Genomic DNA, 104,073 nt, shown 5'->3' with positions numbered 1-104,073 from the left:
TTTTATTCTCAGATACTTTCACACAAAGGCATCTGCTGTGATTTTCACAATTCTGATGAAGTCTCATGTGTATCAGTACTGATAAATGATCAGAATTATAATATTTCTGACTGTCTGAGGCTAAATTGAATCAAATCAGGACTTTGAGAACCGGAATTGAATGGATTATAGAAATCAGTGATGATACTCAGCCCTAGTGAGCAGCCTAGGCCTGAGAGAAGTGGATGTACTGTAGCTGTGGGTAATAAGAAAAGATGAAAAGAACTATTGATAACTTTTTTGTTAAGTTAAGGCCTGATCTGTCTGAAATTCATAGCCAGTGCTCTGACACGGTGCCATCAATATTTGAATGCTGAAAAAGCACAGTGTATCCAGAAAACACATTATATGCTGCAATAAATGCACTGCCCAAGTGTCCCCTCTCCCCACTGCCTTTCAGCAGCAGACAGCAGCAAACATGTCGTCAGAGGAGGCCGAGATGATGATTAAGTTTTTAACATTTTCTACAATATTGACAAAGCACTTTAAGCACAAGTTTGTTAGTTAATAATTTAGAAATTAATATTGTCTGTATGGACTTCCCCCCCCAAAGAAAGTGCACATGTAAAACTGCGGTGTTAAGCGATGCGGTTGAAAAATTTGAGTGCGCCTAACTTTTGTGCCGGTACGCCTAAATTTTTAAAGTTAGGCGTACCGGTGCGCCCATGTCAAAAAGTTAGTCTAGAGCCCTGCATATGCGTACCAAACCGAAAGCACTGTATCGAACGGTTCAATATCGATACGAATATCGTTGCACCCCTAATATATATATATATATATATATATATATATATATATACATATGTGTATATGTGTGTGTGTGTGTGTGTGTGTGTGTGTGCCGAACCCAATGCACTGCATTTCTACTCAGTCTTATTTGTATGGTCACTGCACACAGTTCTTTATGGTCATCAATATTAGAAAATAAAATGAAAAAACAACAGATTTAATAGGTTACTGAAATGGTCACAAGCAAGACAGGACTAAAGACAAGTTTTTTTTTAATAAACCTTTGTTTTTATTAGTCTTATGCATTAAATTTCCAAAAAGGATGTTTCCGTTCCATAGATGACAGTTTTACAGTGATCGGGCTCCACATAAGAGTATATGACATGCAATTAAAGAAAAAAAACAACAACATAAGAACTCATATTTTACATTCTTAACCTCTGCCCCCTGAAATGAGTCATTATTCAACCTGAATTAAAAATAAAGACCCTCTCGTTTAGACTTTTGGAGATTTTTTTAAAAACGGTTTTTTTCACTTCCTTACAAATTTTCTTATCAGCAGTTTCCGGTGATCATCACGCCATTCTCTCCCCAGATGGAGTCTGCTTCTCAGACAGTAAAGACAGCATGAGTGGTGACCAGAACAAGGTCACATAATCAATAACCTGGCGAATATCACTAGAGCCCTTCTAATGTAGCATTCAGAAGGCTGGCAGGAAGGTAAAGTAAACTGTCATGGAAAGTAGATGCCATAGCAGTTGCCAGTATAACATTTCAACTTATCCTAGTGCAAATGCCAAAAAAGTCAGGAATGTATTTCTGTTCACAGTTACAGCTAATGAGAGTTCACCAGTCACAAGTAAACTCGGTGACTAAGTATTAAGTACAACACATTCACTTTCATTTCTACAGTCACTGGCAGGATTCAGCAGGGCAGTTCATATGCATAAGCTTATGTGAAAATGTTACAAACAAGACAAATGTTATGACATCTTTCACAAAGTCCAGCCTCGGAGTTGATTGAACAATAAAGTTTAGGTTAATTCTAAGATATTCTCTCCATCTCTATCATTCATTACACTTAATAAAGTTGTATTTAGGATGTAAACATCTATGGCATGTCTTTTGGACTCTGTCGGTATGGATTCTTTGTGCTGTCATTTTCTAATAGTCACGAGAAATCACCAAACACGGGGGTGTAGGGGTGGTGGACTGTGTTTTTGAATGGCAGTTCCAAGCCTATTATGTATATCTAATGTTTCTGGGCTCCTGACAACAGAATTTGATCATCCAGGTCTTCAGACGCAGTCTCCGATAAAAACAGTTCCATCTGAGTTAAGATGTTTCAGAGAAATATCAGCCAGGACTTGATGGACTTTTTAAAGCATCTGAGACCTTTCATGTATAATTTTCATTGCTCTCATTCACCTACATTTATTTCTATTTTACCATAACTTTTTAAGTATTCCCTGTAAAAAAAAAAAAAAAAAATCTGGATTATTCTGTGTATAATAAAGAAAAAAAAAACTCTTCGCTTTTACACTTTCATCTATGAAACCAAGGATTTTGTTAAACTGAACAGCTCCACAAACAAGTGTATATCATGCAACCAGAATGAGTTCAAACAGCTGCACATCACGCACGGACACGCACAGGTGCGACAGATGAGTTACCGCTTACCTGACGTAAAGATGACATGGCAATAGCCCTTTTCAAAGGCAATTCACATGCTGTGATGCCTCGAAACGAGTCCCGCTGAGAGACTATTTTACATACAGAGGATGTATGGCTGTAGTTTCCATGAAGGGCCAGTAACCAAAGCCATGTCCATAATTCTACCCGCTATGGTGGGGGGCTTACTCTGTTCTCGCAGAGGTGCACATGGCCTGGCTTTGGGTGATGTGGGAATCATTTTTTAATGTAAATAATCAAAACTATCAAGATGATGTTCCTCATGCCACCTAACTGAAGCCCACTGCACTACCAACCATCCTCTAGAATGATCCCCAGTCCAAGATTTTTTTTTGAGGTCATTGCAAGTCCACTTAAATTTATCTCAGGACTGATTTCTTTAAGCTGAAGTCAAAGATTTTTTTTTTCACTCTTGCTGGCACAAGTTTAAATGACTTAACCAGGCAAATGATTTGCCCTACTTTGTGTTTTCTGGAAAACACCGGCTGAATGCATGACCCACAGTAGTAGAAGATATGCCACACATGCACGTGCCAATTTGAATACAAATATTTTTATTTGTCCTGTAAGCTTGATTTGTAGTAATATGACAGTGGCATTTTTGGCATGCCTAAACACGTCCCCAGTTACGGGCTGATAAAGAGGAGAACACGCACACGTATCTGACAAATCCAGTGTATTTGCAGGAAAGCTGTCCAGCCGATGAACAGCTGGGAATAAACTCTGAACTTCATCCCACTTAAACATGTTATGGCATGGCTGTGTAATGGGCTGTGAACGTTTAGTTTTAGAGCAGTTTTTAAATAGGAGACTCAAAGAATCCTATTTTATACATAAATGTTGTTTCAATGCCCCTGTGGTACATTTTCTTAAAATAAAATACAGTTTCTATTTTTTGTGTGTTTTTCTTTGACCACGTCTTTACTGACAGCTAATAATCTCCAACACTCTCCAGTTCAATCTCTCTGGATACAATGCACAGATTCTGTTGCCTGGAGACTCCTACAGAAACGGGGAGTTGTTTATTTTTTCATATTTGGGTTAATTTGGTGTATTCTCTACCAAACATTGCATGCTCAACATCTGAAAGGAATGTGTTAAGTATTCTTCTTTTTAGACATGGCACAAAAATAGCTCAAAGACACACTTACACGGTATAAACCAGGACTATATGGATCAACAACATGATCTCACATCACAGACACATAGAAAGACGCACACATCTAAACACACACACACTTACAGTACACGTGTTGCACACTGAGACAGAACAATGGCTTTTTTTCTACATACATTTTCTTTGTCTACATGTTTAAAGATACAAGAATGGTAAGGATTTACAAACAAATTTATTCCTTTTTTTCGCTTCTTTTCTTTTCTTTTTTTACGGGAAAACAAACATGAGACATTGAACTTGAAATATTCTCTTTATAGAATTTTTATTGCAATCTAAACAGTATGGCTTTGTCTAGTGAAAATTCCTATCTGAGCTAGAAAAATAATAATAATAAAAAAACTGAAAAAGGTGTTTTATGGTGTTTATGCCAACTTTATCAATGGTCCTAATAATCCCTAAAGTTGTTCTAAGTCACAGACTCCTGGAACAATGTACGGACAGTACATTGTTCCATCACTAACCACTGAAACGTCATTGGGTCTTTTAAGAATAACCAACATGCTTTGTTTTATTGATTAATGTCCACATAGTGAATAGATTTTGTTTTCATCTACAGTACACCTATTTGAACATGACAAATCACTATGATATTAGTTGGATTAACTGATGCAGGATGCAGAATATTAGTAGGCTCTTTAGGCAGTGAGACACAACAACTCACAGACCAGTTATCCCAGGCTCAGTCTACGGTAACATTACCTATTAATTATGGAATACCTTTGAGGAAGAAACAGAGCATCGGTTTTAGCTTAGCGGCGGTCCCTGGGATGCATGCACGCGCTGAACGAGCTTGCTGTGTGTCTTCTGCAGGCCTGGCACGTTTGATTGAAAATAAAAGTTACACATGCATGTCTTTGTTTATGACGAAAGAAATAAGGTCTTACCAGCATTTCTTTGGTCTGGATGTCGATGAGTGACAGTCAAGGTAGATTTGTACATTAAAAGATGAAGGAAAAGGTTAGCTCAGGTGGGATGTGAAGTCAATTTCAATTTCAGCACGTTAATGAAAGTGTGAAAAACACCAATAAGTTAATCAAGTGCTTAATAACCAAATCAACCCGTTGCTAGTGGAGATGAAAGCATGTACCAGCAACCCCCAGTATCCCATTGGTCAATGCTCTGATTGTCTATGGCACCCACACCACCTAAATGATGACAACTTGGTCTGTTAGCTTATGATGAATGAAAATTCACACGTTGACATGAGTTTTTAAAATGTTTAAGCTGTAAAGTTTCTCTTCTGTCAAAACGTAGTCGCAGTCTAATCAGCTGACCAGATTAGAAAAGCTCTTGTAAAACTAGAGGTGGAAGCAGAAGGGATCTCTTTTTTTATCCTATTTTTCGCAGACCGTTTTTTTTTTTTGGAAGCTTTTGATCTTAAAAGGAATTACAAATCATATTTTAATGTTTTGGATTTATTCTGGCATTTCCACAAGTTTGGATGCTTTGAACATTGGCACCATCATCAACCATATATGCCCACTAGAAATCCTAATATCAAATACGTTATTCCAAAATTGTCCAGTCTTGTATCTTTGAACGAGTGCCTACATGCTACCAACAGCGTTGACTCAAAATGAAACCCTCATTTACAATTCCTTTGCTAGAGGAGATGATATGAAGGCACGTGTCCTAAAAACTCAATTGTTGATTTCTTGTACTATAAAGGTCTACACGAGGTTTGTAAAAGTCGAAAACACCCATTGATTTAAACAGAACATGCTCCATCAACTGGAAAACGCGGTGGAAGTGCCATTTAAACACAAAAGTAAGCAGACACGAATCCACTGTCGTCCAATGCTGTTCTCCACGATGGCCATGCTCCGTCTGTTCTTAATGGGCGTGAACAAGTGCAAAACAACTCAGGTGTAAGAAATGTGAAAGTTTTACAACTACTGCGGTAAAGAAAAGAGGAAGAATGACACTGTCATCAAAGAGTAGAAAAAGCAAAGTAAAGGTTCTCTACAAAGGCAGTGTGTAGCCTCTAACAGTTTGACGAGGACACCCCCCCCCCCCCCCTTCCCCAAATTCATTGTGATCCCAAGAACCTCAACATGCCCCGAATCTACACTCAAACCCCAACAAATAATTTCCTCAGTCTCTTTTCAGTTAACCCAAAGAACCCTTCCTCCCTCTGCCCCGCAGCCTCACCCATGCCAGACCGGACCCTGATTTTAGGGTTCATTTGATTTGTTTTGTGTTTTTTAGTTTTACTTCTTGAACATGTCCTGTAGAGGTCCAGGCAGAAACTTGAGGACGGTGTCAAGGATGCTCTCTTCGTCTTCCTCATCATCATCTCCGCAGCCTCGCGGAATCGCTTTCTTCGGGCGTGTCAGCGATCCCTCGCAGGCTTGCTCCATGGCCGCTTTTTCCTCTGCCTCCTTCTCTTCCTTCTTTTTTAACCCATACTGGACGAAGGAGGAACACCGGTGATGTGCAGGGAAAAAATAAAGGGTCATTAAATGACGAGTGAGACCCACCTCTGTAATCAGACCTAAAATGACATGCAGCATCAGTGCCAGTCTGGGGTGTAACATGTTACAAAGTAATGCGCTACTGTAATAACATTACGTTTTTCAGGAACGCAGTAAAGTAACACGTAGTGATATAAAATTTCTTCTTTTCTTTCCAGTCTTCCCAGTATAGGTTTTTGTTTAGCGTTGAATTGGTTTTGCCTTTTGTTTCGTACTTCAGCCACAATAAACAGCTAACTTTTGGTTAAGAATCAAGTTTTCATTTTGCGTGTCTGCGTTTGGGTCCTCCTCCTCTGTCCAAGGAGTCGGAAGCTGACTGTGACAGAAAGAAAAGTATCAAACAAGTCTGTGTTTCTAAAGTGGAATCATCTCTTTGAACTTTTCTTTGTGTTGTTGTGTTCACATTTAAACTCTAACACAAAAATTGCATGTGCGTCCTCATTAGGCTCGGGTGTGTTGGCGTGCTGGACTGTAGCCTCAGGTTTATATTGTTAGCTGGTAACTAAGTAATTTCTGTGTGTTGCAGCTCAAGTAGCATACAGTAGTGTAGCAGTTTCTCCAGCTTGTGCATTACTTTTGAGAAAAGTAACAAGTAATGTGTAACGACCCCAACACTAACCTTGTCCCTGATGGTCTGCCGTACTTTTTCCCTCTCTGCCTCCATGCGGGCGTGTTTTGCCTTCCTCTCCTCCTCCTGCTGCCTCAGCGCCTCCTGTCGCTCCTCCTCCTTCTTGGCTGCATCCGGGTCCTTCTCCTCCTCCCCGCCTAACATCTTACCCATGTCTTTGGTGGCCCCTGGACAGAAAACATAGAAATACTGTAAGTTCCTTCATCGTTATTATTTTTTTAAATCCAGATGTTAAATGTTTCCAAAACCGAACAAATAAGAAAAAGAAAAATAAGTTGCAGCAATAATTTCACTTAAGAAGAAGTCTAATAATACATTTGTGGCTGCTATGACGCAGACCGATTCAAAAGATAACATGTACCTGACACCTGCTTCTGTCATGGTTATCATCATCATCATCATCATCATCATCATCATCATCATAGTTTATTTACATAGCACTTTAAAAACACACAAGGCTGACCAAAGTGCTGAACAATAGAAATATAAGAGATACAGTAATAATAATAAATACGATAAAATAATAAATATAGTAAAAACAAAACACTTTTTTTTTAGTCAACTATTAAAATACTGTGTGTTTGCATTTCTGAGGATTAGGTGGTGAACAGGTTCACCCAGGAGCTTCAAGGTCCGTTGGAAACAAGACGGAAGAAGAACAGCCAGCTGGAAGAGCTTCAAAGAAACACTGAGACAGAGGAAGACACATTCTTCCATCTGCTGTGGCCATCTGTTATCTCTATCTGTACCTCCGCATTCTGCTACTAAACATAATTCAGACTGAACGTAAGTTTTCAAAGTTTCTGGGCACAGCGTGTGGTGAAAAAATGAGACTTTATTATTATGAAGGAGATAGACTTTGGGCCTTTTTATACTTACAAATGAAAATATTGATCAATTAGAAAAAAATCTGAATGAAATCAAATCAAATATTTAACATCATTTATCAAACAAAAATGCTAACAACCTCTGATTACAGAATAATTAGGTACACATCCCAGTACAGGGTCGGAACCTTGCATGCTTTTCATTAAAAGTCTAAGGTTAACACTTACAATAGTAGAGTGGTGTTATCGGTGACGGTTACAGTCAGATACAATCAATTCTCAGAAATCTAAAAAACTAAAGCAAGCTGAGAAGTTCCCAGAGCAGTAAACAATTTTTTTTTCTGAAAACATTGATTCATTCAGATTCATTCATTGGCATTTTCTGTGTTACAAATACATTTTTTGGTTTATATCATAAAGAGATTAAAACTTAAACCACTGAAGGAAGTCTTTAATCTGCCTCCTCCACATTCTTGGATACGTTTCCCACACACTCACTCTTACTTACATTTGTCACTGGAGTTGCCTTTCAGATGTGAAAGCCACTCCCTCCGGTCTATCGATATTGCTGTTGTTACCTCCGTCTGATCGATAGTAAATACAGGACCACCTGAGAGTGTACAAATTATGGATTGTCCAGCAGAGAGAAAACTTCATCTGAGTATCGATCTGCCTCTCAGGGACTGGTGAGAGGACAGTCTGGCTGGCAGCCTGGTTTTCCAGCCTAGTGCCTTTCTTAAGCCTCACAAGCTGAATATGTCTTACTGCTCAGGCTGCTCAGGTTAATCATTGGAACATAGTCTTCTTGCGGTCCTCGATATGTTCATAAATACAAATACAATCTACAAGGTCTGTAAGTGGCCTGTTTGGAAGCAGATGGGGTCATTAAATATTGATTTTATCCATCATCATCAATTACAAACTCTATAATCTATCACAGATATATTGCAGTTATTTATTGTTATAATGCAGTAAAAACCCGAATTAGTACCTCTCTTGCACAAGAGTCTAAAGAGACCAATTCTGAGTAAATTACTCAGAAGAAACGTGGCTTTAAAGACTCTGTGGTTCTCTCCTGGGTTTGTGAGCCTAGGGGCAGCTGCTCCTGTCGCTCCTCAGCAGACTCATGCAGTGGCCCTAATTGCCCTGCAGCGCTGTGTGGTGGCAGCAAACCTGCAGATGACAAATTAGCGCTCAGCTGGTGGGAGGGGCAGGCTGTGAAATGTTCCCTGTAACTTGCTGAGGAGGTGGGTTAAGGTCAGAGTGTGTGCTGTGGAGCTTTCATTGTGATAAAACACTCAGTTACACCATGTGTGAGCATGTACAGCTCATGAATCAGACGACCTTGGTTTTTGCCTTCACCTTAGAAATAGCTCAGTAGTTTTCAGATCCTTTAAACAGAGTATTTATCGCATGAGGTTTGCTTCTTTGTTCATTTGCAAAAGGACAATCTGTTATGCAGCAGAGCTCCAGTTATTTAAAAAAACAGTATGCAGCTGTATTCTCGCTTCAGATTATTTTTGAGGTGATGTCCAAGCACCGGACATTTCATGTCTCATTGTGATTTTTTATAGTACTGATGGAACAGAGTGAAGTTCTTTTATTGTTTTTTGCTCCCAATGTGTTCAGTAGGCTCATTCGCTGACAGTTATCTGTATCCATGCAACATGGGTTACAACACTTACTTGAAGCTGTTTACCAGAAAATATGTTCACCAACTCAATGGTAAGTGTCAATAAACACAAAGTACAGCTGAGTCTAATAATGATGTTTTATGGTTATAGTTTCTTAATCACAGTCTTTCAAGTCAAACTAACTATGACTACCTTTCTGGATCAAATGCAGGAACAGCCAAGTGATGTTTCCACCTGCCACCATTAGCACGATTAAAAGTTTAAGGTGTTTTGATAAGACTGTGCATGGTGAATATAATCTGTGTCAAGGATGCTCTCTTTGTCTTCCTCATCATCATCTCCGCAGCCTCGCGGGATCGTTAAAATAATTTCCCAGAGAGGCAGAGCATTTCCCTTTGCCCTTTTAACCACTTCAAAGAATGCATTTAGCCCGACTCTTGTATTTTGCTCATTTCTCTCTCTGCGTTTCAGTCTGTCGTTCCATTACCGTCACTGCAGTCCTTTCCTTTCCTTTCCTTTGCTTCTCATCCATCTCCCTGCTCCACCTTCACCACCTCCAACAATCCATTAGAGGCAAGCTCACAGATTTCCTCTGCAGACAAAGATAGGTAGTTTGAGGCTAAGTGCTCTAACGCCCTCAGTCCTTGCAATGTGCATTCAATCACTCATTACTTCACTATTTCCCAGACTCAAGTCTTTGTGCCACAGGAGCTGTAACGTACAAAAGCTCTGGGTTGGAAGGGGCAGAGATATGGAGCGTGATGGTTGCAGCACGGCTTCATCAGCATAAACTAGCTACCCAAAAGGCAAACAGTGGACAGCAGAGAGTCTCTGCAGATAAGATTTGATTGATTTAATAGATTTGGCTGAAGCTGATTAAGGAATGAAGTGGATAAATGTCTCAGCTGTATGTGGACAGATAACAGCAGAGAGAGAGATGCTCGTCATTACAAGCAGAGAGCTTTTACAAGGAGTAATTAGCAGCTGGGAATGAAAACCTCAGAAGAGGCTGAAATGGAAACTGAAATGAAATGGAGAGTAGATGTCTTTGTTGTATTTTCTGCAGTATTTGTCATTTTTATCTTTAAGTGCCTCTGCAGCCCTCTGCCCAACTGGAACAATGATTTGTTCTGTGTGGTGGGAGAATTTTATAAGGCATAAAAATTAACCATAAATTAACTAAGAGCAAAAGAAAAACCAAAATTATTGCTCCTGGTGAAAATAACTGGGCATCATACACACTCAAGGATGTGAGAATGAACAACAATAACTTGTCCTGTACAGAAATGGTTGACAGATTTTCTTTTGTTTTGCTGTAAATAGATCAATATCTTTTTTTGGTCTTTATTAAATAAATAAATAAAAAGGGTTTTTGAGGCTATCTGGAGAATAACTAATGTTGACGGCAAGCTAAAATTAGAGTAAAAGACATTTTTCCATAAAGCAACTCCAGTAAAACTTCTTTTTTCTCCAGGAAACATACGGAAACCTGCTCTACTGAAAATATATGTTTCTCTAAATAGATCAGTAGACCTAAAAATCATCATCAAGCGGCTCTACTTAATAATCATTAGGAACCGTCATGTCAAACTAAGTGCTAAACTTTACAAAATACTCTGATTCCTCAAACTCTGTCCTGATAATCGAACCCTCTTTTAAGCACCTGGCCTTAATCCTGAAAAATAAAAAATATGAAATCCTAAAAAACGAAGAGCAAGGCATTTTCAATAACCATCATCCTGCAACATTTTCAGGTTGAATCCAGGAAAAAAAGAATTTCAAAGAGATCCATTTGCAAATCAGGTAAATCTGACTGAAAAAGCCTTTTAAAAAGATTTGTCAGACTCTGGAATACTTGGTGAGCAACTACGACTTTCACTGGAAGGAAACTGATCCTGGTCTGGGTTTGTGTTACACCTAGTAGCACAAAAATAAAACATTTCATTGTTAGAGGAAAGAATACATCCAATTATTTATAGAGTAATTATTTAAATACATAAAAAATGAATAGAAACTGAATGATACGACATCAGAGATCTAAATTTGGACAACCAGCAGCGTCCAGATATGGTGGTCACTTGCAACATACACTATCAAATTTATGATGGATAATACATCTTTTGCAGAAAAGATTATGGGTTAACCTAAAAGCACAGCAGAGCTTTAGTCATTTAATTTGTTATATAAAAATCATGTTAAAATAATTTCGTTTGTTTTGTGTTGCATTGTAGTTCTGTATGCATTTGGTAGAATTATAAGAAGCCAGTTCGCAGGACAGTCGACGTCTGTGTTTCAGACTTTCATTCGCTTTGTTTTCACTTGTTTAATTTCATTTCACTCATTTATTATGTTGACTCCATGTTGAAAAAATGCTTCTCCAGTGCATTTAAATGCAATGCCCAATGCAATGGGTACTAAGACAGTCTTGGTACCAGCAGCAATTAGAGACAAAGAGCCATCGCAGCCACAGCCTAAAAAAGTGTGGTTAGACATCAACCTGCTCTGAGAAGCAGAAGGGTTTGTATGTAGAATGATTAAAGACATTTTAAAGACTCAAATATCCCATTCAAATGTGTTTTGATGATACACTGACAAGCTGATTTTTCAGTTTTTCAGTGTTTTAAAACCATGAAATATAGAAACACAAAGTTCTCATGCTCAGTTATCATTGTTTACTCACTGAACTTCACTGTAACGGAAACTCTGACCAAACTTTTCATTTAAAAGAGAACAGATGATAAAATTAATTAATTAATAAATAAAAGACAAGCTATGCCCCACTGACTCCTCCGGCCAGTCAGATGGATGGCAGTGCTGTTGGTTAATTTGTGAGGGGTGGGGAGATTTGAAAAATGAAGCTCATTTTAATAATGGATTACCCTCGTTACCAAATTAGGCCTTCATAATTCACATGAGTGTCTGGATTTGCCACATCGATCAGATATTCGGGCAGCATGACAGGGTAGTTGTTTAACCCTTTGTCAGAATTCCACATTTCCAACTGGGAGCTTCTTTTTGCGGAGTCTAATCGACCGATCGCCATGCCCGCTGGCTTCCTGTCATTACTGTATCCTTATCTTCATCACGCCTGCACAGGAAATGAGAGGAGAAGCGCGACCTGCGTGGTCAGGACCGGTTCACGCTGATCTCTCAGAGAATATCTGAACATCTTTTATTTGAGCTTCTTTATGAGAAACGGCGAGACATTCGCATGTTTGATAACCTCCAGAACACAAAAAAGGCACGGAGTCCATATTAGGAATAAAATGAACGAACTGATGGCAGAGACAAAACATGGGCAACAGAGAGACTCAGAGATCACATCTTATCACTGGGGTTAATGACAAATTTCAAATATCCACATAGCTAATAATGTTCCACCTTAAAATGAAAAGTCACATATTGTTCTGTGAAAACTTGCTTGATATTTTTGCCAGTCCAAAGAACCCAGATTTCTGATAAAAAATAGTCCTGCTCAGATCCAAGCTCTTTGTTTTGAGGGGTACAGTAAGTGTTGGACATGCGTGCAATCATTTAATCTGAGGATTAAAATTTGATGCATGTACTATTTCATGATATTTGAGTTAAAAATACAGAGCATCTCTCTCTCGCTCATGTGTTTGTGCAGAGTTTTGTTCCCAGCCTGTGTGTGGATCGATCACGCTGCCCTGGACTGATTAATCCAACACATGGAAACTCTGATGAATGTGATTTGTAATTAAATAACCAGTAAATACAAACTGAGGCCTGCAGCTGAAATCTATACCTCAGTCTGCACCAATGAAACGTTCAGGAGGTCTCCCACAAGTAATGACATTAGTGAGGCTCAGCCTGAGAGTGTGTGAGGCTGGATTAGACAAAGTTTGCTTCCATGTGTTGTGTTTTACTGCACACACCTAAATTAAATGACATTTTTCTCTGTGTTTGTGCAGATAAAGCATAAACCGGAACCAGGCCTCAATCATGTCCACATGTGGAGAATTCACAAAGCTTTCCAAAGGCTCAGAAAATACATCACAGAATAAATGTGCACTGTCGTCTACGTGTTGATGGTTTTCTTTTCAAAGGAAAAATAAGTCTTTTTACAAAAAATGTTTCCACCAAGCTTGGAAACTACTATTTAAAATTGTTTAAGAATTAAGTTATAAGAGTGTCACATCTGTTTCATTGTGTTTCTTTTTAGTTTAGTTTTTTAATGTTGAAGTTTCAGGATTTTTTTCTTTGAATTTATGGGATAAATCTTCACTGAAGACTTGAGGAAAAAAAGGTTCTGGAAGCTGACGCATCAGAAACAGGAAAAACTAGGCAGTGTAAGAATCTGAGCAAATGGTAAATAGACAAAACTGCAGTGACTGCAGTGATGGAAACCTTGTCGTAGACAGGGTCAAGTAACTCACTTACCCACAGCAGGAAAGAAGTCCAATCCATGCAGCCTGAGCCCACAGAAGAGCTTCAGTAGAACAAACCTCTGAAAGCCTTATGATAGAAAGATGCTGGTAGACATATTGTGTAGACCGTGGTCAGACTGTCCACAATGTCCACTGCTGAAGGCACCTGTTCTGTGGACATCAGTATCTGAACTGAAGCTGGCTCCATTAAGAGGGCCAGTCCCCACAGTGCCCCCCATTTCCAGCTTTACAGTAGAAATAAATATGGTTTTGGCCTCTATGGATGATTTTCACTCTAAAATCTGCAGCCATACACGTATGCGTTCATGTTCTCATATTTTAGTCCAGATTAATATCTGAGAGTAAAAAGTTTAATCGATGGAGGAACGTTCACTGGGAAACTTTTCAGGCAATATAACTTGGTCTTGGTGCTTTGGTGTAATAAAGTGGGGGTTCTTCACAATATCGACTAGCTAAAACGTGCCTGATCCACAGTAGGAAAGACAAATATGACTTTAGTAAAAAAAAATGTACATTTCTTTTCACTTTTTTATTCCCTTTCTCCTGTTTATTTCCATATTTCTGTGTTTGTATGTTAATGGCACGAGAGTTCCTCACCTCATTTAAAGCCAGCGTGTAGTTAATAGGTTACTGCTGCCAGCTAGTGTCATGGAGATTATGTTTTGCTTTTGTGTGCTTCACCCTAAAGACCAAAACTCCATACAAAAAATATGAAATGAACACTGTGCTCACAATGTTTTCTCCACTGATGTTCCAAATGCCAAAAATGATGAAGTGTTAATATTTAAATGTAGCAGAGTCTTTTCTTATTAAAATAAAATAAAAACAAACATTTTTCAAATAGTTTTATTCAGCGTTAGTCTCCCACTATAAAAAAATATATTAGGGGCATTGCTCTATCAGCTCTTTGCCATGGCATTAATAATTTACCTACCATTGATGCCTCAGCTTCCATAGACGACCTGCTATCTCACTATAACAATGAACTTATCAACCTCTTAGATACCTTGGCTCCCCCAAAAAACTTGAAAACTTGAACTCTTGCTCTGCCCCATGGTATTCATCCGAACTTCGCCAACTTAAAGCTACTGGACGCCACCTGGAACGTCTCTCCAGGAAAACAGGACTTACTATTCATAAGGACATGTGTCTCAGTCATATACAACATTATAAAGAAGCTATTCATCATGCTAAATCTGCCTACTACCCCTCTGTTATTGAATCCGCTAAAGGGAACACACACTTTGTTTTCTACATTACATAATATTGTTAAACCCCCAGATACCTTTGAAATACATACACACTCTGCTGCAGTTTGCAACAACTTTACCAACAACATCTTTATCAACAACTGTCCTCGTCCTGTGATATGGTCAATTGTTCTATCTGCATTTTTTGCCCTTCTCAACTGTCATCCTCTCTATCCAATTTTGAACTTCCCACAATAATTCAGCTAACTTCCATAATTACTAAGTTAAAGTCATCATCGTGTAAACTTGATCCACTGCCGACTAATCTTGTCAAACTCTCATTCCCGTCTCTTGCCCCACTGATTACTAATATCATACACTCCTCTCTTATATCTGGTTCTGTTCCTTATTCTCTTAAAACTACAATAATAACACCCATACTGAAAAAGAATGGTTCAGATCCCTCCAATCTAAATAATTTCAGGCCAATTTCAAATCTCCCTTTCTTAGCAAAAATTCTGGAAAAGATATCTAGCTGCACAGGTTCATCGTCATCTCACTGGAAATAACTTGTGCGAACAGTTTCAGTCCGGCTTCCATTCAAGTCACAGTACAGAAACAGCCCTAGTAAAAATCACCAATGATCTTCTGCTTGCAGCTGACTCTGGACTTATCTCCATCCTCATTCTCCTTGACCTCACAGCAGCTTTTGACACTATCTCCCACTGCATCCTTCTTCACAGATTAGCATCTATTGGTATCAATGGTACAGTACTCGCCTGGTTTACCTCTTATCTCTCTGGCCGCTCACAGTTTGTTTAATTACTCACTCACAGATCATGGTCTACTCCAGTTAATTCCGGTGTACCCCAAGGCTCTGTCCTGGGTCCTTAACTTTTTATCATCTATCTACTACCCCTAGGTAATATTTTCAGGAAGCATAGCATCCAGTTTCACTGCTACGCAGATGACACCCAGCTCTACCTGTCCCCCAAACACACAGCTACTCTCCCACCCAGATCCATTTCTGACTGTTTAAGTGAAATCAAGGTCTGGTTTACTCACAACTTTCTTAAACTTAATGGCAATAAAACAGAATTCATTTTATCAAAACTGACTATAGTCCCAACCACAAGTCTTTCATTATCCATTGATAACTCTGTTGTCACACCTTCCCCTCAGGTTAAGAGTCTTGGTGTCATCCCCGATAGCACTCTGTCCTTCACAGCACATATAAATAATATCACTCGGTCTTCCTACTTTCATCTCCGTAATATTAACCGCCTTCGTCCCTCACTCACTCCAAACAGTACTACCATACTTGTCAATGCTCTTGTCACATCTCGTTTAGATTACTGTAATTCTCTTCTCTATGGTCAACCTCATAAATCCCTCCATAAATTGCAATTAGTTCAAAATACAGCTGCTCGTATTATTTCCATAACTAGATCCACTGAACATATAACACCTGTTCTTAAACAGCTCCATAGGCTTCCAATTCACCTCAGTGTTAATTTCAAGATCCTACTTCTCACTTTCAAAGCGCTTCATAACCTTGCTCCTCCATATTTATCCGATCTTCTCCATACATACTCACCCCATCGTACACTTTTTTTTCTAAGCCTCAGATTCTGCAGGGTTTTTATTTTTAGACTAATGTCCTTACACGACCACCTCAACACTTCAACACTCCCACTTCATATCAGAATGGTCATGTTCCACCTCAGGACTGAAACCGTGTTTTGTTTTTTGTTTTGTGTGTGTGTGTGTGTGTGTGTGTGTGTGTGTGTGTGTGTGTGTGTGTGTGTGTGTGTGTGTGTGTGTGTGTGTGTGTGTTTGTTTGCTTGTATATATTCATGAACAGCCAGCTGTGTCCTGGTGAAATAAATGCCACCCTGTTCCAAGGGAAAAGGTCACTGCACTCAAGCACACCTCTACAGGAGCTAAATTACAACAAACACAAACATTGGGGATGGATGGATGGACAGGTGGTTGGATGGATGATAAAGGAATGGATGAATGGGTGGATGGATATTATAAGGAAATGGCTGATGCTGTTTTACTGATGATTCTGATGAATGTGACGACTTTAAAGCTTGAGAGAGGAAAGAGGATCACGGTTACTTTAATCCCATATTTGTGTGATAAAGAATGTGTTCAGATGCAAGGAGGCAACGGTTTGCTGTCAGTAATGAAATTATTTAATCTTATTTACTCTAATATGCCACACGTTAGCAGCATTATTTACAAAAATATTATGTGCTGTGAATCAGGGTTGACATGACTTGGCGTTGTCACGATCCTGGGTCATTTGACCCAGCGTTTCAAGTTTTAGTTTTGTTTTTTTAAATGTTTATGGTTTATGTTTAAGTTCATTAGGTTATCTAAGTTCGTTTGTTTATCAGATTCCCTTGTGTTTTCAACGCCTGTGTTAAGTCTTCCTTGTCCTTTTATGTGTTTCATGTCTGAATGTCTTTTGTTATCAAGTTCATGTAGTCATGTCTGTGTTTCATTATGTTTCCCGTTTTATTTTGAAGAGGTCCTGTGTTCTTAGGTCAAATGTGATTAGTTGTATTCTCCCCTTGTGACTTTGTTATGTTCATTTGTTTCAGCTGTTTCCCTATGTGTTTCCACTTCCCTCATTATCCTCCTGTGTGTATTTAGTCCGTGTGTTTTCAGTCATTCCTTGTCAGGTCGTCTGCTAATCCACGTTGTGTCTCCAGGTATCAACGCCAGTCTTCATGTTTAAGTTTTTTTTTTCCATGTTTTACTTTTAGTTCACCCAGTTTAGGTTTTTGTTTAGTTTCACCCATGCCCTTTGTTTGTATCCATTTTTGCCAGCCTTAATAAACGGCTTGTTTTTGTCCACGCCACGTTTCACATTCTGTTTTGGACTGCAATTGAGTCCTTTTTACAATACATACTCACGTAATGTCACCTCAGCCAGACTGTGACAGGCGTTAAGGCCTACCTGTGCATTTATGCATGTGACTGAACCAATGTGGATCATTAAAATATCACCAGATCACCTGATAAATGGGCATTGGCACTTAGGTCACATGCCCCATAAGCCAGATTCTATGAATCATCAAATGCAGGTGGCATCTTTGCCTGTTGGGGCATCACTGGAAGCTCTAATTTGCATTTGTTCACTCAACTACTTCTGACCCAACCCAGATCTCGGCTGAAGTCCCGGGGTGACCGTGCGTTTGCTCTGGCTGCCCCGGTACTGTGGAATACCCTTCCTCTCGACCTCCGCGCATCTGATTCCATTGCACTGTTCAAATCACGACTAAAAACCCACTTATTCAATCTTGCCTTTCCCTCTAGTTAATATTTCTTTTATGATTTTATTTCATGTACTTTTATGCTCATTTAAATTCTTGTTTGCTCTGTACCTGTTGCTTTCCTATGTATCAGTGACAGCTACCTGCTTGCATACTTAGTACTTGCTTTGGTCCTATTTCTATTATCCTGCTCCTGTTCTCTATGTTACTTGTTAAGCAACTTGGCATACCCTTGGTTTTTAAGTGTGCTTTATAAATAAAGTTTATTATTATTATTATTATTATTATTATTATTTGTTGGGGAGGAGGCCCCGGGGCAGACCCAGGACAAGCTGGAGAGATTATATCTCTCGGCTGGCCTGGGAACGCCTTGGTGTTCCCCCGGATAAGCTGGAGCAGGTGGCTGGGGAGAGGGAGGTCTGGGCCTCTTTGCTTAGGCTGCTGCCCCCGCGACCCGGCCCCGGACAAAGCGGATGAAGATGGATGGATGGATGGATTATTTGTTGATCTTATTGAGCCAGCTTGTCTGCAGCAACATGTGAAACTGTCGAAACATTACTGTACACCAGAAGCAACTGTTGAAGGCAGCAACACTAGCTCTCTTATGAGAAAGAGCGATAGAAGAGAACACACACAAGGAATAAGCATAGAAGAATCGATTGCAGGAAAACTGAGAAGAAGAAAGGAAGAAGGAGTCAAAGGAGAGGAGCAGATATAAATTAGTCCTGTGACAAAGTGGGAAGGCTGAGCTTTAAAGGAATAAATCTCATTTCATTTTGGCCGGTAGTCACCGAGCTGACTGAACTAGATGAGAGGGCTGATTTAAGGAGGCATAACCTCAGTACCCTTGGGGGACCTTCACTTACAAGAACATTCACTTAGATCTGTTTTAGTTTGCTCTTCGTGAATGAGCCCAATCTCAGCTAGCATAAAAGCCACATGGGGTGTAAATGACAGGCTGAGTCAAAAATATGGAATTGCAAAGGAAATACAAGAGGATAAAACTTATTATCACCATTATTGTGATAAATCTCCTTTCCTGTTACAGTTTGTCAGTGAAATAAACTAAATATGTTTTTTTAAAACCAAAAAATAAGAAACGAGAGAACTAAAGTGCTGCTGCTGAGGTTGGACGTGCCTTTGCATAAATATGCACACATACACAACAGGTTTTAAAATGAGGACAGTGCTCTGTGGGAAACATCTACAGGCTTCTCCACCACAGTACCCACACCAAACACCTAAACTTTCTTTATGCCTTCAACAAATTTCACTTAAAGTATAGATTTGAGTAGGGCTGCCACAAATGATTATTTTGATAGTCGACTAGTCACCGATTATTTTTGCGATTAGTCGACTAATCAGATCATGCATCCATTGGACGTAAAACGTACAGCTTATTGCACCAGCACGCATCTGCTCTTATATAACTATCATTAGCTTACAGCTTTAAGTGTTTAAGGTATGTACTAACTAAAAATAAAGACAAGATGATAGTTTATTAAATTTTGATGAAATTTGCAGATTGTTTCGGTGAAGTTTAATAAACTCCTTGCTATCTAAAATATAATGGGACACCGGAGTATATTCTCGAGCATCTCGCAGTTCTGATAATCAGTTGTCTGCTTGACGTTTATTCAGCTGTGTAAAAACTACAACTTTAATCTCAGCCAAACCGATTTACTCAGGAACAAATAAAATACTAAAAAAAGCCAAACAATAACATTTTTAAGTTATCTAAGTGACTTATATGTGTTTAACCTGAGTAGCGAAAGACGGCGGTGGGTTTGAAAACGATTTGCCGGGAGTCCGGTGTTCTCACGGGCTCTAGTGAGCCTTGCCCCCGGCTAGCTATCGAGCTAGTGGGTAACAGACTTCTCTGAAAATGTAGGAGCGCTTTTGAAAATGTGTGGTGTCTTGATAAACTGAGCAGATATTTGAGGTTTACACAGATGCATTCTCGCCTGAAAATATGTTAAACGTTTATTTTGTGACCCAGAAAGTATAATAAGAGTAATATTAAAACTAACTAGCTGCCGCCATTGTTGGAAACTGAGCAGGGCTGCGCTATGAATTCTGGGACAGAGCTACTTCTTCTTCAGGGTTTAACGGCAGCTGGCATCCTTGTACATGCAGTGCTGCCATCTTCTGTTTCAGTCCGTTATTACAATCTTAAATTATACTACTTATTCCTGCGTCTTTTGGGATCTTACAAAGCTTCAAACGACACGTCGACTATTAAATCAGTCATCGACGATTTTGATAGTCGACGTAATCGTGACTAGTCAACCAATCGTGGCAGCCCTAGATTTGAGAGCTCAAAGCACTGGAACTTGACCCATTTGCTAGTCCACTGAATTAGCCTCAGGGAGGAGGACCAATTTTTGGGAGCTTCTGGTGCAGTCAGGTCAGGTTTCCAGTTCACACATTCATTTTTATGAAGCCAGATACATTTTTTTAAATGCTACTAGAAGCCTATATGGTTGTCAGGTGATAGCTATAGTAATCACAGCCATACATTTTTAGATGTAATTTGTAACGGCCGCCATTTTCTTTGTGAGTATTTATTGCATTGCGTGCTGCGGGGGAAAGCCTGTTCTAATGTTTGAGTCTATTTTTTAGCACCTGACCATCCCTTTTTGCTTCTCATCCGTAAACTCTCTCCATACTCGTTCATGTGATTCTTGCGTAGGTGGTTGAAGAGGTTTGTCGTGTTTGAGTCTGTGGTAGGGACCTGTTTACGGCATAATTTGCATAGTACAGTTTTCTGGTCCGTGTCAGACTTTTTCATAACCAAACCCTGTCCATGCTACAGCAGTAGCCCCTCCTTTAGGAATAAGGTCCTGGATTTGTTTTGACTGGTCCTTCTGTTTGGAGCTACCTGGTTCTGCCTCATCTTCACTGGCCATGCTGGTATTCTCTGTGCATGCATCCATGTGGTGACTGTAAGCACCATTTATAGCTACTTCATGTTTTTATTTGAGGTAATTTGTTTGATGCATATTCTGAAATTTGATGTTTGAGAATGATGTATATAATTTCAGTTTATTTTGAAAAGTCTCAACAGGATCTTGAGCTTTAATATGAAAGGTTTATGTGGGAAAATAAACAGAATAAGCAGATGGCGGAGTCACACGATTGTTTTTGCTAACGAAAGTACGCATAGAAACAGTCATCTGTCTGTCCATAGTGTGGTTATTTTAAATATAAGCGCAAGAGAGAACTTTAAGAAATTAATATAGCCACTACAGTGACCATCAAAACGATGAAAAAATATTGCCATAAACAGTTTATTTTGCGACACCACGAGAGAAACAATAGCGTAATAAGAAAACGATAGATGTTTTCATATTGGCATCCAATATATATTGTCCTATTGAACAACCCTACTTCTGCTGCAGCGGCATCCCACAGTGGAGAATCAAGCGTGACTCCCCAAGAAGACTTAGCTTGAGCAAGTTGAAGACGATCTTAAATGACGACGTCTACCCCTTGAGTAAGCAAAGGTCAAGGCCACAGATCACAAGGCCTGGAAGTGCATCGTTGACCAAGATGGAAACCCTACAACACCCACGGCAATGTATTGGCTTCATGCACGACCTCTCCTGCTGACTGCCAGCTAGGGACAAAAGATCTCTCCTTTACTTTCTACATGGACTATCTACATGTGATCGAACATAACTGGTCAAACTACAAGCCGATTCAAAGAGAAACCAGAAAGCCTTCATGTTTATATGCACATATGTGTTTGTACAGCATCTTAAACAGAAAATATCTCCAACTCTAATGTATTCTCAGGAAAAGCATTTAGGACTGCAGTACTTACCACCTAGAGCTTGCTTCATTACAAAATCCATGATTCCTGCTGATTAGTACAGATGTTCTTCTTCAAGCTGGAGACAACTGAGCATTCAGCCACCAAGCCCGGGATCTGTGAGTGTCTCAGTTCTTCCCCCTTCCTCTGTGATGCCGAGCGTCTTCAGCAACTCTCTGCTGGACACAAGAGATTGAAAAAAGAAGCAATTAAACAAACCATACAGCTGTAAAACAGTAAACTGTTTTCCTCACATAGAAAAACACACCAGTGATTTGATTTAAATTTAAGCTTTTGCAGCTGTAAACAATCATATTTCCTCCTTTGTAGAAAGTGCATGATTACATCTCCAAACACGGTGAAAGATCCGCAACACGCCTGGCATCAGGGAGCATGAGACAGCATTTCCTTCTGAGTTTAAAACAACACATAATGGGATCTTTTTAACACTCTTTACCCCGTGACAGATATCCCTTCCTGGGAAGATCGTAGATCAATACTGAGCCCTTTTGCTCTGAGTCACTTATCCGACTGTAACTGAATACCAGAGCAGTCAATAAGTGGTCATACATATTTAATGGAAAAGTGAAAGAAATGCAGTTGTTTTCTATTTAGATTGACCTGAAACATATGAAAAATACTAAACATGTATGAGAAAATCAGGCTGTGCTCACTCATACAGCATCAACATAAAAACACACACTAGATTCATGAGAATGAAAAATCCTGTCTACATCAAAAGTCTATATCTAATTAATATTGCATACACTATGCTAATCTCACTGTCTCACTTTCAGAAGCGACTTCGTGTATTTCAACCCAGCTGGTAATAAAATCACTTTTGCATAAATTTCATCTTTAGCTAAATCTGATTTACTCAGCTTCAGTAAAGCTGCAGGTTTGACTGTGATTCAGTGACTGCAGTGCACACTTTTGTGTCTGTAATCAGAATTATTATTTAAACTGATTCTCAGAATAAATCGATCAGGTGGAATTACCAGCTGAGACATCGACTGTGCAGTAAAAAACTGTCGTATCATCTGTACAGAGACTGCAGATGAAAAATGTGAGCATGTAATGATTATTGCTGCTTTTCTGGTGTACTGATGGAACAAACTGTCATAAGATCTGATACTTGAAGATAAAATGCTGAAAATATGGCTGCATGTACAGGTCCTATTAAAGAGGTAATGTATGGATTTAACCGGTGCAAGAAAATAAAAATCCAGAATGTAAATAATGCAAGAGTGAATATGCATCTCGAAGAAGAAGCTCAGAAAAATTTAGCTAGCTGTAATATCAAATCCAGGAATTTGGATGACATTGGTACCAACTAGGGCTGCCAAGATTAGTCGACTAGTCACGATTACGATTTAAAGTTATAGTTTTTACACAGCTGAATAAACGTCAAGCAGACAACTGATTATCAGAAATGTGCGATGCTCGAGAATATACTCCGGTGTCCTGTTATATTTTAGATAGCAAGGAGTTTATTAAACTTCACCAAAACAATCTGCTAATTTCATTAAAATTTAACAAACTATCATCTTGTCTTTATTTTTAGTTAGTACATACCTTAAACACTTAAAGCTGTAAGCTAATGATAGTTATATAAGAGCAGATGCATGCTGGTGCAATAAGCTGTACGTTTTACGTCCAATGGATGCATGATCTGATTAGTCGACTAATCGCAAAAATAATCGGTGACTAGTCGACTATCAAAATAATCGTTTGTGGCAGCCCTAGTACCAACTACTATATTTTCCATCCATCCATCCATCTTCTTCCGCTTATCAGGGGCCGGGTTGTGGGGGCAGCAGCCTAAGCAGAGAAGCCCAGACCTCCCTCTCCCCGGCCACCTGCTCCAGCTTTTCCGTGGGAACCCCAATGCATTCCCAGACCACCTGAGAGATATAATATCTCCAGCGTGTCCGGGTACTTAAACTCTTCCACTTGGGGCAGGAACTCATCCCTGACCTGGAGTGGGCAGTCCACCCTTTTCCAGCTGAGGACCATGGCTTCAGATTTGGAGATGCTGATTCTCACACTCAGCTGTGAACAATTCCAGTGCAAGCTGGAGGCCATGACCCGATGAAGCCAACAGAACCACATCATCTGCGTAAAGCAGAGATGAGATTCAGAGACCACCCAAGTGAAAGCCAAATTGGCTACACCTAGAAATTCTGTCCATATAAATTACGAACAAAATCCGTGACAAAGGGCAGTCCTGGCAGAGTCCATCACCCACCGGGAACGAGTCTGACTTATTGTTGGCTTTGCAGACCAAGCTCTTGCAATGGTTGTATAAGGATCGAATGGCCGGTAGCGATATTCCCGAAGCACCTCCCACAGGACACTCCGAGGGACACAGTCGAATGCCAAATCTACTATATTTTTTTAAAGTAAAACATCTAATTTATTATGGTGACATTAAACTGGCCAACATGACACTCACCGTGCATGTTCTTCAAATAGTTGACACTAAGGAGATGAGTGATAAAACTATGGTAACAGTTTGTTAGCATTGACAACGCTAGCAGTGCAGATTTTCTTCCCATCTGAAGAAAACATGCACAATATGTGCTGTGCAAAGTTTGGATTTTAAGTTTTCTTTTTTCTTTGTTGGCTTCTTGGTCATTAGACAAATTGCAGCCTGAATGCTCATTGGCCCATTCTGAATACAGTGCCCCATCCTGTGCTGCTGTATAAACTCACTTGTATCTATTTGATTAACTGTGCAAGTGGCAGCCAAGATGAAATCCTCCACATTTATTGCACCTGGCGAACCAGAACAGCATTTCCATTTTGAAGCAGATCTCTCCTGCTCTCCTCGCTGAACACTCGTGGCATCATTTTGATACGCCAGTATTTGCCAGGGCTGAATGGTGCCGGGATGAAATAGGAAGGGACGGCAGATTGAGCTGCACAGCTTATTCTGGGAGGTGACACGGGAGACGAGGCCGAGTGGGATGGCAATCCATTTGTAACTGTGACCGAACGCCTCGAGGGGTGAAGTACCTCATTTCAATACACACACATTCAGAAATTCAAAATCGGCATGCTCACCCACACGCAAGATTTGATTAAAAAGACTGCAAATGTATGCTGATAGACAATAGAAGAAATGTCAGACTGTTAACCTGGTGAGGAGAGTAAGTGTTTCTGCATGAATGTGTGCGTGCTTACGGAGAGGTGCATGCAGAAATATGTGACTATCATTTGAGTTTAACTGGAATCACATGTATTTTGTCATGTTTCTCAGGTCTGTCTGAATTTCTACGAACATTATTGCTAAGGATTGTCACACTGGGTTAAATATGTAGACTTGGGTTTTAAGGGGTATTTATTATTTTCTTCTTTTTTTGGGTTGTATGGAAGCCCCAAACGCAATTTCATTGTTCTAAATACTAAAGAACTCTGAACAGCTGTGTATGTGTGAGTAAAGTCTCTTTAGTCATAAGCTGTTGGCTTTTCCAGTTTCCAGCCTCAGTCCAGTGACATGTAACTGGCTGGACCTTTGCAGCCTGTTGTTTACATGTTGTAGCTGTGTACTGACACCAGGGGGCAGTGTCAGAAATACGCTGACCAGCTGGTCTGGTCTGGCTCATGTTTTTGCTGTTGTCAGACCTTTAGCTTAGCCGCTCCTACAGGTATGACCAAAGTCGTAAAAGAGGAAGAATGAGTGTTTTAGCGAACTGAACGTGAAGATTATAAACAAAGAAAACACGCCATTGCAGCCCACTTGGGCTTGTAATCACATTTTTTTGATCTTTAATTTATTTTTGTGCTTCTTTCTGCTCCTAAATGCTGCAGTTGCTCCTTCTCTATTGAAGCCCACTTTTCAACCACACCATGTGGGTGTTGCATTCTTAAAATCCATCACAAATGCACCACAAACTGCACTTTGTGATAATTAGTCATTCTAAGCTGGCTGTGTAGGTGTTGCCTCAGCGTCTGGTGCCGTCCAAGCTGACTTCTTACAGACCTGACTAGCTAAATCAAACAGGTCACTTTGGTTCAGTTGGAGGTGAAAGTGGGTTTTTTTCCTTCTGTCTTGAGTACTTTTTTGGTCACTGTCTCAACAAGACGGCAGCTGTCGTGGTAAATGTCCCGGCTGCTTTAAGAAGGTCAGAGGTTACAGTCCTTACAGTCACCTGCAGTTCAACTATTAGATATTAAACTCATTCTTTTAACCACTGAGGAAGAGAAACAAATATATACCTGTGGCCTTTTGGATGAATGGACTGCATTCATACAGCTGCACAGCTCTAGTCTTCCAAACCACTCAAAGTGCTTTATACTACAACCACATTTACTCACACACACACTTTTATTATAGCAATAAATATACAATTTAACTATCACGCACAGTTTATGGGCTTCTGATAGCGAGCGAGCCTCTGTGTCCTTCAACAGAACAATGAACACTGGAAACAGACGCCACACACACAAGGAGAGGATTCTTTCTTATTATGCTGCTTTCCTGAAACTTCTATATGTGTGCATGTGCTTTTCTAATACCACTGTGGCCAACTTTCTGGTGCATGAATAACACAGCATGTAGTTCCCGCAGTACGTAATTTGGGTTATTTTGAACTGTGAATCATCCAAAGCTACTGTAGTGGAGTCCAAGAATAAAAATCTAGTGCTGGAAATGAGCAGAACAGGTCCACACTTAGCTAAATGTCACATAACTGGTGCCTTGGGCTTTATTATACACAACAATAAGTGAATATTAACGATCAGCAGTGATGTAAGGTGTAAAGTTACTACAAAACTAGCACACAGGAGCGCCGATGGCAAATAATAAACGAAGAAGTTTTTGTTGTCATATTGCAGTTTTTTTTATGTTAGATTTTGTGTATTTTATTGTATTTTGTATTTTTTTGTAATGTATTTTCATAACAAGGATGAAAAGAAGTTCCACAACACTTTATGTATCTGCTATCGGGGGGAAGACGGTGGGTGTGTGGCTGCTGTGTGTTTGTGCGTAGCGTAATCGGCTGCTGACATTCATTGCTGTAATGTATAAAGATACAGGAACCCATCTGAGCCCACGCATCCCTAACAGGACGGGCCATGTGTCCGTGTTTAATACGATCCCAGCTGGTCAGGTGTGGCATGTTTCTGTGATACAGTGAATGTGGGTTTTTTCATAATAATGTTTTTTTACTGTTTGTAACAAAGGCAAAGATAAGATAAGCTTCCAACCCTGAGCTGGAAAAAAATTGAAGACTGGATGTATGTTGTTTTTTTTCCTGGTATTTCACCTGAACAAAACGTGCAGCAGCGTAGCAGAAGCAGGGACGCATCTCATGAACTGGACGAGGGGTCTGCGCGTGTGTCTGTGTGTGCACGCATTTGGAAGCAGAACATTTCTCTTATCATTACAGAAACAGACTCAAGGACTCACTAATGGAATAAAGGAAAGATGCGGCTGTCAGACAAGGACATCTGGAAGAGGACACACACACACGCGCACGCACACACACACACGCGCGCACACACACACACACGCACATGCGCGCGCACACGCACACGCACACACACACACACAGGGGCATTCTCTTCCTACCTTTGACATATAAAAATGTCTGACTGTATGTTTGAATGTTTGATTAGTTTTTATATAATAAAAGAAGTTTGGTTTTTAAAAGGAATTGTTTGAAAACTATTAAAAATGATGACTCTTTATAGTGTCACGATTTAATTACTAATACTTAAATAAAACATGTCGATTCAAAAGAGAAAGTGGGCACAAGATAAAGGCCAATCAAACGGGTGATAATAAAGCAGCACCTGGCAACTGTGGAAAGGAAGAACTCCGTTTTAATAGGAGGAACCAGGTTCAGGAAGTCAATGATTCTCCTCAGGAAGGCCTTTCCAAAGCTGAGGAAAGCTCATAGTACACAGTACATTAACCAAAACCTAACCTGCCAATGCCATCTAGTGTTTCCTACAATCCGCTATTAGCAATCAGAGGCACGTCTAAGCTCACTGAAGACATTTAGTCCTCCGTTTAAAAAAAAGAAGAGATGGGTCTGACATTTTCAAATCACTGCAACCCAAACAGTCTCTGCTTCTTCATCTCGACACAACAGAAATGCAATCTTCAAAAATAATTCATGTGAGAAAAGACTGAAGCAATTCATCACAGCGTTATCGTGCGAAACGGAGGAGCGCTCCTCTACTTGCCTCCATTTACATACTCATCAGACACCAGAGACCTCAACCGCAGCTCGTTATGTAAGCGCTTATCAGTGGGCGGTTAGCACTGGACTGGAAGCTGAAGCAGCTCTCCGGCATATTGAACTTCTCTGTTCTGGTGATAGTGGAGGGGCTTTAAAACCTTACATAACCCTCCTTTTCACACAGGGCCAAATATACTATACAATCACTGATGACAGTCCCCAGGGGCAAGCCTCCCTCCCACCTCAGCTCCCATTCCCCAGCACCCAACCACTTTCCCTCCATCCTCAACCATCCTTTCTTCTTCTTCTTCTTCAGCTTCTTTTTTTAATTTCATAATCCGGGCGCTGGCAGCAGTGCGTGACGTGGGATAATGTTATCAGGGCCAGGCAGGACGGCTTGCTGATCCTATCCAGTTAATTGGAAGTTGTTTCCAAGTTTCGTGGAAGGAGATGTGGATGGGAGCGACTGGTGAAGACAAGCACGAGGCTGTCACTGGAACATGTTGATGACAGGCAAAGGGAGCGTGTTTCAGGGGAGGGGAGGCAAGAAAAAGGAGGAAAAGCTTTAAATGTGTGCATGTGCAGACAAAAAGTACACATGAATGAGCTTTAAAGGATAATGCTGGCTACAGGCTATTCTGTGTTTCTGTGTGTCATCAAATACATGCAAACACCAAAAACACTAAAAACACACTGTGTTTTTTCCAAATAGACAGATTTATACTGAAGAAATAAATCAGAAATTTATGCAAGAAGGGAAAAACCCTGTTTTAACTGTCATTAATAATCACTGTTTAGGCATCCATATTATTATTAACCACACGCGAACAATTATCAAATAAATAAGTTCTGCATTTTTGGTAACTATGTTGTAGGTGTTGTAGGTTTTAGTTTAGTTTTACTTAACTATAATAACCTTGGACAGAACCACCCTTTAACACCTCTATTTTTAACATGTTTGATCCTTCATTACAACCTTTGAACCTTTGGCTTAAATTTTGAAAGGTGGCTCTATAATCTATAATAAGTTTTTTTCACTATGTTGTAGTTCAAGTGGTTTGAGAGGGAACCCAGCTCCTGCACCTCCTCTGGTTCACAGGCTTTGGAAAATCCTGCCTGTACTCTAATAGAGGACTTTGGCCAACTGTGGTTCTGTTAGGACCAGTGAATAGTGTAACCATGGAAAAGGACACAGAGAAGTATATGGCAGCATGGTGGATTAAGAAGAGGATTTTCACTGGAGAGAGTAGGTTTTGAGGCCTAGAACTCAGCACACAGCAGGGCAGCTGCAGGAGGAGGGCTGTCTGGTTTCCTTGTCTGTATGCCTACTGCAGCACTTAATGTCACAGTAATGAATTACATGAGTAATGAAAGTCAGTTTGCATAAACTGTGTACAAGAAAAATCCTGCAGACCACATCAGCGTTAATATAAAGTCCCCAGACTTCAGACCCTAGAATTCCCTGAGCTGCTAGTATAGCTATAAAGTTCAAGTCATCTCCTTTCCAAACACAACCATTTCAAAGATGGAAAATAAAGCTTCAGCAAGCAGGAACTGAACCTCTGAGGGAAGTTCCCCTCTCGACTAAGCAAGTTTCAGCACATCAGTCACACCAGAATTGCTCCTGTCCTTTTTAACCAGTTCCAGGAACTTACAATTCGTAGTGCTTAGCACACATGCACTCGCACAAACAGACACACACATCCAGCAAGCCTTTCACCCTGTGCTTGATGAGCTGACCCTGGGGACACGTGGGCAAACCTGAAAGGGAAATCAATACTGGACGAGTGGACCGAGATGGATTACTGACAGGAGCCATTTTTCACAGCAGGTTAGCAAGACTCCACCACAACACTCCATCTTCATCTGTCCAGGAAGGATGTGGGAGCACAAAAATCTCAATGTACTGTAGCATCCTAGTGCAAAAGTATATTCATTTTACCCTTCATACGCCCAACCTGCCATTCCATCTGGTGCCAATGGGACCGGGCTGTGCCCCCGATTACAACACAGTCTGAGAAGCTTGTAAGGTGGCGCCATCAGTTCTCTGAAGCTTTCCTGGTATTAACCCTCTCTGGCTCAAATTAAGTTTTTGTTGCTAATGCACAAAAGAATACCTGCAGTGGTACTTCTGAGTAAAAAAAGCTCTTAAAATATGTATGTGGTGTAATCAGTTTGTTAGCTTTTACTTGTTGCAAATCTGCAAAGCCTGCCTTGAGAGGGTTAACAAGTAAAATGGATGCATCATTTGTTGTGCTTCATTCATGTTGCATCAGATTGCCAAGGTACCTCTGAGAAATTTTAGAGCATGCTGAATAATAAATAATGTTAAGTAAAAGGCTGGTTTACTCTTCAGGGGTTTGGATAAGCAGAAGTTCATATTTTGCATGTTTGTTGCGGCCTGGTCACGGGGATAAGGAGGTTTGCTCTAGACCAAGCTTGCTAATTCTGTGTTTATTGCAGAGCTGTTACTGACTGATCTTTTTTAACAGAATTAAAACAAAATGAAATATTGAAATGTTGGTCAATCATTGCCCCAATCTGCACAATCTCATACACACAGAGACACACAGACACACACACCTTCATACACCAAGTTACTCTTTGCACAGTGCTCAGGCTTTTGCACATTTTTATTGCACTGTTGTGTCTGTATCGTTCTCTTCTGTCTGGTGTTGCACTGTCTTTGTTTTGGTTTTTTGGAATTTTTGCACCCTGCACTTTATGTAGTTCTGTGTTGCTTGTCTGTTATATGTAGCACCATGGTCTTGGAGGAATGTTGTCTCATTTCACTGTGTACTGTACCACTGCACAGTGACAATAAAGTCACTTGATTTGACTTGACTTGTTCATTTATGCTGATATTCAGGCACCCCAGAGAATCCCCAAACTTCACCTGGTCACTAAAATAAACAGAATTTATATGGCACAGCAAAACTGATGTTTGCTTCATTCAGTTTGAGTGTTATATATTCCATTTAAATAAGCTAGATTTTCTTTGTTAGGGTTACGGTTAGGGGTTAGGGTGATGGGTGATGAGTGGGGTGGATCATCTGTGTATGGGGAAAACATTAAGTGTGTTCCCCATATTTATCAAACCACAAAAACATCATCAACCTCTGAATTATGTTGGGCTTTGTCATTTTGAAGATGTCTGGATAATGTGAAGACTACAGAGGTCAAAAAGCACCTGTAGGCAACTGTTGTTGTGATTCGGAGCTATATAAATACAACTGAACTGAAAATTCCAGCAATGATGCGTAAAAACAACTTCTACATAACCATGCTGTATGCCTCCAGCTGAAACCATTGTTTCTGCAAGCCCAATGTTTCAGGCCTGTGTTGCATTATAAAGTAGGATGACTTTCATCAAATCTGAATCTTATATCTTTAGTCCTGACACCAAATAAACACCAAAGTCCGATCACCCCTGAACCTAACACAATTATTTGTTCCTTCATAGATTCTGCACTCAGGCTCATATTTTGAGTCTCTCCATGCACAGACTGCAAATATGTTTCACTTTGTTTATCAGAGTAAAACGCTGCTGCCCGCTCTACAAATAATACATTGATGATTCAAAAGTCACCAAAGACAGAAAATAAATGTCACAGACGCCAGTAAATGAATTAATTATGAACTGCTAACACTGTTCCGCTCTCTCAGATTTGCCGGGCAGAAACTTTAGCACTCCAGACATTATTTATTCATGTGAGTCTGCAGTGAAAAATTATTTCCTCAACAGAAGCTAGAAGGCAAAGGAGGTCTACAGGACTGCATTTGATTATTCTTCTCATTATTCTTCTTGAGTCACTGACCCACTGTGGTAAAGGAGCTTCAGAAAGACCGCGTCACAGAGACAGGGCTAATTTTAACTTGCATATTTTACATTTTAATAATAGTTAATAGGGTTAATTTTAGCACTAGCTTCATCAAGGACTGATATGATGGATTAAATATGACACTATTCCTTCTTTTTTAATATTTAATGCAAGCCTGTCTTGAGAATGACAGATCCACATTTTAGTTACGGATGGTTGCTAAATTAAATTCTGGATCTTTCTGTTCATACTTGCCACTAATATCAAAGAAAGCTAAAACTCAACATTTGAGATTAAAATGTTTTACATTTTACATTAATTAACACTGTGAAACAAAACATTATCGGGTAATTTGGATGCAACAGTGAGGAATGTTACCTTCAGTCAGGAAGTTCCAGGATTAACAAGTCCATGTACAGGAAACAGAGCAGGCAGGTTCCAAGTTTTATTGACTGAGAGCCAACTGAGGACAAAAGGTTACAACAGAGGGCCACAGAGGAAAATGCACACAGTACTTTTCTGTTCAGAGAATGGATGGTTATCATGGCAGGGTTCTTTTTTTTAACAATTAGTGAGGTGGCTGTTAGGTTCCTGGACACTCAGTGTTTATTCTGCAATGATGGCTAAAGCAGTTGATACTGAAGGACAACGCTCCTTTGTCCACATGAGGAAACAATAATAGTATCACTGAGGAAACTGTGGCGCCTTTCTAAAACTGATTTACAAGTAGCACCTCTATTATTTCTACATATGTAAGATGAAAGGGAAAAACAAACGGCAGTGATAAAGATGGCTATCTAGTCCACCTATACAGTACAAGTATAGATTATTAATATATTAACTTATTTATTAGATTAGAATATTATACTAAAGATTATGAAGCTCATATAATATTGAATAGAAGTTCGTTCCACATCATTGGGCCTGAATGAGCAAAACCATAATGTCCACTGTTTTAAGCCTGTACTGTGGAACCTGTAAGTGATTCACCAATCGGATGGATCCGGGAGCGGGATAAGGTGCTACTGGACTGAAGTCATGAGTTCCCTAGAGTATTTAGAAGTAGAATGGGAGCCTTCAGTTTTCAGGCTTCTTTTATAGAAACAGCTTCCAGTTTGGATTCAGGAGACAGACACTATCTCTACTTTTAAGATTAGGCTTCAAACTTTCCTTTTTGATAAAGCATATAGTTAGGGCTGGATCAGATGACCCTGAATCCTCCCTTAGTTATGCTGCTATAGGTGTAGGCTGCTGGGGGATTCCCATGATGCACTGGGTGTTTCTTCTTCACTCATGATGTATTAAGAGACCTCTCTGCACTGAATCATACTTGTTTTTAACCTCTATCTCTCTTCCACAGCATATCTTTTATCCTGCCTTCCTTCTCTCACCCCAAACGGTCGCAGCAGATGGCCGCTCCTCCCTGAGCCTGGTACTTCCTGTTACAAGGGAGTTTTTCCTTCCCACTGTCGCCAAAGTGCTTCCTCATAGGGACTCATATGATTGTTGGGGTTTTCTCTGTATTTATTACTCTAGGGTCTACCTTACAATATAAAGTGCCTTGAGGCGACTCTTGTTGTGATTTGGTCCTGTACAAATAAAACTGAATTGAATTGAATATATGTCAATGAACTTGGTGAATGTTGTCAGCAGTGCAGACTGAAACGGACCCCTTCAGCCTCGGCAGTTTGTGCTCCACTTTATTAATAAATCACAATAAATCACAGCCTGGATACAATAAATAAGGGGATAGATAAGAAACAAATAAAATACATGTGTGGGTGCAAAGAATATATAATCATGGCTTTAAAAAAAAGGAGAGACAGAGCGCAAGTCAAATGCTGCGTCTTCAGTGAGCACTAAACCTGCAGCTTAGTTCTGTCATTTGATCTTCGAGGCGCTTTGCAGGCAGTCAAATATAAGACAGGTGCCTCATCCACACCAAAATAAAAACATTACAATTAAAAGCTGCTTTTTAACCATGCTCAGGTAATGTGTGTGTCATGTTAACCTGCTCATTTTAGTTAAAGGATCGGCCTAGAGTAAATACAACTTCTGACTTTGGTCTACTTTTTAATGCTCCTGGACTGGTTACCTTAAAAAAAGCTAAAGTTAAGATTTAGCAGTGTCACAATAATGAAACCATTTCCTGGCATCTGACTCCTTGTGGTCACGAAATCAGTGGGGGTAATTTGAAAGGTACTTGTCTGACATTTTTAAGGTTTTTATTAAATTAACAGCTCTAAATGAGGTTCCCTTGGTGGACATTTGACTAAACTCAGCAGGCAGCTTCTACAAACTACACATTCCATCTTTTCTGTTTGATTTTCTTCTCGTTAACAAGTGTCCATTTCATGCTGCAGTCCTGCTGGTTGGCTAGTTGGTGTAGATGATAGCAGCAGGCACACGACGAGACACTCATCTTAAACTCCTGACAGGGTCTGAAAATGACCACGACCACAGTTATTGTCAGCTGTATTAATCAAGCTCAAGCAAAGCAAATGTAAACACATCTTTGGAGCATCAACACATCCAACATCAAACTTCAATACAGATGCAGGATGCCTCACAGATGCCTGTGAAAGGATCGTTTATATATAGCCTTGGACATTTGGACCATGCACATCTGCATTTGCATCTCTGTAGGTTTGAAAATGACTGAGTGGAACTGAGCAGGAAAAAACTCCAGCCAATTGCCAAAAAAAATAACCTCTGAGGTGTTTTCCAGCAGATGAGTGAACAACTCCACAACAAAGTGCAATTAGCATGAAACTACAAAGCTTAACACAATAGACAAACAGACACTGAGTGAACAAAAAGACTGAGAGAAAAGGCAGCTGGTGATGAAGTGCAACCAAACAGCTGGTGACATTTTCAGAGTGAACTCATTCAGCCTGAAGACAAAAGACCCCAAAAAACAAAAGACCCTCAGACGCTGCTGACACGTTCACCTCTGACAGACAGAAACACTATTCACGTGCTGACATTTAATCATCTCCTGATATTTTACTGTTTGCATCGATTCGGAACATCATTCAGTCGTTTCTCCATCTGTCCATCCACTCAGTGGATGTCTGAAAGTTCTCCAAAACCTGATCACTCGTTTGAAATATCACTACTTTCCATAATCAACTCACTATTTTTAGGATTTCTTTTTGTTGTACATAGAAATATAAATTAATTGAACTGCAGATTTACATAATAAAAGGCTTATAAGGGAGAAGAAGTGGATATATTAATACTGAAATTAATGGCAGTTTAAATAATATTTTTTTATGACGGGATAGTAAAAGTAATAAAAAGATGATAATAAAACACAAGACAGACTTAATCTGAATTAAAGTGATGGTGCAGACCTCAGCCTGACTGAAATGGACCTTAAACACTTGCTAACGTTAATGAACTATAGCAACATTGCAAAGAAGAGTGGGCCAAAGTTGTACATGACTTCATCAGAGACTGATGAAGTCATGTACAAAGTGATGATTTCAGGTTATTGCTGCTAAAGGTGCACTGTTAGACTTTTCATCACCACTTTACGGTAACATACTGGCGTCACTGTTGCCAGCGTCATACCATGACGCCGTGTTACGGTAGCTTACCGTTCTGCAGGATGATACCGTTTTTTGCTGGTGTGGTATAATACTCTTGGACAAATTATGGTAACGCACCGTAGCCTTTTTTACGGTATCTCACTGGCGTCACTGTCGCCAGTGAGATACCATTATGTCGTTATGTCGTAAATTACGTCAACAAAGTAACATCATACTGTGATTAAGAAATTGGTATACTACCGTTTACTCACGGTATGTCACTGTAAGCCCGCTGCAAGGTAATAAACTGCAATATATTAACCAGTAACTTACCGTTATCACGCATCATCAGTACCAAAAATATTCATCTCTGCTAGAGGACACAGTGTCCCAACAGGCGGTCATTTACTGTTTAACAGGTCGTAATTGACCGTAATGTCAGTTAACACTAACATACTGTAAGAGACTGGAGGGTTCCAAAAAAATTGGATGGATAGATAGACACACACACACACAAAATATAATTCATGTGCTTTACACCACTTTATTTCAATTCTGATTTTTCCCTGCTGAAATACACATTTCCAAAATCAAAAACTGAAAAGAACTGAAAACATATTTTCATTGAGGAAGCACTTGTTTTTACTAAACCATGTAATCCATTATTTTCTCAGATGATTGTACAAACAATAACAATAACAATATTATGTCATATCCATATCATGGCAGACAACATATGTTCAAGTGTTGGGTTTTCTTATTTATATTTTGTAGGGTCTTAAACCTACAATGTGAAGTGCCTTGGCATTCATTTTGTTGGCACCATACAAATTAACTGAATTGTAATGAATATAATATCAAACTGTTGCACTCAAAAAACCTATTGGACAGAGACAGCGTCTTGCAAGATAGCAAGAGAGCTTGTCTTCATTGTTGCTCGTCTTGTGTAAATGTCCAGAAGGCATGGGACATGGATAATCTGTGGAGACACAGGTAACAACACATTGGTCACTTAAATTATACAAGAAATTCACTAAAAATGGCAAAAACAGTTACCTAATTTGTGACATGAGGGTCAATGTGAACAACCTTTTGCTTCACAGTGGTCCCAGGGCAACATGTTGTCATTATGCAACATAAAATAATTTCAATACTTCACTTCTTCACACTGTCTAGATAGTCATAAAGCAAATAGCTATGTACAGTTAATTGTTAATGGCCTTATGTACATAAGTCCATTTTAACATATTATAATTGTACAAAATTGGCAATTATTCTACACATTAAACACACCTAACAAACAGTCAGCCCAGTTAAATTACCGGAGATGAATCAACTGTATGGTTATTTTGGAGTTTATAGTTTGTGCTGCTGTTAAACTTTACAGTATTGACTTCAGTATTTTTGCTGTTGGTGTAGCTAGACTACCATGTTGATCAGTAATATGTAATGTGAAATTTGATATTGTTACTTTGCTTGATTCACTGAGACACATGTCCAACAACCTTGGTTTATAAAGGAAATTACAGAAATTTGAGCTAACAAAACAGAGACTGGATACCTGTGTCCACGAAAAGCTCCTGTGTCAAACAGAAATTTTAATATGGTCTAATCAGCTCTATTTCGTAAATGACTTCTTACCAAGCATAATCAGCCTTGGGGTGCTTGGCAGGCTTTTAACATGCAAACTGAACAATATAAATTTGCGTGCACTGAAGCCACAAAATTTAGAAATACACATAGTTGCAAAAAGTTCAGTGACCAATTACCTTTCCTAAATGGCATATGCAATGCAAAAAATAAGAGTATTGTCAATAGGGACCAATTCCCAGTTTTAACATGATCAAAATTATTCACAAAAGGCTTCAATAAACAGAAAATGTGTGCCGACAAGAGAACAGTGCACAAAAATGAAAAGATATTTGAGCTCGGCGCTTTAATGGGTTTAACATGACTTAGTCAGCACTCCGCACCGTACAGGTAGTACAAGCACACCTGAAAACACTGACCAGCTAACAGCTTTAAGCATTTGGGCGCAACCTCGGTTGTTCACCGATTCACCTGTTGCAAACGTCCAAGTTTCTCATAAATCCATCGGCAACTATTACCTGACTAGTCTTTTGAGTCTCCACATTCATAGATATTGACATTTTGTCTTAGCATTTGAATGAAAATATCCTGGTAGGGTAGCTTAAAAGTCAAAACAAACAGTAATAAGAACGCATTTCGGACTTCTCTCGAATAAGTGAAAAAAAACACTTACCTTCAGACTGATTAGCTGGTTCCGATCCAACTTTAATGTGTCCCATGTCAGTCCGTTTTAGGGAAAAAATGTTAAGTGGTTTCATTTAATTTTGAGATACTCCCGCATGGACGAGCAATTTGGAGTCTAGCAGAGTTATCACGAATAGCATATGATCTTCAGATATAATCCAATCAACCTTGCATTTAATCCGATTGAACATCCAGTTACCTCTGACAACTTCTAGTTGCACATATCGGTTAACGGTCTCATCATCACTCTGTGCTGCAGCGAACTGGATCTGTGGCACAGAATAGTTGATGGCCATGTTGTTCTCCTGCTTTGCAGCTTTGTTTGAGTCTGAATTGCGGCTTAAACGTGCAAAACTAAGAGAAGCAGATCAATATTTTCTTCTTGTTGTTATTTAATGGTGGTTGGCAACCAGCGAAAGGAGCATTAACCACCTCGAGCAATATTTTCTATCCCCATTGCTGTTTAGAAAGTGAATACCCGACGTGTGCGTCATACGTCACGTTGTACGTCAGGTGAAGGTGTGGTGTCGGCTATTGCACCTGTCGCATTAAAAAGCTTTAAAAACGTAACAATCGCTTTAAAAACACAACCCAACGCGCTGAACTGTTATAATGTGTTACATTATCACGTATATCAGGACATCTCTTCTGAACCAAGACGAAGTGGTGCTACAAAGGAATTATTTCTTTAGGAGAGTGCATTTAATAGCAGTCTGGCCTGCAACAAAATGCACCGCTAAAAATACAGTTTCTGCTTGTCCCAGAATTTATTAATTTTGAGAGTGAAGTTGTAGTACTGATGCTGGTTAGTGGTGTAGGTTTCATGGATGTGACACTTTAACTTGTGTAAAATGACGACCAGAGCATATTATTAGGTTAGTTCACTGTAGTTAGGCAGAGGTGTCTTAAAAAGTACCACCTTATAAAAAACAAATGAAGGTCCAGTATAAGAACGAATAAGAAGAGAAAAAAAGGAACACCCTGCTAAATGAAGTCATTTTTAAACATTACTCCAAATGTAGCCATTAGTTTTTGTTGCTGGCAATACAAAAAATGAGTATACTTCAATTATATTTCCCAAGTATACCTTACCTAGTACGTATACTAATAATGCTTTTATTTAGCTTTTAAATGTACTTTTTGTTCACCATAATTGCACTAGCATAATGTCATAATGTCTACAAGAGTATAATTAAAATATACTCGACTCTATCACAATGCTAACCTTACAAGTATACCATTAATTAATAGTATTAATAATGTTTCACATTGTTTGAATAAACAAATACATTTATTAATATATGAGGTTCCATTCAGTTCAAGGAATTAAATTTTAGTGTGGCTGCAACTTACTCCTTAAGTTAAAAATTATGCTGTATATTGTAGTTTATATGTTATACTACTTTCACAGTGAATCACATTTTATAGTAATACACTCTGAATGAGGATTTAAGTAATTACTCTTAGATCTACAGTAGAAAACAACAGAAATCCGGATGGTGTAATAGTATAATCTCAGTAACATCACCAATTGTTACATTTGCTGTATTTTACAGCTGTTTCCATGAGTACGGTGAGTTACCGTAAAAATAATGTAATCTCATGGAATTTTCCCACAATTACATGCAAATTACAGTACTAAACCGCAAACATCCTTTAGAGTTTTTTACAGAGGAAGAACAAGCACAGTGAATCCAGGGAAGGGTCAAAGTATAAGACAGCAGAATTTGCTTTTGCTTGAAATCCTAGTAGTGATGCATACAATGGAGCCCATGATATAACACATACCTCAGGTGATTCTGGCTGCTTTTCTTGATATAGCTTGATATGCCTCCTCCCCTCCGGTACTGGAGGCTATAGGGGGAGGAAGCGGGCTATATATTACCATCGTGGCATTTGTCCATTTGTCTTCCCGTTGTGTGGGTGAAGCAAGAGACAAATGAATAGAATGAAAAGAAATGAGGAAAGAGGGAGGGACTGGAAAGAGGAGGAGGTAGCAAGGGAGGATGGGAAGAAGAACATGACTTGCCAGAAAATATACGTAGGGCAGAAGACTAGATGGGAAAGAAGAGAAGAAAGTAGACTAAATAAAATGACAAAGGTATATGAAGTATATGATACAACAGTACAGACTGTGCAAAACCCTTAAGACAAGGTTTCATATGTTCATATGTTTTTTTTTGTGATGAAATACTTCATCACAAAAAACAGCATTAAAAAAGAAAAAAACAAGTTGATGTCGAATGTTGAATATGGAGGCAAAGGACAATTCTTGGTAACAAAAACGTAGTGACTGGCCTTTGTAGCTGAGGTAGTCCTGACCAATCAGACTTGAGAGTGTTCTGGTTGCATTCAGTAAACAGTCCGTGTGGAGAGCTATAACTTAGATTATTTACTTGCACTACCTTTGATGCAACAGAAATCCCAAAATATTGGCCACTGACAGGAGAGGACATCATGGCCACGGCCTAAAATCATCAGATCACAACCACAGGTACGTGTTAGTTCTGATATTATTAAAATAATATCATTTTAAAACAAACTTTGACAATAATGATCATGTAGAATCCTAAACAGTGGACGCATCTGAGCACTTTTCTCCCCATCCTGCTGTAGTGGATACAGGCGAAAATGCAGCACTGCTGCTCCATGATCTAAACATTTATACATGCAATTACAATGATTAAACTTAATGTTGCACCACATGATGCACAGTAAACATGTACACCCTCTTTCTTTCAGTCTGTTGACTCGATTCAGAGAGTGCTAACAGTTTGATGCCCCCACAGGTGCTAATTCAAGATGCAGACACGAGTCACCTGCTAACAGCTGCAAACGCCACTGTCCTGGTCAGCATGTGAAACCCCCCCAGGGCCAAACATCTGTTCCCATGCTCCTTAGCACTGACTCTGAGTGGTGCACAGATCACTGCCGCTTGATGCTTTAATATTACTACGATAATAAATTCTCATGTGTCACGACTGAACAAGTACTGAAGGTGCTCATTTATGTTAACGAGTAAAGACAGTATGTGCAGTCTGAACTGCACCAGTTTCATTCATGTTTTTATTTATAAGGTTGCTATAACAAAATGTTACAGCTGTGAACATGCTAACTATTATTTGATGTGTGCCGCTAATTCATACAGCAAAAACACAAAGTTTTGCCTCGAAATGATTTGTAAAAATACGGCTATTTTACCATCTCTCCATAACTGAAGGTTTTAAACGGTAATAGTGTAGAGGTTTCCCCTGAGAAGACTCTAAAGCTGTGAAACGTGTTCACCGCACACTGAAAGCAGTAGGAAAAAATTCACACAACAAAAACCTTGCAGCAAGGAAAAAAAACAAAAACCATTTGTACACAGAAAAAAAAAGGCTGAGGTTGAGCTGCACGAGAACAGAAAATAGCTGCAAACCTTTCTTTCGCCCAGTAACCGTACACTTCCTGAGATGAATGTGTCCAAAAACAAGGAGAAGAATCATGACGATGATGCACCAAAATCCAGTGCATGTTCGTCTGCCGCTGTTTGTACGGGACAGACGTCCTGAGAGGGGTGAATGCTTCATTATGCATGTACAGATAAGTGGTTTGACTGTCTGCTCCGCTGTGCAGGACAGATCTGGGCTAAAGGCGCTGCTTCTCCAAAGATGCACGGAAACACGTCCACAGATAAAGAACTGTGTTTTCTGCACAGCAAGGTGTCCAATGGAGTCAGTGTCCACACCTTCTGGTTGGTACATGAAAATCAAAAGTCAAGAAGGCCTCCAAAGTGAGCAGGATTCATCTTTTGACCAAGAATACTTCAAAATACATTTTTAAAAATCTAAAAGCAGACCTGCAGCTTTAGCTCTGATCAAAGCGTTCTGATTCGCGTCGATCTGATGCTTGGATGCCGATCGGGTTTACTGAACCATTTTTATTTTCTCATTCCTCAAAGGAAGAAGGAGATTTGCGTTGATGTACTCTGATACAGTACTTAACTTAGGTGTTCTTTTGGACAGCTCGTTTAAACAAGTGTCCTCTGTAGTACAGTCTAGCTTTTACCAACTACAACAAATCTCTAAGGCTAAGCATTACATACCGCGAATGGATCTTGAAAAACTTATCCATGGATTTGTTACTTCAAGATTAGACTAGGGCAACTCCCTTTACCTGGGCCTCCAATCTGCCCTTCTTCATAAACTACAACTTGTCCAAAATACAGCGGCACGCCTTTTAACTGGTACTAGAAGGTTTGATTCTATTACTCCAAACCTTGCTCACCTACATTGGCTGCCCATCAAATATCGGATTGATTTTAAGGTTTTATTGCTTACATTCGAAATCGTAAATAATATGCTATTTAACTGAACTTCTCCACCTGTATACTCCTAGGAGAGCACTTCAATCATCGAGTCAAACGCTCTTGGTGCAACCTAGGTCCCGGCTGAAAACCAGAGGTGATCGTGCCTTTGCCATTGCTGCATTTAACCTCTGGAACAGTCTTCCAGCTGATATTCGCGCTTCAGAATCTATTCAATCTTTAAAACACGACTGAAAACGTATTTATTTGATCTTGCATTTTCGATTACTTAGTGATTTATCAGATGTACACTTTGTACTTTTATTGCATTTGTATGTAATTTTAACCTATTGTGTTACTGGGTTTTTCCAGTTGATATTTCTGTGTTGATTTTACCTAACTTTTATACTAGGAGTGAAATATTTCTTTTAACATAGTGAATTAGTGCTTTGTTTTGTCTGGGAATGTATTTGTACTCTACTATTGCACTGATATGTAATTAATTTTATTTCATATTTTACTATTGAAAAGCACTTTGGTGTACCTCTGGTGTGTGCTATATAAATAAAGTATTGATTGACTGATTGATGTTGATGTGGCTGTTTGAGCCTTAACTTACACACAGTGCAAAGAAAACGTGTCCTACTCCAAATAGTTAGGTAACAGATAAATTTAGACATCTGAAGTTTGTCAAAGTCTATATTTGGCAAACCGCTCCACATCTTTCACATCTCTCAGAGTTGAAATGACTCTTTTCCTTTTTTGGGTTTCATTTTCTTTCTTGTTCCATTTATTTCAACTTTTACACACCATCCTCCACTGATTACACATGCACACAAAATGTTCTGTCAAAGAACAAAACTCCTCTCCGTTGGTTATAAAACCCTGTTAGAAATGCAGGAAATAAAGCCAGCCATGGCTGTTTTCTCATGTTGGATTCCAAACGAGTATATGACCAGAATGTAAGAGATAATGAGATGCGTTCGTTGGTATGAACGTGTGACAGATTACTGCTGAATATAAATGCTGTTTGTTTCTTCCTTCAGCTATTTTTCCTGTCAGAGCGTTCACTCTATCCTCCTCCCTCCCATTTCACTCCATTGGGGTTAAGAGGGCTGTGGTAAGTGGCCAGCAGCATGCTGGGAGGGTGGGTGGCGATGCTGTGTGGGTGGGAGGTTTGTTACGCCTGCCAACTGCTGAGAGAGGGAGAGCTGTGCTGGAAAAAGGAAATTAAAAAAAATACTGGACGCTTACATTTACTTTACTGTCAGGAGGATTTCAACTATATTTTTTATTGTTTTCCAGTTTTTCCTGTGGAATCACATTTTCTTTGCGGCATCATCTTCAAATATTTTGTTGCTGATATTTGTTATTTAGCAATTTGGGATAAAAAATTAACCTGAAATCAAGATCATCCATGATTTACTGACAGCGGCCTTATTGATTAATACATTTTGCTTTGTGTGGGAGGGGTGTAATGAAGTTACGCCCTGTTAGCTCTTCCAGTGGGTGATTAGCATTAAACACAGAGCTTAAAAACACAAAGGCTGCGATCTGACAGAGGCCCCGCATACAGTCGCATTGTTTTTAGAGTGTATATCAGATAATTGCAGAGCTTACTGCACACAGCAGGAAGTCTTGGGAAACTGTATTGAATCCAACACTGAAGCATTTTGTTTAAATGTGCATGCGTGCCAATACTGGTCAACTGCAACATAGTTATAAACTGAAGTCTAGAACGATACTTTATGCATTTCAATTAAAATCAGTGATTAAAGCGTTGAGACAGACATCGAGGCTGGCTTCATACAATTTATTTGCACCTATTAGAAACACCAATGCTCAACAAAAACGAGGTAACACAGCTGACCTACCAACAGCTTAACCTGGAATATATCTTCCTTTTACATGTCAGAACCTTCCACTATTACCTTTAGACCCCAAATATGTTATGATATTGCTGGTCTTTCTCTATCAGACTTCATTAGCCCTGGAGGATTCTGACCACAGATGGACAGACAGAGCTGTCCAGAGATGTTGGCAGTGACAACAACATCACAAAGAAACTCTCTTTGTGTGTAATCGTTGTTGATCTTTGAATGAGGTGAATGAGGTACAGTCTTATACAGAGGGCTACACAGGGCTCCATGGTGCGTGGTCAGTGCAGTGTGTATGTGGTATGTGCTGAGCCCAAATACCGTAACATTCTTTTCACGCCCAGATGTGCTGCATATATCTAAAAGCCATCAGAAGGAAGAACGCTAAAAGTCCACAGAGACCACAGTACAGTGAGATGCAGGAGATTTGACCCCAAATAAATTGTTCATGGAGAAAAAACTACAGCAGCAGAGTTTAGAAAGATGGTGAAATGGATAGCAGTGCGTACAAGTGGCTTCAGTTTGTCCAGATATTAACTGGCACACTTCTCATCATGACTGGAGGTCACAGCCTCAACTGTAGAGCATCACGTTGAGTTGGTTCATAATTGATGAAAGCAGATACTCCATCTGGGACAACTCATGGCATCTCAACACAAACACCTGCATGTTCATTTTTTGTTTTTCTCGCAGGTGCAGAGATTAATCAGATCATTTAAGAGCTGCTGTGGACAGGAGGCGCAATTAGAGCATCCTAAAACTGTTTTAAGACTTGAAAAAGTTTTTCAAATCTTCTCGATTATGTATCAATAAAAACAACAAGAGCGTCTCCAGTGTTCTCCATATGCATCCACTCCATTGTCCAGTCCATGTACAGAGATCTAATTCTAATTCATGACCTATTTCTGTTCTAGGCCTCGTACGGTGAAACGAGACACTACAGTCACGCTGCCAACATTGTGCTGAACAGTGTAGCGGGGCCAAGTTTTGCCCCATTTCCTGTTACAGACTTGCAGTGTGAAGAGCACCATGATAACCACAGTGACAGCTGTGTGTTAAACACAACTTCAGAGGCCTCAGAGCAGCGGCAGCTCGCCAGAGCAGGCTAATGCCCGCATACATGAAGACTTCCTGTGCAAAACACAAAGAGAGGACAATGAAACGTGCAACTGAAAAACCCAGCATAGCATTTCAGCAGGACTTTGGTCTGAATATACTGAAGGCGGTCAGCTGGAATTGAGCAAAATGGCTTTGCTTCGACGTGGACACAGTGTGGACCGGGCACAAGTTATTTAACTGAGAGATGCGAGTGCAGTTAATTAGGTTGGGATTGCGGACAGTGATTCATTACATGGCTGATTGAACAATAAATCGGCGTGTTTTCTGAGGGGTGAGATGAGGGGCTCTGTGAAGCCGAGGTCTAAGTGCGGAGACCAAAGAGACGGAGAAACCCTAAAACTGATGTGGTTCTGAGAAAAAACAAAAATAATGAGTTGAAAAATTACTTTTCCCTGCCGTTTCTTTATTGAGCCAGTTTTGTAAGAGAAAAGAAAAAATAGGAATTTGTGAATTAGAAAGAAATTTTGTCATTTTTACATGAAAATGTCTTTTCAGTTCATTGGACCATTTTAATTCTAGTCATATCCCACTCATTTTAAACTACATTAAAAATCTGAATTCTGAACTTGTCTTCTACCATTCATACTACTTCAAGTGAGCCACACAAACCAGCTGATTCCATTTCATATAAAGCTCAACCTTTCTGACAAGTCCCGACCTCTCTGCAGGATTTAGTTTTCCTGTAAGTCTTTGGTTTTGAAGGTTTCTTATGTGTGTGGAGCAGATTGCAATCATGCCATGCACATTCTCATGTTTTTCCATTTCTGTCATTTGATAATACAATACATGCAAAAACACAGGAGAAAACATGCACTGAGTCAAATAATGTAGTTTAAAAAAAAAAAAAATACAGTTGAATTCAACACCTATACACACAGCCAACATTTTTTCCCTTTAAGACCCAGTCTTACAGATTAAAATGGATAATAATAAAAGAAAGTCATCCAGATGACTTTCAGCCTTTGACTCCACCACAGCAGCAAAGAAGACATCAAGGTGAAGACACCACGTCAGAGTGAAGCAGTAAAATGCACTGAGAGCGCTCCGTCTCTTCACCCTCCCTCCTGGTGCACAAGCTGCTTTTTCTCCCAAGTCAGCCAGAACTGTCGCCCATTGGCAAACACTGACACGGTGAACCACGGCAACAGGTGCCAAAGGGTCGTTGCCAGGGCAACAGAGGCAATTTGCATCAGCCAGTAGATAAGCGATAAAGGAAGGAAGACATGCAGGCTAAGTTTAAGAAGCAAACTGCATCTGCTGCCACTTGTGGGCCTCAGACAACACCAGGACGAATGTCATTAGCTGATGCATGCAGGGCTACATAACATTTATGTGACAGCTCCACCGTCCACCACAGCCCTGACATGTGAATGTCATTTCATTCGATCCCAATATGTATAGAGGAGAAGTGCACATTTCCAGTGTCATATTTTGATTCTTCTACACTGTAAGTGTGGCTTCACATGGGTCACAACAATCCTTATTTATCTTACACTGAGCTGTGGTGCCATACTGACTGGCTGCCCCTTATAAACAGAAGGCTTGAACAGCCGGCTGTTGGGGCTTTCGCAGCCTGTGATGATCATATAAGGATATTCAGTCTTTACATCATAATCAGCCCAAAGTAGAAACAAAAACTTCATAGATAGATAGATAGATAGATAGATAGATAGATAGATAGATAGATAGATAGATAGATAGATAGATAGATAGGGGTGCAACGATACTCGTATCGATATTGAACCGTTCGATACAGTGCTTTTGGTTCGGTGCGCATATGTATTGAACAATACAAAATTTTTAATTTATTTTACCAACTTTCCTTCTGACGATGCTGTCTGTGTTGAGCGCTCAGTGAATCTGCGCTCGACAGTGCAGCCTAGGCGGAGTGGTCCCTGTGGTAATCGGAGCACTAGGTGCGGTGACTCCCAAACTAGGCGAGTGGCTCCAGCAGATCCCGGGAATAACATCGGAGATCTCTGTCCAGAAGAGCGCAGTCCTGGGAACAGCTAAGATACTGCGCAGGACCCTCAAGCTCCCAGGCCTCTGGTAGAGGACCCGAGCTTGAAGGATAAAACCGCCCGCAGGGGCGTGCTGGGTGTTTTTTACACACATACACATATGTGTATATATATATATATACACATATACACATATATATACACATATATATATATATATATATATATATATATATATATATATATATACACATATATATACACATATATATATATTTTTTTCTTTTTCTTTTATTTATTTATTTTTTAATATGGAAAAAGTATCTGAACCTAAATTATCAAGGTCAGCCAGAAGTTTGTGTGTTTAGCACAAGGATTACTTGCATTATTGAAAACCTTGACCGTGTTTAGCATAACTGTAACAGTATATTAAAGTAAATGAGGAAAGGCATAATAAAACTATGAGTTTGCATTTTTAAGCGGAAAGTAAGGGGGTCAAAGTGACATCACATCACACTGACCCCGAGCCCACTACAAGTCCATTAAATGTCTGAGTGGTCATTAAAAAGCAATAAATGTGAAAATGTTTTACAGTGAGTCACCTAATGGGAAACAAAGTGAAATCTATCACAGGTGTGAGACTTGTAATGAGCCAGGGAGGCATCGATGACTCATACAGGTTTTAGAATGAGTCATCAATTTAGAGCCGCTGCACAGCGCATCTGTCTGGGTACGAAGAGACAGGCAGGTAGACTGGGATAATCAGAAAAGCAGGCAGATGTGTCGAGGGACAGACGGACCAGACGATGTGTCGCTTAGCAAACTGATACGTTGAATGAATATCAGCCGAAGCAGCTGACAGGCAGTCACACTGATATACAGATAATTATGTATTGACAGGGAACAAGGGATCAAATACAGCCAGATGGGAAAATGATGACTGTTTAAGGAGCACGTTGCCAAAAAAAAAAAAAGAAACTCAAACAAAGCACCCAGAAATGCTGATGTGAAGCAAAATGTCTTATTATTCTGTCGTCTAGATTTCCTTGAGACTAATGTGTGCAAGAGCGGTTTAAAAAAATCTGATAAAAGTTTAGTTATTGGATTTAACTGAACACCAACATACAAAAGCACAATTTATTACTAATTGTTGAAATATATTACACGATGAGCACAAAGACAGTGTGAGGAAAGTGCCTTAAGAAAGTCAGTGAAGCCATAAAGGGATGTTGGTAAACTTCTGAGGACTAGTCAGATCCAAAATGAAGATACAGACTGTCATGGTCCTGGGTTGCTGATCCAGTGCTGTGTGTTTATGGACTAATCATTATGGTGTTTCTAGAGTGACTCATATTTCCTAGTTTAGTTTTTCTTGTTGTTTATCCCTAGTGGTTCTGGTTTTGTCTGCAGTGTTTCCTGTGCTTGCCAGTCTTGTTGTCATGTCCTGTCCATTATAGTCTTCGTCTCTGTGTTCTGTCTTTAGCACACTCCTTAACGTCTCTCTCTCTCCTTCTCTGTCTCTCCTACTGATAAGATTTATTTTGAAGCTACCTTGTCTCAGGTGTATGTTCAGTTTTGCTTCCCCTGTTCCATCAGTCAGATTTGTTTCTGCTGTGTTTCCACTTGTGTCCCATCCTCTTGTTATCCCGTGTATTTAAGTCTCTAGTAGAGATGGCACGATACCACTTTTTTATGTCCGATACCGATACCGATATCATAAATTTGGATATCTGCCGATACCGATATGAATCCGATATAGTGTTTTTTAATCAACAAAACTGTTTTTTAAAATATCTTGCTGCATTTTGCAAGTCTGCAAGTTCATACTCAAGTTTAAAACAACAACTACACTAAAGCTATTCTGTTATACCTGTATACAAAAAAAATATTTCATAGTTCAGCAATACTGATCAATCTAATAAACTTAAACCTACACCATCCTCACTATTCTGGTATTTTAAAGAGTACTTAGCGTAAATATTAAGCAACCTAACTAATAGGGTTCCAACTCCCAGCAACAACAAAAATAAAAAAATAGGGAACCACCCCTCACGCTCCACCTCATGATGCTTAATCGACGTAATCAACCTTAATTTGATGAAGTGTGGAAAAAATGCAAAGAAATCAATTATTTTTCAAGAAATATTAAATAGATTCAACATCTTTCTTCAACAAAATTGCAGACTGCACAGATGGTACCTTCCCAAAGTAAAAAGTACTATAGCTTACTAGGGTATATATATATTAGACTTAATAGTCACTATATACAGTAATTGACTTCTATTCATTTTACATCAGATTAAAACTTTGGGTGTAAGATTCTGATAATTATTTATTAAAAGCTCGACATTTTAAATGAGAATAAGAAAGAAAAGTATGTCTTTGTGCCCCCTTTTCCCTGTTCATGCCCTATCGGCCCCCCTGGCTAAACTTTGCTAGATCCGCCCCTGCACAGTTACCAGCGTCAGCTACCTAGAAAAAGATCCTGGAGTAGAAAGTAATATTAAATAAATTCTAACAACAGCTTATCAAGCTTAAACGTGCTGCTGTTGTTCAGCCGCTGGTTTCCTCTTTCTGGTGCAAAGTGGGCCAAAAACAAACAAGACAGACGGACTCGCGACAGAAAAGCCGATCAGCTGATCATTAAGCAGTTTCACGATTGAAGTAGCAGCAGGAGAGCGAGAGGCAGTCGCTTGTTAAGCTTAACGCAGGAATGCTTTACAAACATTCAGAGATGGACTTACACACTTGCTTTACTTCTCTCGGGGATAACTTTGTCGGAGATGAAATGCCAGGTTGCTAGCGAGGTGCTTTCGTGATATTTAATGGATCGGATTACATTTTTTATTTTTCTCCGATATCCGATCCAGTAATTTAGGTCAGTATCGGACCGATACCGATACGTAATATCGGATCGGTCCATCTCTAGTCTCTAGTTTATCACTGTTCCTCGTCACCTCAGCAGTCTTCATGTCCTCCTGCTGTGTGCTTCATGTTTTGCAGCCTAGTTACCACGCCAGGAGTTTATTGTTTTGTGCTTTGAGTTTGTAGTTCTCAGCAATAAAGCTGATTAAGTTCATGTTTCATCTTTGGAGTCCTGCATTTGGGTCCAGCCTCTGCTTGCCACACAGCCAGACCCTGACACAAACTGCAGTGAGACACAATAGCAGAGTGGAGAAAGCAGTGCTCAGATGAAGCAGAAATTAACCTCTATCAATATGATGGAAAGAAATAACCAACTTTACCACATGCTGACGGTCTTCTACTAAATATGTTGAAAGTCTTCGATGGGCAAACCTTCTGTCATTACACTGGAGCTTCATCCACAACAACCAGAAGTGTAACAGTGTGTGTGTGTGTGTGTGTGTTCCTGTCTAGCTATCTTTGTGAGGACCGAAATCTGCATTCTACTATACTTGTGAGAACCAACAGTCACTTGTGAGGACACACTCACCGGTCCTCACAAGTTTGAAGGCCTGTTTGAGGCTCAAAATGTGGTTTTAGTGTCAGGGTTACAATTAGGTTATGGTTAGGTTTAGCGTAAGGGTTAGGTAGGACTGGGCGATATATTGAGTTTTTTTAAAATATCGATATATTTTTATACGAGATATAAAGATGTGACAATATCGTTTATATCGATATAGTATTGAAGTCCAATTTATAATGTTAATCGATATAATCGATATAATGTTACGTTATAATTATACTTGTGGAGCCGCAAGTTTGCCTCTCTTTCTCTGTCCACTTTTGTCTCTACGCAACTACTCGGCCTCACCTCTCCTTCACTGAACACAACTCCCCCTCCCCCATCGCTTCACCTGCAGGCAACGACAAGATGGACATGGCAAATCTCCGCTAACGAGTTACCGCGGATCGCCCCGTGCGTGGGGCTGGACGGCGTCAACGTGTTAGCGAGCTAATTGCGCCAACGAGCTAACGATATGCAGCCCCTGTGGGCTGCATGGCCTAAAATCCTTTCATTTTCTCAAAATTTGACAGTGCGCCTTATATATGAATTCTGGTTGTGCTTACTGACCGCAAACTGATTTTATGTAGTACACGGTGCTCAGCAATCTGTCAAAAAATGTTTTATTACGACTTTGCAGCTGCACCGCTTGATGGCTCCAGACTACGGCTACCGTACACTCAGAAAAATTATGGTTCTTAAATGGTTCTTCAGATGTCTTGATGGTTCTTTAAAGAACCATCATACGTCAAAGAACCTTTTTATTTTGTGGATGGTTCTTCAGCTATTACAAATGGTTCTTTAAAGAACAAAAGGTTCTTTATCAAATCTAAGTTTGATGGTGTAAATAGCATAAATATTTATTCACTATAATGAGGCTGTGAATTATACTGTGTGTTTTCTTTGTGTGCATGTGTGTGCAAAGGGGGAGGGCGGGATACCTGGCAATTACCCTTTAAGAGAAGATGGTAGGAAACTGAATATTCAAATAAAAGTTAGAAATATTTGCAAACAGTAGACACAATACACACATTCAAGTACTGTACTTTAGTTTTAAATTTTAATAAAGCATTACTATTTTCTACTCCAAGGCATTACTTTTGAGATTATTATATATTTTTGAAAATATACTATAATGATAATACTAGTTATTGTAAACTTTACAAACCACCCAGCAGTATGTAAAGTCAAATTATAAAATACAAGTAAATAACAATTGCAGAACAGAATGTCAGTGTAATGAACACACACTTCGTTTTGACAAAGCGCACTGCTTAGGTAAATGATCTGAGTAGTTGTTCATCACTGAGCAATTTGTTGATATGTGTTTCGAGCCAAATAAATGACAGGGAGAGAGAGAGTGACGTCAGAACACGTCATACTATAACCTCCCGGGAGCGGACGGAGGGGGTCAGTCGTTGGGATGCGCATGCGCAGACAGAGTGTGCGAGCGGCGGGCCTTGACCTTTCGGGAAAAAAACTCACGGACGGTGACAGCGAAACGGATAACAGTCTTCAGTACCTGCTGGACTTTGAAGCTGTGGATTCTGGGACTGTTAGAAAAGGTAAAACATTTCCATTAAAACCTTATTACTGTTTTGTTTTTGTTACTCGTCATTGTAGCTTGCTGTTAATGTTGTGCTAACAGTAGCGATTAGCTAGATACGTTAGCCGTTGAGGTCAGCGCAATTTAGTATCCAACGGTTTTCCTAACAAAACCACTGTTATAATTAAGTGAAGCTGCTCCCAGCTAATTTGAACCTTTGGCTTCTAAAATATGTGGTTCAATTGCGTGCTGCGTACATAACCTAATGTCAGCTAGACCGAAATTAAAATTTAATATATTGTTAAAGTCACTAAAATGGCGCCTGAAGCCTGTTGTGACGTGAGCTCTGTGTCTGCTCTAGAAACTCTGAAATTCTGTAGATCTGAGCCGTACATTAAATACTCACATGAACCTGTACTTTGAATTCTGTATGAGCTGTATAAAATGCAGCTATGCATAAGTGTTTTGAATGAATAATTAGATTAGATAACTCTTTATTGTCTAATCTAATTATATAGAAATGTGACATGAGAAGGTGTGTCTTTGACTGTTCCTGCATAACTTAGTTTCGGACTAGTTGACAAGTTATGCTCCGGTCATTTGATGTTTCCAAGATAGATGTTCTTTTGTAATATAGTTAATTTTTTTGTATATTTCATTTATCCACCATCATACATACAAGCTAAGAAGAGGTCGTTATACTAACAAGAGGTATCAACGCTGGGCCAAAGTTCAGCACATGGTTAAAGTTTGTAATCCAGCCAGGGTGTAAATATCACTCAGCAGCCAGAGCTGAAGCAGGTAGCATCAACACATAAATCTACTCTACCCGGCTTAAATCACAAGAGCACCTCTGACCAAAAAGCTGTAGATTTTTCTTGTTTGCACAAATTAATCCAGATTCACATTAATTGTGTTCACAGCTCCAACAAAATGAGGAAGAGGAGGGGGAGAAACACAATTAGGTTGAATTACAATTGGATGGAAGGCGAGGACAAGGAGAAGGAAGCTTAGGATGAGGAGGAAGAGAAGCAGCAGGAGCATCTTTAGGGATCCCTATGATGTCATTGAGGTTTGTTTCATTAATATGGTCCTCTCACAAAGAAAGATGACTTGTTTTAGTTCACGTACTTCCTGTATTAAATAGTGATGTGCAAAATGTTGTGAAAAACCATAGAGCAGGCACATATAGTGCATCTGCAGGTAAATGAACATCAAATCTCTAAGACAGACTGAAATCTGTATATTTATCACCCTTATGATAAAACCCACGTCAGCCATTGGTTTATGGACTTTGTATTTTTTTAGCCTCAGCATCTGCTTTATTGCTGTTGCTATGTTGGGACCATATTAGGATGAGGGATCAGAATCTGGAGTCATGCACACTATTGTTTCATTTAGTGTGTATCCATAAGATTCGTACAGCAGATCCAAGTTGTGCCTTGAAAACAGGAAAGTCGTCTGCATAGAGGAGAACTGTAATAGCAGGCTTGTACAAAGTGAGGCTTTGTGCACTCGTTTTACTTCTGTCACCCTGTTTTGATGCAGAATTCATTTGAAATCAGGCAAGAACTGGACTTATTTTTTATAATGTGTTCTTGTGAATTGATTGTGTATCGCATATGTTTGATTTGACTTTCTGCAAGACAACAGTCGTCCACTGGCCAAAAAAGTTTTCCAAATACCTCCACGTGATCTAGCCTGGATTTAGAAAAGAATAGCAAAAAATCTGCACCTCCTGCTTCAGATGCAATTTGTGTTTCTGTGTTCAGAGGCAGCGGCGAGAGGGGAGACCTCGGCTCATCCAGCTGGAGAGCCTGACCAGGAGGAGTCGAACATTAACTCAGCTCTTCCAGGGCACCCTGCAGACTCGGCTGCTGGCATCGGCGAGGGATGACGTGAACGCCAAACTGGAGTCCATCACAGGTCAACTGCAGGTATGCGAGTCAGACCTTCTGAGGAGGGTTTCACTTTTCTCTCTTCTTTATAATTGACTCTTTTCTCTCTCTTTCAGCTCCTTGTCTCAGAGTGGGAGGGATTTGAAGCACAAAGGGAGGAGCTTGTCGTTTGGTTGGCTGATATGGATGTCCGCCTGAGAGGTTGACCAGCTGACAGGAAACACCAGTGAAAAACTGAAACAACTGCAGGTGTGGGCTTGTTTTGATATGACATATGTTTGATATGAAACATACGTCAGAGACATTGTCCTAAACTGGACTAACAAAGGACCATGAGTACAACATGAAACGTACATTACATGGTGTAATGCTAAAGTTCATTGATCATTTTAATCATAAACTTGTTGAAATATTTTTACTAAACATGCAAACATCTGCTGATGAAAATGTGTTGATTTATTGGTCTGTTATGAAGCTATTGCTATTTCTAATGTGTTTTATCACTTTCTGATGTTTTATTAATTAAACAATACATGTATTATTTGTTGTGTTATCTGTAGCTATAGTATTTATATCTATTTATTTATAGTATAGCAAATATATTTAATTATTACTGTTTAAAACACTAATATGTGACATGTATTAGTATTGATGTTGTGCTGAGGGCTAAAATGCCTTTTTGTCTTTTGGTATACTACAAAATGACAATAAACCATTAATATATGTCTATGCTGTGCTCGTATTTATTTTACCCTACTCAAATTCAATTTATGATGCATTTTATTTTGAAAGATTTAAAATGGTTTTTTAAAGAACCACTCAAAAAAGGTTCTTTAAAATGGTTCTTTTAAAGAACCATTTGAAGGACCTTTTTAAAAATGGTTCTTTAAAGAACCATTTTTAAAAAGGTTCTTTGAAAAACCATTAAAGGTGCCCCAAAGAACCATTTCTTGATGGTTCTTTGGGGCACCTTTAAAGGTTCTTCAATGAACCACTGAAAGAAATGGTTCTTCAAAGAACCATTGTTTGAAAGGTTCTTTGTGGCACCAAAAAAGGTTCTTCTATGGCATCAGTCTAAAGAACCACTTTTGGTTCCAGTTGGCACCTTTATTTTTCTGAGTGTAGTCGCGGAGTAATACGCGAAGTAATACGGAGTAATCGCCTCGCGGAGTAATACGTACAGTGCATCAACGTAATATTACTGTATTGTGTGTGTATAAGGACCATAAATGGCACCTGTAAGAGACGTGGTTACGAAGCAGATTTCAAACTCAAGGCTGTCAGTCACGCAGTAGAATTTGGGAATATAGCAGCTGTGAAATCTGTCTTTGTTATTATGCTCAGCGTCTGTTAGTTTACATTTTGACTGCACAGTTGTGAGCTTTTTGTTATGCACAAAAACAACATTGCTTTCTTTTATTTATGGAGAATTATTATTTAATTATTATTATTTGGGGCGACCGTGGCTCAGGGGGTTGGGAAGCGAATATGGGCTCAAAATGTGGTCATAAATATTTTGTACTTGTAAAAAAGATTTGTATGTGTAAGAAAGATTTGTGCGTGCATAAAAAAGATTTCTGTGTGGACTTAGCCAAAAAAAACCCTGCAAGTTACAAGTACGAATTTTGACCCTATTTTTCTTCCTTTAAGCTGATTGGTCAATGTCATGTCAATCACAAATTAAACAATCCAATCAGAGAACAGATGGGTTTGGCTGTCGGAGGGGCACTTTTTTGAACTGCAGGTCCTTGGGCCACTTCGGAGGTGGGGTGCCCCCAGCCTCTGGGCCTGGGGCTCGGTCACTCAGGCACAGCTGGCTGCCGGCAGAACTCACGGGCGTGTCACTGCAACCCCCCCTGGCTTCTGCTCCGCGGCTGCTGAGTGAACCCTCATCTGGGACTCTCCTCAGCTCTTTCTGGGACAGTGGCGCGGCTGCCCCTCTGTTAGTCTTCCTTGGTCTCTTGTGTTCTGGGTAAATACTAGATTAATATTTAGTATTTACTGTCATATTCCCATATATCATTGTGATGTTGTTTATTCTATTACTCTTGTTCTCATGTAAGGTCTCGGGTGTTTGCGTGCTCTACATTTGTAAGGATTCAGGGGTTTTATTGTAATTTCAGCACATGAATTCACTCAATGTGAAACTACATTTAGCACTCAGATACTGGCTAAGGCCATCAAGAGCAAGAAACACATTTACAGTGTGACTATAAATAAGAAACATCCACAATGGGCTGTACATTTGTTAAAAACATCAGAACTAGAAAAAGAAAAGGAAGATGTGTCACTGAAACTAAAAATGCCAAATCAAACGTGTGGAGCTGCCTGCTGTGGTGCCCCCTTGTGACAAAGAAGCAGCTGACAATAGTAGTAGTAGTAGTATGTGCTCGTTCGAAACTTTATACTGTTCAAGCAAAACAATTTGAACTGCCAACTCTTTTGGGTAGTGACCTCCAAAAACATCAATAAAACTATGAAAAAAGGGGCAAAATGTCAAATAAAGTGTTTTAGGTTTGCACACCTATCCTTTCTTCATCTCATCAAATCAAAACAAATTTATATTGACTAAACAAAAATAGTCCCGCTGATAAAGGTACGTTAGTTGAATAGGGCTAGTTGTTCTAAAATTTTGATTTCAAGGACTTGTTTTTATTTTTTAAGTTTCTATAATGCTCCTTCATGTCCAGCCAGCATGATATATAGAAGAAAAGAACATTTTGAGGCTAAATGAAACCTTATGCCAAACAAGCTGACAAAATTGTAAATAATTTAAAAAACTGCAAAAATGTGAAGACAGACTGGATCGGGACAGAAAGCAGAAACAAGCTCCAAACTTATGTTCCATTAATGCCACGGTGCTGCCTCTGAAAAGGTCACCTGGTTTCAGACCACTGAGTCATGAATGAAGCCAAATGAAACGGCAAAAAGTTGACTACCCTGAAAATCATCACAGGAGAACAACAAGGTCAATTGTGAGCTGAACGTCTACCCTGGCACTCGTATCTATGCTTATTATTTCCATGTGACAGCATCCCTAACTGTCCCCCGGGTGGTGTCAAGCTAGTATCCAACCCTCTCGCAGTAGTTCAGGCTCAGTCGAGCCAGGCGCAGACTGAGCCTCATCAGAGCTCAGCATGAAGCATCAGTTATCTGCATAGCATTTCAGAAAGATTAAAAACACTCCATCCAGCCACTATCAGCCCCTGAAAACAGATGGATTAAGTGTCCATGTCAGAGTATGCTGTGTGTGTGAAATTCACTTTAAATTAAATAAAGTTACTTTCATACCACTGAGCTGAATTTTCAGCATATCTCAAGCTTTGGCACAGCCAGTGTTGGCACGAGGAAGGCCTCCGAGTGTCCTTTCTCACAAACTTGGACCGCTTTTGCATGCCTGATCTCAGCAGGGTTACTCCTGCTACAAAGCATTAGTTTTCATTAATTATTTTCCTAATTACCACAGTAAATCATGTCCACAGATATGATCACAGCTTAGCTGCTTCAAAAGGCGTATTTTTCTAGCTTACAATCAAAATAACCCAAGAGCAATGTTCCCTCTAAGCTGCGCGCGCGCAATTGCGCACTGCTGGCACAGTCTCTGCGCACAGAAAATCTGCGTTGCGCACAAAAAAAATCTAACCTGAATTGAAATTAAAATTAAAACTTTAACAATTCTGTTTTGCAGTGTTAGTCAGTAAGTGACTGGCTGCTCCCGTATGGGATTAGAACGATGCCACCTTATCCCATAGTCCAGCCAATGATGCGATTCACATTCGTATATACGCAGCTAATCAACGTCGTTGACAGGCTATGACAGCGTCCTTATGTGTCGACAACAGTGTTTTAGCTAGCAAAGCAGCGTGGCTGATGTGGAGTGAAGCCACGTTAATGACACCATGTACAACTATTGGAGATGTGAGCAAGACAGAACAATTGACAGGACACAATAGCAGAAGTGTGGACTTTATACCTGTTTTTAAATTGTGTTGATAGGCCACGTAAAACCAGAGTCAATAGTCAATAGTTTTGTTGCGTGTGTCAGAACAATGAGGCGACTGCTGAATGTTACAGGTGTTACAGGAGTGATACATCTCCTGTTGTCAGGCCTGCAGGTATCAGGGTGTTGTTCTCCTTTATCTCATAGTGGACAGAAATTATTTTTTGGAGTGGCACAAATAATTTGTGTGGCATCAAATTTGATGCAGAATAGCTGATTGTTCTGTAAATAGTTTGAAATGTTTATTAAAAAAAAAACGCCTTGGCTGCATTTTTAGGTAAACAGCTGCAAAAAAAACATTGTTGTTTGCATAACTCAGTTACTTTTTTGAAGAAGTACTATATAATTGCCCAACATTGGTCTTTATATACTGTAGTTTGCAGACACAGAGTTACAGGACTCTCTCCCAGACCACAGACTCATACTCATAATACAAGTCAGAGCTTTATAAAAAAAAAAAAAAGACAGAAAAAAAAAGTTGTTTTTTCAAAATTGGACTTCAAGTTATTTTTACTCCCAATAGTGTTAACATACTACACAGGTCATGAACAAGATTTTTTTTAAATTTTCATTGTAAGTGGGCTAAAGCAGTTAATTAAAAGTAGTCTAACACAAATGTAAATGCTGCAATTTGATTATTCTAATAAACATGTAACTTGGATGGATTCAGTGCTGGCATTACCACAGCGCACACGTCTAATGTCGCTCACAGTGGTCCAAGGGACCGCTCAGGGAGTTTGTGTGTTTGCTCAGACACATGAAAAATTAGAGGGAACATTGCCCAAGAGTCCTTTTGCTGACACACAGTGAAGGAAACTGGAATTTCATCAAAAATGTGAAGATCTGAGGCAATGGAAATGAAAAACAGCACTTTCCTAGTCTCAGTGAGACATGTTTGTGCACATGTTTATTAGTACTTTTAGTGCTTTATCATTCTCACACCTACAGCCAATTTCAAATCCCCCCATATGGAAAAGAAATAGTAAAAACATATATGATTTACTCATGAAAGTGGCCACTTTCTTATTACTTTCATATATTTTTTTAGTAAGTATACAAAACATACAAGTTTCATTATATAATTTTTCAAGGGATCTTATATGTGTTTTCACTCTTGTATGCTTTTCATACAAGTTTCATACAAGACAGATAGAAACTTTATAAGATTTATATATATCTTTTCCATATGGGCCCAGTCCTCACAGCTCCTCACCTCAGAGCTGAGAGAAGTTAAACTTTGATCCACTAAAGTTTCTGTTTCTGTTGTCACTACAAGCTGCTGAATGTCACATATATTCCATGTTCTCTGGTCACTACAAAGAAGCTAATCCTTTTCTGCTAGTCACTCCTCTGTCTTTTAGACTGTCAGAGAAAACCAGGACACTCGGAGAAATCCTGTGCAAACATATGCAGAAAGGCCCCAGAGAGACTGGTCCACAGAACATTCTTGTTATGAGGTCACATTGCCAACCACTGCACCTCTGCCCCACCCAAGGATAAATGTTTCAAAAGGTATAAAAGTACTTATTAAACCTGCTTAATCATGGGATGCAGGATAGACAAAAACAGTTCACTGTCCTGAATATCACTTTGATAATTCTGACATTCCTGTTTAAAAATCTCTGATTATAGCCTTCAGCTTTTGAGTTTACTGGTCCAAACAACTTACAAAAACAAAGTGGGAATACTGCATGCTGTGTGCATGGAAATCTACTGGCAGTGAAGACTTTACTTACACTATAAAGCAAACGCTATCAAACTCTGGCCTATAAACACCCATAACATGCTGCTGTCATCACCCTCTGATGATGATTGTGGACTTCACTGCAAACATGCTGTGTGAAAGCATTATAGAAAACACATTTAGCACCCTTTATGGTGAAACTGCACTTCTCAGCAGTGCAGTCAGATCAGACAGCTGTTTGTCGAGACATGAAGAAAAGAGAAACTCATCAGGAGAAATATACGGCGAAGCACAGCGGCGGCAGCATCATGCTATGAGCTATTCTGATGAAAATGTTAATTTAGATTCTTGGCAGTGCAATAATAATACTCTCAGATGTGGTGACCATTAATTGATCGACTGAATTTATTTACATATATGACTTACTCTCAGATTCTGACATATTCTCTTCCAGTGTTCCCTTCATCACAGCTGGTGTCCTGGTGTTATTTTTGTATGCTGCCATCCACACATAAGGCAAACAGGCAATGAATGAATACAGCGGTAAATTGAGCCACAAACACAGACACAATGTTTTCAGCACTTAAACTTTTTGAGTAGTCACTTATTTGTACTAGAGAGCGAAGGAAAAGTGAGAGATCTCACAGCGTGAAATCTGTGAGATTCTCTCTAAATAAAGAACTCTGAGTGAAGGTATTGCAGTGCACAGCTGGCTACAAATATTGCATCTTTTATGAAGACTCTCGGGCATGCAGTCACTCCAGCAGAGAAGCTCCTGTAGAGTGACAGCACAACAAAAAGCACACACACTCTCACACACAAACTGAATTGTTCTTTATACAAATACTCAGAACGTCACATATGAAGGTTTCTACCAGTAGTGATTAACCACGACCATAATTATTTTGAATTTTGGTGAAATGTAGAGTGCATATGCCAAATATTTTTGTGAGTTGTTAGAACTTCTGTTAGTCATACTGGATTTTAGACAATAATAAGTCATTTTAAAGAATTTAGACAATCTTCAGCTGATGAACCTTGTGTAAATGTGATTTACCTCACTCTAGCAATCACAGCCTCAACACAGACCTCAATAACAGAGATTGTCTATCATGCAACATGTTGGGTAAACATGCTAATAAATATAAATGCAATATTTTTATTTGTGCACAGATTTCTGCCATGACATGAAACATCATATTTAATGGGGTGTGACTGACTCTGGCTGCCTCATGTGGTGGACTGGCAGCCTGTCCAGTGTGCACCGTGCCTCAGCTGACATATCCCCACCCACCCTGTGACCATAAAGATAGTGTTTCAGGAAGAAAGGATCCCTGATAATGCTAATGTTAGCACAGCAGGGCGGTGTTTTGCCGGTGCAGGCAGCTGCCATCTTCCTATTTTCAGAGCTCAGTCGTTCTTTTTCGTGTTATATTTATTTCATCTTAACTGACTTGTTAAACCTTTAAAATCTAAATATCTGAACTACATGAGATCCTTAACAGGGCAGCATAGTAACATCACTGCCAAAGAGCACTGAAAGTGTGATTACAGAGGAATGCAGACATGTAAAACAAGTGACATAAAGTGTGATGTCCTTTACATTATTTTCAGTAACATTTTATTTGTCGAAAAACTGAACAAAATTCACACAAACAGCTTTTATAGTGATCATGCATCCAGAGTGACTAACGCGAGATAATGGCCTATCAGCGCAGTGATAGAGGTCTGTTTGTGGCAACAGTGGGGTGACAGACAGAGCGAGAATGCCAACACGCCGGGCGAATTTTTTCTGTGCAGCTGTCACTCAAACGTCTCACAGCTCAGGAGCACAAAGCCAGCGATGCTCGGTTTTATTCAACTGTTGAACACTGGCTGATTTTCTTTTGTGAGAACAGAAAAGCAATGCAGTGCTGATCATGGAAATGCATTCTTTTCTATGCACACTTATGGGATCAATGAAGAATAGACAGCAGATCATTCTCCTCACCTTGACTGTCTGTGATGTGTGTTTTTAAGATTGCGTTCTGACTCCGGGACTGCCGAGTGATCATCGTCAATAAAAGAGAGCGAGCTGTAGAGGCACCAGTGCAAGCCAAGGCCATAACTTGACCTCCAGCCTCCTTTGCATTGGTTCAGATAGATCAGGTAGTTCAGGTATCTCATCAATCCAGAAAATACAATGAAATACATTTGTACACTTTGTTGTGTTTTTAAGTAAAAAATAAACGATTAACGTAGGAAAAATAAATGTTACTGCTAGCATACCGTTTACTGGAGGGGCTGTAACTTTTAAGTCCTTTAGCATGTAAGATTTTTGGTATTTACATATAATAAGAAAACTGAATTTTCAAGAATCAGTTAAAGTAAATTAAGATAAGTAGTAAGTTAAGTTAAATCATACAAACCTAAGTATCCACATTATATCCAATATATGAATAAAATTACAGGTTATCAGAAATCAGCTTTCCAACTGAGCAAATGACTCGCATGCACAGTTACAGGCTCTCGTGGGTTACATGAAATGCATAATGATACAGGACACGTGTAAAGATATTATTTCAAAAGTAAATCCTGTAAAAAGTAGTTTTCCGATGCCAGCACCTCTCTGTTTCACGGGATCTGTCTAGTGGCACAAGTTTTTTCCTGATAGCAAAAAACTATCAAGATACTGAAAACAAGGGCACTTCCACCCCCGATATATTGCATGAGTGCATACATATATTGCATGCACTCGTGCAATATATGTATTTTTCTGTAAAAATGTGACTCTAACTTCAATAAATACTTTTAAAAATAAATAAATGAGATACAAGGTGTTCTCTGGATGTATAAGCATAAGTATAAGGTCTGCTCTGTGCAGCTGGAGAAGACGCTGAATGATAATGATAACTACCACACTGACTAGAACACCGACACATGAGACAGGAAGCGCTGGGGCGCTCTGGTTAGCAGCAGCTAAACTTTTAAAACAAGAGTAATCCCCACTGCTATTCAATCATACAGTTTATGTGAATGGATGAAAAAATAGGAATAAAAACATCAAAATGAGGTGCCAGAAATACTGGAGGGTGTATGTCTACCTTGATGTATAAAAAAAGGCTGTTCGTGTTGGTGGATAACAAGCCTGACTCTTGTCTGATAAGTTAATTATTGCAGCTCCTGAAGGATTAAGGTGGAAACATTGTTTTTGAACAATACATCTGGATTTAACTCGGATTAAATGTTCTCTCCAAATGTGGTTGTGGGATTTTTTTTTGTCCAGTCCAGGAACTATATGGGTTTAGGGAAGCTCTTTGCAGATACAGCAGAAAGGCGAGATGATGTGATGCTTAACATGTAAATAAATTTGCTGTCAGTTACTCAAATGTGAAGGTGGCACTGTGGCAGCAGAGATTACTGCTCCATCTACGGTTGTGTTTGAATCTGGGCTGATATGAATATGTCTGATATGATATGAAACCACATGGGATTTCAAATGGCAAAGCTTTTATCATAATATGTGCTATTACTCAACAGCGTTACATACAGTAGCAGAGACCCAAGTGTCATCTCAGCATTGTAGTCAACACAACCACAATCAGAACAACCACACGTGTGTCTGGAGTCACAGCAGGCTGCGGGAGCGCTGGGTGAGACATGACTGCCACCTTGATCTCAGGTGGGCTGACCATAAGAATTCAGATATGCATGCAATCTCACACTTTAATGACACTTACAGTGAGAGTATAAAATTACAATTATACTAAATTCTACGCTACAAAAGGTGGTCAAGTGTTTGGCTGCTTGAGAAAAGGTGGATACACAGGAAGTTATCGACGACTGGCTGCTCCAGTCTGCATGTCAAAGTTCATTTTCATTTCAGACTGATCTATGATGGTAGCTGATATGTATGTGTCATGTAGATTCGTTTTATGTTGAGCTGAAAGACAGTTACGTTTTTACACATTTACTTTCTTTCCATGTGACAGGGAATATAAAAACATAACAATACAAACATTTAGTTAATGCAGGAACGTCTGAGAGACATTTTACTGCTGAGCTGTTTGTCTGTGGCACACATCATAAACTAACCCATCCAGGATCAGGCACCAATGAAGGCTCTGACACTGTCAGTGAAATCTTTATCTGAAATAAACGTCGTGCTCAGAGCTGTGAGAGTTGCAGTAATTGTGTCTGTGAGAAGCATGCGGTGGAAACTTGAGTAAATGATCCGCTGCTCTTACGTTTCTACAGGTGATTGGCTGGGTGCCTCACTCATTTCCACACACACCGCCTATCAAACGCTAATCAAAAGCGCGTGCGCATGTGTGCGCATGCACGGAGGCACACACACTTGATTTTCACGATGCCAAACACAAACGGAGACTTCCTCTGTGACGGCACCCTCTGCTCATAAAGCCAATCAGCGCGCTGGCTGCTATAAATAATTCCGGCTCTCCGCCGGCCGGCCCCGCCGACACCAACACCAACACTGCGGAGAACCGGAGCCGGCCAGGCCCTCCTCCTCCCTCGGCTGACTCCCCTACAGCCTCGTCCTCCTCTCCCGTCTCTGTCACAAAACGCACACCTTTGAATGCGAGTGATGGCGGCGGAGGATTGAGGAGATCCGCCTTTACCTGGAAAAAAACGGAAGGCACAGAGCGAGAGGGGAGAGGAGGAGCAGGAGGGAGGGGGAGATATCCGCAGCATGCCTTTGTGTTCCGCGCCCCGGTGCCAGAAGTGGCTCTTTCAGCCCACAGCCGCGCGGATTGTGCACAGACATCGCGCCAGCAGGTGAAGCGCGTACCTGCAGCCCGCCCGCGTGCACAAACACACCGAGACCAAAACAGCCTCACGCCTAAAACCGTCTGCCTCACCGAGAGTGCCAGCTCCCCCTCCATCCACCCGAGCTGCAGCACTAATGCACAAACAAGCACGGAGCACCGGGGGTCCCCGCGGCGTCCCGGCAGCGCGGGCTCTCTCATCGTCTAACATACGCTGCGTTTGCTTTCACTAACCTGATGCGTCTGAAGGACCGAGGGGCCGAAGGGATCCCGACCAGTCTGCAGGAGAGCTTTCGTTTGATGCCTGTCCTATATCCAGTCTCTCTCACACACGCGCGCGCTCGCTTTCTCTCCACCACCCCCTCTTGCGCACTATTACCTCACAGCCTCCACTCTGTTCCTCCAAGACGAGAGAGAGAGAGAGCATATGGCGACAGATTCTCAACAGGAGCGCGAATCCGTGTAAAAGTAGAGACTCTGCTTTGTGCTTTGTTTAAATTCTCCAAAGTGCGCACGCCACCACCAACAAGTGAGCCTGTTAGGATACACATAAAGTCCATTCAAAGAGAACAGTGTTTAAGCTGACAAAGGTGCACAATTTAAAAGAGGCCAGAACACAAAATAGGATTTTACCCTCAGAGGTTTTAATGGGGTGTCGGTGAATTCATTTATTTTGATTGCGGGCGTGAATATTCCAGTTTACAGTATGCCATCTATTTTATTTTGCCAGATGTGATCAGAGGACACTTTGATAACCGAATGCTACATCTTTCACACAGAGGCCTGACACTGCCATTTAAAAAATAGCATTCATAGAAATATACATGTGGACAAGGTGGGCGCACGACAGGAAGCCAGCTGCAGCAGCTGTTTGTAAATTCAAAGTTAGCCTGCTGTACACGTAGAAGTGAAAGAAAGCACCAGACAGGGGGACTTGCATGTGTCACTTTAATTTTGAACAATGCAGGCTTCAAGGGAAAGTTTGGAAGTTTAAAATAGCCTAGAGTCGTCAAACAGCTGGTCCTGAGTCATCAAGCCCTCATGGGAGTTGAAACAGTGACATGAAATAACAGGATGTTCAGATTTTATTGTCATGCAGCTGTAGGTAGTTTATAACTTAATAAATGCCCACAATGTGACCGAGAACAGATGCAAAGACCACATACTGGCTTTTATTTCTTTATGAATCAAAACAATGGTGCCGCTGATGCATCCGGGGCCAGCGCAGCTCTCAGAGCAGCCTGCGTAGCCGGAGGCCGTCAATCCGAAGCCTCGTGATGCCTAACGCTAATGCACTCATTGTTAACGTGTCATTACCGAGCTCCTTTATCGCTGAGCAAACACACACGCATGTACACAGATCCTGTGCAAACAGATAGGACAGGTGCTGCCTCCTGCGTGTCACGCTAACATCACGGCTGAATCAGCCGAATGAAACAAACTCGCAGTCCTCACAATTAAGCACCACCAGGCGTTAGTTTAGGTTTAATTATTAATATGCATTTTGAGATCAAACCCCATCTTTGCATGTGGGCATCATGAGCGTAGATGGTGTACTGGCGTCTTTATTCTACACTTCAAACACTTCTTACAGAAAGTGACAACATTAGGTGTACTGTCAGGGACTAGTAAGCATAAGAAATGCAGAGATTAAATACTGCAGCAGTGAATGACCCAAAAAAGTTTTTGTTTTTTGTTTGTCTTGTTCCATGTTCAATAATCCAGGTAAGGAAATCAACTTTCTGAGATTCACTCAGAAACATTTTCACTTTATTAACCTTCTAAATTTAAAGTGAATCACTGTTATCAGTTTTCATATCATTTCCTTTAATTACACAACCAAAAACATACATTTTCTCATGTATATAAAATCGTATGAAGAATATGTTTGAATCTCTACAATAACATCATGAACACTGAAAGATGGTTTGTACTTAGTTATGCAGAGATGTTGTGTTGGGGTTAAATAATGAAATGTCTATATTTTTACTTTAAAAAAATCCTTCTGCAACCTTAAATATTTCAAAAGAATGAAGGCTCTTTCCCAGAGGCAGTCATTTCCCCACGACTGCAGGCTTTTATGCCGTCTGAGGATACTAATCTTAGTTATGGCAATCACATCACCTCTCCAAAACATCCATCGTGTGGGTTCAGAGGGAGGTTACTCCTGTGTGCACCATGTGCGCATTTATTTAGACCTTTTTCTTTTTCCAAAGCAGATCCCATCTTTGGATGTTCTAGCTGGTTAATGTGTTAGAGGTGTGTTTTTGACTAATCCTCTAATTGAAAATCATTTAAAGGCTGCTTGTCGGGGTTAATGTCACCGGATGTTTGTCTTTGCATGGTCAAGATTCCTGGTTCCCACTTTTGCAAGGTCGCATTTCACTCATTTTTGTGTTAATGAACAAATAAGTGGCTTCGACACAAGCAAACAAAACCATCCCTAGGCTTCTGAAAACAGAGGATTCAGTCATCAGCTATTAAGATTTAGTTGAGTCTGCAAAGTCAGTGGTGCTGGTGTTATGATGTGGAACTCCAATCGTGGATGCTGCCATTAGTGACATTTGCCCATATTTACTGCCACTACATCCTGCTGGCGCCGCTAAGGCTGCTTACACAGCATTACACACCCACTTCCCCTGGAGAAATCAATGATTTAAAAAAAAATTTGGCAGGTGATTATTGGTTGGATAAGAAGACTCTGTCATGTTGCACAACATCAGTGTACAAATGTGATCATGAAACTTTAGACTGCGTTGATAATTTACTCTTTTCTTCGTCTTTCTCTCTTTGCATCACATACATATTTAAATTTTATTTCTATGAAATGTCATACAGATGTCTGTGAGCATGAGAAAAAAAAGTCAAACATCAATTTGATGATTAACTGACTTTCCATCAAGGCCCATATCATGTCAGGCTGTGTGTTTTAAATTGTGCATCAAAGGAGATGTCAGCTTGAGTTGTCTGCAGTACTACAAGGCTTCCAGGCAGACTAAAGCCCCACGAAGAGAAGGCAAATGAATCAGGTCAAGCAAGAACTGATCCCCTGCCTCATTCCTGACTTTAAAAGACATTGACAAGCTATTACAGGTAGCTTATTTTGCATTCTATATACTGCAGAGACACGTACAGCATTTTACACAGTTCCAGTTTCCAGCACCAAGAGTCCCACCCCACTGATATTCCATAAAAACTCTTAACTGTGAAACAGTATGCCATCACACATTTTGTTACAAGACCGGGCTGCGATTACATAACCACATTTCTGTTAAACAGCACATCTCCTGTCAGTGTAAACACTATTGGTCTACATGAGATTACTCACTACACAAAAGAATCAGAATCAGAAAGGGGTTTATTGCCAAATGTTGAGCAGGTTTACAACATTAGGAAATTGCTGCGGTGCTTCAGTGCAAACATAGTGTCATAAATAGCACTTAAATAGACATGAAAAAAAATAAAAGTAGGGATAAGAATTAAAAGTGCTACGTAGAAAGATATGTGCATGAGATATACATGGGATATATACATGAGAATAAGAATTAAGAGTGCTACGTTGAAAGATATATACATGAGTGCAGGTGGTGATCAGTGCCAAACATGGAATGATGCAGTGAACACAGCGTAGGGTCATGTGTTAGTGGCGGGAACAGTCATATGGTTATTGTTCATGTGTCCAACAGCAGAGGGGAAGAAACTGTTCTTATGGCGAGAGGTTCTGGTGCGAATGGACCGGAGCCTCCTGCCTGAGGGGAGCAGGTCAAACAGACTGTGTCCAGGGTGAGAAGGGTCAGCTGAGATCCGAGCTGCACGCCGCAATGTCCTGGAGGTGTACAGGTCCTGCAAAGATGGGAGTCTGCAGCCAATCACCTTCTCAGCAGAGCGCACAACACGCTGCAGTCTCTGTTTGTCCCTGATAGTGGCTCCAGCGTACCACACGGTGATGGAGGAGGTGAGGATGGACTCGATGATTGCAGTGTAGAACTGCATCATCGTCCGTGTTGGCAGGTTGAATTTCTTCAGCTGCCTCAGGAAGTACATCCTCTGCTGGGCTTTCTTGATGACGGAGGTGATGGTGGGCTCCCACTTCAGGTCCTGGGTGATGGTGGTACCCAGGAAGCGGAATGAGTCCACAGAGGTGATGGGGGTGTCAGTCAGGATGATGGGGGGGAGTGGGGCTGTGCTGTGTGCTGTGTACTGTGCTGTGTACAAAATACAACGAATGGACAATTTGGATCTTTTTTGGAGACTAAACTTTCATTGCCACGGTGGATCACCTGCTTCTGTTTCCCAGCATCCTCCTCTGTCATGACTGAGGACACCGACTGCATGTCCTCCTTTAGTATATCCATGAACCTCCTGTATGGTTTTCCTCTTTTCCTCCTGACTGGCAGCTCCATCTTCAACATCCTTTGTCTAATATATCCATTCTCTCTCCTCCAAAGCTCTGCTCCTTGCATGTCCACCTGTCTCCTTCTCATTCCCACACATGCGTTCTGTCTTGCTTCTTCTGACTGTCATTCCTCTTCTTTCCAGCTCATGCCTCCACCTCTCCAGCCTCTCCTCCACCTCCTCTTTAGTCTCACTACAGACCACAGTGTCATCTGCAAACATCAGTGTCCACAGAGACCCCTCCCTGATCTCATCTGTCAGCCTGTCCATCAACACTGCAAACAAAAAGGGGCTCAGAGCAGAACCCTGATGTAATCCCACCCCCACCTTCAACCCATCTGTGACTCCTACCCTCACCACACTTCCTCTTTTGGCACCCTATCATCAGTGAATCTCCTCTGACCTTCTCTAAACTTCTCCATCAGCGCTGTCAAAGCAAACATCACATCTGTGGAGCTCTTTCTCAGCAGGAAGCCACACTGCCACTCACTGATCATCTCCTCTCATCTTAGCCTAGCTTTGATAACTCTTTCTCATATCTTCGTGGTATGGCTCATCAGTTTTATCCCCCTGTAGTGACGACTCTGCACATCACCCTTGAATACTCAACACTTCCCATTTACTTTAATGAAGTTTAGGCTGTAAAACAGGACTAAGTATAACTGAGTGTAAATGAAATGAGTTTCCAAGCTGCTGAGAATGAACTCAGCACATTTTCAGAAAATGGAATCTGTAATATAAATGCAGTGCTAGATTAGCTTCATATTAAATGACACTGTCAGGGGCGGGAAGGCGATCACACCACAGCTGCTACAGAGAAGGTAAAAATTTGGCTCGACAATGAAATGTTCTGGATGTTAAATTGAGTTTTTCAAATAAATTAGCTACGAGTACAACTTTTTCAAACACAACAGCATATATGAGACTTTGTTCTTCTTATCTTCTTAAGAATCATCACCGGATAGACTGGATATAACACTTTGACTTTTGGTTGTCATTTATTGGAAGAAGGACCATATTTGAACAAGCACAGACTATCAGGTTGCAACAGACAGATTTGTGCCAATTAGTGCTAACATCCTAAACAAAATCAGTTTACAATTTCGCTTGCTCAAACTGGAGCTCTGTTAGTATAATCTCTCCGTAGCCATTTTATTGGTCACATAATGTTATTAAAATGCTCCAAAACAGTTTTTGTGTCAGGCTGTGAACATGTGGGGATTGAGTCCCTGTTGGAGCCTCTGCTGGACGTTAGAGGAACTGCAGGTTTTGGCACTTCTTCAGTGACTTCATTTTCTGAGGTTCAAACACATTTATGTCTGTAGTATATAAAAGAATTGCATTGTTAGAAAAGAGTAGAGTAAATAATATATAAAATATGATTTTTATTGTCATCATAGTCTGAAGAATTTAAGGATTTATTCCTGCTCACAAACAACGGGCTGAGGCAACACTTCAGAGAAGAGTGACGTGAACCTTGTTCTGTGTATTTGTGGCCTGAGACAGCTCTGTGGAAAAAACAGACATGAGCATGTAATTGAATTAACCCACCATGCCTTTAAAACACCACTGTCCTAGCAGAAGAAAATACAGCTAATTAATGTGCTCTGCGTCCACACCGTCTGCAGGCTAGCCTCCAACCGAGGAAAAATACGTCACATGTGGGACTTAAAAACAGAGAAGCTGCAGCAATGAGTCTTTGGGAAAATAAATTTAATGTATTTAAATAATACATGTTGAAGTGAAATAAAACTATAGCCAAATGGACTTTGCTGCTATCTGGTTTCTCTATAAACAAATACAAACCAAACCAACTCCAGTTGGCTTTGCCATTTTTACTGTTCATAATACTGATACTAGAATACAGTCCAAGTAGTGATGAAAAACATTATTTAATTGCATCTTGTTTATGAGGCGGGACTGTTATAATTCATTATTATAAGTTTAATTGTCAGGGTGTGTGCTGTGGCAGGCAGGATGGAGGACCCAAACACAGGACTCCTACATGGAAACTTATTATTGGGAAGACTTTCCATTAAAAATAAATTTCACAAAAAAACAAATCAAAACCATGAAAACTAGAAACTAAACTGGACACCAGAAAATAAGAAACACAAACTAGGAAAACAAACCAAGGACTGAATTCAGGCCCACAAAGGGAAGAACAGCACAACAAGGGTACAACATGACAATGGACAGAGGAAAACACAGGGCTTAAATACACCAGGAATAACGAGGGGATGGAAAACAGGAGGGAAGCACAGCGGAGTTAATCTGACATAACGAGACACAGGAAACAAAGCAGAATACACTGACAGCACACAGGAGGCACAGTACAAAACCACTAAAGTATAACCAGAAATAAACAGAAATAAAGAATATAAATACTTAAAAACCATAAATACTGAGTCACAAGACTCGGGACCATGACATTAATGTGATAAAAGCTCCTTTAAAATCAATTGATCCCAAATCCTGCTCCTCACATACAAGGTCTTGAATAATCAAGTCACATCTTACCTTAATGACCTTGTTGTTTTTAAGAAAATATATATAATATTGTAGAGTATCTGTACCTGTGCTGTATACAACAGAAGCTTTAGGTGACAGGGTTCTTACCTCACGATGTAAGGTGAGGTAAGAACAGCTAAATGTTCTTACCTCATTTAGCTGTAAACAGCTAAATGAAGTAAGAATGAGTGGTTATATTTGTGGATGCATATATATTTTTGTTATTTAAAAGCATATAAAGCCTTCATGTTTAGCAGATATAATAATTTTTATTGCTTCAGTTAAAAACTACAGCAGTAAACAACAGGCCTGCTTGCCTGTAAAGGTTTGATAAACTTGTGCTGGGGCTTAAATCCGTCTCCACAGGACATCCCTATAGTTTTATTCGTTTTCCTTGTAAACTTATTTTAGGAACTGAGTAGATCCTCAAAATATTCATAACATTAGAAAAATTAAATAAAAATAATCTTGTTTAATTGCAGCCGGTGTTTGCCATAAATGAAAGTCCTCCTACAGAACAGCAGCAGCATTTTCATTAACCAGATGTCACTTTAAAACACACAAGGTTCAGCCATTAGTGAATAATTCATATGAAGAAAACACTGTATATGCTCTGGATTCATGCTCCATCTGTTTACAGCTCACAAGACACTTTATCATGTGTTCATGCTGCAGAGCCATCAGTGCTTAAATCCAACAGTGGTTCACAGAATCAACACTTTCAGCGTTGACCTGCTGTTTTAAAGTCCAGGAACATTCCTACAACGCAACAAGGTCTTTTAAAAATCTGTCCATCAAAACAGCGCTGGAGGAAGTCACTGGCATCAGATTAGTCATGCTGCTGCGATCACAGTACTAACACGAAGCGCCCCGCTCCCCCCGCTTCAAGGCATCAGCTGAGATGTTTCGAATGAAGAAATGACTGATCCGCACGCTGACATGAAATTTCACGAGTTTGTGTCTTTACAGCTTTTATAAAATGCAGTCACAGATAAACATGTGCTGCCTTCAACAAAGTGCCCTTGTATAAAAAAGGAGAAGAAATCAAATGACTACTAAAATCTTTGCATCTAGTAGTGAACGACAGAATCAGATTTGACTGAAAAAACACAGTTGTGATGTAGAGGAAGCAGTACTGTGGTGTGTACGGTGTAGGCTGCTGAATGTCAAAGTCTCTTATATATCTGTAACCACGAGATAAAAGTGATTAAAGAACCAAATTAGTTATCTGGGTTTTTTTTTTTTTAATTATTATTCTGGACCTGTTCCTCTCATGGTCTGTGTTCATTAATCATCTTAAATGATGGAAGGGAAGGAACGAGTGCTTGTACCAGTTATGCTTACATAGAAAAGCTCTGTACCTTTGCCTTGAGTATAGTAAAACATACTCAGAATGCAGAAAATGAGAGAACATGTTATGATGCCATCTGCCTGCCTGAGGATGTTCGGTTCTAGTAATTCTTGAGGGTTTAGAGGAGCTGTTGTGCCCACGATCTTCCCTGCAGTCGTAATCAAAGTTCAAATATAAGCTTTTGATTTGACAGTTAGATTACCAAACCATTAGCAACACCATACCTTAAAACTGACTCAATTGCTGTTCTATAAAAGAAAATCATCATTATATCCCTGCAAACACCAAACGACCTGAGTCTACGGAGAAAGTGTCAACACTGATGGATCTGAGGACAAACCAAGCTTAGATCGCCAACAATATGAATTCCCAGGTATTTGAAGGATGTTTCGGCCGTTTACAGCCACTGGAAGGTGATCTCCAACTGACCTGGGATCCACCAGCATCTCCACTGTCTTATTTGTATTAATATCTAGTTGGTGAGCATTCCTCCACTACACAGCTGTGGGTTTGTAGTATCACAGTGTCACCAGAAAATTTCACAACATATTGATTTGGCTGGGAGGTAGTACAGTCATTAGTGTAAAGTGAGAATAAAAAAGGTGAACTGAGCCTCTAATGTACATTTAGAGGCTTAGAGAAGTTTGATAAATCTGTTCAAAATTATCCTCAGAGTGGTTTTGTTCAATAAGAACACATTTCCCTTGATTCTTATTGTTAATGTGATTATCCACCATCTCCTGAACAGGTAATATGCGCCTCTGTATATATGCCATGAAATGAGACTGGACTGAATGAAGACGCGCGTGTGTGTGTGTGTGTGTGTGTGTGTGTGTGTTTGTGTGTGTGTGTGTGTGTAACAGAGTCGTATACCAGTGATGTGAAAAGGTCACTGTAGGAAAAGGAGCTGGATTTACTTTGATGCTTTCTTTTTCATTTCCTAATTTTCTACACTTACTTCACAAACAGGTGATATGATGACGTCACCCTGAAACTCAAGAAACAAATCCAACCACAAATCTTTAATCATTACAAAATAAATGTGCAATCCCAGAAAAGACTAGCTGCTTTTCTGCCTGCTGTATGATCAGCACAGTTCAGGAGCTGTTTGCCTCCTTTAATCTGATCAAAGGTCGACATATTTTGCTCCAGTTTGCTTTTGGCTCAAGACAGTTTGAATGTGGAGGTGCGGAAGCATCAAAAAGCAAAATACAAAGGAAAAGAAATGTTTAAAGTATGAAATAATGTCTGTAAAAAATAAGTGGTCAAATGACATCATTAGCACAAGGGACATTTATACCATACCTGGCTTCACTCACAGTGGGAGGAAGTGGTGTGTTTATAAATGGCCTATAAACTTTCACCTGAGTCTTGTCCCCTTCCATAGCGCTGTCTCTGCTTCCTTTCTTCAGACCACATTTAGGCTTCCTTTATTCATCCTCCTCTATTCTCTCTTCCCCACCCGCTCTCCCTCCTTTATCTCCTTTCCTCCTCATTAATCCGGTCTTTGTTCTTCCTCCTGCTGCAGTAAAATCTTTCATAAAGCATTTAAACTGAAGCGAAAACACAGCAGTGGACTGAATCTTATTCCATGAGCTTCACACCAGATTGTGATTCGCCAACCCTGTTCAGCTTTGTGTTTGTTTGTGTTTTCTCACCAGCATTGGGTAATGTAGGAGGAGAAAATGCAAAAGAAATGAAGTAATTCACAAGAAAGTGAAGGCGGTGGAGTCACCGGAGCATGGTAAAACCTTGGTATCGGCTTAACTTTCTTCAGTGGAACAGCTTCTATATTTGTTTTCCCTGTTTTTGGATGGTTACCTCCTCCTCTTCCTTTGTTGTGCGGCGTTACCGCACTGATTAGTCCATTAGTCACAAGGGGAGCTCAGTTTATCATCAGCCAACAAGCCATCGCTCCTGCTTCGGGAAACGATCCATCACTTGCCTCGATTGTTGGAAATACTTCAAAGAAGAAAACATGAGATGAATTGCTACTGCATCTTTCATCACAACTGCTATAAAGGTTGCAGTAAACAGTTTGTAAATCAGGCTGTTTATGAAAGGAAACATGACAGTTATCAGCCAAGAGGAAGGATTGCTTATGACAGAACAAAACTGATCAACAACTGAGCGTGTCTGGAGCCAAAACTTACTCAGTAAAACATTGTGAAAACTGAATATCTCATCATCTGCAGTATTTAGAGATACAGAGAAATCTCTGTGTGCACAGGACAAGGCTGAAAATCAGTGTTTGATGCCTGTGATTTTCAGGCCCTTAGCAGCAACTGGAACTGGCAGCTGGCACATGTGGAAAGTTCCATACAGGTGTTAGAGCAACATATCTGCCCATCCAGATGTCTTTTTCTGCGAAGTCCTTCGTGGTTCAGTAGGATGATGCTGAACCGTATACTGCATCTATGCCAGCAGTGGAAGAGTTTCCTATGAATAAAATACTTTACACAGCATCCCAGCTTCTTTGGAGCTGGGCTTGTATTTGTGGTCTCATTTGCACTGGCCAAAGCTAGTGCACAGGTGCATGGTAAAGATGGTAAATGGACTGGTGAAGCTTTGCCAATTGGTAGGCCCACAAAAGCACATTAGAAAAAGTCTGGTTCAGCTTGTATGAGCTGGATCCTATGCAGTAGAGAGTGCAGTAAGGTTCTAGAGCCGATGTGGTTGGGGGGGGGGGACTCGCCCAACGCGACTGCTTTGACATCTACTGGTTGCCCTGATACAAAGAAACCCAAGTAACCTCGCAGGTTAAATCTTATCAGTCAGACTTGTCATGGCAGCTCCCCTCTTGATCGTGGCACTTGTTAATCTGGGTTGGTCTTAGAAGCCTGGGTCGCCCCAGGGGAAGGTATTACTTGGAAGACTAGAGCAACCTATTAGATCTATTTGAACTAATATAGATTAATACACAGATTTATGCCTTTATTGTTTCAGGGTTAACAAGTGAATGTCCACAATTTAGACCCAGGAAGAGACTTGGGGATACGCAGCAGAAGATGACTGATAGAGTTATTCGAAACATCTCGAATCAAGAACCAAGAGTTCATTGACAGTTCACCTCTGTGCAGCTACAGCTAAGGTCCAAATCCTCACATAAGCGTCAAGTTTTTTTTCTGCATTCACTTGTTTATGACCGAGCTCATAAATTTTTTATACTGAAGTTTATATTTATCAACTACAGAGTTTGCTCATTAACTACATGTGCTAGAATGTCACACTACAACAATTATGATAATCAGTTAATCAACATTAAGTCTAAAACGACATTCGTCTTAACAGTCTGCACTCCTGTCATTATTTAGTCATTATTTCAACAACAGAAGGTGAAAAAAAAATATGTAAATGAGCTCTTTATTGGAAATGATTTAAACAGAACATGCAACTGATATATATGAGGACCTTCAGACAGACTGAAATATTTTTTATCTTCAGGTTTTTTCCCCTGATGCGTAGTTGAAATTCAGGTGTGCAAACATTTTGTAGAACAAATAAAGCTGCATTGAAAAAATAAAATGTAAAAAAAGATGACTTTCTTTAGGATGAATTCTGCTGAGGTGAGTGCTTGTGTGTCCCAGTGCTTCTCGTCTTTACGCAGAGCATTTGCTTCAGTCAGCCGAGGGTTGCCGCTGTCAGCAGTTCACTGCCTTCCCAGAAAGAAAAGTCCTGACTCCTGCACATGCAGTTAAAGCAGTAATCTGTGTCATTCTCGCCTTGTCCCCTGAGGTTAAAATCACAAATTAGACACCCAAATATCTCGTATTGTCGTCTGTGATAGACTCAGCCTTTATTTGTCCAAGCAGGGCTTGCTGAACACACCTGCTGCTTTTCATAAAAAATAAATACAGTGATTGCTTGGCATCCCCCTCCACGCGGTTCAGCACCTTTCGGTTCAGCTTTGTGTCTGTCAGGTGGAAACTTTCACATCCTTAAAACATATTTCTGAGAATAAGGAATACTGCTCATTCTGATGTGCATTCAAACACGAGGGGCACATTCGCCCTGCCCTCTACTTTGTGGAAGCACAAATAATTCATGTTAACGTGATCATCTGGGTTTGGGCTATCTGATCTTCAAATGTCACTGCTCGCTTTCATCCAAATATGTGATTAGAAATAAAAGAAAGACATTGAAAAAAGACAAAAAAACCCTCCTGATAAATCAAACCTCAAATTAAAATTAAGCCTTTCTACATGTCTGTAATCTCCTACAGATCCCAACTCAAATAAATCGATAACTTTAATCTGGAAACAACAATTAAATGTTTGAGCACTAGCTGCTGAACAAAGCCTGTGTGGATGGACAATGAGGCTGCTCAGATCTAGTTTGAGCTTCATAGGCTTAAATTCTCAATTATCTGAGAAGCTGTTAGGGGAAAAAAGCCAATGAAGTACACCGAGCAATATATATATATATATATATATATATATATATATATATATATATATATATATATATATGATGGTGATGGCTAACCAACCGGACATAGTGGTGGTAGACAAACAGAAGAAGACGGCCGTAGTGATCGATGTAGCGGTTCCGAATGACAGCAATATCAGGAAGAAGGAACACGAAAAGCTGGAGAAATACCAAGGGCTCAGAGAAGAGCTCGAGAGGATGTGGAGGGTGAAGGTAACGGTGGTCCCCGTGGTAATCGGAGCACTAGGTGCGGTGACTCCCAAGCTAGGCGAGTGGCTCCAGCAGATCCCGGGAATAACATCGGAGATCTCTGTCCAGAAGAGCGCAGTCCTGGGAACAGCTAAGATACTGCGCAGGACCCTCAAGCTCCCAGGCCTCTGGTAGAGGACCCGAGCTTGAAGGATAAACCGCCCGCAGGGGCGTGCTGGGTGTTTTTTTATATATACATATATATATATATATATATATATATATATATATATATATATATATATATATATATTTAACATTATGTTTCCAAAAACTGTCTGCTTGTCACGGCCGGGCGGATCGCACACAGTAATTCGGCGTGCCCGTGTGGCGTGCTGGCTAGACCCAAGCGCGGCGAAGGCTAGCGGTGGGTTTGGAGCAGACACGCAGTTATTCTAGTAATGACCTGAGCACGAAGCGTGGCTTCGGAACGGTCGTTACAGACAGAGAGCGAGCGGAGCCGGGAAGAGGAAAAGGATTGAAAGGGGTTGTAACTCACAGTTGCTGGATCAGGCGGAGACTGATGTCGCAGAGTTTCGGAGCTCGTGACACGAGGATACTGATGTCTGAGCGGCGAACAGGTGGGTGGCGTCTCTCTTTTAACCCCGGCCCCGTGATCAGCTGATCACAGCCGATCACCGGCTGACAGGACCCCCCCCCCGAGGACCGGCACCCGACGGGCCAGGACGGCGGCGACGGAAATCCGAGATGAGGGAAGGATCCAAGATGAAGCGGGACGGCACCCAGGAGCGCTCATCAGGGCCGTAGCCAGCCCAGTCCACCAAATACTGGACCCCCCGGCCCCGGGGACGGGAGTCCAAGATCCGACGGACAGTGTAGACAGGACCCCCATCGACGATCCTGGGCGGGGGCGGGGCCCGGGAGGGGGGCGCCAGTGGGGAAGCGACGTGCCGCTTAAGCTGCGAGACGTGGAAAACCGGATGGACCTTCATGGCGGGCGGAAGCCGGAGACGGTAAGCCACGGGGTTGAGCCGGGCGGTGACTTCGTACGGGCCGACGAACCGGGGAGCGAGCTTCTTGGACTCGCCGCGCAGCCGTAGGTGCTTAGTGGAGAGCCAGACGCGGTCCCCCGGCTGGAAGGGGTGACCCGGGCGGTGGCGGCGACGATGCTGCCGGGTGTACAGAGCGTTGGCCCGGGAAATGGCAGCCCGCGCCTTGATCCAGGCCTGGCGACAGCGGCGGACCATCCGTTCAGCAGCCGGCACGTCGACCTCCGCTTCCTGATGGCTGAAGATAGGAGGTTGAAATCCATAACAGACCTCAAAGGGCGAGAGACCGGTGGCGGAAGAGATGTGAAGGTTATGAGACAACTCAGCCCACACCAGGTAACGAGGCCATAGCGACGGTTGGGCGGAGACGAAGCACCGTAAGAAGCGCCCCAACTGTTGATTGGTCCGTTCAACCTGCCCGTTGGTCTGAGGGTGATAGCCGGACGAGAGGCTGGGAGACGCTCCAATCAGGCGGCAGAAGGCCTTCCAGAACCTGGCGGTGAACTGTGGCCCCCGATCGGAGACTATGTCCTTGGGGAATCCGTGAAGCCGGACGACATGGTCCAGGAGGAGCTCGGCCGTCCGTTTGGCGGAGGGGAGGCCGGCCAGGGCGACCAGGTGCACCGCCTTAGAAAACCGGTCCACAAAGGTGAGGATGGTGTCAAGACCGTCCACAGATGGAAGGCCGGTAACAAAGTCAAGGCCGACATGGGACCAGGGACGTCTCGGCACCGGGAGAGGGTGAAGGTCGCCAGCGGGTGGCTGGGTGGAGGACTTGGCCCGAGCACAGGTGTCACAGGCGGAAACGAAGTCCCGGGCGTCCCGAGTCATGGAGGGCCACCAGAAGGCACGACGGAGGAGCTGGAGGGTTCTGTCGGGCCCTGGGTGACCAGAGAGCGGGGAGGAGTGAGCCCAGAGCAAGGCCTCCTGACGGCACCGGGATGGCACATAGAGCCGCCCAGCTGGGGTCTCCGGCGGAGGCGGTTCGGCGGTCAGGGCGTCCCGGATAGAGTCCTCCAAGGGCCACCGAAGGGGGGCAGCGAAACAATGAGACGGTAGGATAGGTCCAGGGTCTGACGTGAAGTCGTCCTGGGTGAACTGCCGGGAGAGGGCGTCTGCCTTGGTGTTCTTGGAGCCAGGGCGGTAGGCGAGGTGGAAGTTGTACGGTTCGAAGAATAAGGCCCAACGGGCCTGCCTTGGGTTGAGCTGCTTGGCAGAACGAATATGGATCAGGTTCTGGTGATCAGTCCAGATCAGAAATGGTTCTTTCGCTCCCAGGAGCCAATGCCGCCATTCTTCCAAGGCCCACTTGATGGCCAGGAGTTCCCGGTCGCCGACACCATACCGTCGCTGCGTGTCAGAGAACTTCCTTGAAAAATAGCAGCACGGGTGAAGTTTTCCATCCGGGCCGTGTTGAGAGAGGACGGCGCCAGCGCCAACATCGGAGGCATCCACCTCCACCACAAAATCTCCGGCAGGATCAGGGTGGAGCAGGACGGGAGCTGTAGCAAACCGACGGATAAGGTCTCGGAAGGCCAGTTTCGCACCAGGGGGGAGGCAGAAGGGCCTGGGCAGGTTAGCTGGTTTAGTGAGGGATGTCAGTGGCGCGACAATGGTGCTGAAATTGCGGATAAAGCGCCGATAAAAATTGGCAAAGCCCAGGAAGCTCTGTAGCTGCTTAAGGCTGGAAGGCTGAGGCCACTGGGTCACGGCTTGGAGCTTTTGCGGGTCCATGGTCAGGCCATTGGAGGAGATGGTGAAGCCCAGGAAGGTAGTGGACCGTTGATGGAAGGCACACTTTTCCAGTTTGCAGAACAGCTGGTACTCGAGCAGCCTGCTTAGCACGGCCCGCACATGGCGAATATGGTCCACTTCGGTGCGGGAGTAGATCAGGATGTCATCCAGATAGGCAAACACCCATCGGCCCAGCATGTCCCGCAAGACATCGTTGATCAGGTGTTGGAAGACAGCAGGGCTGTTGCAGAGGCCGAAGGGCATCACCAGATACTCCCAGTGCCCGTTAGGGGTGATGAAGGCCGTCTTCCATTCGTCCCCTTCTCTAATCCGCACCAAATTGTAAGCGCTGCGTAGGTCTAGTTTGGTGAAGATGCAGGCCTGGGAGAGGGAATCGAGCGCGGTGGATAGCAGAGGAAGAGGATGGCGGTTCTTAACAGTGATTTTATTCAAGCCTCGGTAGTCTATACAGGGGCGAAGCCCGCCGTCTTTCTTCTTTACAAAGAAGAACCCCGCAGCTGCAGGGGAGGTAGAAGGGCGAATGAAGCCCTGTTGGAGAGCCTCAGCGACGTACTCCTCCATGGCTTTGTTCTCTGCGGTTGACAGCGAGAACAGGCGACCACGAGGAGGGACTGCTCCCGGGAGGAGCTCGATGGCCATGTCGTAGGAGCGATGAGGAGGGAGAGCGGAGGCTCGCCTCTTACTGAAGACCTCGGACAGGTCATGGTAAGCCGGAGGGATCCTATCCAGATCGACGGGCTCCGGGGGTGACGCCTCTTCTGACTTTGAGTCCTGTCCAGTCCGGAGGAGAAGGCAGCGGCGTGAACACTGGGGACCCCAGTCCAGGATCTGGCAGGAAGACCAGGAGACGTGGGGGTCATGTCGACGGAACCAGGGGTATCCGAGGATGAGAGGAGAGGAAGAGGCCGAGACTACTAGGAACCGGATCTCCTCCTGATGATCCCCGACAGACATGCGGACTGGCTGGGTCTGGAACTGGACCGGGTAGGGTTGGAGTGGTCGCCCGTCTACTGAGGTCACCGGGAGAAATCGGTCGACGGAAGTCAATGGGATGCGGAGCCGAGAGGCTAGTTTTTGGTCGATGAAGTTCTCGGCGGCTCCGGTGTCCAGGAGGGCTTCGGATGAGAGCTGTTGGTGTTTCAGGTGAAATGTGACCGGTAACAGAAAACGAGAGGGATCAGAGGAGTGGGAAGGGCCAGGTGGGACACCCCCGCAGTCTACCTGGCGTCGTCGTTTCCCGGCCGTAGCGGGCACTGGGGACGGCGGTGTCGAGCTGATCCACAGTAGGCGCAGAGGCCCTCACGCCAGCGTCTCTCTTTCTCCTCTTTGGGGAGTCCACCCAGCTGCATGGGCTCCTCGCTGGATGTGCTGCTTGGGCTAGCCGTGGCTCCATCAGAGGGGGGAGGAGGTCGCGACGACGTGGTCCGCTGAGGCTGGAAGGGTTTTAAGGCCCGAGGGGCATGGCGAGGCCGCGACATCACGCGTTGGTCGATCTTCAGGGCAAGGTCCACGGCCTCATCCAAGGTCTTTGGGGCCTCGCGGCCGGCCATCTCGTCTCTGATGTAATCAGCCAGCCCCTCTAGAAAGATGGAGCGCAGAGAAGCATCTCCCCATTGAAGCTTAGCAGCCAGGGTGCGGAATCGGGAGGCGAAGTAACAGACTGGTCGGCCGCCCTGGCGTAGATGAAGCAGCTGTGACTCCACTTCCACTTCACTGCTGGGGGGAACGAAAGTCTTTTTTAACTCCTCCACAAACAGAGCATAGTCATTACACGCTGCAGACTTATTGTTGTAGAGAGCCGCGGCCCATTCCTGAGCCTGGCCAGACAAGAGAGAGGTGAGCATCGCCACTTTTGCACGGGCAGTGACGTATTTAGTGGGTTGACATTCAAACATCATGTCTAAGGTGGCGAGCAGTCCATCAGGCCGGCCGTCTACTCCGTTCCACTTGTCGGGTAGTCCGATCCGGGGTTCAGCGCTCACCGGCGCTGGCTGACGTTGCAGCGAGGTGACGGAAGAGGAAAGCTGGAGGACAGTTTCGGTGAGAGACTCCATCTTTGTGCTCATCCGATCCACCACACCGCGGAGATATAACACTTCGGCTTTCAGCCGTTCGAATTCCGCTGGGTCTACATGCGGCTCAGACATCCTGTCACGGCCGGGCGGATCGCACACAGTAATTCGGCGTGCCCGTGTGGCGTGCTGGCTAGACCCAAGCGCGGCGAAGGCTAGCGGTGGGTTTGGAGCAGACACGCAGTTATTCTAGTAATGACCTGAGCACGAAGCGTGGCTTCGGAACGGTCGTTACAGACAGAGAGCGAGCGGAGCCGGGAAGAGGAAAAGGATTGAAAGGGGTTGTAACTCACAGTTGCTGGATCAGGCGGAGACTGATGTCGCAGAGTTTCGGAGCTCGTGACACGAGGATACTGATGTCTGAGCGGCGAACAGGTGGGTGGCGTCTCTCTTTTAACCCCGGCCCCGTGATCAGCTGATCACAGCCGATCACCGGCTGACACTGCTGTTTTCTGCTGCACAGAACTGGATTCTTTTTTTTCTTTTTGTTAGTTTTACTTTATAAGCAGTCGATAGCAGCATGCAAAAAATGCAAAGAAAAAAAAAAGGAGCAGCTTTACTGCAAAATAAAATAATTCACTACATGCAGGACCATTATATTTTCTTATATTTCTAAAAGTAAAACAAAAAACCTATCACATAACCTGTAACAGATGAAAGAATTTAGACAGTTTTTCAACTCTCAGTAATGCTGCAGTGAACATTTGACTTAGGGACCTGCAGCGGAGTTTGGGCCCAGTCATGGCTAATGACGTCAGACTTAAAGACCGGATTGCCTTCATCCATCCATCCATCCATCCATTCGCTTCCGCTTATCCTTTTCAGGGTCGCGGGGGGTGCTGGAGCCTATCCCAGCTGTCATAGGGCGAGAGGCGGGGTCCACCCTGGACAGGTCGCCAGTCTGTCGCAGGGCCAACACACAGGGACAGACAACCATTCGCACTCACATTCACACCTAGTGGCAATTTGGATTATCCAATTAACCTATCCCCACAATCTGCATGTCTTTGGACGGTGGGAGGAAGCCGGATTGCCTTCATATTAAATAATTTTTTGAAAAATAATTTTTAAAAATATTTCTTCACGTCATTATGCGCCTGCAAGTAGAGGTGACATGGGCCGCGAGATTGAGACACAGGCATTAGAGCCTCTTAATGCGTGTTTTGTCCGGTGTGGAATTACCAAAAAATAGAGAGGGCGTAGCCTAACATATGAATCAGGAAAAGCCGTGTAATCCATTTATTTCAACAAAGTAACTGTATTCTGAATACCACCTTTTTAAACGGTAACTGTAACTGTAATCCGGTTGTTCAGTCTGACGTCACTAGCCGTGTCTGGGTCTAAACTCCGCTGCAGGTCCATATATCAAATGATCACTATGGCATTACTGAGAGTTGAAAAACTGTCTAAAGTCTTTCATCTTTAATAAAATGATCAGCGTTCTGCTCTACCAGGTGTAACAATTGAGTTTAACATCCAGGCATCCATGAAAACGGAATTTATGACATTTAACAGAGTTAGAAGTTAGCAGGGAGTTAGCTCGCTAGCTTCAATCTAAATACAATATAGCATGTCCTGACTGCGGGGTTTTGGAAACAAATTAAAACGTACAGCTCTGCTATCACTTCCAACATAAATGAAGACAGAAAACTAAACAGTAGTGACGTTTGTAGGGTTACTGAAGTTGGGCTAGCTGGTGTATAATGATGTGCTACGTTACCGCTAGCGACACAGCTATGTTAGCATAATATAAACAAGCTAACTTTTTTTCCACTCGATAAAAGTTAACGTGAGTGTTCTCGGTGGTCAGGAACAAATGTAATCGCATGGCAGGATGCTGTAAAAGGACCAAACTTCAGCCAGGAGAACAACTCAGATAATCCATCCACAATACGAGGTTAGTCATTCATATACTGCTGCATGGGCTGGGCTGTAGTTACATCCTAAGGTTTTAAAAACTGAGCTTAAATAAATGATTAGTGGTAATAAAAGCCGAGAGAGGTCAACAGTGATCACTGACTGTTTTAGGAGCTTTTTGAGATCAAATAGAAGAAAATGCATAACATTAAACATGTTAACAACACAAAAGCCATATTAAACGCAGACTACTTTAGACCCGGAAGTAGGATTCGCCGCGTCATCACTGAACAACCGGATAGAGTTGCTCATATTTTTTTATTTTAAATACGTAACGCCGGTACATGTATTCCATTTTTCCCCAACACTGTGTCCACCCTACTGTTATTCATTTTATATTAAGATTTAAAAATCTAGTTGGTATTGGTATGGCGAGTAGCCTTCAGTAATATTAATAAATCACGCAGCAGTAATACATTCATGTAGTTGTAAAAAGCACGATAATATATTACGTAATCTAAAGTATTCAGAATACGTTACTCTCATTGAGTAACGTAATGGAATACGTTACAAAATACATTTTGGGGCCTGTATTCTGTAGTGGAATACATTTTAAAAGTAACCTTCCCAACACTGATAACTTGCATAGTTCATATTTCTGTATAGCTTTAATATTTATATCCTGTTCATAGTCTGTACACTCACTACAGCATGTACATACTTATGGTTATAGCATATTCATAACATACCTTCATACCGTGTACATTGTAACATGCCCATAATAGACCCATATTTTGTACCCTCATACCTATAACAGACCCATTTCTGTATCTATATATCTATATTATTGCTAATATATATTTTGTAATATATCTATATTATGGCTAAAGCAGTAGGCAGCAGGTGAAGTGTCTTGCCCAAGGACACAACGACCGAGACTGTCCGAGCCGGGGCTCGAACCAGCAACCTTCCGGTTACAAGACGAACTGCCAACTCTTTTAGCCACGATCGCCCTATGTATGTGGTTGGGGTGAGAGAAGGAAGACAGGATAAAAGACATGCTGTGGAAGAGAGACAGAGATTAATAACAAGTTTGATTCAGTGCAGAGAGGTCTATTAACACATAAGGAGTGAATCTAATAAAAGATATGGACACCTCTTCCATCACTGTTATATACCTGTCAGCAGTCTTCTGTCATGCACATACCCACTATACACACTTGTAAAGTCCAATTAGAAATCTGGTTTCTCACAAATACTGTAGAGAAATCCACCTGGGAAATCAGATTTCTTTAATCCTCTATTTCCATTACGGTAACAAGGTTTGTTGTTTACGTGGCAGGAATAAGCTGGAAAGCTGGAGTAGTCCGGTTCCTTAAGGGCATGTAAATACAGCGAATGTTAGTCTGATCAATAATGTTGATTGACGGATGTTTGTTGAACAATTTGACCAGCTGAAACAAAGCACATTTGGTCACTGCTGGGACATTTAAGATTCTCATCAAACTCCAGAAATCAATCAGGAAGCCTGCAATCAATGCAGCACGCCGACGATCCAGAAGAGTGGAATTGCCCTTTAATGGATCTGGACCCTAATTCATTGTGGCAGCGGCAAATGGACGGGCAGGTCTGATTGTCTCTCAGCACACAGCTGGCCTTCACCAGCACACACACACACACACACACACACACACACACACACACACACACACACACACACACACACACAAACACACACAGCTACATACACCTTGTCTGAAAGCATTAGTTTCTGGATAGATTGATTAGCATGCTGGAGCACATCTGAGCTCTCTGATGAAATAGAGGAGGATCACATTGGGAAAGCTGCTGTTCAGTTAATGAGACAATTGATCAGCGAAACCTGTTTCAGGCTGCGGCTCAATCCTGACACGTTTCACCTCCCATATGTTTAAACTGTTAAGCACATTAAGAAGAAGGCATTATTGAAAGGCTGTTTAGGAGTCTGTGAGCATCCTGCTGTGTTTCAGAAGCTGGATTTTTGTTTTTTTTTTATGTGAAGTTAGGAGAGCACAGGCAATGCTTAAATACCTCTACATTTGTCTGTTTAGTCACAATAATGCTGGCTTTAGTCTGAGCAGGCACAGCTGCTCACTCTGTGCCTGGTGATGTCTACAAAATCCATCCAACCTCCATTATCATTCCCATCCCTAAAAAGACTGGCGTAGACAGCCTCAGTGAATACAGACCTACAGCCCTCCCGTCTGTAGTCATGTAAGTTTTGAGCAGGTAACCTCTCAGCACATCGGAGACTGCCTACCCCTACTTTACACTCTGTACACATATGACTGCACACAACCAACCCATCCAACCAACATTATTGTCAAGTATGCCGATAACACCTTCGGCTGGCTAGGCTCAACTCTGATGGAGATGAGACAGCGTACAGGGTGGAGGTAGAGAACGTGCTGCTGGTGCTCATAAAACAACCTGAAGCTGAATATCCTTAAAACAAAACAACTCATAATGGACTTCAGCAGGCACAGACAGGTCCACTCCCCTCATTATAAATAGAGAATGGGTAGTATCTGTCTCCACCTTCCAATTGCTGGGCACCCACATATCTGCCAACCTCACCTGGACCCACACCACCATCGCCCTGGTAAAGAAGGCCCAGCAGCAGCTGCGCTTCCTCCGTATCCCGAGGAAGAATAACCTGGACCAGAAGCTGCTGCTGGCCTTCTACCACTCCTCAGTGGAGGGCGTGCTCTCCTCCTGCCTGGTGTTTGGTACTCAGGGGCCACGACTGAGAACAGGAAGGCTTTGCAGAGGGTCATTAACACCGGCTGCCCTCTGCCACCCCTGGCAGACAGGATCACCAGATCCTGCTTTCTCAGGAAAACCAGGGCCATCACAGGTGACCCCTACACCCTGCCCACCACCCGTTGGACTGGCTGCCCCCTGGATGGCACCTCCAGACTCATTAACAGCTTCTTTCCCCTGGCCATTCAGACTATTAAACATTATCCCCCCACACTCCACCCGTACCCACTCGCCTCATCAATCTGAGCCATGGTCTGAGTAACCCTCATCACTCAGGCCACTCACATACAGACTCTATACTCAGACACGTCTGTTCTTTGCACTACTTCCAAGCACTTTGCAACGACTTTCTCTTGTTTTGTATATACTTCTAATGTTTGTTTTTTATTGTCTACTATTTATATTTTATTCTGGCACAGTTGGTGTGGAGCACTCAGTTTTTTTTGTACAGGTACTATGACAATAAAGGGCTATTCTATTCTATTCTATTTAAGGTGGAGACTGTCCTGACACCAAAGAACCAATCAGCAGGCAAAGTGGTAAACATAGCCGGTAGTGATTAAGTCACACAGAGAGGTTATCAAGCAGTTTTAAGCTGTCAAACAGAATTAGAAGTTCTTATTTGGGCCAAAATAAAATTTTTGCTATTAATATAATTTTTATGTTGCAGTGGCTGGTGACATTATGGCTCTCTCCCCATTTATTTGAACAAGGGCTTCAAAATAACCTCCCTGATTCTAATATGGCTGTCATGTTGCAGACCTGCTGCCCTTAGCTTTGTTGGAAAGCATCTTTGAGATGCTGGAATTGATGTTTTACAGCATGTAGCGGTCGGTAGTTAACGTGAAGGGGACCAGATAACAGAAAAAACAATCACAACAGACTTCAGTCGTTTCCCAGAGCTCTGAATATATTTCTCTTTATAAATACCAAGGTTCAACACACATGAACATCGCAGCCCCCCAAAAAAACTCCTTAAATAGGCACCTCAGACATGGCGAGTGTGTGCTTCACTTTAGCAAGGGAAATGCTACCCTGCACCCTCACACAGTGAAATAAGATTTTTTTCCATTTCCACATTACCTCACTTAAACCCCCATCCCTACCCCCAAATGCAATACTGTGCAAAGGTCATGAGCCACCATCCCTTTGTATTTGCTACCTTTCTTTGCTCTAAAAAAATGCATATAGTAAAAACTCTAATTTGCTGACTGAACCAGTAACACAAGAGACACCCTGGGCTGATGTTTACATTTTTAGTGTCTGAATTTATCTAATAACATCAAATATTGTAGATGGCAACATCAGAGCAGGCTCATGTAGGCTGACTCGTTGTCTCATTATACTGAGAGATGAAGAGCAGATATCTAGTATGAGATGTGATGTTACTGCAGATTTGTCCTGCTTGCTTCTCTGCTGTTTACCTCAAATTAATCTAGAGGAAATGACCCAGGCCAGACACAAAGTCTGGCAAAAATCCAATTTGGATTTGACTTTTAACAGTTTCTGTCATTATGTTTAATAAATGTCCAGTGTTGGCAGTGTTGGGGAGTAACGGAATACATGTACCGCCGTTACGTATTTAAAATACAAAATATGAGTAACTGTATTCCGTTACAGTTACCGTTTAAAAAGGTGGTATTCAGAATACAGTTACTTTGTTGAAATAAATGGATTACACTGCGGTACTTTCCTGTTTCATTTTGTCGCGGGTCAGGACTGTTTGGGTTTTGTTTGACAGCTATGTTCTGTTGTTCCAGGCGGCAGCATTACAGTTGCCATGGTTACAAGGTGACGCTCTCTCTCTCTGCGACTGTGTGCTTCCTGGGTGAGAGAGCGCCTTTTCGTTGTTGTTGTTGTGCTAAGCTAACAGGCAGAATGCTACAAGCATAGCTCTAAAGAATGTAGCATCGTGGGCAGTGTAGTCCGTGTTGCAGGGAGAATGGACTGCCATACACGTTATGGATCTGTGAGCGCGAGGAGGGAGAAAAAGGGGAATGGAATAAGGTACGAGTTGTCATCGAGGAAAAACGGGAGCTGGAAGCATGTAAATATAATAATAACCACTTCAGCCAAGAAGAGTGCCTGACGAGCCCAGTTGTAAGTAAGCTATTAAGACTCGACTGTACACCATGTTCGTGTTTTCCTCTGAAAACAATAAGTTCCGCTGGAGCAGCCTTTCAACGCCTCTCTCTGTCTCTCGCAAGAAAAGTTGACCAACACAACAAAGTAAAGCTATTTTTCGGCTACGAGCTGACAGGGACCCAGTATTAGTCAGAGGTCCCTTTACTACAGTTCGGAGTCGCGGACCTTCAGTAATAGTAATAAATCACAGCAATAGTACATTCACGTTGTTGTAAAAAGCATGATAATATAGTAAGTAATCCAAAGTATTCAGAATACGTTACTGTCATTGAGTAATGTAACGGAATACGTTACAGAATACATTTTGGGGCATGTATTCTGTATTCTGTAATGGAATACATTTTAAAAGTAACCTTCCCAACACTGAGTGTTGTGAAGTAACGTATTCTGAATACTTTGGATTACTTACTATATTATCATGCTTTTTACAACTACGTGAATGTACTATTGCTGTGATTTATTACTGTTACTGAAGGTCCGAACCGTAGTAAAGGGACCTCTGGCTAATACGTCGGGTTCCGTGTAGGGCTGTAGCCGAAAAATAGCTTTACTTTGTTGTGTGGAGAGGCGTTGAAAGGCTGCTCCAACGGAACATTGTTTCGGAGGAAAACACGAACACAGTGTACAGTCGAGTCTTAATAGCTTACTTACAACTGGGCTCGTCAGGCACTCTTCTTGGCTGCAGTGGTTATTATTATATTTACATGCGTCCAGCTCCCGTTTCTGCTCGATGACAACTCGTACTTTTCCACTCGCCTTTTTCTCCCTCCTCTCGCTCACAGACACATAACGTGTATGGCGGTCCATTCTCCCTGCAGCACGGACTACACTGCCCATGATGCTACATTCTTTAGAGCTTGTAGCATTCTGTCAGCATTCAGCTTAGCACAACAACAACAACAAAAAGGCACTCTCTCACCCAGGAAACACGCAGAGAGAGCGTCACCCTGTAACCATGGCAACCGTAACGCTACCGCCTGGAACAACAGAACATAGCTGTCAAACAAAACCCAAACAGTCCTGACCCGCCAGCAGCAGCAGAGTTAACAGGGTTTCAGAGCCACAGCAAAAAGCTGAAATATCAGTGATTTACAGGCCAGCAGTTAATGAAACAGTGAGGCTGCTCCAGGTAGATCAGATATAGCCTGCAGGTGACTATACTTGATTTATTAACTCACGATGCTCACTGGTAATCACAAATATGGATATTGACAACCTTCTTCACAATACTCAGACACAATGAGTAACAGCTGGGATCAGCAGGGACACTGATTGGATGAAACACTCCAGGTTCATGAGGCCAAATTCAATCAAAGGTGCTTGACTTAACTAATACTTATGTCAGCATCGAAATGAAGATCCTTATAGGATCAGTTTAGCCTGTGCTGGTTTAAATCACTCATTTGTCTTCACAAAGCAAGGTCCTCACAAAGTTGAGAACATGAAATTGTCCAAAATGTCTTCGCTAAAGCACAAAGAGTTCCTTTCACCTGAACTAACTCCCGAAAAACACCCCCACACCATAATCCCCCCTCCACCAAACTCTACACTTGGCACAGTGCAGTCAGAGAAGTACTGTTCCCGTGGCAACCGTCAAACCCAGACTCGTCCATGAGATTGGCAGATGGAGAAGCATGATTGGTCACTCCAGAACATGCTGCTACTGCCCTAGGGTCCAGTGGTGGTGTGCTTTGCACCGCTGCATCAACACTTTGCATTGAACTTGGTGATGTAAGGCTTGGATGCAGCTGGTCGCCATGGAAACACACTATTCTTGAGTTAATCTGAAGGCCATGTGAAGTTTGGAGGTCTGTAGCCTGCATTCACTTTGTTATAATCCCTCTAATACTTAGTAGAATATTTAGAAGTGAGGAAATTTCACAACTGGACCTGTTGCACATGTGTCATCCACAGTATCACACTAGAACTCATTGAGGTCCCAAGAGCAGCCATTCTTTCAGGTATTTGCAGAAGCAGCCTGCATGCCTAGCTGCTTGATTTTATACACCTGTAAACATGGAACTGACTGGAACACCTGAATTCAATGATTTGGACGAGTGAGTGAATAATTTTGGCTGTTAGTGTATTTATGCTGTTATGATTCATGAGAAGGATACAAACTCTTTTTTTTTTAAATTATATTTTTATTGAAGAAAAAAAAGGGACTTGTTACAATAAAGTGCATTGACATTATTTAGTCAAAAAAAAAGAGAAAAGGAAAAAAAAAACAAAAAAACGTTGAGGGTCAACCTGACATTGTACGATACATGGGAGATACACCAAGATACACCAATTCAGGGCTGGTCTTACCTAAATTCAGGGCGGATGGAATGTTGTTAGTCCACTCTCTATCCAGGACTGAAATCTATTATCACTTTCATTTGGTTTAAAATCTGTGTCATAAGCACACCATCTAAATACTTTTAGTATTCGTTCACTACCACATATTTTAGTCACTTTATTCCAATACTAATACATGTTTGTTACTCTTGTTTTGCTATATTTCTTTGTATGTGTGAAAACCTTTACAACAGTACCTGTTGCATATGGAGGCCTCTTAGTATCTCACAGATATAACAAATTGAACTTATAAAATATAAACATATATGAACTATATATATCGAAATGACCTGGTTAAGGTTACAGAACGCCTGCTCAGGTTAAAATATCTTGATTATCTTCATGTTAAACACTGTGGTGGGAGACAAAAGACACACAACATCAAATTCGCAAACCTTTAAGTTTCAGTGGTGACACTTCACCACATTGTCTTTGTAATGGCTATCTTTGTTTCTTCTTGGAGTTCTCTATTTCTCTTATATCTAAAATAAGAGTCTGGATGGACAAGAGGCTGTTTTACGCAACAACGACGGTAAAACCATCGTGTCGCTCCGCCATTCGCTTACTTTATTTCTCACAAAACTTTCACAACAAAAGCACCATATCCTTTTCAGGCTTTTCAAAATAAAACATGTAATAACTATAAACGGCGCTAACATTCCGGCCCCTAATTGTTACTGCTAAGGCATAACAATTACATATTAACACAATAAAGCGTCATTTAATATCAACACTCATAATCTAACTGGCTTAACCAAACATTATATGAAACATAAGTCATATGTGTTGAACATATATCTGTTACACATGAGGCTGATATTCAAACTGTTGCCTCCATTTCAAGCAACAAACATAACTTGTCGATAGGCCTCTCCAAAACGCTAGTTTTGGTTTTGACAAACACACGTCTGACAAGTCCATGTGAGTCTGGAACTGTTCTCTCAACCTTTCCCATTAACCAGGAACTTCTTGGTGCACTGTCATCGACTATGAGAACAACATCTCCTGGTCTCAGATTTCTCCTAGTCACTAACCACTTCTGTCTTTCTTGTAGAAGCGGCAAATACTCTTTAGTCCAACGCTTCCAAAAAATGTCTGACAGGTACTGCACCTGTCTCCACCTTTTTTTTGCATACAAGTCCTCTCTTTGAAACAATCCAGGTGGCAGTACTGGCTGCCCTTTAAGAAGAAGTAGATGATTAGGTGTAAGTGCGTCTAAATCATTGGGGTCATTAGACGCTCTTGTTATTGGCCTGCCGTTGACAATTGCTTCAACTTCACATAGCAATGTCCGCAAGCATTCATCATCCAGAGGTTGCTGCTTTAGGATCTGGTTAAGAATTCTTCTAACTGAGCGAATTTGTCTCTCCCAGATTCCTCCAAAATGTGACCCTGCTGGGGGGTTAAATATCCAGGTGATGCCCTTTTGCATGAGCATTTCTGAGATTTTTGAATGATTCCATCCCTTGATTGCTTCACGCATTTCCCTTTCTGCACCCACAAGGTTAGTGCCATTGTCTGATCTCATGAGAGACACTTGACCTCGTCTTGCAATAAACCTCCTGAATGCATTTATGCAAGAATCAGTCTCAAGTGAGTGGGCAACTTCTATGTGTATTGCTCTAACAGCAAGACATGTAAACAATACACCATATCGCTTAACTCTGCTGCGCCCATGCTTGACCTCAAAAGGTCCAAAATAGTCTATGCCCACATTTGTGAATGGAGGTTTGTCAGGAATCAGGCGATCTTGTGGCAAGTTTGCCATTCTTTGTTCACCAGGTTTCGCAGATGTCCTTCTACATGTTACACACTTTGACAGGATCTTTCTTATTGCTGAATCTGCCTGTGGAATCCAGAATCTTTCTCTCAGCCTGGATAATATGTAATTCCTTCCTCCATGGCCTGTTTCTTGGTGAATGTGTCTCAGAATCAAAGTAGAAACATGATGACCTTTAGGGAGAATCACTTGATGCTTAACATCTACTGGTAGTGCAGACTCATGCAACCTACTGCCAACCCTTAAAACTCCATCCTGGACAAAAGGATCCAGCTTCACAATGTGACTGCTCCTTTTAAGCTTGTCACCTTTTTGAAGACTTGCAATTTCTTCTGCGAAGCTTTGATTTTGACAAAACTTAACAATCTCAGTTTCTCCCTTTGCAACATCTGCAGTGGTAAGTGAAGATCCCTTAATACATGTTTTGAACTGCTGCATTTGACCTGCAACCTTTTCAGATTTCCTTTTACTGCTGTCACAGCCACTTGCTTGTGACATGAGAAGCTTCCGATGCGCACTTAACCTGCCAAGCAGCTGCTTGAACGTAAGTATACAGGAAACTGCCTTTTTTAGACGGTACCAGTCTGAATAGTGAGAGATCAGTTTGTTCACTGGATTTTCATGTAATTTTGTAACATCCACACTCATCACCTCTTTGACTTCGAAATCATTTTTTGGTATTTCTTTAATGTCCGGTGGAATTGGCCAGTTTTTCTTATCTTTTGTCAAAAACTCTGGCCCAGCAATCCAGTTTGAACACTTCATGAATGTCTCTGTGTTCATTCCTCTTGAAGCGTGGTCAGCAGGGTTTAATTCAGAGTTTACATACATCCACTGACTTGGTTTTGTGTTGTCTCTAATAAGTGACACTCTATTTGCTACAAATGTCTTAAATCTGATGTTCTCGCTGGAAATGTACTTTAAAACAGTGCTACTGTCAGACCAAAACACAGATTCTTCTTGTGGCATTTGCAGCTCCTTTCTCATGAGCTTGTCCATTTTTACAGCAACTGCAGCTGCTGTCAACTCCAGACGTGGAATTGTTATCTGCTTCAGAGGAGACACTCTGGACTTGCCCATAATGAATGAGCAGTGAGTTTCTCTTTTCTGGTTTGTGATACGGAGGTAAGTAACGACTCCGTAGCCTCTCTCACTGGCATCAGCGAAGTGGTGCAATTGTGTAGATATGACCACTCCAAATCCAGCAGGTTTCAAACACCTGTTGACGGTAAAGCCATGAAGTTTTGAAAGCTCTGAATGCCAAACTTGTGACCTTTGAGCCAGTTCAGCTGGGATTTCCTCATCCCATGAAATCTTCCTGCCACATAGCTCTCGCAGGATGATTTTTGCTGTCAGAATGACAGGAGACAAAAAGCCCAATGGGTCATATATTGCACTTACAAATGAGAGGATGCCTCGCCTAGTCTTTGGCACAGATTTTTCAGTTATCCTGATCTTGAATACATCTGTCTCTGTGCACCAGTTCACTCCTAGGACTCTTTCATCTGGTAGTGCATCATGTCTCAAATCCAAATCTTTCATCTCTTTTGCTCTTTCCTTTTCAGGAATGGAAGCAAGGACAACTCTGCTGTTGCTCATCCACTTTGTTAAGTGAAATCCTCCACTCTCACACAATGCAGTCAGGTCCCTGACCATAGTACATGCCTCTGTTTCATCTGAAACTGACAGAAGACAATCATCTACATAAAAATTGTTCAGAACAGCAGTAACTGCTGCTAGTGGCATTTTTTCTTTAGCATCTTCTGCTGCTTTTTTTAGTGCATAGTTTGCACAGCTTGGGGAGGATGTTGCCCCAAACAAGTGCACCATCATTTTGTATTCTTGCAGAGGTTCATTCAAGTTCCCATTTGGCCACCAGAGAAAACGCAAAAGATCACTGTCCTCTGGAGGTACTCGCACCTGGTGATACATAGCTTCTATGTCTGACATCAAGGCAATGTGATCCCACCTAAACCTTGTTAGTACTCCAATCAGTGTGTTCGTTAGGTCTGGCCCTTGCAAGTGTTCTTCGTTCAGTGATTTCCCTTGAAAGGATGCTGCACAGTCAAAAACTACACAGAGTTTTCTTTTCTGGGGGTGGTACACACCATGGTGTGGTATGTACCAAACTCTCTCATTTTCAGGGGTAGTCTTTGTGTTTGGTACCTGAACTGCATAGCCTTTATTCAGCAAGTCAGACATGAAGCTCTGATACTCCTTGTGAAACTCTGTGTTTCTGATTAATTTTCTTTTCAGATTCTCTGCCCTCTGCATTACTGCACTCCGGTTGTTTGGCATTTTGACAGCTTTGTTTCTCAAAGGAATACCTATGCTATAATGACCATTAATCCTTTCAACTGTGCCATTGACAGAATCCATAAACATAATGTCTTCTCGTGACATTTCCTGTTTTTCCTCAGAAGCTTTCTCTGGAAAATCATAGTTGAGCTGTTGCATCAAAAGATTCTCAACATTAGTGACAGAGATGCGATTTACTGAAACACTCAGCTCTCTGTCAGAAGGAGTAGAGCAAGAATCTCTCTTGAGAGGGCCATTGATAACCCAACCCAGGACTGTTCGAACAGCATATGGACCGTTATCGTTACTATGAATAATCTCCCATGGTTCCATAGCCTTGTGCACATCACATCCTATCAAAAGTCCAATGTCTGCGTCTGAATGTGGGAACTTGATTTGCCGAAGATGTGGCCACCTTTTTAAGTCATCCTGTGTAGGGATGTTCTCTCTAGACACTGGAATGTCTGCATGAGTGTAAATGTCAGGAAGATCTATATAGGTGTTCTCATTTAAACCACACACTTCTAATCCTGACAGGTGGTAACTTGTCACCATCTTTTCTTGTCCCATTGTGCGAAGCATGAATTTTGTCTTCTTACCTTCTACACCCAGTTGTCTCATCAGTTTTTCTGAACAAAACGTGGCTTGGCTCCCATTGTCCATGAATGCATAAGTCTCAATCAACTTATTGCCTTTCTTCAACTTAACCCACACAGGAACGATCGATAACACATGAATGCCTTTTCCGGCCCCCGTGGCTCCACAAATTCTGCCTGAAGTGTGTGTTTCATCACTTGTTGTGGGAATGTCTGAGACATTTCTCTGGATGCAATCGTCTGCCTTACTGTCCTCCTCCTTTGTCCAATGAAGCATACTTGGATGTCTCTTAGAGCAGTACTCACACAATGATCTTTTCTTACAGTCCTTACTCAGATGACCTTGTGTCAGACATGCAAAGCACAGACCCTTTGCTTTAAGGAACTCTAGTCTTTCTTTGTAAGGCTGGTTTCTGACCTTTTGAGATTCTGCCAGTGTATGGAGTTTTTCACAGTATATGCATGGTTTCTGGAAGGCATTGCTAGTGTGACAAGAAGCACTTTTGTTAATTTCAGGTGACCTTTCATTTGCAGCTTGTGTTACACTTGTAGCAAATGTGCTTCCCCTTTGCCTGGATGATCTAGTCATTCTCACATTTGCAGATGACTTTGCTTTGTCTTCAGCATCCTTAATGTCACCATACAAAGGATCTGCAGCTATTTTTGCTTGTCTGTTTATGAATCTAACCAGATCTGAGAACTTTGCTCTCCTTCCACTTGTTTCTTGAATGTCAAAAGCAGAGACTCTCCACATTTCTCTCATTTTGTATGGCAGTTTAGAGACAATAACTCTGAGGTTCGTGGGGATCTCCATCTCTTGCAGTTGACTGATGTCTTGAATTGCATTGTTACAACCAGTGAGAAACAGTGAATAGCTATGAAGAGCCTTTGCATCATCTGTTTTGATTTGTGGCCAATTGAATGCTCTGTTCATGTAGGCAGTTGCAATTCTCAGTTCATTACCATAATGACAAAACAGCAACTTCCTTGCCTCACTGTAGCCTTGTTGAGGATTCATGTGCTGACAACTTCTTACCAAATCTCTGGGCTCACCTCTGGTGAACTGTTCAAGGTAATATAACCTGTCACTGTCACTGTCAGTTTTGTCATGAATTGTATGGTCAAAGGCTCTTGTAAATGGTATGAACTCAAGTGGATCACCACTAAAAATGGGAATGTCTCTTTGAGGCAAATGTGACAGTCTATGTTGTTTGACTAACATCTCAGTGATATCATTTTGTTTCAACATGACTTCACATAGATTCATTGGAATAACACTGGCATCAGTTTGGTGCAAGTCATCTTCTTGTTTTACACTGTGACTGTTTACCTTTGAATGCCCATCATGTTCACCTTGTACCTTTGGCTCTTGGAAGCTGAAGTGCTTAACAGCTGATTCACACTGTTCCACATCATTTTTACAGCTGTCATATTCACAGTCCTCTAACACTTTTATTTTGGCTGTAGAAGCAGCAATAGCTGTCTCGATCTCAAGCTGTTCTCTTCTTGCTTTTAACTTACATTCTTCAATGTCCAAGGCTTGTCTCTGTTTCAAGGATGCGGCTCGTGCGAGCAGAGCAGCGCGCTCTGCTTCTTCTTTCTGCCGTACAGATGATACCGAAGAAGCTCTGGACGATCTTGATGAGCGGCTACTGACTGAGCTTCTTCCAACGCTGGTACCTGATTTCTTTGCAATTAGTCTAGCAGTCACTGACACGCTGTCATCTGGGCTCACGTCGTCTTGATGCTGATGTCTTGTTACGATGATCCATTTCTCAACTTCAGTCATAAACGCACTGAACTGCTCCTTTTTTGGATTGAACCAGAGCATCTGGTCCACATTCCTTTCATCTTCTGGCAACAGTGACAGTACATCATCATTTGCCCGTAAGAATTCTTCATGCAGCTTTGAAAAGTTACTTAAATGTTCATCAACAATGTCAAGGCTTTCATTCTCTTTCATCAGTCCACTAATTTTATTCATTTTTGAAGTTAATTGTGACAGCTTGGACCTTCTTGCGTTTATGTGCCTGCCGAGCTGTTCTTCCAAACCTCTTTCGGTGTACTTTTGCGCCCTCTTGTGGCCAGTCCCGCTACTGCAGCTCTGTGCCCTGGGCCTGCAACCTTGCGGGTCTTTATCTGCCATCTCTGCCCCTTTTACACAACTTCTTATTCAACAAGTGTTCATGAAACAAAATGGTCTATGACACAAAGCTGAGGCTTTCGTAGTTAGTGTCATCTTCTTAAGACCAAAAACACTGTCACTGACTTATTTGTAAGAAGTTGAGAATCGCAATTGTTCAGTTTTAACACGACTTGTAGCTTAGCAGCATATCATAGTCCAAAACTTTATCCATGAAAGCTTATTTCTTCTTTTCTTAGATTCTTCATGCATACAGCTCTGTGCACTTAACTGACTTGCTGTATCAAACTTTGCACGATCTCATAGCGATGCAGTCGTCTTGTTCGGGAGCATGATGGTTTTACTTAATGTAATGGCTATCTTTGTTTCTTCTTGGAGTTCTCTATTTCTCTTATATCTAAAATAAGAGTCTGGATGGACAAGAGGCTGTTTTACGCGTCGGTTTGTGCAACAACGACGGTAAAACCATCGTGTCGCTCCGCCATTCGCTTACTTTATTTCTCACAAAACTTTCACAACAAAAGCACCATATCCTTTTCAGGCTTTTCAAAATAAAACATGTAATAACTATAAATGGCGCTAACAGTCTTCTTTGCACAGAAACCTTAAAGGTTTCTAAAAGACTTTAGTGAATGAAGCATTAAAACATTTTCCAGCAAATATTTCTGAATATAAAATAAAAGGTTAATTTAATGCCAGCACAGGCGAGGCAGCAGAGGGCAGCCACTCCACAGGAAGGTTTTTGGGCACATTTCTCATGTGGGGTTGAACCAAATTAAAAGAAATCAAAGCAAGACAGCAGGGTTCCCGTTGACATCCCCGCCAAGACGACAGGAAGCTGCGAGGGGAAAACAACCTGCAGCCTGCTGCTCTCAGGCTCTGGGGACCGGGAGTGACCAGCTGCCACCAGCCTGGGCTGAGGGCCTTAAATTTTTGCTCACACTGTGAACGTATGTCAGGGTGGAGGAAGATAAAGCAGTCACAGGAGGAAAAGACAGGAAGACACTTCTGCTGTCAGCTGATGTCTGTTTTACACTCGGCAGTGTTATACCTTATAACGATGGCCTAATTAAAAAATAAAAGGTCTTATAATGTAGAAATAAAAATGAACTATTTAGGAACAGTGGACATGTAATAAAAGCAGTGAATCAGTCTTTGACTTGAAGGCAAAAGCGAATTGATTTTCTTGGCTTGAGTGTGTCTGTGTACTCATACAGGGTACAGGTGCATCTCCTCTTATCTGGTACACCTACCTGGTGTATACCTACAGGCTGCAGGAAGGATATGATGAGTCAACATCCAGTGTCTAAAGTCAAATAAAAATAATGAAGCTTAATAAACTAACGCACACCTCCGAGGCTTTCATCATTTTCATATTTGAACTATAATCACAAGTTCAGCTATCAGAGCTCAAAACAAAAGACTTATAGACAGAGAGCAGCTTTAATATCAAAACACTTTATTTTACATACAAACAGTATCTTACAGCACATTTTTATTCATGTACACAAATGAGGAATGGAGTTAAGTTTGTAAAGGAAGCGCTAGGAAAGCAGCACCATCTGCTGGTGGGAAAAGGCTACTGCTGCTTTAGGATCGCGCTCGGTGCTGGAGAAGACTCTCTACTTCCATCCTTGGCAGGTTTCGCTCACAGAGTTCAAGCTAAACAAGTCTGAACGCAGAAATGACCTCAGGAGTCGTTGGGGAGGCCAAACAGTTTGACGGTGCCCGCCTCCCGGTTGTTGTCGTACTTGCCCTCCTTGTCATCGCAGGCGTAGGCCAGCAGGGGCCTCTTTGGGTGCCAGGCGACTGTGAAGGTTGGAGAGTCACACTGAACTTCCCAAAGCTTCTCTCCTACAACACAAGGAGAAGACGGAGAATGTGTTTAATGCTTAGTAAAAAAATATATATATTTCAAATTTACAGCTCCAAACTGTCTCACTGACCCGTTTCCACCTCAGCGATGTCTATGAAGTGATCCTCGGAGGCCGAGGCTAGCATCTTGCCATCGTGGCTGAAGCTCAGAGTCCTCACTGGCCAGTCCAGTCTGCACCATCAGAGCGATAAAAGAAAGAAACTCTCTGAGATCCAGAATAACCTTAGAGTCATAACGGCACATTTCTATTCCACGATAAAGATGTGATCCATGATGTGTTTTTATTTATTTTTTTAAAAGACCATTACTGTAATTATCTCATGAAACCTAAAACTCTGAAAATAAACCGTCTCTGACCTGGAGAAGCAGCGGACACACACCAGCTCCTCCACGTCCCACAGGCTGACCAACGCATCAGCACTTCCTGTGGCAAAGTACTTCCCTGTGGGGTCAAACTTGATGCAGATGCAGTTGGACGGGTGGGCATTGATAGACTGGATGGGCTTCAACTCTGGATAACTGCGAAAAAACCCAGGTGTTTCAGAGGAGTCCACGTGGCTCGTGCACAGGTCAGGAAAAACGTGAGTCAGTGTAAAATACCTTCAGACCTTTAGTTATTGTTGACCTGCAGTGTTTGCGTGTTCATTTCAAAGACAGAATTAGGAGCAGATAGAAAAGTTCCTCTGTTTTCTAATAATGCAAAAACACATTTTAAAGCCAAATCACAATGAAGTGGCGACCATTCCAGCCAGCTCTGGGATCAGCTTGTTGACATTTTCTCACCTTGATTTGAAAAAAGAAAAATCAAACTCCCCAACCTTTAGTTGTACACTTTCACTCAGCAGCTAGCCTGTGTTGGTGTGTGAGAAGCGACGGAGAACATGACGCTCAGCTTTTCATGAACATGCATGTCAGGAATGAACGTGAGCAGAAATCTGCTCCGTACCTCAGAATATTGATGCAGCCGTTTCCGTTGGTGAGGAAGAACATGTCGTTGTCGTTGTTCCACGAGATCTCATTCACCTCAAACTTGAACTGCTCTTCTGCCTTGGAGCGGTGCGTCTTGGCATCGATGAAAGTCACCACGTCATCTTTGTTCCCCACGGCAATGGTTTGACCATCCGGGCTCCAGCAGATGTTGATGTTTTCACCTTTAGACAAAGATTCAGTTTTGATGACACAGTGATGAGCGAGGTTTAAAGAAGGGTCATGACTCCTGTACGGGTGGGCATTTTGAATGACCGATACAAAAGTGCCCGCTATCATCCCAGCAGACTTTCCTCAGACGGTGAGACTATTGTATCTTTGAATAACCAGAAGGTTTTTTGTATTCATTTAAATTTTTGGGGGCTGACCAGCTGCACAGAGACGTTGTTTGTTCAAAGAACTGGTTACAACTCGCTGTCTAATGTAACCATGAATGAAGGAATAATTGTATTTTACTATGCTTTACTTATGACTTCATAATCTGGGAAGCTCGACTCACTAAACATCTTTGGCGCTTTACTGAAGTCTATAACTCACAATGGTTTATGTCAGTGTCTTTTCAAGAGTCTCTTCACCATCTAGTCACAGTAAGCAGCGCTGCAGCTAAGAGCGCAGGTAGCTCATTCAGCATTAATGCAAGCTGTGTGTTTAGAGGATAACATCAGACAAACAAGCCTTACAGAAGTCTGTATGACAATTATTTTTAATGAGATTTGAAGGATGTTCAAATTACAGAAGCTTCCCGGGAGAAACCACCTGGAAAAAAATGAATCAGCAGGTACGGACTCATGAATTCACCATGAACAGGTGACTCTGTAACGTTCTGATTAACAAATTTGGATGATGTCATCATACTCGGACTGTTTGCTATTTTCATGATTTTGTTTCATGCTGAACGAACATCCGGTTTAAAGAAGTGGAATCTTTCAAAGCCTTTGAGCATAAGCACTCAAAAATACTTAGGATTACTTTTAATCTTAATCTAAAATCTTCAACTGTCAATAGTAAATGCCCAATTACAATCAAATCAGACTCTACAATGTTAACAAACTGACATAAATATACAGATGGGGTCATAAAGGATCCCAGTCAGTTACCTGAATCAGTCAGCTTCTATCAGCTACAATAACTCCCAAAGAGAAAATGCAGGCAAACAGCAGCAACCTGAGGACAGTACTAGCTGCTGACTCTGTTCGCCACAAAAACCAAGAGCCTACCCTTCGTGTTGACGGTGGCGATGCATTTGGTGGTGCGTACATCCCAGATGCGGATGGTTTTGTCTCCGGACGCCGTGACAAACAGATCCGGGTTGGTGGGATGCCAGCAGAGCTGATCCACGCTGTCACTGTGACCTCTGTAGTTGTTCTCTTTCACCTGCAGACAAACATCACATGTATCAGGCATCCATCGTGTGCCACTTTACAGAGCACATCCACAAACAGCCCAGCAAGACGATCACCTGTAAAGTTTTCTCTTAGAAATATGACTCAGATTATCTTGCATACCACACTTTGTGGAAAGGGAAAAAAAATTAGCATCCCTCAAGTTATAATTTAAACTTGAGGGCTGTGACTTTAACTTTCTGATTTGATCATGTCTCTTTACATAAATATGAAAGTTTATCAATTTGGGCATTTCAGTGATAAAAATACTAATCAGTAAACATATACGTAATTAAAATGAATAAAAAATTAAGTAGAAAGCTGGGCTGCAGACGGAGCTTATAGGTTTCTGCTTAATGACGTAAATTCCTAAATAACTACAAGGCTGTTCAGTTAGTGGCAGTTATTGAGTGATGGGGATTATCCAGGGGGCCGTGTTTTTTGTGACAGTCGGCTCTCTAACGTCCAACATTCATTCATTCACGGTAGCGAGCTAACCAGGCTAACGCTAGCATACTAGCAACATGCCGCTATGTGACTCACCAAACGGTCCTTTTCCAGCACGAAGACGCTCGCTGTTTTATCAAAGGACCCGGAGGCCAGCCTCCTGCCATCACAGCTCCACGCCACCGAGTGAACTTTAGCCGTATGAGCGGCGAATTCGCGGCTTTTGTTGTTATTTTTAAAGCTCTCCTGCATCTCTTGGAAATACTGCGACGCCATCTTGGATTCCTACGTAACAACAGTGGCCGCCGACTGTAGGTGGGTTTAAGGGAGCCTGCGCGCCATCTGGTGGTTCGGAGGGGACCGACACTTGTTTACTTTGCTCAGACGGTTAACTTTATAAAAGGTCCTGTAACCGTCCTGTAACATAAATACATTCAGAAAACAACAGTAGAAAAGAAGTATGTGTAAATCCATCTTATCTGTATTTTTTAATGCAAGGAATAAAATATTTAAATCGTTCTAAATACCAAATGAAAAGGCCTTATTATTGCAGGATATTGCTCATAAGAATGATTAATCAGTCAGATTAGAAACAGAAAAGTTAAAGTTATCCATTTAAAAGAATATATAAGAAATCTCAAACTGTGACATCATTTATTTGAATTGATATGCATTTTCTAACAACTAAAACCAACACAAGAAAAACATAAAGCCAGACTTCACCTTGAAGAAATTTCAGCTGCATAAACCTTATGAATGAATTTAAACAGGTTTCGTTGAGCTTTGGGGAAATGGGCTATTTAAGAAATTTAGAATGAGCATCATCCATCATTTACAAACTGTCAGATCCTCGTTTCTGTATGACAGTAAAATATGAAACAGTTCAGAGCTCAGTCAGTGATCTTCAGTTTAAATCCCAGAAAACAAAAAGTACTTCAGCTTCATTGTATTGTTTCTATCATTATTAATAATGTGGAATGCATAACATGACACAATCCATGCACAACACACTGCATGTTTAATCAGTCAAATTAGAAACAGTCTGGTTTGCAGCCTATGTGCATTTAATGTGCTACAGCTGATAGAGTTTTATCATACAGTTTAAAGTGGGTTAATCTATACATCAAAGTTTTTTTTGTGACTATTTGTGGAAGAACTGGAAAGAAGTGGCACGATCTGCTTTTAGGTAAATCATTGTGAAATATTTTGCTTTTATTTTCTTCAATTTTTTCCTTCCTTTTGTAAATTCATGCAGAAAAAAATGCTTTACTATCTCTCATTTTCTAAAGAAAATACAGCAGTTCTTTGCACATAGGCCTACGTGAACA

The 104,073-nt window shown here is 41.3% G+C and overlaps 3 protein-coding genes across 4 annotated transcripts; 1 reads left to right on the top strand and 2 right to left on the bottom strand.

The window, feature by feature from the left end:
- Nucleotides 1-5,664: 5,664 nt before the first annotated feature.
- Nucleotides 5,665-64,794, bottom strand: cplx2b (complexin 2b). Of its 2 annotated transcripts, none has more exons than XM_085286626.1 (4): nucleotides 64,556-64,794; nucleotides 21,913-22,079; nucleotides 6,731-6,906; nucleotides 5,665-6,045 (listed from the first exon to the last, which is right to left on the bottom strand). In XM_085286626.1, exons 2-4 carry the CDS (start codon nucleotides 21,941-21,943, stop codon nucleotides 5,848-5,850), a joined length of 405 nt encoding a protein of 134 aa, XP_085142752.1. In that variant the 5' UTR covers nucleotides 21,944-22,079; nucleotides 64,556-64,794; the 3' UTR covers nucleotides 5,665-5,847. The 2 variants fall into 2 exon arrangements, with proteins under 2 accessions (XP_085142752.1, XP_085142760.1); XM_085286634.1 differs by having other exon boundaries at nucleotides 21,913-22,076.
- Nucleotides 51,771-54,448, top strand: LOC146581749 (uncharacterized). Its single transcript, XM_085247309.1, has 4 exons — nucleotides 51,771-51,992; nucleotides 52,897-53,045; nucleotides 53,746-53,910; nucleotides 53,988-54,448. The coding sequence occupies exons 2-4, from the start codon at nucleotides 52,989-52,991 to the stop codon at nucleotides 54,075-54,077; spliced, it is 312 nt and encodes a 103-aa protein (XP_085103435.1). The 5' UTR covers nucleotides 51,771-51,992; nucleotides 52,897-52,988; the 3' UTR covers nucleotides 54,078-54,448.
- A 34,697-nt stretch (nucleotides 64,795-99,491) lies between the features above and the next one.
- thoc3 (THO complex 3) lies at nucleotides 99,492-103,055 on the bottom strand. The gene is made up of 6 exons (XM_085286614.1): nucleotides 102,842-103,055; nucleotides 102,134-102,290; nucleotides 100,876-101,080; nucleotides 100,287-100,448; nucleotides 100,000-100,100; nucleotides 99,492-99,907 (listed from the first exon to the last, which is right to left on the bottom strand). The coding sequence occupies exons 1-6, from the start codon at nucleotides 103,019-103,021 to the stop codon at nucleotides 99,744-99,746; spliced, it is 969 nt and encodes a 322-aa protein (XP_085142740.1). The 5' UTR covers nucleotides 103,022-103,055; the 3' UTR covers nucleotides 99,492-99,743.
- Nucleotides 103,056-104,073: the final 1,018 nt, after the last annotated feature.

The sequence above is a fragment of the Mchenga conophoros genome, linkage group LG2, assembly GCF_057382185.1.
Source record: "Mchenga conophoros isolate Kocher_MC1m ecotype Shallow Benthic linkage group LG2, M_conophoros_male_GT1.1, whole genome shotgun sequence".
NCBI classification, from domain to species: Eukaryota; Metazoa; Chordata; class Actinopteri; order Cichliformes; family Cichlidae; genus Mchenga; species Mchenga conophoros.
Note: the sequence above shows the minus strand (reverse complement) of the source record. Positions and strands in the feature narration are given on the sequence as shown.

Coding starts and splice junctions, on each gene's coding strand:
- cplx2b (XM_085286626.1), bottom strand. CDS start 21,943: ATGGATTTTGTAATGAAGCAAGCTCTAGGTG. Junction 6,907..21,912: donor AATGAAGCAAGCTCTAGGTG/GTAAGTACTGCA, acceptor TTTTCTGTCCAG/GGGCCACCAAAGACATGGGT. Junction 6,046..6,730: donor GGCAGACCATCAGGGACAAG/GTTAGTGTTGGG, acceptor TCCTTCGTCCAG/TATGGGTTAAAAAAGAAGGA.
- thoc3 (XM_085286614.1), bottom strand. CDS start 103,021: ATGGCGTCGCAGTATTTCCAAGAGATGCAGGAGAGCTTTAAAAATAAC. Junction 101,081..102,133: donor CGCCACCGTCAACACGAAGG/GTAGGCTCTTGG, acceptor CTTTGTCTAAAG/GTGAAAACATCAACATCTGC. Junction 99,908..99,999: donor CATCGCTGAGGTGGAAACGG/GTCAGTGAGACA, acceptor CTTGTGTTGTAG/GAGAGAAGCTTTGGGAAGTT.
- LOC146581749 (XM_085247309.1), top strand. CDS start 52,989: ATGAGGAGGAAGAGAAGCAGCAGGAGCATCTTTAGGGATCCCTATGAT. Junction 53,046..53,745: donor ATCCCTATGATGTCATTGAG/GTTTGTTTCATT, acceptor TTCTGTGTTCAG/AGGCAGCGGCGAGAGGGGAG. Junction 53,911..53,987: donor CCATCACAGGTCAACTGCAG/GTATGCGAGTCA, acceptor TCTCTCTTTCAG/CTCCTTGTCTCAGAGTGGGA.